This window comes from Diadema setosum, chromosome 7 (genome assembly GCF_964275005.1).
Source record: "Diadema setosum chromosome 7, eeDiaSeto1, whole genome shotgun sequence".
Lineage (NCBI taxonomy): Eukaryota > Metazoa > Echinodermata > Echinoidea > Diadematoida > Diadematidae > Diadema > Diadema setosum.
Window position 1 is genome coordinate 2,027,701 of NC_092691.1, and position 126,327 is coordinate 2,154,027.

Consider the following 126,327-nt stretch of genomic DNA (forward strand, 5'->3'; position numbering starts at 1 on the left):
GAGAAGGCTTCCTGTCATTCAGCACAAGCCATTCACTCTCAGAGCTATTTACAGAGTAAAAGATAGAGGTTTACAGAGTTAATACTTTTTACCACATACGACTTCCAGGTGCCAGTGTGGACAATGGCAGCTTGTTGAGTATACGTTTAAGACATCTTTTACTGCTGGGTCGCAATCACATTACTTTAAGACATTAATTAAAGACTCCCGTAAGTAAAGAGTTAATTATCCTTTTATATTTCATTATGAGGCCAAAAACAATAAACCCCTGTGGGAAGCTTACGTTAAGTCATACAGTGCCGATGTTTCAGTTGTACGCACAAAGTAGGTATATGCGAGAGATTCAGTTATTGGTAGAGTTAATCTCCTTAGGTTTTTTGAAGACTCTACCTAAAACAATGGAGACCTGTCTGAAACTTTGATTAAGCCTTAGCACAATTCAGTGATGCCGAAAAAAAGAGGTTAGGTAATGGAAGTGTTAATTTTGTTATATGTTTAAAGGAACCTCCCCAAACAGGGGGTCCTTGTCCAAAACCGCATTAAGTCACTCCCTATGGTAGAATGTGCAGAAGGTACGCCCAAGGCATCTAGTGATTTGTTCCGTGGTATAAGGAGTTAATTAACTTATGTTTTATATAAAACCCCGGAAAGAAGGTACTGGCGAGTGTGGTGTTACAGATAGGGTAACAGATAAGCCGGTAAGATCAGACGCCGAATCTAAACAAAGGGATGGAGCGGAGATATTTTGGTCATCGCTTGTATGGTTTGCTTTTGTCTAAAATGGGAGAAACGAGAGTAGTTTTTAATTAAGAAGTAATGACCAAACGTAATGTAATGGTTTCCTTTATCTGCCCTTCCATTTGAGTGGTCGGGAAGGGTATAAATATGTCCGGGTTTTGGTCTAGAAATCAGAGAGAGAATCCGACGACGAGGATCTCAGATAGCAGACAAGTTCGAAACAAGGTACCGGCCTGGTCAGGTAGAGGCATTGGGTGCTGCAAGTCCCAGTGTAGAGCAAAAAGCAACTTTGGTTTGTAAGCCACAAGTTTATTTGCACGTTGGCTTACGCCAGGGCGGCAGGCCGGAGTCAGTGAGGAACAGAGGACAGCACAGACGGTTACTGAGCAGCGGCTCGGTAATAGACATGGGCAGCGGCCCGTGCACGCAAGTATCCCGAGCTTCCTCACTGCCCAGCTCTCCTCCCTCCCCTGTCAATTTAGTCCCGTTATATAGTTAAATCTGTTAAGTCTCCCCCCCCCCCCCCCCTGGGCGGCTGGTCGGAGTCGGTGAGGAACAGAGGATAGCACAGTCGGTTACTGAGCATCGGCTCGGTAATGAACATGGGCAGCGGCCCGTGAATGCAAGTATCCCGAGTTTCCTCACTGCCCAACTCTCCTCCCTCCCCTGTCAATCTAGTCCGTTTATAATCCATTAAGTCTGTCCCCTTTTTATGAGTATGTTAATTCTGGTTGGTAAATATAACAGTAGGTCGTGAGAACTTGACCTCGGCTGATGCTGTTTTGGTCTGGCAGAGCCTTATAATAAGAGCACCCGATGCTCTCGTGCCGCCAGGCTCGAACGTCATTTTCCCATGTGTTTCACGTCCTGATTTGATGTAGTAATGTTTTGTACCACCCAATTCGATATTTGTTAAAACCAAGTTTCACGAGTAATAAAACCTAGTATCTGAGTTGTGCTCAGACTCCCAAATGAACTATTTGATTCGTGAGCTGCTTGCCCACTGACTGCTTAGACTGCTCGCTGCCAGGAACGTTTGTGTGTGCCGATGTAGGACGACGCTGTTGTGATGGCGATGTTGGTGCTATAGTTATTGGGAAAACGTACAGACATAGACACACATCCCAGAGAGACACGAGTATACATACTAGGCACACAGACAAGCATACAAGTGATATATTCTTCACCACGTTGGTGGTTATACATCATATCACAGAGGACACACACACACGACTTTTCGCCACAGTATTAAAAAAAGCCCTTTGGAAAACTATGATTAATTTCACAGAGATCAAGTTTTCATTTTAGGATGTTCTACATTGGAAAGAACAAAACTGATTTAATGAATATGAAGAGAAGGCACAATGAGTGCACATTGTACTGAAACACAGACTTAAGAAATTTAAGTACCAAACAGAAAACTTCACTACCTTGGTCTTTTTTTCACAAATAAAAAGCTCACATAGTAACTATCATTTCAATTAAGTTGGATGTGTTCCTTTTCTAAACTTTACAAAAGAGCACTGAAACCAAAAAAAAAAAATGGCCTTTTTAATTCAACATCTAACTCTGATTTCATTAATGATGCTTACAATTCTAACATTTATTCTGATTGAAACATTTAATCCAGCTTATTGGGCAAAAAAATAAAATGAAAAAAAAAAATCGATGATTAAGAAGACGCGTCTTGCCGACAGTGCACAAAATAAATCGGTCTTGTTTTATCCAGTTTTTTTAGGTTTTTTAGGCTTTTTTTAAAGAAAATAATAAAATTCTTTAAAAACAATATTAAAAATTTAGCGAATTGATAGTTACTATAACATAATTTAATGGACTATGATGTGACATAATATTTTTGTAAATGTAAGAGCATCTTGTATGTTGGATTTGCCTAAAACTTTCTTTGCAATTATTGTTCATGATGATTGGCAAATATTGCAATTTTAAAGTTAGTTTTGTTCAATTATTGTAAGACTTTTTTGAAGCATTTATATCAAAATAAATTGAATTCAGCCTATTTGTTTCACAATATTCATATCTTAAATTATTTCTTCCTAAAAGCACAACTAACATAGAATTTTTAGCATACACAAAATCACGTTTTTAAGCAATTTTCTGGAAAGAAACGTAGTAAGCTGCTCTCTTAGTAGCCTTGTTGCCCGTGCTCTTAATTGCAGCAAGTCAATAACAGATGTGATTTTTGTATTTTAAAATGCTCTTTCTTTTTAAAGCTGAAGGTTAGCTGATATTTCTTTTAAATTAGTTACTAAAATGTTACATAAAGTTTGGAAACTCGTGCATTACTGTATGCACAGCTTTGTGAACTACACCACCCCCTCCCCCTCCAGGTTATCAAAATCGTGAAAGGTTTACACTATGCACTTTTTAGGCAGAGGCATAAGATAAGAGACCAGACTCAATCATCTGTATTCTTTTCACTTGTGCAGGAAACCCAAGCTGGCTGAAACAGCAGAGTCCTTGATGACGGTAGAGGACACACTTCTCCAGTTAGTGGAGTGTGCCTCTACTGCTGCTTCAAAGGATAAGGTGTCTGTCATGCTTACTTGCAGCCTAACTGACATCCGCCACCTGCAGGACTCTCTGTCTTGTGTGATCTGCAAAGGTACTTGAAAGTTATATGCTATGTTGCCTTTGCAACTATTAGGATTAATCACTTTCCCTTGAAGTTATTTTTTATTTTGAAGATGTAGATATGACATGTTACCATACTGGCTTTTTTTCGGGAGGGGGGGGGGGGGGGCAATGGAGGCAGACTGACTGTAAAGCACTCTTGCCCCATAAGGAATTATCTTTATTAAATACAGCATATCATTTGATATTTTAGTTTCATTTCCAATGATATGAATGTTGAGCATAGATTCGGATTAATACCTTCTAATACATTTAATGCTACAGATTCTGATGGTGATGCACAAAGAACCTGGGGTCTTGGTTATAGTTTCTCCTCGCTGACAAAGTCGGGGGGGGGGGGGCTATAATAACATTGCTGTTTGTCCTCCCATCCGTACGAAACTGGTTTCAATTCAGAAACTTTAGTAATGTTTTGACGGATCTAAAAAGACCTAGCATGAGGGGTTACAACTCAGTTTTGTTGTTACACATTTCAATTTTTCTCTTTTTTGTTTTTGTTTCACAGAACTTAGAAGTGTTTGCCATATGTTAAACCAATATTTTTCTTATTCATTTATTTATCTTTTTTTTTTTTTTTGGGGGGGGGGGGCACAGTTGTTATTCCTGTGGAAATTTTTCTGTGTATAACAGTACAGGTAAAGGCATTGTTTCAGTGTTGGGGATCATGTTTGAAAAAAATATGAGAAATGTGCTATGAAACTTACATTACTGTTCATGAAGTTTCTCATTTTTTTTCATTCATTCTTAGGAAAATTCATCTTGCTGCATTAGAGGATGGACACTTTAGATCAAGCAAGATTCTTCTCCTCACTCTCCGCCCAGGGGAGTTCAATGTTGAAATGGTCAAAGAGAAGATACAAGAGGAACTGCAGTCCCCTGACACCTACATCCTCCTGGATTCAGGAAATAAGGAGGTAGTGGACTGTGCTGCAACTCGAGGTACAATTATGGTTCATGATTTCTTGGGGTTTATAAGATGGAATCAAGGCATTGATATTTGTTGTGTTCACAATTGCAATGCTTCTAGTACCTTGATTAACATTCCGCCAACCAATCACCTTCACTTTTGGACATGACCACTCGCGTGACCAAAGCATCTCCTGAATTAGCACTGTCACTTCTCCTCATGTTCGCATGTTTTAGGAGCTCGTCACATTGCAATTACATACCACTCTCATTCAGTTCTCGTTCTGTTCAGTGGGCATACCTTTGAAGATTTGAACTTTAATTCGTCTGTCCTCAATCTCGAGTTCATTTCACATACAACATTCTTTGGTTTACAGGAAGAGTTCCTTAACGCAGCTCTCAACTCTGCATACAAGGCTAATATCACACAAACAAGAAGAGAAGTACGAGGAGAAGCGGTTGTAGTGTGTGGGGATAGGAGATGCAATTCTCCTGGCTATAATGCCAAGTACTGCAGTTTCACCCTAATGGAGCAAAAACCCCACAAAATCTTGGCAATGAACCTGGTCCAAGTCTCAGAAACAACAAGTTCAAACGCCATGGAGAAACTAGGGTTTCAGAGGGCGATGGAGGACCTGAAGGAAGCCAGGATAAATGTCAGCACAGTCGCCACTAATCGCCATATGGGCATCAGAAAGCTCGTCAGGGAAGAGTTTCCCGAAGTGGAACACCAGTTTAACGTATGGCACGTAGCAAAATCGATCAAAAAAAGACTGCAGGCAAAGAGTAAGAAGAAAGAATGTGAAGAACTCGGGCCTTTCCCGTTTCCTAATTTCAAGCCATGTTAGTGATCAGGCTCCTATTATGATTCACAGTGCATAGGTAGTCAAGACCAAACATACAAACTGCTTTGCCATTGTATTCCTGGGTACTCCATTCTAGAGCTGTCACCTGATGAAAAGGATCTGCTTCTACTTGGGATGATCTCTACTTCGATTACAGACAAAGCGCAAGAAGCATAAGACCAAGCAGCGGAAGCTGACCAAAATCTGTTGGTTCTTTTATGAAGATAAAGGAGTCTGCAGAGATACCTACTTGCTGAGCATTTCCAAGGACAAGCTGACAGCTGTAAAATCTTGGTACTTGGAGCATGGACTTATTCCCTGCAAGAAGAAATCTGGAATGCAGACATTTCTCAGTGTGATTACTACTTCCTTCACACAAATAAGAGGAAAATATGCCACGCCGTCCATGATTTTCTGTCCTGTCTCTGTATATTACTTGCAAACATTGTCTTGCTTTGCATGGTAAATGCTCACAAATGAGACAGATGCAGAGTTTGCTAGTGTAACAAAATTGGCCTTTGGCCTGATCATGAGAGGGCAGCAGATAGTTAGAAATCCCCTGTACTGTGTAAAACCAATGGGAGGATAGACACACACATGTGTAAATGAATGCTAGTGTGTTCAGGGGGCTAGCACCCCTTGCCACTTGGCCTGGGGTATAAAAAGCCACGTGTGTGCAGTGAAAGTTCAGTTTAGAAGAGTTCTGAGTACAGTGGCTAGCTAGTAGTCGTGCAGTGGAAGCTGGGGGCTCCGCTGCATGCGGTGCGGCTTGCAGGACTGGTGAGATGCTGTGCCTGCTAGGAATGGGGCACACGGTCCACTGTTGGGTTAGGGAGGCAGACCTGACAGGCAGCCTCCAGCTTCATATACAAGTGTGACTGCTCTTCTTGTACATGTTACCGCTTCGATTGCTACCACCGAATAAAGACGTTTGAGACGGTATGTCCTAGTTGCTTCTGGTGCACATTATTATCGTGAAGCATTCTCATCTGATCACGCTGATGATTGTATGACGTGTGCCATGCCAGATTGCATAGTTCTCAGCATGTGAATGAAGAGTGTATTTGCCAACAGCGATGAACTGCCTATTGAGGTGAAGTGCGTGTGTGAAAGGGATTACGAGTGCTGAGTTGGAGCCTCCTAATTACTCCAGCAACAAATAGCACAGCACAAACATCAAACATCAAATACCCCAAATCGCTACACTACATTGTCTCCCTCTCTTTTGACTTTATTACATTATAATAGCACTAGGTCATCAAAGTTAAATATACTGTAATCTGAGTGATATCCTTATTACTTCAGCATGAGAAAAGTCTATCATTATATCATGTGTACGTGTGTAATTCTAATTCCCTTATAAAATGCTTATTGCATATTTGATATATCTATTTTTCTGAAAGTAAGAGGATGACGTGGGACAGGACCCCTGAAGTACGAGCAAATGCGCATGGTTGCAACGTTCATCATGAACTATACAGCAGACCACAGCATCCCACTCCCAGGAAGAATTCCGAGACTAAAATCATCTGATGTGAAACTGCTGCCAACATGCATCACCAAGGCACAGGTTTGGCGCTCGAATCCAGAATCATCCTTTTAACTCTTCAACTTCCATGCACATCAGATGATATCACATCTGTCTTTCACGCTATCGTCGTGTTGTGACTTAAGTCATTTACAAATATGTTCTACAGTGTCTGCATACCAAGTTATTTTCCAGCTTTTATCCTTTCTCAGATATCACAGTGCCCACTGATATTCACCTCGAGGATCATTGCTACAATTCCAGTTTGGTCCCATTCGTCTATCTCCAGAAGCATTTCCCTTATCAACTAATACAAAGAGGAAAGAGACAATTACCTGCCGCAGAAGTGGAAGTGTCTCGAGGCCAAAAAATTCCTTTCACTGCACAAAGCATCCATTGGATGCATTCGCTCACCAGGCAAATGCAATCCTACAAAGTAAAGACGACAACGAGGCTACATTTGAAGGATTCATGCCCTATTGCAAGCCTGGAGAGAGCAGCACCCTAGCACTACTAAGAGCAGCCAATAAACTATTCACCAAGGCCATGAGCAGAGACAAAATGGGTCTTGAAACCTACCTCCATGATAAAGGGATTGCTGGCATGTTTGCCATGTTGGGAAGGAAAAAGATTCAATATTCTTGCAGAACTGCTTACAAATTCATTTATATAAGGGAACAAAGGAGTCTCAACAAATCCACCTTCACTCTGAGTGAGTCAGACATCCAAGGTTTCTGCAGTGCAGTTCGCTCATATCATGTGAAAGCCTGCAATTATACATCTTCAAAACCTGGCCGCTAGATGATGAATTAGCCAAGCATGCTCAGGTGCTGGATGTTAAGCTACACCAAGAGGTGGGGTTTGACTGTGTGGAGTTTTTCATCAAGAAATTCCCCTGTCTGTTCAGTGGCGGTGATAGTGACATAGACAGTCTTAAGAGTGAATTCGCTCACTACCAGTCTACAAGTCTACTTTCTAGGATCGTTTGTTTTGACATTACACCGTTAGTCTTAATCTCCAGCTCAGTATATTCAAATGAATATTCAGGTCCCTTAAAACTATATAAACATCTATCTCCAGTTAAGTATGTTCAAACATGAAATTTGGGGTCCCTTGTATTTTTTCTAATTTTTCGCATACAAAGCTCATTTTGGCATTGACAAACTTTTTCCTTACTTTTCACCCAACCACATGCAGGTCACCCAAACAACAACCCAACTCATCCAGAATATATATACCGAGCATCTTCACTCACACCAAAACTTCTAACAGTGCTGAGAAGGTGAAACGTTTCAACAGTGCGCAGGGGAGACGCAAGATGAGATTTGAAATGCCAAAGAGGAAGTGACTGTCAACCGCATGTGATGAGTGTGGCACAGCTGGTACACCATTAAAACCATTAGACCATGCACGGTTAGATAATACGGACAGCTCTACACACAGCCCTAGTAGAGTAGCAGCCCCATCTGAAAACAAAGTGGAAATCAACGTGCCTTCAGCATCATTTGCAACACCAGTCATGGACAGTGAACGAAAAATGCTGTACGATGAGATGGATGCCCTCACAACAGAGAGAGATGTTGCACTCAAGAGGCCGTCAGAACTGGAAAATAAACTTAAAAAGGCATCATTCACAGCTGCCTCTGTGGAAGGAAATGATGTGAAATGTACAGTGAGCACTGGTTTGTCTTGGGTAGTCTTTATCGCTACGTTTAATTTTTATAACCAATTTATCGCTGACACACGACATAAGGGTGTGGAACATGTGAATCAATGTTTCTTAACTCCCAAAACTCTGGACTAGTATCACATTTGACTTCATTTCTACACATTCAAACACACCGAAGACAACATTGAATGAGATTTCTTGGAAATGGGTGGATAGTATACATGAAAATTTGATGTCTTTCCTCATCCGCAGTACTGATCCCATGGCAGTCCAAAGCACTCTCCCACCCATATTTCGTAGTAGCCATCCTCGGTTGACTTCCTTTCCTATAGTGGACTACTTCAAGATTTTCATTGCCCAGCCTAACTTCAAAGCCAGGGCACAAACTTACAGCAACTACAAAAAGCACAACACCATCAAAGTTTTTATCGGTTGCACACCACTTGGGGCTATCTCATTTCTTTCGCTAGCGTGGGGAGGGAGAGTAAGTGACATTGATCTGATTCAGAAGTCTGGTTTCATTAATCCCAATCTTCATAATCCAGGAGACCAAATTCTAGCTGATCAAGGATTTCTAGTAGAGGACTTTGCAAATGAGCTCGGTGTCCAGTTTATAATCCCTGGGCTTACAAGAGGAAAGAGACAATTATCAGCCGCAGAAGTGGAAGTGTCACGTTGACTTGCAGCAGTGCGAATTCATATTGAAAGAATTATTGGTGTATTAAACAATCGTTACACTATCTTGCAAGGACCTATTCTAATTACTATGATCAAGTCAATGAAAGATGAATCTATGAACTTGAAAGTAGCAAACATTGACAAAATTTGATATGCATGTGCCAGTCTTGTGAATCTTGGGAATGGAATTGTGTGAAGGAAAGAAACTAATGACTACAAATACACAGAAATGAAAGACGATACAGATTTGAGGTCTTCAGTTCTGTATTGTGGCAATTCCAATTTAAAAGATAGATTCAGCAAGGGTAGCACATCTAGCAACACAGCACCAGATACCAACAGGGCCAGCAATGCCCTTGTGGAGAACTGGTTTGGGAACATCAAGACTTTCTTCATGGAAATTATCGCCAATGTCTCCTTGCTGGACAATTCATCAGGAAAGCATACGTAAATGTCATGGGAAGGATCAAGGAGCTTAGAATGAGACAGCACAACAGAGGTACACCAAGGAAGAGGAAAATCAAGAAGAGCAGATACTTCTCTTTACCAAGGAAAATCCCAACTCCAAAGAAGAGGCCCTTTAAGGAAAGAGTAAAAGATGCAAGGCAGAATATGGAACATGTAACTGTGAACAACACAGAACAAACAAATGGAAGGTTAAAGCCAAAAACAACCAACTCAACAGACAAAGGTACAAGGAAGAGAAGGCACAAGGACAGTGAAAACCCAACAGAGAACTGGTACAAATGAAAGAGAAATGGAGAAAACGTGACTGACAACACATTCCAGAGGAAATTGAAAGAAACACAAAAAGGAAAGACAGCAGAGAAGTCTGAACTCGAACCATCACCTTTACAACTGAGGTCCTTTGGGGAAGAAGAAAAAAACGCCAAACAGCACACAGCCCACAAAATGGCTGAAGGCACAGAACTGTCATGCAGAATGGACAAGGGAAAAAACACCAAACCAAGCAATGACAAAAGCAAAAACCAAAGAAAGCACAAGAGGAAGTCAAAAGTCAAAAAAAAAGAAAGAAACTGAACAAATCACAAATGAAACCTACATGTGCTTCAAGAAAACCTCAGACTATTCCCAAATGGGGTGGGTGAGTGAAGTACAAGGAAAAGTACTACCAACTCCAAAATACATGCACCATTGACAACATACTGCTCATTATCTCACGCCTGGTGCATTCGCATGTAAAGGTTGCAGACCTTATCCGCCATCATGGCAATGCCACATGCCACCTATTTCTCAAAATCCTCCAACTCTGTAATGATGGGAAATGGGCGATTGCCAAATTCAAGTGGTTACGGGATATTCACCATGGGCAACTAACAACTGACAAACAGCAATCAGTTAATGCGTACGGATCGGAATACAATTTATTCGTACACCACATGGAAATGTTCCAATCCAACACCTAAATATTGGCATGCAGCAATACTGAGTGCCTCACAAGAAAGAGGAAAGTCTCCAGCGAAACAGTCGAACTGGGGTATGTATATAAATCAATAAATTGCTTAATGTTAATTGTTTTCAATTTATATAACAAATTAAGAAGAGCAGATACTTCTCTCCACCAAGGGAAATCCCAACTCCAAAGAAGATGCCCTTTAAGGAGAGAGTAAAAGATGCAAGCAGACATATGGAACATGTAATTGTGAACAACACAGAACAAAAAAATGGAAGGTTAAAGCCAAAAACAACCAACTCAACAGACAAAGGTACAAGGAAGAGAAGGCACAAGGACAGTGAAAACCCAACAGAGAACTGGTTCAAATGAAAGAGAAATGGAGAAAATGTGACTGACAACACATTCCAGAGGAAATTGAAAGAAACACAAAAAGGAAAGACAGCAGAGAAGTCTGAACTCGAACCATCACCTTTACAACTGAGGTCCTTTGGGGAAGAAGAAAATAACGCCAAACAGCACACAGCCCACAAAATGGCTGAAGGCACAGAACTGTCATGCAGAATGGACAAGGGAAAAAACACCAAACCAAGCAATGACAAAAGCAAAAACCAAAGAAAGCACAAGAGGAAGTCAAAAGTCAAAAAAAAAGAAAGAAACTGAACAAATCACAAATGAAACCTACATGTGCTTCAAGAAAACCTCAGACTATTCCCAAATGGGGTGGGCGAGTGAAGTACAAGGAAAAGAACTACCACCTCCAAAATACATGCACCATTGACAACATGCTGCTCATTATCTCACGCCTGGTGCATTCGCATGTAAAGGTTGCAGACCTTACCTGCCATGATGGCAATGCCACATGCCAGCTATTTCTCAAAATCCTCCAACTCTGTAATGATGGGAAATGGGCGATTGCCAAATTCAAGTGGTTACGGGATATTCACCATGGGCAACTAACAACTGACAAACAGCAATCAGTTAATGCGTACAGATCGGAATACAATTTATTCGTACGCCACATGGAAATGTTCCAATCCAACACCTAAATATTGACATACAGCAATACTGAGTGCCTCACAAGAAAGAGGAAAGTCTCCAGCGAAACAGTCGAATTAGGGTAAGTATGTAAATCAATAAATTGCTCAATGTTGATTGTTTTCAATTCATATAACAAATTAAGAAGAGCAGATACTTTTCTCCACCAAGGGAAATCCTAACTCCATAGAAGAGGCCCTTTAAAGAGAGTAAAACATGCAACAGTGAAAACCCAACACAGAACTGGCACAAACGAAAGAGAAATGGAGAAAAAGTGACTGCATTAAAGGGATTTGCCGTCAAGTTTGCCATGTTGGGTAAGGAAAAAGATTAAGTATTCTTGAGAAAATTCTATTCTTGATGTGTGGAACTGCATGTTCACTGAAGAAATAAAGAACAATGTTGTTCCTAAAACAAATGTGAAAATCCAGGCATTTCATTTACAACTGAATCAATAAGCACTGTAAATAAGCAAATCCTGTACCTACATGATACTAACTTGCTGGAAATTACAGCCTCGAGTGGGCTCATATATGATCCAGGTTTGTTTCTCGTTTCTGATAAAAGTTGGTCATCAAAACTTTGGGGCAACTATGAGCTAGAACAGATTAAAATTTCGTCAGTAAAAATTCTCATTTGGTGACAAGTTCACTGTTATGTATCAGATGGCTTGCCATTTAATGTAAGGGCCATGTGCTGGCATAGCCTGCCATAGTGTTGTTGCTACGCACTTGAGTAAAATGGAACTCAAATGTAAGTCTCATGATCGTGCTGTCTGTTCGTATTCGAGTCCGAACCCAACAAACTGGCGACGAGTGGGTCTTTGAACAGTGAAATTTGAATTTCAGTGGTATCAGGAAACTACTAGAGGAAGAATGGCGAGTGAAAACGTATTTTTACCACCATTTAGCACGAATTATGATGGTCACGAAGATTGGGACTGCAATGTTAAACGATTTGAATTTATCTCGTAGCAAACAGGTTCCCTGAACCATCGCCTGCTGATGCTGTATTTAGCGATAGCAGACAAGAGGGGCAGAACAGGGAAAAGCAAGTTACTGCCATGTCTCTACAAGCGATTGGGGCACACTTCTATGACCTTGTTAGGGATCTGGTTGCTCGAGATGCACCACAGCCGAAAAGTTACAACCAACTGAAGGCCATTTTGCGCAAGCCATCTGATACATAAAATCCACTCACCCGATAGGTGGTAACTTGGCCACTTTGCCACTCTCAAAGATTTCCCACAATCTTCATTAGGTACTGTGCGAAAGCTGTTTTACCAGACGACTTCCTCACACTTGATGAAACATTCCATCGAGTATGGACCAACACTGTATTCAAACGGTACAACTAGCAGAAAATGGCAAAATATGGAGCCCTCCTAAAATCTATCAATGCAAGCAGGTATCCATATACATTTAAATCTTTCTTCTTAACCTTTCTGACCCCCGCACTGATTGACATAGGACAGACATCAACACTTTCCCCAAAACATAAGGTCTCTGAAAAAATTATGTTAATGTTGCTCATTGTGAAAATGAGGCTTTGAAGAAGAGCACTAGTCATAAGATGACGACTGTGATGAAAGAGCAGTGTCCTGACTCACAAATATTGTTAAACGGATTTCATAGTAGTTGGTACAACTGTAAGTCTATTCCATTCTCATGTAGTAAACTTGTTTGAGTTGTGAGCGTTTGACTTAGACATAAGTTTGACATTTGGACGATAATGTTTGTGCAATACCACAGACCGGCAGATTTATCAGCTAGAACAGCTGCTTAAAGATGCAGACGTCTCAGGAATCAGCGAGCTAGAACTGGACTACCCCGTCCCCAATTCTCGATGGATCATCCAGCAGGATCTCATGGAAAGAATCCTGAAAATTGGAGCCAATGGGAAGGTGCAAGTATTGCATGTACGTGGGGAGATTGTGCACCAGCAGTGCAGGGAACTTATCGTCTGCTGAGAATGAGAAGGGCGTTAAGTTGTCTCGAACACTATGGGTTTAGTGACAACTTAACGCCCTTATCATTCTCAGCCGACGATATGCAGAAGCACTGTCTGCAGAACACACAGATCCACCTGCATTGTTGCACTGGTTCCACCGTTCAGGTTCGACAGTGGATGGAGGCATTCCCGGAGTGCTATTTCGGGTATGTACCATGGCCATTACCCGAATGGACTCTTCCTCTCCAGCGGTTGTTTCAAAAGACTACTATTTGTTAAGGACACACTTCAGTGCAGAAGTTTTTGGTGAAGATCTAGACGGATTAATAAAGAATAATAAGTTTTATGATAGGGACACACATGGCAAGGAGGCCTCCCAGAGGCATTTGGAGTAGTCTGGCACAGACTACCCGATCCTTCAGGAGCCCCTGCAGGCTCATGTGTGCTCAGTGCAGGGGTGTCATGATTGTGATAATCATGCCGTACTAATGTATAGGACCTACGCCATGTGAACGAGCAATGGTTATCTAAAAGACATGATAATACTACAACTGCATTTTGTTTTCAGAATCAAAGGGAACTAGTCCTGTGATCCAGGCCGACGACATTTCTGACTCATCGCCACCTGGAATAGCTCCGGGCCCAAGCTCGGAAGTGCTAGGGGCGGCTGAGACAAGAGTAACTAAGAGAAAACGGAAACGAAGAGGTCACCCAGAGCGAGATGGGTACAAGTCTCCATCAGAGAGCGATGCTGAGCACAGGACGCCGGCGGCATCTGCCCGCCGCGGACACGGATGCGGCAGATCAAGAGGACGTGGGTCATGGGGAGCTAGATCGACAAGCCGGTCTATCAGCAGGGGCTGTAAAAGGAGCAGACCCACCAGCGCGTCTTTAACAGAGGGACAGCCTATACCGGGTCGTAACCTGAGAGGAATGGTCATAGACGGGGACCGGATCGTCCGTCTCAGACAAGAGAGAGCGGAAAAGTTGAAGGTGAGTTAGGTAGAGTCTACATGAAGATGAATTTACGACGTCTGTATTTCAGTAAATACTGTAGGGCACATTCATTCATTAAAGCTGTTTTTTTTCTCGACACCCTTCTGTATACCTGTAGCAAGAAACAGGACGTCCACCTCCATCATAGGGCTTATGTTAGTCCCTACGTTATCGATTGGAAATGAAAAAACAAACAAACAAACAAACAAAAAAGGAAGGGTGGGGAGAGATTGTTTCAATAACCCCTCTCCTGGATTGCTTGTTTGAATTGAAAGTATTGGTTCCATGACATTTCTTCCTGTCACAATGGTTCTACTCGATAAGAAATAGTTATAAGTGTGCCCTATACGTAGCTGCCGTTTTGTTTCTCACCTCCTCTATACACACATTCTCTTTTGTCATTCCCTTTGTCCTATGTTATTTGATTTATTCACGCTATAATTAAAGTGCCAGTTTACCTTTGGGGATGATGATTCAATCACAATTTGAATTACGACATTTGATGTGCATGTATTGTATCATTATGTCACAAAACACACTACCATGCAAAACTTGCACCGTAAAACTAAAAATTTGAAATAATCACGATGTTTCTGGTCGATCAGGCTGTAGCTTAATGGTATACGGTTTCGCGTCCGACGCATGAATATCTCCATCAGCCGCTGCTCTGTTGCGCAGTGGGCTACGCTCGGCGAGATGCGAGGGTGATCAGCCGCCGTGAGTCCTAACCCACGGTTCCCCACGAACGTTCCCATCGATCTTGTGATGAGTGAGAGTCATCCCTCCCCGCACGGTCATTCCTGACCAGTACGTACACTTTACACTGTATGTATGTACAGTGTACGTACTACGTATAGCACGTACGGACTGCTGTGGTGTTTCACTGAGCTAGCTAGCTGTCCGTTTCGACTGACTGAGCTGCGTCAATGGCTTCACCGGATGTTTTGATCGCGCGTTTTTTCCCTTCGATGTTTATAGCTACAGCTGCACATTCAACCATGGACAGAGAAGAGACGAAGAAGAGACCTCATGTCTCCTCTTCAGAAAAAAGAAGAAAATCGAAGGAAAGACAAAGAAGATCACAAAGAAGACAAAGAAGATCACATAGCAATGTGATATCGGTCTCCTCAGAAACTGCCAAAACACTAAGGGCAATCGGAGGAGAGAATGAAATACCGAGCCTGCATGGGGTCATATCCCTTCTGATTTTGAGGTGAGTAACATAATAAGCCTGGGCCCTAATTAGTGTCTGTGAAGTGTGATCTACCCCGTCTAGTGACGTGACTAGTACCGGTGCAGTAGTAATTTTTACGTAGGCTCTAGTAGACTAGCTGGATCATGGATGGACACTGTCACGTACACTAAAAACTCTAACATTGTCACAGTACTGTCGTCAAGTCATTATTTATTACACACTAATAATGTACTGCAAGTGCAAGACATCGATGCCATGCATCGCTGATTTCTATCATGTTTCTCTAGGCACCTATGAACCATGCTTACTATAAACAACAACCAACTTGTTAGAGAAGTGTGAAAGTAACAAGGTTAGATCCAATCTATCTGTGCAAATACAGTTCCAACCCTCTGTAGATTAGATACACACGTTATAAAGGTTACAGGTAGGCAGATATTTGCAGTCATTTTGTTCTCAGTGACAGTGTGCAGTAAAATTTACTTATTATGAACAACTATTGATTCTAGAAAATCTAACAGTTTAGTATCCGAGGAAAACCCCGACCTCTCAAGAGATAGAACCTGACCCCATTCCAATTCCTAACCGCGACACTGGTTTTACAGAAGTTTCACGAAAGAGACAATGGCCAAATTCCCAACCCTACTGCGATGACGAATCTGGGGGGCGTTTCATAAAGCACTTGTCGCAGTGACAAATGGCTATTTCAGTGACAAATCTCAGTCCAGCGACAAATTTCCATTTAATAAAGAAGCTGTCTTGAGTAACCTGCGACAACTGTCTGATATCAGCGACAAATCCTGTGAAAGTTCGTCACAGCTCTAACCTCTGTGACAAAAGCCCATAGCTGCAACAAAAGCCAAGATGGCTGCTGTGATGCATTTGCTGGCAATGAGGGCCAGGAGGAGAGAAAGAGTTTTTCGTGACCGTCTGTCTCCCTCGACACGTATTGTGACCGGGAAATGGTGAAGAAATACAGATTCACCAGAGAAGGGGTAATTTCTGCAATAGATCTCCTGAAGGATGACGTGGAACCAAACACAAAGAGAAACAGAGCCCTGCCTGCATCACTGCAAGTCTTTGTAGCTTTGCGATTTTATGCTACTGGCTCAGTTCTAGATGCAACTTCTACAATACATGGAATCTCAAATGCAACAGCATCTAGAACCATTAGGAGGGTTACCCAAGCATTGGTTCACAAGAAATATGAGGTGAGTTTTCTTTTTGTTACTATTCTTTATTGATGTTAACAGTGTCATGCTATTATTGGCCCTTTAACCTTTCCTACTATGTGCAGTGGTTGTACACACTAGTCATAAATGTACACTGTATTAGTGAGCGCCAGCCGCTAGCCTGCACACTGACTGAGGAGACTGTGTATACATACGTACATTGTAGTTGTTCAGTGCATTGACTCGTGTTAATGACAAAAAACTAGGCCTATACTCAGACAATACCTTTTTTTATTACTATTCAGTGCAAGCGATCTACATTTATCATTTTCTTCAACTGACTTGTTCAACACTGCCCCAAATACATGACAAGCTGGAAATGCCTCTTTTGATCTACTATCCGAAGAGTTATAAAGGACTTAATTTAAAGAAGAAATATGTATTACAATTGTGAAAAGACATGATTCTTTGCTTAACCCTAACTTACCTGGGGGGGGGCCATAATGGCCCCCCCCCTCGACAAATTCCGCGACCATTCCGCCGCGCAAAATTTTTTGACCGCGCCGCTCACTGACTTTTTACTTTCAAGTCTCGCGCAACTTTTGAGACCAAATTTGTCGCGACCGGGCATACCGTTCCGAAGCCACGCCCCTTCAAAAAATGTTCGTCCACCCCAAAATTGCTCAAAAACGTGATTTTGTGTACAAAGTCAATACAAATTGTGTTTTTTCAATTAATTCATATAAAGATTCATATTTTTAATTTTAATGGCTGAAATAAATGTATTTTAGTATAGCTATGCTTCTAAAGATGTGTATGACAAATTCTGCTGAAAAAAACAACAAAAACAAAAGTTCGAAAAAACAAAGAAATACATTAAAAAATGATAAAACAATAGAAAACATAGGAAATTAATTTTGATACTGATTTTCTTTTTACGTACAAATGTTCGGAATGTCACTAGGAAAATTTAAAACAAAAATCAGCATTCCATAAGCTTTTATAAGCCAATTATAGACGAAAATGAGTTTTTTTGCATATATTTGCATAATTAATTAATTTAAAATAAAAACTGCAAATTTTTTGAAAATTGAACTTAACAGTCTTGTAGATTACATCCGGCTTTATGTTCATGCAAAATTTTGCGGCGATCGCGCGATCAACGGCCGAGATCTGAAGGGGGGGCCATAATGGCCCCCCCCCCCCCCCAGGAATTCAAGCTTGCTAAATAGCCCAGGTAAGTTAGGGTTTAAAAATGTCTTTTCATGGCAGATACCAACCTGGCTACCCTACTGTATAAAATTTCCTATATCTGTCATTTTCTTTATAAAAACAGCACATCCAGTTCCCCCAAAACAGCAGAAGAGGTGAGGGAAACTCAGATGCAATTTTACGAGATTGCAGGTTTCCCTCAAGTTGTCGGAGCAGTTGACTGCACACACGTCCGCATTCATGGTGTTCACCTAGGACAAGCTGAACATGTCTACATCAACAGGAAAGGGTTCCATAGTCTAAACGTGGAACTAATCTGTGACTCCAGATTCATGATCACTAATGTGTCTGCCCGTTGGCCAGGTAGTACACACGACAGCAGAGGGACAACCTTCACCGGATCGTGGTAACCTGAAAAGGATGGTGGCCGACGGGGACCGGATCGTCCGTCTGAGACAAGGCAGATCAGAAAAGTTGAAGGTGAGTTTAGCTACAGTCTACATGAAAATGAATTAAGGACGTCTGTATATCAGTAAATACTGTAGGGCACACTCATTCATTAATGCCGTTTTTTTTTTCTGCTCTCGACACCCTTCTGTATACCTGTAGCGAGAAACAGGACCGTGCGCCTCCAACGTAGGGCTTACGTTAGTCCCTATATTATCAATTGGAAGTGAAAACACAAACAAACAAACAAACAAAGGAAGGGTGGGGAGAGATTGTTTCAAAAACACCTCTCTTGGATTGCTTGTTTGAATTGAAAGTATTGATTCCATGACATTTCCTCCTGCCACAATGCTTTTACTCAATAAGAAATATCTACGGTATGGTGTAGGCCTATATACCATACCGTAGATATGGATATATGTGTCTTGTGTTATGTATCTTTTCCCTTAACGGCCACTAGCAATTGATTTTCTGTTCTGCAAATGGAAGAAGACGGAATTTCATTTGGCACATCATTGGAGGGCATTGTGGAAAGTGCTATGCACCATCTTCCGATGGATTGTGAGAGGAAGGACCGTGTGATGGTTGGTGACATAGTGAAGGCTGTTGTGACAGCCTTGTTGCCGCTTGTGTCTGACATCTACACCCAGCTACGCTAAGCCAAACATTATATTCTATCCTCTATCAACAAAAGAGCCTAACGAGCCTTAGGTGGCTATCACAGCACAAAGCGGTATGCAGGTTACTGGAGAGTTGGGATGCACTGGAAGAGTTCTTCAAAAAATGAAAGTACAACTACATCCAAGAGAAAGGTAGAAGGGTGTGGAAACTTCCACAAACAAGAAACAGAAGATGACAGTAATAGTTCCAAGACTTCATCATCTGCATCTACCTTGCTCAAGGAAACTGGGGTGGAGATTTAAATAGGAAAATAAGGGGAAAGGTGGGGGTTGATGTTTTGGGACTATAGAGTGGATCCATTAAAAGGGTGGGGATAAAAATAAAAGGACTGAGGTGGCATATCATGTAGGCCTGATAAACAATTTATGATCACCACACTGGAAGTTGGGCAGGTGAAGATTAAGATTATTGAATATGCTGAAATACATAAAATTGTAAATGATCTTACGGGTATTTTGGTGAGTTTGGAATGGAACAAACCTTGGAGCTCTTCCCCAGTAGTCCTATGTCCATATGTCCATTGGTATTGAAGGGGATGAACAGGGTCAGGGGGGGGGGGGGGGGGTAATCGAGCAAGGGGGGGGGGGAATACAGTTAAGGTAAAATAGGAACCGTCAGAACAGAAAGTCGAGCCCCGCACAGAGATAAGGGTTACTGTAAAGGGGCGAAGGGGCAAGACAGCCCCCAGTAGTAGGAACCCCCCCAGCTCAGGGTGCTCAGGGTGCTATAGGGGGGGAGAGGCACGGGCATGACTGGCCTGGTGCCCATGGGGCTCTAGTAGTTCATGCCATATTTTAAAGAGGCCCGTCATGGCAACAAAATATAACATGAATGAGTATGATGAATGAATATGCTAATCATAAGGTATTTTTGTGTGTTTGAACTACTAGAACCCCATGGGCCACCCCAAACTAACTTGCCCTGCATTTCCTACAAACAGTTTGTAAAGAAAGGACAGATTCAGCAAGGGTAGCACATCTAGCAACACAGCACCAGATATCAACAGGGCCAGCAATGCCCTTGTGGAGAACTGGTTTTTAGTAATATCAAAAAAGACTTTCTTCATGGAAATAATCGCCAACGTCTCCGTGCTGGACAGTTCATCAGGAAAGCGTACACTAATGTCGTCGGAAGAATCAAGGAGCTGAGAATGAGACAGCACAACAGAGGTAAACCAAGGAAGAGAAAAATCAAAAAGAGACGATACTTCTCTCCACCGAGAAAAATCCCAACTCCAAAGAAGAGACCCGGGGTAAAGGAGAGAGTAAAGCATGCCAAGCCAAAAACAACCAACTTGACTGACAAATTGGACACAAGGAAGAGAAAGCACAAGGACAGTGAAAACCCAACAAAGAACTGGCACAAACAAAAGAGAAATGAAGAAAAAGCGACCGCAATAAAGGGATTGCTGTCAAGTTTGCCATGCTGGGTAAGGAAAAAGATTAAATATTCTTGAGAGAATTCTATTCTTGATGTGTAGAACTACATGTACATCTTCACTGAAGAAATGAAGAACAATGTTGTTACCAAAACAAATGTGAAAATCCAGGCATTTCATTTACAACTGAATCAATAAGCACTGTAAATAAGCAAATCCTGTACCTACATGATACTAACTTGTTGGAAATAATAGCCTCGAGTGGGCTCATGTATGATCCAGGTTTGTTTCTTGTTTCTGATAAAAGTTGGTCATCAAAACTCTGGGGCAACTATGAGCTAGAACAGACTAAAATTTCGTCTGTAAAAATTCTCATTTGGTGACAAGTTCACTGTTATGTATCAGATGGCTTGCCATTTAATGTAAGGGCCATGTGCTGGCATAGCCTGCCATAGTGTTGTTGCTACGCACTTGAGTAAAATGGAACCCAAATGTAAGTCTCATGATCGTGCTGTCTGTTCGTATTCGAGTCCGAACCCAACAAACTGGCGACGAGTGGGTCTTTGAACAGTGAAATTTGAATTTCAGTAGTATCAGGAAACTACTAGAGGAAGAATGGCGAGTGAAAACGTATTTTTACCACCATTTAGCACGAATTATGATGGTCACGAAGATTGGGACTGCAATGTTAAACGATTTGAATTGTATCTCGTAGCAAACAGGTACCCTGAACCATTGCCTGCTGATGCTGTATTTAGCGATGGCAGACGAGAGGGGCAGAACAGGGAAAAGCAAGTTACTGCCATGTCTCTACAAGCGATTGGGGCACACTTCTACGGCCTTGTTAGGGATCTGGTTGCTCGAGAAGCACCACAGCCGAAAAGTTACAACCAACTGAAGGCCATTTTACGCAAGCCATCTGATACATAAAATCCACTCACTCGATAGGTGGTAACTTGGCCACTTTGCCACTCTCAAAGATTTCCCACAATCTTCATTAGGAACTGTGCGAAAGCTGTTTTACCAGACAACTTCTTCACACTTGATGAAACATTCCATCAAGTATGGACCAACACTGTATTCAAATGGTACAACTAGCAGACAATGGCAAAATATGGGGCCCTCCTAAAATCTATCAATGCAAGCAGGTATCCATACACATTTGCATCTTTCTTCTTAATCTTTCCAATCCCTGCACTGATTGACATAGGAGACATCAACACTTTTCCCAAAACATAAAGTCTCTGAAAAAAGTATTGTTAATGTGACTCATTGTGAACATGAGGCTTTGAAGAAGAGAACTGGTCATAAGATGACTATGATGAGAGAGCAGTGCCTTGACTCATAAATATTGTTAAACGGATTTCATAGAAGTTGGTACAACTGTAAGTCTATTCCATTCTCTTGTAGTAAACTTGTTTGAGTTGTGAGCGTTTGACTTAGACATAAGTTTGACATTTGGACAATAATGTTTGTGCAATACCACAGACCGGCAGATTTATCAGCTAGAACAGCTGCTTAAAGATGCATGCGTCTCAGGAATCTGCGAGCTAGGACTGGACTACTCCGTCCCCGATTCTCGATGGATCATCCAGCAGGATCTCATGGAAAGAATCCTGAGAATCGGTGCCACTGGGAAGGTGTACGTATTGCATGTACGTGGCACGTATTGCATGTACGATGGGAGGCTGTGCACCCACCAGCAGTGCAGGGAACGTATGCAGAAGCACTGTTCGCCGAACACACGGATCCACCTGCATTGTTGCACCGGTTCCACAGCTCAGGTTTGACAGTGGATGGAGGCATTCCCGGAGTGCTATTTCGGGTATACCATGGCCATTACCCGAATGAACTCTTCCCCCTCAGCGGCTGCTTCTGGAGACAGATGCCCCCCATCTGAGATCACCCTCTGCGACTCACTGCAATGCGCCTTCCCATATCGGAGAGGGAGTGGAAGCGGTTGCTGTGATCCGAGGGGAGTCGGTGGAGCTGATCTGTGAGGCTGCCACAGAGAATGCCTGCAGCCGTTACAGAATGTGAGTCTTCCCTGGAACCAGGTCTACTCCCGTCTATCCCCTATGTCTCCTTTCTATGTTTCCTTCTCCGCTTTCATTTCACTACATTCTCTTCTGCCGAACCCTATTTAGGATTCGATTTTTTTAAAATTTTGTGGTCAGTTGGCTTTAAAATTGTATATGCACCTGCAGTTTGCAATTTTGCCAGGTGCACAGTTCAGTTAGTTTACAGTGTTTTTTCTAATTTTTGTGTGACTGCAGAATGTGCTCTCAGGGAAGCACTACTTGTTAAGGACGTAGTTGGGTGCAGAATTTTTTGTGAAAATCTAGGCGGATCAATAAAGAATAAGTTTTACGATAGGGACACACATGGCAGGGAGGCCTCCCACAGGTATGTGGAATAGTCTGGCCCAAACTACCCAATCCTTCGGGAGCCCCTGCAGGCTCATGTGTGCTCGGTACAGGGGTGTTGTTTGTGATTGTGATAATTACGCCGTACTAATGTTTCGGACCTACGCCATGCGAACGAGCAATGGCTATCTAAAAGTCATGATAATACCTCAACCGTATCTTGTTTTCAGAATCAAAGGGAACTAGTCCTGAGATCCAGGACGACGACGATCCTGACCCATCACCACCTGTAATAGCTCCGGGCCCAAGCTCGGAAGGGCTAGGGGTGGCCAAGACGGCAAGAGTTACTAAGCGCAAACACAAACGAAAAGGTCGTCCAGAGCGAGATGGGTACAAGTCTCCATCAGAGAGTGATGTTGAGCATAGTATACCGGCAGCGATCAAGAGGATGTGGGTCACGCGAACGGGGAACTAGTAGTAGGGGCCGTAAAAGGAGCAGACCCACCGGGGCGTCTTTGGGGAGGGACGACCTATACCGGGTTGTGGTAACCTGAAAGGAATGGTGGCCTATGGGGACCGGATCGCCCGTCTGAGACAAGACAGATCAGAAAAGTTGTAGGTGAGTTAGCTAGAGTCTACATGAAAATGAATTCAGGACGTCTGAATTTCAGTAAATACTGTAGGGCACATTCATTCATTAATGTTTTTTTTTTTTTTTTTTCGCTCTCAACACCCTTCTGTATACCTGTGGCAAGAAACAGGACTGTCCACCTACAATGTAGGGTTTATGTTAGTCCCTATCGTTATCGACTGAAAATGAAAAAAAACAAACAAGTAAACAAAAAAAAACAAAAAAAAAGGAAGGGTGGGGAGAGATTGTTAAAAAACCCTCTCTTGGATTGCTTGTTTGAATTGAAAGTATTGGTTCCATGACATTTCCTCCTGACACAATGGTTCTACTCGATAAGAAATATCTATGGTATAGTATAGGTCTATAAACAGGCTAAGCCAAACAGATTTTATTCTCTATCAACAATAGAGCGTAACGAGTCTTAGGTGGCTATCACTGCACAAAGCGGTATGCAGGTTACTGGAGAGTTGGGATGCACTGGAAGAGTTCTTCAAAAAATGAAAGTGCAACTACATCCAAGAGAAAGGTAGAAGGATGTGTGGAAACTTCCACGAACAAGAAACAGAAGATGACAGTAACAGTTCCAAGACTTCATCATCTGCATCTACCTTGCTCAAGAAAACTGGGGTGGAGATTTAAATAGAAAGGGGAAAGGTGGGGGTTGATGTTTTGGGACTATAGAGTGGATCCCTTAAAAGGGTGGGGATAAAATTAAAAGGATTGAGGTGGCATATCATGTAGGCCTGATAAACAATTTATGATCACCACACAGGAAGTTGGGCAGGTGAAGATTAAGACTATTGAATGCTGAAATACATAAAGAGGCACGGGTATGACTGGCCTGGTGCCCATGGGGTTCTAGTAGTTCATGCCATATTTTAAAGAGGCCCGTCACGGCAACAGAATATAACATGAAAGAGTATGATGAATGAATATGCTAATCATAAGGTATTTTTGCGTGTTTGAACTACTAGAACCCCATGGGCCACCCCAAACTAACTTGCCGTGCATTTCCTACAAACAGTTTGTAAAGAAAGGAGAGGTAGTGGAAGCAGTTGCTGTGATCCGAGGGGAGCCGGTGGAGCTGATCTGTGAGGCTGCCACAGAGAATGCCCGCAGACTTTATAGAAAGTGAGCGTTCCCTGGAGCCAGGTCTACTCCGGTCTATCCTCTATGTCTCCTTTCTATGTTTCCTTCTCCGTTTTCCTTTCACGACATTATCTTCTGCCGAACCCTAGTTAGAATTTGATTTGTGTATGTGTGTGTGTGTGTTCAGTTGGCTTTAAAATTGTTCATGTCCCTGCAGATTGCAATTTTTCCAGGTGCACAGTTTGTAAAGAAAGGACAGATTCAGCAAGGGCTGCACATCTAGCAACACAGCACCAGATATCAACAGGGCCAGCAATGCCCTTGTGGAGAACTGGTTTGGGAATATCAAAAAAGACTTCTTTCATGGAAATAATCACCAACGTCTCCGTGCTGGACAATTCATCAGGAAAGCGTACATGAATGTCGTCGGAAGAATCAAGGAGCTTAGAATGAGACAGCATAACAGAGGTTAACCAAGGAAGAGGAAAATCAAGAAGAGCAGATACTTCTCTCCACCGAGAAAAATCCCAACTCCAAAGACGAGACCCGGGGTAAAGGGGAGAGTAAAGCATGCCAAGCCAAAAACAACCAACTTGACTGACAAATTGGACACAAGGAAGAGAAAGCACAAGGACAGTCAAAACCCAACAGAGAACTGGCACAAACAAAAGAGAAATGAAGAAAAAGTGACTGCAATAAAGGGATTTGCCATCAAGTTTGCCATGTTGGGTAAGGAAAAAGATTAAATATTCTTGAGAAAATTCCATTCTTGATGTGTAGAACTGCATGTTCACTGAAGAAATGAAGAACAATGTTGTTGGGCACTTTACCATTATGCATTCACATGACTTCGCATTTTTCTTTCCCTCTTAAGGTATCATCACTTCAAAAAGAGGCCTCTCCAAGGAATGAAGTTCCCATGATGTGCAGAGCGGAGGAGAGCAATCAGTATGACGCTGACGCAATGCTCATCATCCGACCACGAGCGGATGAACTAGATCCGAACGTGTTGAGCCTCGAAACCAGGCCTGCAAACGTTTGTGGTCCGAGCCAGACAACTCGTGATGTCTGCAGCCAAACAATCGGGCGAGTACCATAAAAAGTATTTGCTCCATATTAAATCAAGCGACTAAGGATGGCAGCATCAGAAGATGTGCCGTCTTCTACACTGGCCAGATGATACACACGGGCCCATTTCGTGGCAGTGGGCCTCAGTTAGAGGCAGTTTACCTCCTAGAAGCCCGCCAAGAAAGCAAAAATGAACTGAGAGAGAGGCTTTCACCATTCGTTAGTTTTATGTAGTCTGTGTATTCCAAAGATCTACCAGAGAACCCCGAACTAGGACATGTAGGATATCAAGTTAGTTTGAAGTAAGACGAAAGGCTAATTGACCATGAAGCACTAAAGTGCTGTTCAGTCACCAGGAGTATTTCTATTTGTTAAAGATGCCTCTTATGGTCTAAGACAAACACCGCTTACAGAATAATTTTATATTATTATTATTGTTATGATACTCCAGTTATTAAGTCTTAAAATTATCAACAATGATCAAACACGCATGCTTTTAAAAATCTAACGGGCTATTGCAAAGTGGTCCTGTAGTTGGTATGTTGCGAATTAAAAGAATAACAAACAAACAAACAAGCAAACAAATTGTAATATATTCTCCACACTGGCGGGAAAATCATTTTTAGTAAGGAAGCGCACCCCCCCCCCCCACCCCCGGTTTTCAGAAAGCTTCGTACTGACCTTGATATTAGGAAATTAACAGACTTGGTGGGGGGGGGGGTGATGACTAAAAACAGCCATCAGCTAACAAAAAAGGGGCCGTGGCCGAACGACTTCCGCGGATCCGCCACTGCACACACATACACACACACACACACACAAACTAACGCATGCGCACGCACACACAGAGTAGGAAAATTAACTACTGTACTTGGTTGTGTTACTAAAGTCTTAATATTGTGCTGTTCATAAACGTAGAATCTTTCCAGTACGCGCAGTCTCAACACAGACCCTCCCCCCTCCCAGCAACTATCAGCCTCCTCTTACAACTAGTGTTAACGTTGTGGTAACTGCTGCACCGGTTACTACAACCATGCTTCCTCCAACCCACACACCAACAAAGAGCATTTCCACTATGCCGAATACTAGCAGTAGTAACATCATCAATCTCCCATGTAAAATAACTACCAACAAAGCAACCCAGCAAAAATAAAAAAATCCGGAGTTAACCGATGTAGGGTTTGCGAGCATGTGTATGAGACAGCTGCCAAGAAGGCGTTTCATAAGAGACATGGATTCAGTAGAGAATGGGTAGGGTGTGATGAAGCTAAGTGCAATTACTGGATCCATGCAGCTTGAGGCGGCTTTGCTGTCACCAGCAGAGAGGAATTGGAGAGGCTGCCGTTCCGATGTCCAGCTCGTGTGCAGTCTTCATTGAAGTGAAATCAGTCCATTGCTGGAAAAATATCAGACTTAGAAGTGTCACACCCTGCACTTTTTAGTGCAAGATTGTTGTTTTGGATTAATCTGCACAAACCCTCATTATATTACAGTTGAACCTCTCTTATCCGGCCTCCCTTTATCCGGAACTCTCTATTATACGGACGCAATCTCACCGTGATTTTTTTTTTAATAATTACAGGAGGAAAGGGAGACCCAACTCCTTGAGAACTCCTACACAAACACACATGAATTACATATACTTGATACATTTCTTAATAATTATTTAGGTAAATCATCCCAAGAATTTATAAAAGAAAATGATTTCATTCTTGCAAACACGAACCTCTATTTTGGGGTCTGTTACGGAGTGTAATAATGAAAAGGTTGCAGTATACACATTACTACATGTGGTACTACAATGGGCTACATCAGTACATGTGTATGTATATGTACATGTATAAAGCATTGAGTCTCTCGTATCCGGCTAAATCCCTTATCCGGATAAGCCCCGGTCCCGACTTGTCCGGATACGAGAGGTTCAACTGTAATTACGTAAGATGCAAAGAGGCTGCTCTGTTTAATCCGTTACTATGCCAATGATCTTATAATAAATTCTTCGCATTAAATCGTCTTTTTTATCTTGGTCCTGCATGACAAACTGATATATTACTATTTGCACTAAGTGCTATTATAATACTAATCAAGTTTTACTTAATATTCCTTTTCCCTTCATTGCAGACAACAAGTTCTCAGATCGAGATGATGGCTGTCCACAAGCACATCAACGATGTGCTCGATTTATACACGTCAAATAACATCACATTGAGTATTTCTGGATGGTACAAACCGGGTCTCTGCCAGAACGACGAGCAGGTCCGTAACCTGAAATTCCACATTATATCTGTTACACCATCAAGAATACTACAACAGGCTCCACTTTTCAACATCGCACAACCACTTGAACATCAACAACATGAGCCCGCGATTGAGAGGCAGTGCCACCAGCGGGTACAACCATGCCCCCCCCCAAAGAGCAACCATCCATCCTGCACGAGCTGGTAACCACCCATCTCCAGCCCAACCAGGATAAAGCCATCCCACACAAGCCGGTGTACAGCCACCTCCAGCTCAACAAGCAACAGGCCGTCCTCCACGAGCTGACCCATCGCCGCCTGTAATAGCTCCAGGCCCAAGCTCAGAAGGGCTAGGGGCGGCCAAGACGGCAAGAGGTACTACTACTAAAGCGCAAACACAAACGAAAAGGTCGTCCAGAGCGAGATGGGCGTTGATGTGTTGAGTGTTGATGGAATAAAGTGATATGATGGAATAAACTGATATAAAAATGCATGGTATTAATCATATTGGAAGTCCTTTTAACCACTGCTATTTTTTTTTTTTTTGTCCAGTGACATTAGATATCCATGACCGAACTTAATATGAGACAGGTCCCAACTTTGCGTTTGTCAACTGCCTTGAAGACGAAGATTGCATTGAGGAAAAACGTAGCATTTTTAGGGCACTTGTCATTCAGGCTGAGCTGCAGTTTCCAGGACAAACGACAGGAAGCAAGTTCACAACAGAGCTCAGAGACGTAGTAAATGCAAAGTGCAGGACGAGTGCGTTCAAGCTTGGAAGGCAGTGACTGTGGCCTTGGACTGATGACTAACTGACCTGCTGTAAAGAACTTTATTCGTTCTTACGTGGACGTCACATGGAAAGCCCAGCTCTAACTTATCGCCTATAAACTTCGACGGATTTATTAAGCAGCCAACATTCATATGCATCACAATGTTGTAATGTAGTGTTAAAAGCTTTTTAAGTTTAACTTTTTTTCCCCGTACCCAATACGGGAGCATGGATTCCCATGAAAGTTCTGAAACATCACCAGCATTGACTAATTGTTTAGTCGTTATATAGTGGCAATGTGAAGTGCAAGAATCCTCATGAGGCCCACTCTCTGAGATTGTCTTGAGTGCTTGGGTCTGCTCAAGGATCAGGGACCTCTTGAGCAGATTTCCTGGATGATATAAATTTCTGAGGCTCTTTCTGCTACAAGACATAACTGTAATAAATTACCCTACACATGTGTATGTTGCTTTTATGGGCTGCAGATGAGCAACAGCTTGAGAGAATTCCAGTCCTTGTTTGGCCTTAGAAGTTCTGGACGAGGCCGGGGACGAGACCAAGGCTGAAGCAGTATTACTAGAGGTTGTGGTTCACACTCAGGTTAGTTGTAAACACAGTATTACAGAAGTATTTGGGGGGGGGGGGAGGGATCTGACCCTTTTTGGGGGGCATCTTCATTTTTTTTTTTTCAAGAAATTAGCATGATGGGGTAGGGGTAGTTACACCATGTACATGACTGTCCACTGAGCTGACAAGCAAGAACAACCAAAAAAAGGTGATTCCATCAAATGCCGTAATTACTGATTTGTGCCATTCCTGACCGAGGAGGCTAGAAAATACAAAGATCAGACATTTCCCTTCAGTTTTCTTTGATTTTTGCCTGATTAATTTTGAAGTATGTATTATGTATACATACTGTTTAAAGTCAAACAGATTCTATCCTCTATCTACAAAAGAGCATAACGAGTCTTAGGTGGCTATCACTGCATAAAGAGGTATGCCGGTTACTGGAGAGTTGGGATGCACTGGAAGAGTTCTTCAAAAAATGAAAGTACAACTACATCCAAGAGAAAGGTAGAAGGGTGTGGAAACTTCCATGAACAAGAAACAGAAGATGACAGTAATAGTTCCAAGACTTCATCATCTGCATCTACCTTGCTCAAGGAAACTTGGGTGGAAATTTGGAAAATAAGGGGAAAGGTGGGGGTTGATGTTTTGGGACTACAGAGTGGATCCATTAAAAGGGTGGGGATATAATTTAAAGGATGGAGGTGGCATATCACGTAGGCCTAATAAACAATTTATGATCACCACACAGGAAGTTGGGCAGGTGAAGATTAAGACTATTGAATGCTGAAATACATAAAGAGGCACGGGCATGACTGGCTTGGTGCCCATGGGGTTCTAGTAGTTCATGCCATATTTTAAAGAGGCCCGTCACGGCAACAGAATATAACATGAATGAGTATGATGAATGAATATGCTAATCATAAGGTCTTTTTGCGTGTTTGAACTACTAGAACCCCATGGGCCACCCCAAACTAACTTGCCCTGCATTTCCTACAAACAGTTTGTAAAGAAAGGAGAGGTAGTGGAAGCAGTTGCTGTGATCCGAGGGGAGCCGGTGGAGCTGATCTGTGAGGCTGCCACAGAGAATGCCCGCAGACTTTATAGAAAGTGAGCGTTCCCTGGAGCCAGGTCTACTCCGGTCTATCCTCTATGTCTCCTTTCTATGTTTCCTTCTCTGCTTTCCTCTCACTGCATTCTCTTCTGCCGAATCCTAGTTAGGATTTGATTTTTTTTTTGTGTGTGTGTGTTCAGTTGGCTTTAAAACTGTTTATGTCCCTGCAGACTGCGATTTTTCCAGGTGCACAGTTTGTAAAGAAAGGACAGATTCAGCAAGGGTTGCACATCTAGCAACACAGCACCAGATATCAACAGGGCCAGCAATGCCCTTGTGGAGAACTGGTTTGGGAATATCAAAAAAGACTTCCTTTATGGAAATAATCACCAACGTCTCCGTGCTGGACAGTTCATCAGGAAAGCGTACATGAATGTCGTCGGAAGAATCAAGGAGCTTAGAATGAGACAGCACAACAGAGGTACACCAATGAAGAGGAAAATCAAAAAGAGCAGATACTTCTCTCCAACGAGAAAAATCCCAACTCCAAAGAAGAGACCCGGGGTAAAGGAGAAAGTAAAGCATGCCAAGCCAAAAACAACCAACTTGACTGACAAATTGGACACAAGGAAGAGAAAGCACAAGGACAGTGAAAACCCAACAAAGAACTGGCACAAATGAAAGAGAAATGGAGAAAAAGTGACTGCAATAAGGGATTGCCGTCAAGTTTGCCATGTTGGGTAAGGAAAAAGATTAAGTATTCTTGAGAAAATTCTATTCTTGATGTGTTGAACTGCATGTTCACTGAAGAAATGAAGAACAATGTTGTTACCAAAACAAATGTGAAAGTCCAGGCATTTCATCTACAAAATAGAGACATGCTTTCCTTCACTTATTTGCCTTTTTGTAGAATAAAATACGTCATTGACATGTTGCTGCCAGAGGGAGAAGAAGTTCTTTCACAGCAGCTGAAGGAGAAAGAGAAGAAAGAAGGCTAGATGTAAAATTCCAGGGCAGCCATTCAGTCCAAATCTTGCATTGCTTACTCGTACAGTTTTGAAGTAATTGAGATGAAATTTGTGTTTTTGTACCCAACAAGGCGATGCCATTGTAACTGCATTTCTTCTTGAAAATCTTGTGGAGTGAACTACAGAAATCAAATTTGGTGTGCATAACATTGATGTGTACATGGGCAAGACTTATTTTTTGTCTTTGTTTACATCCACTGTATTTAAGCAGTTTATTTTGTATTTGGTATGAATAATGATCTATAGGTGTTACGTGATGATTTTTTGTAATGTTTTGGCTGCTGGACTTGGTATTGGACAGATGTAGAAACCTTGTCTCCCTCAAACCAGTCATTGGCCGCAGGAGCCAAATACTCGGTGAGTCACCCATTGACTGCGTGTTTGTATATTATAGATGAATCACAGTATAAACAGCTCCTGAGGTACTTCAATGTTGGTCTAGCCATCTTGAAACAGGAAACTACTTCAAATCTACTTTCTTTGCCTTTTCCCTGCCTATTTACAGGATCTTGTCGGACAAACACCTATGCTGAGCTTCCATAATGATCCCATTCAAAATGGAATCAGCCTGCTTCTCATGGATAGGGAAGAGATGGTGACACCTGCCACAGTCTGCCATGGACTTGCAGCAATGTTTGCAGCTTACTATGTGTATGGAATCGAGTACCCTCGAGGAGAGAAGAATACCTTCCTTTTCTGACAGCTCCATGTGTGCCCACTTATCACCACACCAACATGTCACTGAAACTTCAGTGTTTCATCAATAAAATTGATTAGACTAGTATCATGACTTTTACTTTTTCACCAATGTGCTTTCATAAATATGTTGATTTCTTTATTAAATTATATAGACTACATACTCTTAGAATGATACTTCTAGAGAATGCTCGTTTCTTACCAGTATTACAATCTTTCACTAATTTGCACCTTTTGCAGCAACCTTCCATTTAGTTATTGGAAGTAGACTGGAAAGGTTGATTTCTATATACCTTAATTACCGAATCTACAGAATTTTCAACATAGGCTTATTATCTTACTTTATTATGATGTGCAGTAAAAGTTGACATTTTTGTGCAAGTACACAGTACAATGTAAGTTTTCACACTCTGCCAAGTGTAATGAATTTTGCATATTTTTAATTCAATGTTATCAAACAATAAATAGTGTTACGTATCAGATTTTCAACTCGGGACCTACAGCCTGCATGTTGTTAGAATTAATATTATTAGCTTACAAGTCTGTGACACAATGCAAGAATGTATCAATACATATCGCGTGTATATACGTGTAGCTAGCTAGCTGCAGTAACACCCCTAGATTTCTTGTTAGACAGTTTACTATTGTATAATAATGCACAACACTTTGGTGGATCAAGTTACAAGTCTCAAGTCGTGCACCATATATCCACTAGAAGCTGTGTGCAAACTTTTGCTGAATATTACCGACAGATGTACGGCCCATGTGCAGCAGCACAGAAATTTGACAAGGGTGTACCTCATAATACAGTGAATCATTCATCCAAAGACAGCAACGTGTGGTATGCAAGAAGGATGTATCTCTGGATTCACCCTTTTGTCGCATTTGTGAGTCACAATCAACCACTGTAATATGACAAAAGGGTGTACCTTGAACCTGCATGAGGGCTGAGTTGGGAATACTGGAGTAGTTTACAATGGTCGATGTGCTATAGGAGACTAAGGAGGACATTTGTCCACTAATTGAGAATGGACACTAGTCTTCAGGACACACAAGACATCGCCCAGATAATTAAAGACAAAGACTACCTGGAGAACTTATTCATGGATCTCAACAGTTGTAGCTGACATGATCGATTGATTGATCATTATCTGCTCCTTAGTAAGCTTTAACTTTACCCACACCCAAAATCTGGTTTCAAAGAGAAAAGATGCATAAAATGAGGTACACTTTCACAAAAGGGACCTCATATCGTCGCTGGGGTGACAAAACCTCGTATCTCAAAATTGTCAAATGTTCAGGAGAGCGAAAAAACATGGCAGCCAAAGCACTATAGTGAATGGGAAAGCCTTCTCTTTGACATGTCATGGTGGCTTCATTTTTGGAGTAAGACAGTTAGGATTTGGCCAAGACATCACTTGACCCATTATTTGACCATTAAGCTAAAAAAAAAAAATTTGACATTTTTGAGATACGAGGTCTTGTCACCCCAGCGACGATATGCTTCTTGAGGAGTCGTTACGGTACAATGAATTTGATAAGACCTATCTATCACATCACTAGGCCCCTCATTTGACTCTTGTGACTGCAGCCCTAGGCAACTAAGCCTCATTGCCTGGTACATTAGAGGAAACTGAAAGCCATCACTACCTATTAGAAAGGTTGCTTGCTTTATAAGTATCTATTGCTTCCTTAGCATTCATGCCATAGTTTGATATCAATTGAAATTAAGTAACAATGACTTGGATTTTTTGTTTCAAAGCCAAGTCTAGCCATCATAATTTCATATTACTCATTTGTGGAGCTTGCAAGATGCACTGAGGGGATCTAGGAAGGCTGTCATCTGGAGGTGGGATCTAGGAAGGCTGTCATCTGGAGGTGGAATCCTTGGTTGCCTTGAGCACAAAGTTCCTTGGAGACACGCTTGAATCAAAGATGGGTACCAGCTTGCTGTCAATCCCTGGAATAATGCGGAAAATAATAAGAAAGTAGTACCATCACTTGGAAAATTGCAGAGATCATAGAGTGTGGTGTTAACCTTCTTTTTAAGACTGACAAAGACCTGGATTTCACAATGATAATATAGGAGTTAGTTTCGGGTTGCAGATGCAGTTGCAGATGACTATATACTCATGTAAAAACATTGATCAATACAAGATTAATACCTTACTCAAATACCCTTGCTACTTAATGAGTGCTAAGCATGGTCCCTTCACCTTAAAACTTTTAATATTACAGGCTATGACTAAATCAATTATTAGAAATTCAACATTATGGCAGCTTAATTTCTGTTTTTGCATTAAATAAATTTTCGTGACAAAGCAATTTTTTGCTTAGTCAAGGAAGGAATTAGCTGGAATCATTTGTTAAAAAAACATATTGAGTTAGGTTTGCTAAAATGAATGGGTAGAGGATACCACAAGATTATAAAGCATTGCACCCACTTTGTGACATGAAAGGTATACAAGTTCAGGAACATGTGCCAAGAATGTGAAATATAGAAAAATCTGTCTCTAAAAGCTTCATTCCTCATAGGAGATCTGTTTAAATAGCAAAGGCTTCATTTGCATTGTGGAACTTGCCTTGCTCATACAGGAATAAGACTCTGTCTGTGAGGACCAAGCTCTCGATGATCGGACCCATCAGACTGCGTAAGACGTGGAAGGTTAGCACGTCGTTCCACTGCGGCTGGAATCGTTCTTGCAGTTCTTCAAGCCCGCCCTCTGTGTATGGTATGCCAAGATTGCTGAGAGCAGTGGCAGCATACCTTAGTAAAAAGTGTTCAAAAGTTGAATCTGACAATGTAAATGCTGATTGAGCATCTTTTCACAGAAATTTTAAAGGACATGTTCACCTTCATAAACATAAGGATTGAGAGAATGTAGCAATATTAGTAGAACACATCATTGAAAGTTTGAGGAAAATCAGACAATCCATTCAAAAGTTATGAATTTTTGAAGTTTTTGTGCAGTAACCGCTAAATGAGAAGACTACTGCAGTGTGTGAATAACTTAGATGTCACATGCGTACAACATAAGGAAAATATAAAGAGAATTTTATAAAATTTCATCTTTTGAAAAAAGTACACATTCCCCCGACTCGTTACCGACAAATGTTATGGGTAACATTATTCCCCCTGCCTTTAAGGCAAGTCAAGTGCTCTTTTATTATGCGAAAAAAGTGAAAATACGTTGAATTTTCTTTACATTTTCTTTATACTGTTGTACGCATATGACTCACAAGCTGTAGTAGTCTCCTCATCCAGCGGTTCCAACACAAAAATTTTTAAAATTCATAACTTTTGCATCGATTGTCAAATTTTCCTCAAACTTTCACTGATGTGTTCTACTAATATTGTTGCATTCTCTCAATCCTTACGTTTATGAAGGTGAACTTGTCCTTTAATGAAATGACACAGAGTATAGGAATGGTATCTGTCAAGAGCATAAACTATCTCGAGGTCTGGTGATTTCGAAGCAAAATGGCTGTGTATTTCTTGAATGAGTATAAAATGATTTTTAAAAACCATGAGATGATTTGCTGGATGACGCATATATCTCATGAATGAAAACGTAATATTCAGGGCAATTTCAGGAGGTGGATACATGCACATTATGTTCTAAAACATTTCAGGGGGTGGATACACACATATCACATTCTAAAACAAATTCTCTACTCAGCTATTCAATAATCTCACTTGTCATCACTTTCTCATGAGCATTAACTTAAATTGCCCATCAAGAAACTTGAGTGTAATTAAAGTTTCTAATAACTAGTTCATTTAGATGTAAATATGCCATGGAAAGAAGCAAGGGCTACTGATTGATCAGGATTTCACTAATTCTCTCTTCATTCAACATTTTATATTAAACTAAGGTAGGTAGATAGGGAAAGAAATGAATTAAATGGATATAAATAATGGTAATGGATAAACAAAGCACCATATTATAATTCAATTTGTTATACAAAGATATGCAAGTCTTGAAACACTTCCAAATTTATCTGTAACTGTAACTGACAGCAAACAATATCAATAACAAAAACAGGGGGACTCACTCTTTGAATGACTTGAGGTGCGGCTTTCTAATGCTGGCTACAGCCTTCTTGATTCTGCAAATGCTCTCATGTGACTGGGTCAAGGCAGGGTCGTGACCTTGGATAAGGAGCTCTAGAGTAGCACGGTATCCATGCAGGACCAGGTTTGGATGTCCATCTGACGATTGAAGAAACAAAGAGAATATTCTATACATTGACTGCATTTACCCGCTCCTTACCAGGTTCCTGTGGTATCAACTGCTATATGGGAACTTGGCATATCAGGTTCCCAAATTTAGACAAGAATGTCTGCATTTGTGACCTAAATTCATGCTTATTTGTTTTATGCTGTCCAGAAAAAAAAAAAAAATCCTTCGAGAGAAAACAGTTTCTATCAATATATTTTTTCTTCCTGCATGAAAATTGCAGGTATTGCACTACTATTTGCATTTTTTCCAATGTAATGAATGTAAATCACAATTCTGCGAGAGCATTTTTCTTTTAGTAATATAACGACAGATTTCTCAAAGCACAGAGGAACATATCATAAGGATTACATGCTCAATCATGTGCGTCTCTTAAGGTGTTGCTATGAACAGAAAAGAATGAATTGCATTGCATCAACTGTAAAAATGTTTGATAGTTTGTTCTGGGCCTCGAATACAGCTGGGTTTGTTTGTTTGTTTGTTTGTTTGTTTGTTTGTTTTTTGGGGGGCTCACTATATCTCATTGATTCTCTCTATCACAGGCGCGGTGGAGCACCCCAATTTGCATCTCATTATCGCCCCGTTCTATTTGAATTTCCAACGGGCATCCACGGCTGCCCGAAACTGAGTGCATGAAAAAGTCAAATCTTTACCTTCTCCTTGTGCCGCTATGCGTGCCGCTAGTAAACTCAAACTTCCCACACTATCTAAGTTTTTAAAAATCTTCCTTTTGATGAAAAAATTATGAAATTTGCTGCACTAGAACTTGAGATATTAAAGCTTTTTGAAAATCACCTCTCGCAAAACATGCTCTCTGTTTTTTTACGACTGGACCATGGCCGGGCTCCAATGTGTCCGAAATTGGCAACATAAGTTCATCAGGCCTCAATCCATGTATGGTGAAAGTTTTCGCTTGATTCCACCTGTACTTTTTGAGAAATCAACTTGTTTCTACAGGGTTTGGAATAGAAAATTGTAGTCAGCGAAACATTTGAAAATGACGTCATTTCTTTTCCCGTAACATGGGGATGCGTGCGTGGATACGTGAGATTCAGGATTTCGTGCGTTGTTGTTGGTTTGCATGTGACGCTGTGCGGCCGCAGTCAATTTTGCCAGCTGGGATTCTCGTGCTGTGTGATTTGGTAAGTAGGAAGTTTGATGAAATTTCATTCGTGATAATCATATTTGAATGTTGTATTTCTTACAAACATCTTAATGTTTCGTTTAAATGAGTAAAATAATCATAACAATGTAACGGTCTGACATGATGTGGTTTTGATCGGACTCTGCGGCGCGTCTCTGTCGAGGCCGAGCTCGAGGTTCGGCCCGGCCAGGCCGGCCCGGGCGGTGGACCTTAGCAGTTGGTAGAAAGCTGAGCGGAGCCTGTGATTGTGTTTGTGAATGTGTGAGGCCCGGGTGTGAAGCTTGTGATTTTGCGCGTTGTTTTTGCGATTTTGGTAGCACATGCGATTAACTTCTTCATAAAAATCATAAGCAGGAATGTGTTTGTTATGAAATTTTCTATTCCTAGTTATGAATTCAGCAATGACCATGGCCAGCAAAGCTGAATGAATAACACCGTATTTAAGTAACACTAACATTTAAACTCTAAATTATAATAAAATTCAAGTAGAAATCAAAGCACTCAATCATGCAGATCATCCCTCTGTTGACTTGTGAACTAGAATCTAATATTACTTCTCTCGGAATTAGAGCTACGGTCACAGATATCCCTGCAAATGCCGTACAAAGATTTTTGTCCATTTGGGGCTGTACAAATCGGTCATTTTTACAGTGTTCGTAAGGACTTCTGTGACCGTAGCCCGACCAGACACTGTTACGCTATGCGAAAACAGCGTCTGACGAGCGCGGCATGCAGCCTCAAAGTGAGGAACCTCAACACAACTACAAAACTTAGGAAAATGTATACTTTTCTCCTTTAAACAGAATACTTTACTCACGTTAAATGCATGTTTCTATTACAGAAGAATAGTTCGCCACACTGGGTCCATGGAGACCACTTGCGATAAGTCCGTGGAACAAATGAAATGACACTTTCTGGCGCAATTCCATGGTACCATGTACAGCGACTGTGCTGTGTTCAAGTGTATAGTTAGGCCTGGCTTGAAAGATTGTGTACCGTGTGGACATGCTGGATATGATGATCAATTTCGGTAAGTTTCATTGCGTACATTTGAATACTGATAGCATCAGATGTAGAGTAAATATTGAAGAGTATACTCGATGAGTTTGAGGTGACAAAAATGATGTTAAGTATCAAAATTCAAAGCTATCGTGATACGATTACGTCGCTCTCCTAGTGGTTGGTGGTCGCGCGCGTACAGCCCTGTCGCGACGTACCATGTACAGCGACTGGGCTGTGTATAGTTACTGTGACCGTAGCTTCAGTGGGATGCATACTTCTGTTTATGCGTTTCTGTACGATTGATGTGCACCGAGTTGGAAGAGGCAATCATTGAGGAAAGTGATGCTGCTATTGGAATGTGTGAGAAGGCACATGATTTTGTAAATGTGGACAACATCTGAGAGGAAATATGGAAGGATTTGTTGGAAGAAGGTGCATACACATAATTGTAGCAAAAATTACTAGTACTTAATACATAAAAACACTTTAAAACAATGTACATAGGAAGAAAGACAGTACCACACACATGATAGTGATAAACACACACACACACACAAAATTAATGCCTACCTGCATGTACATCAATAAAGAACATGCCGCTGAAAATAATTCAGATTTACATAAACTGGCCCCCCATCTGCTTTCGTCCAACTATGCCATCCACCCAGTAGAAGGTAATCAAAAAAAAAATAATAATTTAAATAATAATCATATAAATTAAAAAAAAATGATAAAGATTGGATTTTCTGTGTCATCGAATATTTATGAACAAATAGTTTTTCCTCCTCCCCCCTCCCCCTTCCCTAGGCCAAATTTTCTTCTTCCTCACACACATGCCATGTAATGTGACACAGGAGTAGATTTTTTGCATTTAGATCTATATTGTCTCAGAACACAGTTCTCAGTTTTTAGATTAACATGTCAGCTCAGTTCAGTCTGCATACTTCTATTTTCTCGTGTTTTTGTTTCTGTTAAAATATCTCCTTCGTAGAAGGTAAGAAATTACATTTATTCAATCAAATAAAAGTGCAGTGGCCGAGTGTCGCACGGCGGTGACTGCTGAGCTGCTGCCGCGCACGCTGCATGCAGCAATGCGTTGTGTGTGCTGTGACATGCAACGCTACAGTGACGCGATTATATATACATGGGACCGACCTGTACGCTTAGCGTTCGTGTCATTTTTGACATCACCTTCTGGTTTTTTCCGACACAACCATGGCCGGGAATATTACGGTATGACATTTAAAATGCAAGCAGATAAATAAATGTCGGTGTACTTTGTCCGAATGGCGCTTTTGTTCCGCAATCACACTTCGTGAATCTTAGGATGATTTTCGAGGCATATTTTTGGTAATTTTGCTCGCCAGGTTTTCGCTAAAATTTCACATTTTATCATTGTCAAATCCTTTGATATGTTATATGTGAATATTCGGACATGTTTTCAAATTCAAACTAACTCAATTTTATTCACATTCATTAAATTCTTCCGTCGAGATGCTTTCATTGCAACTGATTGACAAATTGCCCTGCATCGACGTAAATAAACACTGAATTGATCAGTGTTTTAGTAGTAGCCATGATAAAAATCATGGGCGTACGTACTCGAGCGGGATTCGAACCCACGACCTCCTGATCACCGGACAGGCGTCATCTCCACTAGACCACCGAGCTTTCGCCCGACAGCAAGTGTTGGTTCTAATCCTTATAGCATGCAGCGGGTACTGCGTAATTATTCACATTCATTAAATTCTTCCGTCGAGATGCTTTCATTGCAACTGATTGACAAATTGCCCTGCATCGACGTAAATAAACACTGAATTGATCAGTGTTTTAGTAGTAGCCATGATAAAAATCATGGGCGTACGTACTCGAGCGGGATTCGAACCCACGACCTCCTGATGACGCCTGTCCGGTGATCAGGAGGTCGTGGGTTCGAATCCCGCTCGAGTACGTACGCCCATGATTTTTATCATGGCTACTACTAAAACACTGATCAATTCAGTGTTTATTTACGTCGATGCAGGGCAATTTGTCAATCAGTTGCAATGAAAGCATCTCGACGGAAGAATTTAATGAATGTGAATAATTACGCAGTACCCGCTGCATGCTATAAGGATTAGAACCAACACTTGCTGTCGGGCGAAAGCTCGGTGGTCTAGTGGAGATGACGCCTGTCCGGTGATCAGGAACTCAATTTTAATCCAAAAATAGGTTTCCTTAAATTGTTATTAGCGTGAGAAGTTGTTTACTTTTTCTCAACTACGCGAGTACATGTTGTTTACTTTATGCAAATGAGGCTCGGCTGCCGATGGATTTCTGCGAGATAATTGGGGTGCTCCACCGCGCCTGATCAAGCTCATATAAACTTGTATCAATTATCTATCAATGCAAATCACTTCTTGTCAGAAGAAAGACTGAAACAAATTGTTGGCCCATGAGCAAAACTTCAATGCCATCAACATGGGCATGAAATTGATATGTACCTTTCAATCTCTGCTTGTAGCTGGCCAGGGAATGGCATGCAAGCTCCAAGGCTTCAAACTGAATTTCGCTGTCTCCAAGGTCGCTCAGACACTTGCTCATGGGAAATCCCCTTGAAGTGACAGTTTCAGAACTATTCATCCCATTGCTAGTGGAACAAAGCTCATCTCCTCTTGTAGAACTGCCTTCAACAATCTCCTGATGGTTTCTGCCATTTTGATCAACCTGTTGGAAGGACTGGGTGTCTGTTTGAAACTTTTCCTCCGTAGAGGATACCCCAGTCTGCGTGTCTTGGTCAATCAAACCTCCACTGTGTGCTGAAGGCAGGGCAGACTCCATTTTCATGTAGCAGCACGCTACAGATGCCAGCGCCCGCGCCTGCTTGCACTTGGCGAAGACACGGAGCATGGTTGGGGCAAGGTCTCCGCATGTGTGGAGTCCAACCAGTGCAAATGATCCTGCATCCTCACTTGGAGTCACCATCAGATTTTCATTACAATTCCGTGCAACTTCGCTCATTTTCTGGTCTGTCGTTACTTCTGAAATGTTGGAAAATTTGTGATTTTTAGATCTTTGACCTGACAAAGACGTATCTGATTTGTCGTCCTTGATGTATTTCTGTTTTATGTCTGCATATTCAGCACACTGCACGTCAGAGCTCCTCTTGGCTGAATGATGATGCATAGACATTTCTTTTCCCACATTTCGTTCTTCATTTTGTCCATCACTAGAATGCACAGAGAGGCATCCCCCCTCCACAGTGAATATGGACTTGTCCTGTTCCACAATGGCACAACCTGATTGGTTGTTAATGACACTGAGGAATTCTTCCACTGTGATCCCAGGGTGGATAGTGCTCTCAACGTGTTGAGGGAGTGTGTGAAGAATATCATCCGCAGGTTGAGATTCCAGCCTGTTGATCTATGGAGAGAAAATAATAAAATGTCTCATCCGATGATGAACGGCGCAGTAAAACTTTGTTTTAACGAGGACAGATATAGTGAGATACCAGACGAGGGAATTTTGCAGGTCCCATTCCCTTTAAATTCTTCTGTTTTTTTTTTATCCCTGGTATAACGAGATACTGATGTAACTAGGTAATTCATTATTTTTTGGTCATTATCATTGCCATCATAATTACTATTACATCAACATAATTATCATTATTACATATCTGTAATGTGAATTATGCCACATTACATACACAAGCCAATACATACACTGCCATAGCAAATACAAAGGTGTACAGACAGAGAAACAATAGCCGCAAGTATTTTTTTCTGATACTCACCCTTTTCTGTATGATGGTCTTGATTTTCCTGTGAAATAAAATGAGAAAGGGACAGTACAGCAATTGTGGCAATTGTTAAGTGTGTCTTCTCAAATTCTTGCTGCATATCTACCTAGAGAAAATCACTTTTTCTCATAAAAAGAATGGTATGAACTGAAATTATCTACAAAACACTGAATGGCATGAATTCAATTTGTGTTCCATAAATCATGCAATTTTGAAACCACAAACCAGAACTACATAAATTGTAGTTGTGCCTTTATTATCCTGTATGCACACAGCATAATGGAAACACATTTTAGATACAAAGCTCAAAACCAGTGTCTATTCGAATTTGGTAGGTCCTGTTTGAAACTATGAAACTCTTTGGAAATGTATTTAATCCATCTGCTGCACACTTCTGACATAATCTGAAATTTGGCAACACACTCACGTGTCCACTTTTGCTGCCCCGGTCAAATGGCAACCAACAGCCTCGATGCTTGTGACAGGAAGGCCATAGCCAAAGGAGAGCAGCCGCGACAGATGGCCTTGACCAGAGCCAACGTCCACTACTCTCTCAGCACCACTGGCATGGCATGCGGAGTTTATCACCTATCAACGGGGCAAACATGTGTGCTGGGGTGATGTACATGTAGTGATAGAATATATTACAGTGGACTCCCGTTATAACGAAGTCCTCGGGACAGCCAATTTTCTTTCGTTATAACCGAACAAATAAACAATAAAAAAAACATATAGAAAGGATAATGTTGAGACCTGAATTTTTATTTTGTTGCAACCAGAATTTCGTTATAACTGTGTTCGTTACAAAAGGAGTCTAGAGCACTGTATTGAAGTGCCTATTTGAACAAATTGAGATCCTATCCATCTGAAGGCTTGCTACCTGCGAAAGTCGCTGAAAATCCACTATGGGGTTTTCAAGGAGCCAAAAATCTGAAAATTTGGCTCCAATTGCCCCCCCCCCCCCCCCCCGACCTTGACGATACAACCTATGACATGCCAGATGATGAATACAGTGCACTCCCGTTATAACGAACATGATTAAAAACAAAGTAAAAATTCTTTCAGGCTGCAACATTATGCACACATTATGTATTTTTATTGTTTATTTGTTCCGTTACGACGAAATTTCGATATAACGAAAGGAAACTGCCGGTCCCGAGGACTTTGTTATAACGGGAGTCCACTGTAATCACAATAGCTCTTTCGAGCATTTGATTAGGGTGCTGAATACAAGCTGCACGGTGCACCTCATATCGGATAGCCATTTCTCCAACATTATTGACCCAACATGATTCAAGCGTCTGAAGTCAGAGCCCTACAGCTGCAGCCTACGACTTGACTGTTAAGCTCGTGCAACCAACCCTGTGTCTGTTCGGTAATGTTGTCTTGCTTCACTACAACAAAAGATTCACTACTGTAAAATGAGGAATATTCGCATGCATTTTATATCGCGTGAGCCCAGTTTCCCGAAATTAAAATGCACGCTAAAGATCTTGTCTACATTAACATGCATTGAATGTTAGACTATATGCATTGAATGTTAGAGGCAACTTGGGAAAATTTCATGCTATGAATATGGCCATCGGCTCCCATTTGTGAAAATTTCATGCCATGAAAATATTGTGTTTTACAGTAAATGATCACTTTGGGTTTCTTTCTTACATTCCTTCTTTCAAAAGTGCCTGGAGATCTCTGTCATGGCAGAGATAATAGCCATATATTTTGCAGGGGTTTTCTTTTTGCAAATTTTGCGAGTCCGGTGCTATTCGTAAATCTAACAATGTACAAATGTAAACTCTGATCCTGATATGTATACAAGATGCACCTTACTTTTCTCTATTCATTCCTGTATTCCAAGATCACAAATTTACCATTTCATTTGTGATATTGTCGGATAAACCTGATTCACACACAAACAAAAAAACTAGAAATGACGCTATGGCGACTGGTATGCCTCCGCCTTAATGCATGATTCTCCTAATAGGTCTATAGTACAATGTCTTGACAATGTGTGATGAGTTTAACATAATTGGCAAAATATTAAAATGGCAGGTTTGTCACAAATGTGTTGAATGTTCACTTTCCTTGAAATAGGTTTGATTGGATGGATGGCTATACTGCCTAAGAGCACAGGTATTTGGGGATTTGAGAATTTTTACTTCACTTCTGACCCTTTTTTTATAAGTCTATGCATTGATTAAACTTTCAAGGTATGGAGAAAAAGTGTAATTTCACCATCAAATAGTAAATTTTTTGCATTTTAACTTGGCCTTTGACCCTGGAATTTTGACCCTATGACCCTAGAATTCACTGATAGTCACTGCTAGTCAGCACATGCATATGTACTAAGTTCCATGAAGATAACTTGAACCATTTCCAAGATATGGAGAAAAACATGACATTTTAACATTTTCACTTGACCTCTGACCTTTGACCTTTGACCTCATGATTTGAAACTCTCTCTCGAGAATGTTTATTTGGTATTACATGTATACATCAAGTTTCCAGAAAAAACCTCCAGGCATTGCATAAATATGGGGGAAATAGTGAAATTTTGAGCATTTGACCTTGAACTTTTGACCTTTGACCTTGAGCATGTCTCCCCAAAAGTTGATAAGCACAACTTCATCCACTCATGCATATACATACCAAGTCTCATTAGGATACCTTAAACGTTTTTTTTTAGTTACTCTGTCCACAAAATTCATTACGGACAGACGGACGGACGGAAGGACGGACAACCTGAAAACATAATGCCTACGGCGACACTTTGTGGCGGAGGCATAAAAAAAAAATTTGACTTGCTAAATATGTGGCATATACTGCAATCACAATCATAATTGGAAAGCACCCAAGCTAACAACCAAACACAGGAATACTGTAAAACACAATATTTTCGCAGCACAAAATTTTGAATGCCGCCGGCTTTTTCATGGCATGAAATTTTTGTGAGTTGCCTCTAAAAATCAGCGCATACAGTGTAGACAAGAACTTTCATGAGCATTTTAATTTTGTGAATCTTGGCACTCCCAAAATTTGTGAAATTAAAATGCATGCGAACATTCGTTTTACAGTATGGTACCTTTGCCATCCTGAGGATTTCATGGCGTTTCTTGGCCTTGACGTGCAGCCTGCACAGAAGGTCTATTGGCCTGAAGGTTGGATCCTCCTGAACTTTGTTGCACTGGTCTTCCCTTGGGGTGGGGTCTAGTGCCAGGCCGTGTGTGGCAGCACGAAAGCATAGTAAGGACAGTGGCCATACTGATGGATAACTATAAGGAACAAAAACCAATCAGACTTTTGCTAGACAGTTATGAAGTACAATAAATCAGAGCAGGCATTATTCCAGATCACGAATGAGGCTATAAGCTTATACAGGTACAAATAAAGACATTTCAATCTCTCTCTCCATACACACATATATTTTTATTCATATATATCTCAAGTCTAATGCCAGCTGCACATAATTTGACAACACAACCATCCAAAATTTGACTGCCTGCTACATGTGGAAACCTATGCTTTTGCGCACGGTCGAACCTTTGCATGGGAGGTCAAACCTCGGTGCAAGTGTCAATACACAAATTCATGAATGTCAATACATGTGTACTGTGTTTGAAGAACGGTTTCTTGAAACAGGCTTTTATTGCACGTTTGAGATCACTACAGTCACAGACTTCACACAATCTCTCCCTCTCTCGCTCTCTAAAACTCACCTTTCTGGAGTCTTTTCATCGAGTAGAAATCTCACCACTTCTTGATATGAAAGACCCCTTAGTGCCACATGCCACGACTTTGGTAACCTATCCCAGTGGTTCTTCACAAAAAATTCCTGAATCATGAGGAAAAAGGGCAACACAGTAAATTATTTTTGCTACACATCAGATCTGCTGTGCTTTTTCACTTCTGTATTTTTCGCTTTTGTTTTTGAACTACTTTCCTAGCAGCCCTGTTCACAATATATGACAACAGACAAGTACAATTTTCAACTAGAGATTGTAATTTGTCATCACTGACAAATTAAGGTGATCCGATTTCTTTTTTAATCAATGATTCGAATCGTGATAGTGCAAAGTCTCAGCTACAACATACTAAAATCTGAGAGAAATTCACCGAAGCATAAGTAAGATAGTGCTCGATAAAGAGAGTCATGTCAATTTTCACATCTAAAAAAATTCCCTCCCATAGAGATAACACGTCATAGCGAAAATAGAAAAAAGAAGTACATATGACCTTTGACCCCACTTTGCACAGACAAGATGGCATCTGAGCAAAAAGTGGTTATTTTATGAAATGATCCCTGTAACATGGTCTTTACGTGTGCAAAATATGGGAAAGATAGGACATGTATTCACCAAGATACAGGATGAAACATCTATGACCTTTGACCCTAATTTACATACCCAAGATGGCGTCTGATCAAGTCGTTGTTATTTTATGAAATAATGTTCGTGACATGAACTAAATATGTGCAAAATATGGTGGTGATAGGGTATGTTTTTCATGAGTTATTGCACATAACGTTGCAAAAAGAAAGAAATATTTCAATACATCGAAGATAAACTTTAATTTCAAGTAAGTTTTTTGACGTGATCCCGACATCGTATGAAAAAACGAAGGGCACACTTACGATAGCCCAAAGTCTCAGCTACAACATATTAAAATCTGAGAAAAATTCACCGAAGCATAAGTGAGCTTGTGCTCGAAAAAGATAGTCATGTCAATTTTCACTTCCAGAAAAACTGCTCTCCCATAGAGATAACACGTAAACTTGTCAAATTTTACAAGGATACTTTCAATCCATTTTTACGAGGTGATGACGTCATCCAATCAAAAGTTTGTATTAACAAATATGAAAGAACATTAAATAAGCTACAACATACTGAAAGTTAGGTGAAAATCAGCAAAGGATAAGTGAGATACGCTCGAGTGAACTTGAATTTTGAAGACGTCATTTTGAAAATTTACTTTTTTTACTTTTTCAAGAAATCTGATATCTTTTAATCATTTTGTCAGTATCGCCAACCCATGAAATGATATGTACAACTCATCAGCTTTCAAAATATGTAAAGAAAATGGGGGGTCACCGTCCATCCTGACGAGTAAAATCGGATTTAAAATTGGCGGTTTTTTGGCATTGTTGCACTGTATATCGCCATTGACGCGCGCGCGGAATTTGAACTTTGACGGGCCCGTATGACGTCATATTGAGTCGGATTGACTTGAAACTTGGTAGAAACATTCGTTGACATTTCAGACATCCGATACAAGTGAAAAAACAGGAAATTTCTATTGCATATGAGCTGTGCGTGCGTATATGCGCGCGCGCGTACGCGTCCGTCGATTTTTTCCGAAATACTCCAAATGACCTGAAACGTGTGCAAAACAATTTTGAGCTCGATTGGAGCATGTTAAAATTTCAACGCGCGCGTACGCGCTCGTTTACTATGAACGTGACTAAATTTTATGAAATATATCAATAGAGCTTGACTTGAACTATATGATATGTAAATTTCATTGAGAAAATCCATTCCATTAATGAGATACGAATGTGAACGTGTTTTCAGATAATGACGTCATAGTGACGTCATGGTTGACTGATCACAGTGATACATTAGATCTGTCGTCCTTATGACGTGATACATATATGGTATCAGTTTAGAAGTGATAGGTGAATGACTTTTTGAGTTAACCTCTGCACAACATTTGAGGAGAAAGAAATAAAGAAGAAGAAGAAGAAAGAATCCGTACAGATACAATAGGTGATCCGAGAGGATACTCGGATCACCTAAAAAATGCTCTCATCATGACATACTTTTCGTGGAGTAAATATCTTCTACTACATTAACATGGCTTTAAACTTTGTTTAACGACCTGATGGTACACAAAATGATGCGGCTTAAAACTTCACCAATACAATCTATAAATTTACACAATTGTCAATACTAGATTCTACTTATCATTACTGTCTAACAACGAGAGTTGCAAACAAAATGGTAAAAAGCCTGCACTTGAAATTAATGTGAAAATCTGAATGAATACAGAGCAGGACAAAAAAGCTCAGAGGTCTTGTGGTGAATGTCCTTCTTAACCCATTGAGGATGGGCTGATTTTGCTACAACACGCATTTTCCATAAACACTTGCCCGAGTAGGCCTAGGCCTATACTCGGTACTTCGCCTATACTCGGTACTTCACCTACTTGTCCTCAACTGGTAAAGTTTTTCACGCCAGAGTGTTTAGAGACCTCTCATTTCTCTGCTATTTGCAATATGATATCAATCTTGCATGCCACGTTAGTAATACAAGGCAAGTGCCATAATGTGTCTCGCCCATTTGCGTACAAGAAATTGTATGTGAATGGGACATAACAGATTTAAAAAAAAGAGATATAACAGATAAAAAGAGATAAAAGGGTTAAAATCATTGGCAAAAAAGAAACGTGTCATAAAAACTTAACATTGGGCCCTTAAAGTTCATTGACCCCTGCCTGTGACCTTTGACCTTGTGGTGACCATCCACTCCCCAAGGGACATCTACCATCCAAGTTTGGTCACAAATGGAGTTAGGGATCAAAAGTTATGACCCATAATAGAAAAGCGCCATAAAAACTTAACATTGGGCTCTAAAAGTTCGTTGACCCATGCTTGTGACCATTGACCTTGTGGTGACCATCCACTCCCCAAGGGACATCTACCATCCAAGTTTGGTCACAAATGGAGATATGGATCAAAAGTTAGGACCCATAATAGAAACGGGCCACAAAAACTTAACATTGGGCCCTAAAGTTCATTGACCCCTGCCTGTTACCTTTAACCCTGAGGTGACCTTCATATATGGTAAAATGTGAAACTTTGTATGACCCCTCTTCCCTCAAAGTTTGATTGCAATTGAAGCCCAGAGTAGAGAGTTATTGAAGTTTTTGTAGCGTTACGGACAGACGACGGACGGACGGATGGACGGACGGCGGACGGACGGACGACGGACAGACAGACGCCGCAGGCGATCCCTTAGTCTCCCCTCACCTCCAGTGGGCTCAACAAAAACCACATAGGGGTGGCACTATACGGTGTCAAATCTTAATCAATGAGATTTCTCTATGACCCCAGGGCTGCCAACATTGGAAACTAGTTGAGAGTGAGACTCCCATAGGCCAATGCTGTAATTTAGGAGTCAAAATGAGTGAGATCAATAGAAAGGCATGCAAATGAAATAAAGTTTTTAAGAGTGAGAAAGGACCAAAATGAGTGAGTCTCACTCTCAATGAGTGAGAGTTGGCAGCCCTGTGACTCCGTTAACAGTGCGGGGCTGGGCCGAGCCGCGGCCGAGCCGCGGCCGAGCCCAGCCTCAATTGCAGGGCCGAGCCCCGCAATTTTGTCCGTTTACACTGCCGGGCTCGGCCGCGCTTTTATCTAATTCAAACCTTTCAATATTTTGTCATAGTGGCACTCTGCTTGTAAACAAACGCAATTTGGTATAGTCTGGTTTTCAGACTCTTTGCCAACGGGATTCCGTGGCGACAATGTCGCCGTTCGGGCAAAGGCCTTTGGGCCTTTGCCGAAGGAAAAAATTGCTTGCAGGACAAAATCACCTTTAACTATACTAGTTTTTGAGGGGGTTAATTTCCTGAATAGTGAAATAGTACGGGCAGAGGGTTTGGAAGCCAGACTAAAAATATTGGCCGCGCATTTGGCCCAGTTTGCGTTTACACTGAGAAAAGGCCAGGCTCGGCCGCGGGGCCGAGACCACCTCCAGAGCGTGGCCAAATGCGAGGACAATTTTGGCCTCGCATTTGGCCTTTTGCGCGTTTTATACACTGAAATGAATGAAGGTGGACTCGGCTGCGGCCGAGCCTCGCCTCGCACTGTAAACGGGGTCTAACACGTTGGCTCATTTAAATGGGTGCAACTGTAGTCTAGGTGTCCATATCAAGCACAACTTCTTACCACCACATACGAGTCAGTCAGCCCCTTGTAATGTCTTGCGAGGGTGTGGAGCTGGTGTACATAGACCCGGAGTTGAGACACCGTCTCCGTTGAGCAGGTGACCTCTGTAGGCATTCTGATTTCCAAACAGATTGTCTCCACTCAGCAGATCACTGTAGTCTGTAGAGTTTAGGGATGCAGAATTGGGAGGTGCAAATGATTGAAGATGAACTGAACTCAAGCAAAGAACATGAAGAATTCTGGTGGAGTTCTGATTTTATTACGGGGCAACTCACCCTCAGTATACATTCCAATTTCCAAATGAACATTTCTCATAATTAACGTGAACAATAACTATCATGACTATACACAGCTAGCCACAGCCCTGTCGCTGTACACACACAAGTGTAAGTCGCTAGTGAGTGCACGGCGTCTGGTCGGGCTATGAGAACCCAACAATTTCTGTTTAAAACCCGGGCTCTATGTATTCAAATTATCAACAAAAATAAACGAATCAACCAATAAGGTACTAGTAGACGTCTAAAGGAGAACATGAGTCGTATGATGAGTAGACTCTACAGAAGGCGGAGATAGTCACCATGCGTTCACATATCATCAGACTAGAGCAAGAGAATCAGTTCCTACTTCCAGCATACAGGATCTTTGGTTCCAGGAAAGTGAGGTACGTATACAAGTATGTAATACACGTGGGTTATCTAAGCGGCGCCCGACACGGGCCCGGGCTGCGACCCTGTACGTGTGCCCTCGCCTCCCTGGGTAGAGGTAGGCCTAATAGTAAATACCCTGGGTAGACGGGCGGCGGGTGGGTGCAGTGGCTGCATAGCATGCAGCTCAGTGAGTGGCTGTGATGTGACGTTGTGCTACGCGGGCTCTTCGAACGAACAGATATCGATGTGACTCTAGTTTGGGTTACCACTGATGAATTTGTCACGTAAGTAACAAGCATTGAAATTCGATTTGCACTTTTGTAAGTGTGCCGTTAAAGCTTCATATTTTTTTCTACTGGGATATTTAACTTTCTTCAGAAACGGTTGTCGTCAATACTGTAAAGTAGAGCTCATAACCAGTGATAGCGGGCCTCGCCTCGTATGCAGGGGCATTGCAGGCCTAACAAGCCTTGCCACTTGCCGTAGTCCTACTCGTAGCGTGCTGCGTACTGTTTTAAACACTAGAGATTTCGGGGCGGGCCGCAGGGCGGGACGCGTTTTTTTTTAAAGACGGCACAGATTGGGGCATGGCGCGTGTTAAACCTATGGGAAAAACGTTGGGTTAGGTTTTATGGTTAGGGTTAGGGTTAGGGTTTGGTGGTTAGGGTTAGGATTAGGGTTAGGTTTAGGGATTAGTAATGTGCAGTTTAATGCTTCCAGGTTAGCGTCCCTGGTCAGTGACGGAGCATTAATCTGCACATTACTTGAATATGAGACCGTTCTGAAGCAAATCATTTTCACACAACAATAGATATACAATGAACTCTTGAATGAATCCCATAAGGATTTGAACAATAATCTCCAAGCATTTCCACTGATTCCCACTGATCAGTTACCAGTACTAGCCTTCCCCTTTAAAATTAGAATGATTTTTCCAACCCAACCCCATCTTCGAAGCTGTACTTTACGTGTATTACTATAGGCACTTCCGGGTTCGGGCTTCTGGTAGTCGACCTCTTTCGTGCGCGCGCGCCACTGTTCAATTGGCCCCGTTTTCATTTGTACGCACTGAATGGTGAGCGCTTACTCTATTACATATAGAACCTCTTTGGATAGCACTCACCGCAGCATGAGCAGTGCAGTGACTAAAATTTAGACCCCTAAAACCCAGGATAGCCTTCTAAAGTTTACAGACACCGGTAGTTATACTAGATAGAAGAACCTAAACTATCACAGCCCTGTCGCTGTACTCAATGCCTCGCAATCTTGGGGCCGAGGCTAGGCCTCTTACAGTCTTAGTCTTACTCTTAGAGCTAATTGTTAGAGTTCTCTACTAGGCCTAGGTAAACTATCATAATCATGCCTTAATAAGGAATTATTTGTTTGAGAATAGAGACTAGAGTCAGTCGTCATGGTCGTCTGGTCATGTAGGCCCATATCATAGCATCGGACAACAGTTAGATCATGTATATATACACGTTTAGATCATGTATATATACACGTTTAGATGGGGTTTGTTTTAAATGCGAAACACAGCAGCCCGAACGCCAAACGCTCCCACGTGGGCTGGGCCACACCGGCACATTATAACCATGGTCCTTGGAGCTACAAATTGTACTAGGCCTACTATAAATGTATTTGTAGCTCCATACCATGGTATGTGGTATAGGTTTGTAACTGTGCTGTGACCCCTACAACTTACAAGGAGTGCCCCAGGGTTTAGAGTTTGTTTTACGTGACTTGTTAAAGAGTCTAGTAAATTAAACGTAAAGTAATTATCAGACACAAAGCAAGTCGTACTCTCGTGTAGGTCTCGGTCTTATCCGAGGAACACTGTCACCATGCTCTATGGAGGTCAAGACCAGAGCTTATGCTGCATTAGTCCGCCCACAACTGGAATACGCAGCTGAAGCATGGAACCCACACACTGTTACAGCCATAAATGCACTTGAACTAGAATTCTAGTCCAGAAAGCAGTGGCCCTGTTCGTGCATGGGAACTATATAAGAAAAACAACATCTTCCTCAGCCCTAGTTTCTGCCCTAAGCTGGCACACCCTTCACAACCGTCGACTTCTAGCGCAGTGTGTCTTATTCCATAAAATTCATTATCAACTGGTTTGCATCCCACACCCACAAATCATCACACCTGCAACTTACATTGGAAGACATGACCACCAACTCAAGTACACAGTACCCACAGCAACCATTGACTCCTACAAGTTTTCACTATTCCCAAGAGCAACAAGACTGTGGAACAGCCTGCCATGTGCAGCTGTTCAACTCTCCAACCCAACAGAATTCAGGGAGGCTGCACTCCGACATATCAACACAATGCAGCCTTCTTCTGGTTCCAATGTTCTGTAAGGAGCCAACCTTAATATTTTTACTTGCACGGGTTCAACCACTTTTATTGTAAATATGTGGGTTATGATTATGGCACCTCTGCACCCTTGTTGACACACAGCAAGGATTGTTCATCCCGGTATGGCTTCAACAGAGCTGCAGTTTTGGGATTATTGCAACAAGTAACAAGTAATTTATAATCAACTCTAATCCTGTTGTGTTGTGTAGTGTTGACAACAACTGAGTGTTGCACTGATTGCAATACCAATATCGCAATAGATAGAATGTGTATAACTAACGTCAGAATCTAGTTTAGAGAGGTGTCAGTCTAAAATTCTATTGTTAATTTTTACCTCCACCAGGCCTAACAGTTAAATTAAATCAATTTGTTTGAGAACAGGCCCATTGAGGGTTTGTTATGAATGTGTATAATCCTGTTGTGCTGATTGCCATGGCATAGTCAAAATCCAATTTTACCTCCGCCAGCTAATGTTGTTAATACAATATGGAGGCTGGAGGAGGTTTACATCAGCATGGGTTTGTCTATTGTGTTAGCAAAATAACTCAGAGTTGTGAACAGATTTGAATGAAATTGCAGGAAAACTAGATAATGATACAAGGAACAGGTGATCACATTTTTGTAGTGATCCAGGAATTTTTATATGAATGTTTTAATGATTTTAGAATGTTTTCTTTATCTTTTTGCATATACCACTATTACCAGGTCAATGAACTGTGGAGTTCAAGCTGCACATACTGGAGGGTTTACTACATACATGCACTAGTGCATGCTCTGCTCTGCATACTTCATCGGATAAAACGGCCTTCAAACTTTGCTCACATACAAAAAGCAGCACTCACATTCAGGCTGTTGAACGTGGGAGTTTGTTACTGTCCTGTAGGCTGTAGCGAGATCGCATATCGTAATAAGGGGCCATCAAACAAGAGGCAGATTTATCGGTTTACGAATTGTTAAAAGTAATTTGACCTACAGTGTAGATCTAGTCAGGGAGGTGGGCACCTCTCTGATCTACGCCCTATTCCAAATGTTTGTCTAGACTAGCTAGAGAGTTTAAAGGCATAACTTACCATTAAAAAAACCAGGCTTAGTGAGACGCAGGATAAACACACTCATAGGCCGAAGTTACGTTTCATCTCTTTTTATTCCGCTCAGAAATAAATTGAAAAAAAAAACCTGTGTTTGGAGTATATTCAAACAGCAAAAAACAAATGAATGAATATTTACACGATATTGAAACATGTTCAACATAGAAAAAGATAAATAACATATGTTACTGCACCAAAGAGGTGACATGTACTGTGAATAACAAACTGAACATATGATGTTTACTCACTAATATATCACAGAATGTAACCATGTAAAAGAAAAAAAAAATGATTCAATGAGAAATTCTCAGCTAAGCCAGCTATCAAACCTCAATGCATCACTGCATCAGTCCACATGGAACAGTGTATGTAAAAGACTATCAAACCCATCATTCACTCAACAGAAGTGAAGATAACAAATACAAAGCAAAAAGAATATGACGTCAAGTAGACTACCATATCAGTAAACTGTAAACTAAGCGTTAACAATGTCTACCAATACATTATATTCAATATTCCATAATGATTGTATCTTCCTAGTCTGACACATCTACTTGTCTCTCCATACAAACACTATTTCCCATCCATCATAGCTAAATGCAAGTAAGCATGAGAAACCATTGAAACAATAGAAACTAGACTTGGAATTTGTCAACACTGACAAATTAGGTGATCCGATCTATTTGGAAATCAATGATTCGAGTCATGATCACAATAGATACATATTGACACAATGATCTAATAAATCAACAAACATCTTTATGAGACTCACCCTGGCTACCTAGCCTGTGCTCATAAGGAATGTACAGTAACTGGTGTGTGAATGTCCAGTTACAGAATTACCAAAATTCTGCTGGCTCCATGTTGTTTGCAGAACCTAGTAAGTTAATAACACAACATGAAATCATAAACATAAAAGCAAACTGAAAGTGGCAAAAGGACATTAAAACCTTAACTGAAATCACATGCAACTCACAATACCACTGTTTTGGAGATTATTGTTTCATGTGTTATAAACCAAATAAGTTATATTCAGTTTGACAGAAGAATTGCTACAAAAAGCTACAACCAAGTTCATGTTTATATTCATTCTTTGACCAGAAGCCACGCATCTTGAATTTGCTTTACGAATACATGAATGACTAATCTTATTCTATGAACTCCAACTAAATAAATCTAAGGTACACATGGAATCTAAAAACACTAAATGAAATTGGCAAACTAATGTCCTATTAAGTATTAAGGGACAAGTCCACCTTCATATGCATGTGATTTGAGTGAATGCAACAACATTAGTGAAACACAAAGTTTAAGGAAAATCCGACAATCCGTTAAAAAGTTATGACTTTTTAAAGTACCTCCGCAATCACTGCTGGATGAGAAGACTACTACAGTGTATGATGTCACATGCGTACAACGATACAAGGAAAATAAAAAGATAATTTCACAAAACTTTACTTTTTGAATGAAGTGCACATTTCTTCGACTTGTTACTGACGTATGGGGTAATATCATTCCCCCTGCCTTCTGAAAGAGAAAAGTTGAGTGTTCTTTTGTTACGTGAGAAAAGTGAAAATATGTTGAATTTTCTTTATACTTTCTTTATATCGTTGTACACATGTGACATTACAAGCTATAGTAGTCTTCTCATCCAGCCGTGACTGAGCAGAAACTTCAAAAATTCATAACTTTTGAACGGGGATTGTCCTATTTTCCTCTAACTCTCATTGATGTGTTCTGTTAATATTGTTGCATTCACACAACCCACATGTCTATGAAGGTGAACTTGTTCTTTAACATATCGCCTTTCCACTACTCTTCTTCAACATGGAGAATTAAAGAAACAAAGTATTCAGCCATACAGTGCGCGTGTACATAGCACACTCCTTCCTTGGCTCTACTGAGTCTTATCTCGTTGCCATAGTAACGAGAGGGACTGGTCAGTGAGAGTAGGCACACAAAGTCACTGCACTCTGTGCCATTGCACTCTGCACTATACCCTATTACCTTCACACAGATATATACAATACATACACAACGCCTTCCTACACACACACTGAGGTAACCAATCTCTTTCTCTCTCTCTCTCCATCTCTCTACCAGCTTGCACTCTCCACACACATCCAAGCTTCCACCTAATTTGCATATGTTTCTCCCTAATATACATAAGCTTCCATGTAGCAATATGTAGACTTACCTGTGGTACACATTGACCCTGTGAGGTGGAATATATACACACTCTCTTTCATACACACAGACACACACAGCTTGGCATAAAGCACAAACAATCCCCAAAGTTCCTTGCAACATAGCATGGTATACCCTATGTGAGACAACTCTTCGAACTCTTCAAAAGTTTCATGAACTACATACGCATACATGTACTCTAGCTACAAATATATACTACATTAGCATTGTTCATTTTTGTACTACTGTGTAACACATATCTAATACATAACTAACACACAAATTCAATTTTGTTCACTTATACTCTCGCGTCCAATAACACAAAACTATACACACGTTATACAGTACATCACCCAAACTTGCATGAGTTGAAAACTTTCATCATCAACACTTGAAATATCAAGTTGAACAAGTATACAACTCAAAAGTATTTACACTCTCTGTGAATGGAACTAACAGAAAATCAATAAAAGATACAGAAACATACCTTTGGGCTGCAGATTTTCTGGGCAAATTTCAGGTTTGAGGAGATCCTCTGTGGGAGATGCTCTGTGGGAGATGTTCACCTTGGTAGAGCAGCTAGAACAATGGCAAATTATTGGGGTCTTTAATTGTGCACTCACAAAGAACTCTCTTGCAGCTAGTGGTTGGCTTGGGATTAGATATGCAAATTAGGCTACCTGCAGACTGCTCCACTCTTGATGGGGGGGGGGTACATATTAGGAGGGGCATCTGCAGGGTCAAATATACTGGGGACAATTTTACTGCTGCACTTTTGCAATGTTACATTAGTGCTTTAAAAAAATTCTAAAATGTGAGCTAGGGAAAGAAGCAATCACTGTAAAGATTTGAATCCATGTAATCAATGTTAAGTTTTGTTGAATACACAAAATGTGAACAATAGTTATAATAAAAATGTTTCCAGACTAAACCATTTGTTACATTCGGTTAATGGGTTTATTGAGAAAAATGCTTCTTCTTCTTCTTCTTGGTTACTGTCCAACACCCCTTAGTAGGGCCAAGTGGACAGGGGGTGCGCTGGTGTTATATTGCGCGGAGAGAGAAGTGTGGGGTCTAAGGTTGCTTTGCCCCTGGATGTACTGAAGGATTGCTGCTTTGAAGGAGTCTTTGTTTTGTGATGTCGGTGACTGTCAATGGGAGTGTGTTCCAGTCTGTCATCCAGTCTGTGATGGTTCTTGGGATGAACAAGTGTTTATAGCAGTTTTTGTTTGTAGTGATTGGGATTAAACTTGTAGAAGATGATTTCCGGAGAACCCTTCGGACCGGACATAGGGCTTTTCGAACTGGGATGGATAGGCGACCCGCAAGCGCTTCACGGAATGTGGTGATGTGTCCTACTCTGCGTCGTCGATGTTTCAGCAGTTCCCAGCCCAGCTCACGCTTCATGTTTGTTACACTACTGTGCCTAGAGTAGTCGCCTCTAACAAATCGTGCTGATCTGTTCTGCACAGCTTCCAGCCTGTCTATCAAAGTCTGAGTGGTACTGAGATCTACTGATATCTCCTCATATGTTAGGCTTTATTTCAAAAAAAAATTTATAAGGTATGATGCTTTGTGATACAACAGACCTACACATATATGCATCAAATATGATATCTTGAACATTTTGTAAATCACTGTTCCCAAAGGTAAACGGGACCTTTGATTTTATCATTTCAGCTGGGTTACCTATCATTAGCTACAAAGAAAGCAATCGCAATGGCCAGTGGAGACTTTCAGTCAGTCAGCCAGAGGATGGAGGATATTTCTCAGTCCTTGGCATCAGATCAGGGCAAAGGAGCTTCGCAAACATTGCAGGAGAACATCCAAGCCTTTGCAAAGTATGCTAATTTTTCTTCTGTATTGTTTGTGTCTCTTATACTCTGCACTTAACATTGACTTCATATTGATAAATTCACAGAGCTGAGATGACATGTTTGTTGTTGTATTGCACAAGTTATGTACAATATTACAAACGCTCTGGAATAGTTCACTTTGCAAAGGAATACACCTTTTTGTTAAAAGGAAGAAAATTGCCTCTCAAAAACTCGTTTTGCTCTATCATCCTATGGAGGGTTGAATAGAAATGTCAGCATGAGTAGTTACTTACTGCAGGATTAATGTTTGTATCCAGCAACTTTAGTGATATGTTCAGGGATTGTGACGTAATTTTAAGGAGGATTGAATCGCCAACTACAACTGAATCAATGTGGTTCAATTGTTGTTTTGACTTTGTGTGTTTACATGATATAATTTCCAGAATGGGCCCAATCAATGCACAAGTCTTATGCCAGCTTGCTGCACATCCACAGGCAATTTCCAAATGCACCACAAGTTATGATATAGGCAATATTTTCTTGACTGTAGTGGTCTGCAATAAGGTCTAGGTATAACTCATAAAGGCATAATTTACCATTTGCAGATGAAACGAAAACCCAGCATTTGTGCTTCAAAATAGTTCTAAAATGTGAGTTAGGGATAGAAACAACCATGAATGTAAAAATTTGAACCAGTATAATCGATGTTAAGTATTGTTAAATACAGAAAATGTGAACAATAGTTATAATGAAAATGTTTCCAGACTAAACCGTCTACAGTATGGTTTAATGAGAAAAATTGTGATATCCTTTAGGCTTTATTGCAAACATTTCATATGGAAGGATGTTTTGTGATACAACTGACCTACACATATGCATCAAATGTGATATCTTGAACATTTATTAAATCACTGCTCCCAAAGGTAAACAGAACCTTTAACTCTTCGATTCACAGTGGTATAATTTGATGTCGCCCAATTATGGTTCAAATTTAGGAAGACTGGTTGAATAATGTTATCTGAAAATTATGGTTTTCTCCTAAGGTATAATGGTTGGCTTCAAACGTTGCAACAGATGCAAAGAGGAGCAATACGAGTGTCTGCAGATGATAATTTGACAAGTGAAAATGACCAGGCAGAAGATCTAAACAGCAAGTAAGTATTTACTACATAACCCTCTACTTAATTTTATATCTGTTCACATTATCATCCATGATGTGGATGTAACAAAGCATTTCATTCACATGCTCCCTCAAAGTTAAGTTCCTTGGTCAGGATGGAGCAAGCCTCTGGCAAGCGTAGCGGTTGTTATGGGCAACTTTGTGAACAAGGCGTGCATAGAATTTGAATGCATTACAAAAACAGTCTACTTACCATGCTGCCTTTTAGAAGAATGACTTTCAAACCCTTTTCAGTCTTTGTTTTCTTGTTTGTGATTTTTATTTTCCAGCAAACATGTTTATACTATATTTTGTTACAGGTACACGTTGTAGGCCCCCTGCTTAAAGCCCTTTATGTTGAATCAAGCCTGCATTTCACCCAGTCTGCCACTCGTGACTTTGTAGTATGATTGTACCAAATCTAATCACAATACAAAGTCTGTAGATGTACAACTTCCCACTAAATGTCCACTGGTTAACAAAGCTAGAGTGAAGTACCGGTGTTGTAGAAAGATTGTGTCATTTTTAGGGTGCAAGGGTTTGAATCTTGCGCTGACTTTCCAGTAGCATAGCAGGGAATCTTTCTGACCACAACATGTCTTACTGAATACTGTAGTTAATGTAGAGACAAACCTGTCTAAGAGAGGCTGCTCTTTTACATATGATGGCTGCTATAGACAGGTTGACTAGTCTCGTCATATTAACCCATGGCTTGCAGAAATCTGCTTGACCCTTGAAAAGCCAGTAGAGATTTCGGAATCTTGTTTATGATGGGCTAAAAGTAGATGTTCTGCATCTCTGAAAGACGAGCTCTTATGTTCAAAGGGAGCTGCTGAAGATTTGCCAAGGCAAGAGGTCACCACTAATCCAATAGTTTGTAGACTTTAAAGGGATTTAACTTAAATTAATTTTTCATGAGAACTGCACATTCCATCAACTTGATACTGACATCAAAGGATAGCAATTATCCCCCTGCTTTCTGAAAGCGGTTAGTCAAATGCTCTTTCATTATGCTAGAAAAGTGAATTTATCGTGGAATTTTCTCTATATTTTCTTTATATTGTTGTCCACACCTATACGTCATAACCTCTAGTAGTCTCCTCATCCAGTGGTTCCAATACCAAAACTTTAACAATTCATAACTTTTGCATCGATTGTCTGATTTTCCTCAAACTTTCACTGACGTGTTCTACTAATGTTGCTGCTTTCACTCAATCCACATTGCTCTTTGGGTCTGGTCTCCACATCTATTCTCTATTTTTCTCAGGCTGGTAGCTCTAGAAGAGGAACTCCTCACAGCATCCATGAATCATGGGGTCAAGCAGCAGATTGTCACAAGGTGAGATGAGATTACCGTGCAGAGTACAGTTGAACCTAGTTATAAAAAGGTTGGATACAACAAAACCCAAAGTGATTTCGCAGGCGACAACTCATTATGTTTCCCTGTTTTTGTACCTTCATGTTATTATCACCTCCGTAAAGGAAGGAGGAGGTTAAGTGGTCATCGGAGTTGGTTTGTCAGTTTGAAAAATAACTTTAAAAATTGTGTACGAATAATAAAAATGTAACTTGCGTAAAAAGGCGATATTGACACAAGGAACTTCTCATTCAATTTTGGTAGCGTGATCCAGGCATTTTAATGGATTTTTGAAGGATTTTTCATCTTTTGGCATATAAGGTCAATGGACTTGGGGTTCATGCTGAGCGTAAGGGAGGTTTACATGTATACGTGCACAAAAGCGTGTGCTCTGCTCGGGCAAGGTGCTGTGCAATGATGTAAACAATGCTTCTATTTTGGGAAATTGCATGATTGGAAATGAGTTGCTGGCTTAGCGGAGGTTTGTGCTCTCCGAGTGCTTTTCTAGTTAATATCATTATTTATTCTCACAAATATCAACCTTACGTAATACCTAATCAGAACATACAATGGAGAGTCATGTGTGCGCCAGGTTGGGCAGCCCAGGTCTGGAAGGAGCCAAGTAAATGACTTGAAACCTCAGGCCATCCTAATATAGTGATGTAGTGAGAGGCCTGATAGTATAAGGTAATTGTCATAGTTTTTTAAGTCCTCATTTTAGGTCCTCAATATATACGAACAAATTGGCCAAATCCACAAACGGTTTAAGTTGCCATTGACACTGCCCTTTATCATATACCGCAATTCACTTGCTGCACCCTGTATAAGAAGTTGGACTCTCAACATGATTTTGATCAAGATGAATGCAAAACCTAGTGTTAAATTGAAAGGAAGTTATGAAATTCTGTTCAGATGCAAAATATAATGCAAAACACAATTTAAAATGCGGGTTCCTTGTCCATGTCTGTCATGTTTTTTCTTTGTTTTTGTTTGTCTTTTTTTCAGCGCCCAGCTCTGCAGCAGACTTTTGGAGTTGTTATTTCCACCAGCCGATGCCAGTGCTGCTCCTGATGTGGATGACGATGCTAAAGCTGAAGAGAAGGAGAAGAGAGTATGGGCAGGAGAGCTGGTAGATCGACAGAGGACTGTGGCTTCAGACATCCTGGCCCACCACGAGTGCTGCCAAACACTTCAGGACAAGATTGACCAAAAGAAGAAAGAAATCAGAGGTGTGTGTGTATATATTTGTCTGTCTGTCTGTCTGTCTGTATGTCTGTCTGTCTGTCTACACATATGTGCATGCATGTATGTGTGTGGGTGTGGGTGGATTTCTGCTTTACAGTAGTGTTTCTATGCAGTGGCGGATTCAGAGGGGGGCCCACCGGATGCCCTCTCTTTGTTTTTGGTTAAAACAAAAGAATTACAAAGACAAAAATATGTGGGGGTGCGTGCACCCCTTCCCCCCCCCCCCCCTTTAATTTTGCAAAGGTGCCACCCCTTTGCGGAAGTCCTGGATCCGCACCTGTTATGTGTGTATACATGTGTGTGCGTGAGGGTACCAGTGTTTTGTAACACTTCAAAGATCCATCCGGAAGGTTAGAATGACTGAAGTTTGTTCTCATAGCATTGATCCACTTCTCAAAAAGAAACAAGACTTAGCAGTTTATAGGCAGATCTTAAGCCAATTCTTAAACATTTGGGAGATACTAGTAGGGGCAAAGGGAAGGGGACAATTTCTTTTTTTGCTGCATGTCATACATGTAACGTTGGAATATGTTTGTTGATGCATTTTTAATTTACATTAATTAAAATTGAGGAACCCAAAAGTTTTCCTAATGTTTCTCATCCATACACTTACTTTATTGTTGATATGGCGATATTTAGCAAGACTTGCTTCATTTTCTACCAATTTGTTTGAATGTTAGCATGTGCTACATGATAATCTCAACCTTTGCAGACTTGCAGGCTTCCAATGTGGAGTTGATGACAAGATTACAGAGTGTGGAGAAACAGCAGCAAGACAGTGGAAGTGGCACGTCTAGCCGGTCCCTGCAAGAACAGTGAGTTTTCTTCTGTGGTGTGGTGTTCATGGTTTAAATTAAATTTTTTGTTGTTGTTTGTTTGTTTGTTTTTTTTTTGTTGAAGTTTATGGAAAGTTGTCATGATTGTGTTTCCTGAGGGGGTGTAAATGTGAGCCTTGGTCTGATTGTGCAATTTACATGATTGTTCTAAGGTCATATCTTCTTGTGGTGTTTAGTACATATTAGGCCAGTGGCTTCATATCACACTGTGGATTAGGTTTAGGTAATGGTCCAGATTGAACTGAAGTTTACGATGAAATAATCTCTACATATTTAAAGACTTTTGACAGGGCGGGCTGTCGTGATTTCAAAGACATCTTTCCATTACTACTGACAAATAATCATACCATTCCATTCATTTCCTATGTCTTGTTCTAAAATAGCCTATTTCATGCACAAGTTTTCTCATATCATACCATTAGTTCATTCAATCGAGTGTGAATGTTGAAATGCCTAGTGTACTGCTGACCAATGGGATTGTCTTTGACATATCCATATTAATCCTACATCAAGATTTTGCTGCGCGTTGGCAGTGGTGAATACATGATGTACCGGTACTTCTAAATGCCACTTGACAAGTCTGGGACAAAAACGTCTCCTATTCTCCAACTCCATTTAAGTGCAACCCAACTCTTATTTCACCGCTGCCCTCCAACTGTCACTACTTGCCTTCTGTACATTCTCCCTATGTCCCTTCTCTCCCCACTCTCCTCTTTCTTGGGTCCTCTTTTGCCATGTACAGTCCTTGCAAAGACTTCATACACATGGTGTTACCACATATCTCACTTCCTCAGTTTACATCACTATGCAAACTTTAAAAAAAAACACAAGTAGAGCTCTTTCAGATCATAGAAAAATTGTTATTGTAATCATGTTCCTGACACGTGATTGTAATCTTGATATGAGTTTTGGGGTTACAAGATTCCAATCTGTCAATCAAATTCACAAAGCGTACACAAGCTACTGCAAAGCAGGCAAATCGCATTACATTTCATGTGGTCTGTTGGTGAATGTGTAGGATTGAGCTAAGCTGAACTCAATCATGTTTTGAAGTGACATTGTGTCAGGTAATGCAGTTCCACAATTTGACTGGGTACCGGCAGGGCAAGAATAGAGTGCTGTGTATTTGTGCAGACCATCTGATATAACAAATTAATCATGTCTATTTTGATATAACACTTTAATAGTCCCTTGGAGTAATATTTCCCTTTAAGATAATATTTTAACTTGGCACCAAGTGCTTCAGGGAAATTTACAGGGTATTTTCTTGGAGAGAGTTTTACTCCTACAGGGATGTCAAGTGTGATATTACACCTCTTAACAGGCAAAAACTGTACAGTGGACTCCCATTATAACGAAGTCCTCGTGACCGGCAGTTTTATTTTGTTCTATCTAAATTTTGTTATAGCTGAACAAATGAAGCATCAGAGACATTGAACAAATAATGTTGTGGCCTGAATTTTATATTTCGTTGTAACTGGAGTTTTGTTTTAACCATGTTATAGTGGTAGTTCACTGTATAATGTTACCCTCCAATGATCCCATCGTTCCCCAGGCAGGAGAAGCTTGACAACCTCATCTCCCACATCACCATGGAGAGGGGTATCCTCCAGGGATTGGTCATCGGGAGTGGTGTCAACTGGGCTAAGGACGAGCACCTCCGAAAAGTTGTCATAGGCCTCGGTAAACCCCTCCAGTTGGATTGAAGACAAGCTGCCTTAAACTAGCCTTTCAGAAGGCAGTCAGCCAAAAAACTATGTATCGCAGAAACTGGATTCCCTGTGGTGTCTGTACATGTACATGGCACACCGAGTTCAAATGTGTAATTGACTTAAAATTCATGCAGGAATGAGAAGCTTATGGAGGGACAGACAGCTGGACTGCCATTTACCAGAGATGTAGTCATATGATTTGATGAACTTTGAGAACTGGATAAGGATTCATCGCTGGAGTGTTGTAGGAGGATCTTTGGATATAAAGTGTGCTGATGCAGTACTGTAAAAAGCCGTCGTGATGTGGACAATTTGGAGAATAAAATAAGAAAACGATCAGAGGAAGTGATGTTTTGGCCTGCAAGACAGTCGTATTGTAAAATGAATACAGTGGAACCTTGTTATAAAGAGGTCCGATATAACAGACCCTCTTATTGCAGGGTGATTTTGCAGGTCCCAACCATATATTCTCTGTTTTTGTACTCTAATACAGTGAAAAGCCTAATAAAACAAAGTACTTATGTTTTTTAGGTCATGATAACAAAGTTTTCCAGACGTTAAAAAAAAAAAAAAAAAAATTGAAGAATGTAAAAGGAATGAGACCTGCAAAATTGCCATAAAACCTAACCCTGTTTCATAAAACTGTAAAGTTACACACGTGGGTTTCGTTATCATTGTTAATTTCAATAGCTAGAGTTGAAATTTGCAAATGGTAATGATTATTCTTACATGTTAATACACATTTTTAGTTGAAAGTATATTTTTGCCCCGATGTAGATGAAATATTGGCATACGGTCGTACGTTGTTAAAACGTAAGTAAAAAAAAAAAAATGGGCACACATATTGGCACTTCATATTCCAGTCGTTCGTAAAGTCATGCATACCTTTCAACAGCTTTATGCAACAAGGCCGTGCAGGTGTCTTGCTACATTACTTCCAACTTACGACAAAGTTCCAGTGTAGTTAGTAAGTGACAGCAAAGAAGTTTTTAAGTCTAAGTACAGTGGTACACTTTAGTCGTTTGTGCAGAAAGTTATTACCAATGCACACACACACACATATGTACACAGGCACACACACTCATTCATACTCAACCACACACTTTAGAGGCGCAACATTCACAATTCTGTTGACGAGAGTAATTCTTCAATACGAAACAAACATGCTTGCAATATGTTTGACTATATTCTTTATAATCAATGAAACATAAATACATTGTATCAGAACTGAGAAAAATAAACACCAGCAAAGTCATATATTGAAAGCAAAAATATGCACAAGAATATATGTCCACCCTATTTTGTATATAAAAACATTTATATAAACTTGTATAAAATATGTTATCTATGACTGAAAAATAAACCTACCATATTGTTCATGAATCCAAGCATGAGATTTTGGCCTCAGCTGATATACAGTTCGACCTCGATTATCCGGCCATGTCGGGACCGGCGCTCATCCGGATAAGCGATTTGGCCGGATATGGGAGACAATAGCTGCCGTCCAAGCTTCCGTCCCAGTGCACTGGCAGCTAGGCAGGTAGCGTACCCCGCAACGGTGGTGTAATCTATGCTAGCCTGCGCAAAATTGTAGTCCCTTCTTCACAACAATGAAGTATATCTTTATGTGAAAATCATACATGTTTTACCTCATTAGTTATTGAGAAACCATGCACATCTTATGAAATTAGTGAAATAGATCCATGAAAAGATGTTAAAGTCACTGTTTTTTCTCAATTTTTGGATGAAAAAAAAAGTCCTTCACTGCATGCACGCATCCGGATAATAGAGATTTCCGGATAAAAGGAGGCCGGATAATCGAGGTCGAACTGTACTGTGAAGAGCTATATGCATGCTTAACTGTTTTCACTCATGTATCAACAACAGTTTCTCTTGTTTCTGAAAACAGGGGTCTGTCCATTAAACCCCAGATTTAGCTGAATTACGAGACATTTCCATTGACTTTTGCAATTTACGTTTAACATTTCACATTCTCTCAGCATGTAGGAATTTAAAGGGATCGTATAGTTTTGGTTCAGACCTAATTTCAGGTTTCTAACATTTTTGGTGAGATAATGAGAAACCTCTTATGAAATATGAAAGAGCATAAATTCTATGAAGAATTCAACGTCTATTTGATGAAAATTGGTTTTGAAATGGCTGAGATATCAAAAAAAGAGTGACTCTAATAAAGTGTGGAACCCACACTTTATTACGATCGCTTTGTTTTACTTTGTTTTTGGATGTTACAGTCATTCCAAACCCGATTTTCATCAAATAAACTTTGAATTCCTCTTAAAATGGTATGCTCTGTAATATATCACAAGTGTTTTCTTGGTATCTCGCAAAAAAGTTAAAAGCCCTATTCTCATCTCCACCAATACTGTACCATCCCTTTAATGTATATTGCTGGCACTACATCGTGTTCTTTTTACCTGAAACGCCAATTAAAACAATGAGAAAGTGGGAAGTGGCATATTGCACACAAGCACATATGAGAATACAAAAGCAATGCCACTTCTAGAATCTACAGTTAAAAAGCCCAAATATAAATGTGGATTGAGTGAAGAGGGCACTATTAGTAGAACACATCAGAGAAAGTTAGAGAAAAATTGGACAATCCATTCAAAAGTTCTGGATTTCAAATTTTCAGTTCCATCATTACTGAATAAGGAGACTACACTTAATGACATCATTTTGGACAATATACAGAAAATATAAGGAGAATTTCTCAAAATTTCATTTTTCATGTAAAGTACATATTCAATTGACTTGTTACTGACATACACTGTATGTTAAAATTTACGGGTAATACAGTATTATTCCCCCTGCTTTCTCAAACAGGTAAGGCAAGTGCTCTTTCATTATGCTAGTAACTGAAAATATGTTGAATTTTCTTCAGACTTTCTTTATATTGTTGTCCATAATGATGTCATGAAGTGTAGTAGTCTCTTTATGCAGCAACAATGGCACCAACAAATTTTGAATTTCATTTCTTTTGAACAGATTGTACAATTTTCTTCAAAAGTTCATTGATGTGTTCTATTAATACTACATGTACTATTCTCACTCAATCCACATTTTATTGGGGTTTTGGTTTTCTTTAAAGTTGATCGAAACGGTGCATGTAAATGTACTTCTGGTCCCAAATGGAGATTACATGAATATTAAAGATAATATAAAGTTTTGGTATTACCTCAAAAGTTTCCCTGAATTTCCTTGTCTTAGTTTGTGTTTCAGGTTAAAGTACCTTTCATATAACTAACACTGTGAGACTTACTCGCCCCAAAGTGCTCTCATGTCTTAGTAATCATGCAATAATGGTTTCGTACCAGAGCCGCCGCCATACGGCGGCGAGGTAGTACACGTATTGTACGAAACCATTATTGCATGATAACTGCGACCAGCAGCGTGCAGCCCCATACGCATACTGAGTAGCCAACTGCGACCAGCAACCCCATACGCATAGCTAAATGGGGCTTCGCATTGTAGCTTACAGGATCATGACAGATTTAGTATCGTGGGTAAATATCAACTTAAAATCCGAAAAAAATCTTCAATTTTAAGACTTACCAATTAAGTTGAAGTCTTGAAAACAGGCTTCGGGCAATGTTTGGTTCTGCCAATAGTCCCTTTCTGTTCGAATTGATGACTGAATGTGACTCGGTCGAGAGGACCTTGGGAGAGTTACACTGAATTGACGGCCAGCGCATGCGCACACAATCATCTTATCCGTTCGTGGATTTGAAATTTGTTCGCATGTGATGTGTGCGTATGCGCTGGCCGTAGTAGTAGCTCTCCCAAGGTCCTCTCGACCAGGTCACATTCAGTCATCAATTCGAACAGAAAGGGACTATTGGTGGAACCAAACGTTGCCCGAAGCCTGTTTTCAAGACTTCAACTTAATTGGTAAGTCTTCAAATTGAAGAATTTTTGGATTTTAAGTTGATATTTACCCGCGATACTAAATCTGTCATGATCCTGAATGCTACAATGCGAAGCCCCATTACGCTATGCATATGGGGCTGCTGGTCGCTATGCGTATGGGGCTGCTGGTCGCAGTTAATTGCATGATTACTAAGAAATGAGAGCACTTTGGGGCGAGTAAGTCTCACAGTGTTAGTTATTTGAAAGGTACTTGAACCTGAAACACAGAAATTCAGGGAAACTTGAGGTACCAAAACTTTTTATTATCTTTAATCTGGGGCAGGTCCATAGCTACTGACTGTAATAAATGCTACACGAGGTAGACAGTATTCATCAAACTTCATTACATCATCCTGTGAGACATAATAATAAATTTGTGATTAACTCTTGTGTTCCACATTCACACAGTTGACTGTGTGACATGTAAAATGTAAGCATGCAAGACATGTTTCTCACAAATTTTGTATAATAGCAGTTAAACGCAACAACAATTACAAAGTCTTCATTATGCAATTTTTTTACCCATTCTCTTCCCAACCAATCAAAATCTTACACAAGGAGTTGTACGGTTTAGTGTTGCGCTACTACCTCACAGACCACCGAGTAGGACTGAACAGTACTGTCAATTTCTATTCGCACTAGTCACATTTTATCACTACACCTGTACTACAGTGGACTCTTATGAAGAACACCGATATAACAAATTCTGATTACTGTACGAGCTGAAATTTTCGCGGTGGTTTTATTTTCGCGAATTTCGCGAATCGCCTTTGAACTGCGAAAATAACAACACGCAAAAATAACAACGCGCAAATAGTTACGTTCAGTTAGACCGTCGCAACCGCGAAATTAACAATACGCGCAAATGTCCTCCAAGTAGCAATTCGCGAAAATATCTGTACGCGAAAATTTCAGCTCATACAGTATAACAAAACAATTTTCTCCTGCCCCATGTACAGTTGTCTTTGCATTGTATTGCCTCTTAAAAGCCACTGGAAAAAAGGTTTGATACAAGCGATTTATTGCATCCCAATTAGGGTATTTTTAATGAGAATTCACCTCCCATAAAGGCAAGTAACAAATCACTGAATTCCACTACGTGTGATGAAATTCAGAGAATGCCAGACACTAAAGAGCCAACATAATCATATCTCTCAGATCCATCAGATTACTTTTACAGGGTTTCCAGTAACAAATTCTAAAATTTAAATTCAGATAGGATGAAAAGGTTCTTTCTCACTAAGGCTTTAGATGATTTTTTTTTTTATTATTATTTGTACGGATCAAGACCACATCTAGTAACACTGCTGAAAGACGGGATTGTTCCCCATAGGTAGAAGGTGTTCCACATATGAATGCCTGTGACAGGTGATAAATGAAGATGTCTAAATAGACACTCTGTTTGTTCCATGGCAGAAGCCAACACACACATTGAGCAAACTCAAAAGAGAAGCACCATGTCACCTCCGGGAGTTGTACTCGATAAATAAGCATTATCAGGAGTCAGGATTCGGGTTAACAATTGTCGGCCAACATAGAGAAAATATTTCCAGCACCTCCTACAGATGGAAGTACAGCATTTTCTCTTCATTCATGGGATTTTGGTTGTCTTGTGTGCTAGAGAAAGCTTGCTTTGAAGTATATACCATTGCACTTTGTGCCATATGCAAGTTACAATCAGATTTCTTCCTAAAAAAGAAAGGAAGAAAACGGAGGACTCAATTTGTTTTCATACTAAAAAAGCCTCTATACACCAGCTGCCCAAATGAAATCACTTCACATCCGAAACTGTATGCTATACTCTCTTTAATTCCCGCCACAAATGCTTACAGGTACATGATTTTACACCAGAGATAATGATTTGTCTTCAATACACCTTAACCCATTGAGGACGGACAGATTTTGCTACAAGTACAACATGCATTTCCCAAAGACACCTGCCCGAGTATACTCGGGACACGTCCTCAACGGGTTAAACACCAACCATCGACGCCAGAACCTACTAGGGAGGTATGAGAGTTCATCGCTTCTCTAGTAGCTGCATATCCAGTGCCTACTGTCATCAGTATTCCCAGCCTAGCTTTCCAGTGGGTGGCAAGGGCTGACTGCAGCATGATTTCATGTCTTCTAGTGGCACTGGTCCTGTAGAAGACACTGTGAAAATAATGATGGAAAAACAATTAAGAGAGACACATTCAGATACATGTATCAGCTTGCTCAATGGCACACAAAAGCCCTAGTCCCACAAACATGATGATGATGATGATGATGATGATCCATAGCATTTGTATAGCACCATACATCTGTTTCAGAAACATTCAAAGGCGTAGATATCATAGATAGTTTAAATTGTGATGTCCAATCTGACTTTATTGCTGCTACTTTACAGTTAATTGCAAAACAATTGAAAATAAAAGGTCCTAATAAGTTGACAGATGTTGCAGACAAGAGTCAAATATAATTAATTTACCAACAAGCTACTAAAGGATGTGTTGCTAAGCTTTTCAATCCTAAATCTATAGTTCTACCAAAGAGGAAAATATGCCAACTGGATATTTCTTACAGAAGAATGCTTAAAAAATTGTTCTAGTCCATACTATAGGCTGGAAGGAGAGTGGGACCACTCTATTTCCTGATCACTTCAAAAGACAGGGGCGGATCCAGGAATTCTGTAAAGGGGAGGTGCCTTTACAAAATTAAAGGGGGCGCACGTGCCCCCAGTTTTTTCATTTAATTTCTTTTGTCTAAAAAAATAATAAAAGGGGGTCAGGGCCTGGTGTGCCCCTCTCTGGATCCGCCACTGCAAGAAGCGTGGCAAGTCCTGCATGTACAGCATCACGTAAGTGCAATAAAGTCAGTTTACAGAACTTTGCAAAATGCTGAGAAATGTCTATTTCCAATGACAAAATCTGATGACATGTCAACAGTATGCATCATTACACAATGGGATTATACAACCAAGACGGTACGGAAAGGACATAGAAAATGTATTTAACATTAACCAAACAAACACACTCCCATTGGCTTAAAGCCAGAGACATTGTAGTGACTGCCACTGGATGAATGTAAGTATTACACAAGCATAAAAATGCTGTAAGTGTGACAGAAACAGCATACCTTTTTCTTTCTTGGACAGTAACAGCAGGCCCTGAAGGAGGAAGGGAAAAAATATGGTTCCAAAATAATATCACTCACAGGCACTGACATTAAATATTCCAAACAATTGTAAATCAAAGTTGAAATTTGTGTGTTTGGTATTTTGCAGACAGCCACAGCCCTTAACTCGTTGAGGACGAGTCCGGAGTATACTCAGGCAGGTGTCTTTAGAAAATGCATGTTGTAGCAAAATCAGTCCATCCTCAACAGGTTAACAGCTTGGAGGCACATATCAGTACTATGGAAAACATTCACTGGTATGCACTATGACAGATTACACCAAATTCACTCTTGCTACAAGACTAGCAAACATGCAGAAAACTACTTTTAACATATATACCATTTTTTAGATTAAACATTAAATTTTACATATTTGGTATAAAACGTAAAGATTTCACACACTTTTATTTTTGCACTAGTTTCATGTCACTCGATATGTGTGAAAATTTCCACACAACAGAAAATTACCACTTTCACAGTAATTAATGGATCACCCAAAGAAATGTCTTCACATCACACAACCCAGTGTTTCTACTATGTCCTGTCCCGTCCCACTGCAAACGATTGTCTCACCATGTCGGCTGGTGTCCCATCACGTATGGTACAGTCTCATGGTCCTTGTGACAGTGCTCCTTGCAGGAGCGGCATATCCCTACAGAGAGAAGAGGATCGGCATGGATGTGTTAACCCTATCTCTACCAAACTCTCAAATCGTCATAAATACTTGCATAAAGACTTTCAGCGGGAATCATCGAGTTCCCATAGACAGTGGATTACACAAGATATTTATCTTCTGGAGAGTCCCATTAGAGTACAAAATGGAGGAAATCATAAAATGGAACAAAATCTCCTATATATTGATACAGAGGGGTGTGAACAGCACTGCAGAATTCTGAAGACTGAAAAGGCACATTTTTAGTGGAAAAACGGAATTTTCACCTTTCATACAATTAACATATGTGGTATACAATCTTGGGAAAACAGTAAATTTCCTCGGAAACCTGCAAGTATTTATGGCTTTAAAAAAAAACACATAATAGAGCAAAAAAGTTAACCCATTCTGTACGGGAACCTGGTGGCCTGCGTGTAAAGTCTATGGGCATTTCAGAATTCAGTATTGAATGGGTTAACAGTTGTCATCTCTGCATATACACCATATGCTATTTACTCTTAGAACTAAGAAATTAACTTTGATGCTACCAATGTTCCTGCAACCAAGACATTTGAAGTTGTCTCACTTAACCCTAACTTACCTGGGGGGGGGCCATAATGGCCCCCCCTCGACAAATTCCGCGACCATTCCGCTGCGCAAAATTTTTTGACCGCGCCGCTCACTGACTTTTTACTTTCAAGTCTCGCGCAACTTTTGAGACCAAATTTGTCGCGACCGGGCATACCGTTCCGAAGCCACGCCCCTTCAAAAAATGTTCGTCCACCCCAAAATTGCTCAAAAACGTGATTTTGTGTACAAAGTCAATACAAATTGTGTTTTTTCAATTAATTCATATAAAGATTCATATTTTTAATTTTAATGGCTGAAATAAATGTATTTTAGTATAGCTATGCTTCTAAAGATGTGTATGACAAATTCTGCTGAAAAAAACAACAAAAACAAAAGTTCGAAAAAACAAAGAAATACATTAAAAAATGATAAAACAATAGAAAACATAGGAAATTAATTTTGATACTGATTTTCTTTTTACGTACAAATGTTCGGAATGTCACTAGGAAAATTTAAAACAAAAATCAGCATTCCATAAGCTTTTATAAGCCAATTATAGACGAAAATGAGTTTTTTTGCATATATTTGCATAATTAATTAATTTAAAATAAAAACTGCAAATTTTTTGAAAATTGAACTTAACAGTCTTGTAGATTACATCCGGCTTTATGTTCATGCAAAATTTTGCGGCGATCGCGCGATCAACGGCCGAGATCTGAAGGGGGGGCCATAATGGCCCCCCCCCCCCAGGAATTCAAGCTTGCTAAATAGCCCAGGTAAGTTAGGGTTAATGGTGTTGACAGTAGACCTTCCTGAATTCACAAATGATCTAAAACTAGATATATCGCTACGGCGACTGATATGCCTCCGCCATAATGCATGGTTCTCCTAATAGGTCTATAGTACAATGTCTTGACAATGTGTGATGACAGTTTCACACAATTGGCAAAATATTAAAATGACAGGTTTGCCACAAATGTGCTGAATGTTCACTTTCCTAGAACTAGGTTCAATTGGATGAATGATTAAAATGTCAGAGTGCAGGTATTTGGGGAACTGATGATTTTTACTTGACTTTTGACCCTTTTGTAAGTTTATGCATTGAGTAATTTTCAAGGTATTGAGAAAAAGTATAATTTCAGTATCAAATGGGAAAATAGCATTATCTAAACCTGGCCTTTGACCTTGACCTCACAGTTCCAAAGAGAATCACTGTTAGGTTGAACATGCATAAATATGTAAGTTTCATGATGATACCTTGAGTTACTTTTGAGATATGGAGGAAAAAGTGCAATTCAGCACTTTCACTTGATGTTTGACCTTTTGACCTTTGACCTTTTGGCAAGAAACTTCCCACAGAATATATATTGGGTAATACGTGCACACATCAAGTTAAAACAAAAACAAAAACCTTCAGACATATTGCATTTTAAGGAAAGTAGTGATATTTTGAGGAGTTGACCTTGACCTTTGAACCCCCTGACCTTTGACCCATGACCCCAACTTCCCTAGATAATCACTGCCCATCGGTACAAGCATATATACTAAGTTCCATGAAGATACCTTGAACCATTTGCGAGATACGGAGAAAAACCTGTGACTTTTGACCCTAAAATCCACACATAGTATTATCCCCCAAGGATATACCCTCATACCAAGTTTGACGTAAAACCACCATACGGTTCTTGAGATATTGACAAAAACAAAACGGGACGGACAGACGTACAGCTGTACGGACGGACGGACGGACGGACGACCCGAAAACATAATGCCTCTGGCCACTTCGTTGCGGAGGCATAAAAATGCTTGCCTAACAGTACTCCATATCAAAATTGAAGCAAAGACAGAATTGTATCACCAATCCAGGGTAAAATAACCCAGGCCATAATAAAGATATCTGGGACCTGCTGCATGACAAACTCTTGTGGTCAGAAAAGCAGTATTGACCAGTGTGATAACCAACTTACCTGTAAAAGTTATGAACTATGTTAGTTGTGAGTTACAGCTGTACTTGATAATCAGCACATATAATTGCACACATTCTCCATCAATTAGCAAAGATAACCCAAAACAAACTATCAGCAAAATAGCCTTTGTATTCACCTAGTTCCTTTCATATCACAATGGTCTTTTCATGGGAATGGCACAATTCTTATATCTGATAGGGTTTTGCAATTTTTTCTTTGCAAAAGGTCTATAAAGCATAGGAAACCAAGGATTGGAACAACTGACTCAATAAATGACTTAACAATATGTAAGTCATGGTTGTACTACATCTAGAATTGTTGTATATCTTTGTACTTGTTGTAAATGTCATTGTTTTGTCATCTGTTAAGCTTGTATGTGCAGGGCCCCTAGGAGGAACAGTACCTGCCTACTGATGGGGCTACCCTGTTGAAATAAGACTGACTGACTAGACTGACTGACTGACTGACTGACTGACTGACTGACTGACTGACTGACTGACTGACTGACTGACTGAATGACTGACTGACTGACTGACTGACTGACTGACTGACTGACTGACTGAATGACTGACTGACTGACTGACTGACTGACTGACTGACTGAATGAATGAATGAATGACTGACTGACTGACTGACTGACTGACTGACTGACTGACTGACTGAATGACTGACTGACTGACTGACTGACTGACTGACTGACGACTGACTGACTTACTGACTGACTGACTGACTGACTGACGACTGACTGACTGACTGACTGACTGACTGACTGACTGACTGACTGACTGACTGACTGACTGAATGAATGAATGAATGAATGAATGAATGAATGACTGACTGACTGAGAGAGTGAGTGAATGAATGAATGAATGTCATTGTTTTGTCATCTGTTAAGCTTGTATGTGCAGGGCCCCCCAGGAGGAACAGTACCTGCCTTCTGATGGGGCTACCCTGTTGAAATAAGACTAAATAAACAAATAAACATCTTTTACTTACAGTTGAATTTGCACTCTTTGCAGGAGAAGTAGTCCGTCTTCTCTTCACCCTCCTCAAAGAGAAATGCAAAACATGGCTTCGGAAGCTCACTGGAAAACGGAAATCATATCAGACAGTTTAACTGCTGGTGTGGGAGTTATGGTAAAAGCTGAGAAAGACGCCTAGAAGATACTAATAACTCCGACATCAGGTGGCCATTTCAAACAATACACTGTGGTCAAGCAGGATAATGTTTATATACTCACACTCCCTCAAACAAGTATACTACAGTATAGATAGTAGATTGTTATGCTTTTATGTCAATTTAACACTCATTCATCTAAATTATTTAGGTCAGTGCAGTTAAGCTCTTGCAACATAGTAAAATACAAAAATATAGTTTGTGAAGTCAACAATGATTTATTATCATCACCATTACAACCCATACCGCAGAGAATTGGACCCTCATTTCAGCGTCTCCACTGTACAACAATTTTGATTCGTACAATGTAGACGCATCTTTTTAAGGTTGAATTACATGAGATGAAATGATTAATGAATCCATGAAATCTCATTACAGTTTATCATATCAGGCATTCCTCCCCCCTGAGAATTCAACGTTTCTGCAGTACCTGCGCAGCTTGACTTCCCCAAAGATGACGATGTGGCTGCCAGGCTGGATGCTGTACTCTAAGACAGGGATACTATCTTTGGACAAGAGGCAGACAAGGTCGGAGGGGTCACTGGAGTATGGGTTCGGTCTGCTCAGCAGCGTGGCCACCAGTGCTTCGTCCACCATGATGTGACCCCTTGCATATGGTCTGGGGAACAATGGGGGGGGGGGAAGAAAAACCAAGCAACTGTTTCTTAAAAATTCACACAGACAGCTGCAAGACACTCATACGCGTATACATCATTCCAGCACTGTACTTGCATTTGTGACCTTTAATGATATGAACCAAACAAGACTCGTTTGTGGTTTTATTTATTTTAGAACATGAACAGGGAAACCATCTCACATTCAATTTCCTCTGGTTACAATATAATTAAAACTGTATATGACTGCTAAGTACCATTCAGAGTTCTGAATTTCATTCAGAAATAAAAACTCAACATTCCAGCCATACACAGTACTGCACAGCTTGGCTCCTTGTATCTTACCTGATGAGGAGGTAGTGGACGTTTTCATCCTTGTACACGGCCACTCGGTCTTGCTTCTCTCTGACCTTCATGAACAAGTCCTGTTTGATGGATGACAGACTGACACACACACAGAAACACACACAAGGAGAGAGGGTAAAAAAAATCATCAGAAATGATTAAAGGAACTATGCAATGCAAATGCATATCAATTTGTATCTATTTATAATACCCTGATCATCACTTATGTGGCCAAAAGAATGATCTAAATACGTGCCATACATTATATAATTTGGCTCCTATTTTTCTGCAGATTACTTGGATATGCCAACAAAAGACCTTTCCAGCCAAGATTCTGTCAATGACTATCATCTGTCAATCACTGCTAAAGTAATATGATAAATAACAAAAGTCATAAGCATGCACCTTTCTCTTTTGTTATTATGTGACATAGAAATATGTAAGTTATGCTCAATCTGGGGAAAGGTTCATTCTGATATTAATTTAAGAACTTTACCAAACACTGAAGTTGAGAACTGCTGGACTAGACTTAAATCAGACACTTAAATGAAAAAAAAAAGTATGTATTCAGTCATTATGAACTATGTTGTAATACAGACTGCCGTAATAAGATGTATCTGGAGGCTATGATCATCTCACCTAGCATGTGGCTGGATGACCATGTCGCCAACGGTCAGGCTTTTGCCGTACAGGCGGAAGAAGATGGTGACGGGCAGTGTGCCAAGGGTTGGTAGATGGTCAGTGAGGTACCTACATTGTAAGGGGGCAGAGAGGGAGAAAGAAAGGGAAGTGACAAGGCACAATGACACAGACATACATGTACTAACACATCCAAACATTCTGCTAAGTTTAGACTCCTTCCCTGCCTCACATACATCAGTCTTTATACTGTGTGTTTTACTTTTTTCTGTACACTGTATAGGTAAACACACTCACAATGCAAAAACCTATAAGATACATTGTAGTCTTGTTGAAGTATGCCTAAGTATGAAGAGAACAGTCTCTACATACACTCACACACATACACTCACATATTTTTTATTCAATTCCATTGAAATAATACAAAGACAGTAATTTAGATTGGTATCAATAAAATACATGGCCAATTCATAGCTGATGCACAATTTAGGAAGACACACTCAATTTCAAATCCATGTTCTGACCATGGTTAGCCTATGTGTCTGTCAATAATAGCCACACAACAGGCAAACAGCCTCATCAGTGGTCAATATGTGGAGGCACTTTACCATATATACACAAAATGATACAGAGAGAGGGATATGTTGCACTATTTTCCAGACACACAACTCTGATTGCTTGGTCAACTAGAGAAGCACTCTGAGAGCGCAGACCTCTGCCAAGTATGCAGTTCATTTCCACCACTGATCTTGTTCTTCCAAAATTAATATATCAGTGATTTCCACCCATACGTACTTATGGCATTGTGTGCTGAAAGTTGCCTGATTTCCCGATATAGAAGCCTTTGTTACGTCATAAACCCTCAGCTGTACGGTGTGCCTCGCCCTAGCAGAAACTAGAGCATGCACTTTAGTGCGCACATGCAAACCTCAAATACGCGCAGCCTGAACTCCCAAGTTCATTGACCCTACCTGCCAAAATGTCAAAAATCCTTCATAAATTCCCCCTAACTTCTCAGATCACTACCAAAAGTTAATCGTTTGTTACTTGTGTCATTCTCAACCTTTCCTGTAAGTTTCATCCAAATCCGTTAACTACTTATTTGAGTTATTTTGCACACGGACAAACTAACTAACAAAGAACAAACCAACGGTAACGAAAACAACCTCCTCCCTTGGCGGAGGGAAAAACTATCAAACTTAAGGTTAACAACTGACTCAGACAAAAATAAGGAACAATGAGAGGGGTCCTGTTTCATAAAACTTGTTATCAGTGGCAAGTTGTCTTAGTTGCTATAAACTACTGAAATCCTTGAATATGACTGGTTGAGAGCAAATTTTATGAAACGGGACCCACAAGCCTGTTTCATAAAGAGTTGCAATTGATCATAGGCTCGATTTATTGAGCATAACTCGGGAAATTGAGCGTAAGATCAATATTGAGCATAAGTCCTGTTTCATAAAGACACCTGCGCTTGATTTAAAGAAAAATCAAGCGTAACTTACAGAAGATTGAGCGTCACTTGCAATCGATCACAAAGTTGTTTATGAAACGCAATTTGCGATTGATTGCAACTTATGCTCAATCTTATGAAGCAGGCCCCAGTCATGCTCATCATCATAGAATCAAAAGAAAAATGAATGACTTGTTGTGAATAAGCTGTTCTTACTTGTCGTATGTCTTCGCCAAAAGTTTGATGCACCTCTCGAACTCTTCTTTCAACTCTTGCCTCTTCACTAGCCATGAGTTTTCTGTTCGAGCCACAGAAAATACAGCAAAACAAAAACATGTCAAAAGATGTTTAGGGCTCCTATGAGGGCAGACAGAAAAATTCCATGACAAGATCTCATTTACCACAGGGCGCTTTCATTCTTATGGAATTAAAAAAAAAAAAAAAAAAAATAAGCATAAGGTATGATATGATATGACAATGGCTAATGAAATCTCATCTGTACAGCCGTTGCCTTTGACTGAATGATGTGGATTAAGTTTACAATAAAAATTTTCATGCAGTTTGATAGGTGAACTTTGTTCATATTGCCCTTCCACGTATTTTTTTTTGTGTGTGTGCTCAACACACTGTTCCCTTCGCCTCCCATCAAATCCAATTTCAATGTGTGTAGAGCACAGTACAACAATGAAGTCTGTACACATTAATGTACTTCCCATTTAATTTTCAACATTTCAAAAACAAGCAATCACCAAACAATATCCATAGGACTTACCTTATCTATGACCTAAGCCCCACGACCAAAAATATGTCTCAATGTTTTAACAATCTTCTTCTTTTTTTTTTGTCTTCAAGGCAAACAACTATTTAGAAAGACACTGCCACAAGAATTGACACTATGGGTGACATCTGCTATGGTGATTAACCTGTTAAAGATGAGCAGATTTTGCTGGAGCACACATTTCCTTTATGTCCTTGGGACTAGTCTTCAATGAATTACGATGGGCGTATCTTACTTTCAGCGATGGCCGCCTCGTCCGTCGCACTTTCTAGTTGTCTGATCTCCATCTGTGCGTTCTCGAGTTGCCGCTCAAACTGGCGCTTAAGCTTACGGTAGTACCTCTCATGCTCGACAATGCCTATGCGTATGTGTTCTGGAAGAAGGAACAGAGTAGACGGGGTATTTAGTGAATTCTAAACAGCTGAGCATTTCTCAAAATTTGTGATTGCAGTACAAGCAGGTATGCATCTTTCAACAAAAGTAAGTACTGGAAAATTGATGAAAATTTCTGTACTTACAGGAAACAAAACTAAGTCACTTGTAAAATAAAAGGGCATTATTTAATGCATGCATTAATGTTAAAAAATCACATCACAAGTAAGCATTTATGTTCAACACTGTAGAAACTCACTATGTCATACCAAAGATGTGTGTTTCATTTAAAATTGTTCTGGATTTTTCTCAGGTACAGCATGCATGCACGCTATAATGTTGAAACAAATCACTATGTGTGTTCAGTTCAAAATCTTCAAAAGAGACCACTAGTGTCACCTGTAGATACTCTATTGGTGAGCAAATCTGATTAATAACAATAACTTGCACACAGCAAAGATCAAAGCAAAATAGGGGAAAAATATATAGTCAAGATTGCTCTCTTTCCTACAAAATTTGACAACATTTATAATTTGACTGCCATCAAAAAAAAAATTCAACATACATTCAGCAAATGTGTTGATTGCCCCCCCCCCCCCCCCCTTGCTACTTTGGAATATCACTCTTTCCAATAAAAAAATTCTCCAGAACTGAATTGCTCTGTGCAAAGATGGGAGAAGTGCCCATAATTCAGATTCTCTGTGAATGGGTAATTTGAACTAACATTGTCAAACATGTAAACAAAGACAGTGTGAACATTGTCAAACATATTAACAGAGAAAGCCATCAATAAGAAGGAATAAATACTCACTTTGTAAGATCTCTTCAACCGGAGACAGCTGTGTTTCACTCTTCTTAGGAATGTCATCATCCATGTCTTCTGTGTGTGATACAAAAAGAAAGAAAAACAAACAAACAGAAAGCTGTTTCATAAAAACAAATAAATCAAAAGAAGTCCCAAACAGTACTTTAGAAGCCATAATAAACAGTACCAATAGTGGATATATGGTGGCATAAACTGTGCATTTTCCATTTGTACTACTATTCATTCAAGCATATGGAACAATGTGTCTGGTTGATAGCATTTGCTGATTATTGCTAGTCACCTGGGGTGAGCCACTAAGAGTAGGAGTCAGCAACTTTCGTCCGTTTTCTTGTGTGGGTAGGTACATTGTAGACCACTCTTTGTAATGAATGAATGAAGTGGGATCCTGTACATGCATGAGTCCTGGCTAACTCGCACACAGGATCTCCATGTAATGTCCTACCCTATGGACAGTGTTCTGCCTGTTACTATAGGGTACGGAATACCTACACATAACATTGCTCAGTGAGACTCGGGAATTCAACCCGGGTCTTTTGAATGTGGAGGCAGATGCATTACTGACTGAGCTAAATCACTACCCTATTTGTACCACTAATAGCATGGTAGACTCTGGTATGTTCATAGTGCAGCGATTTTTGTCTTTCTTGAACTTGCTCAAACCTGGCATCTACTGGGGCATAGGCAAGACATAGAATACACATTTAGAAAAGACATGACTGCTAATAACAGATATATGAAAAAAATGATTCCAAAGTTGGTGCAGAATTTTCAATTCTGTATTTTTTCCTCATATTGTCTGCCCTGATATCTAAACAGTTGTTAGAAAGTCATCCTGATTGTCCTAGTCCATGATTTTAGCATTCCTGGTGTGATCCCAGATGTGTCCACTCTTTCCAGCTACAATCAGCATTTTGCCCAACAATTGTGGCCTGAATGACTGATTCCTTGAAAACTTCCAGGTATGTCTGTAGTCGATATGCAGCGATTCGTAGCAATGTCCCATGAAAGAATGATTTTAAACACTTTTTCTGTGCCTCACACACAAGAATGCCAAAATGACATTATTTGCTTCCGCAATCTTTCCCAATCTTGTCAGTGCAATAGTGGATGCCAGGCCCTAGGAAGAATCTGATATCATCAGCATAGCAGCAATAGCAAATTTGCATGATTTGCATGATTATAAATGAGTGTTACACCACGATACGCCAGTTCTGAACGATTACACATATCAGTACACAGGAAAGAACTATACGTATGGACGAGATGGCAAAGACTTTCCTTTGTCTCTTCAAGTCACTGGCGGCCGGGCGTTGTGGCGTGCCCCTGCAATCCAGCTACTTTGGAGGCAAGGGCGGGGATATGGCTCAGTCGGTATTTCGTCTACCTTCACATCCAAGAGCACCGGGTTCGAGTCCTGACTCTAGCTGAGAAATGTTGTGTGTAAGCATTCCATCCCCTCTAGTGAGAGGCAAAACACTCTGTCCCTCGGATAGGACATAAAATGGAGGTCCCGTGTGTGTGTTATTAAATAGCCACGACACATGCACGTAGAAGATCTCACTTCATTCATTCGTCGCAAAGAGCAGGGTGCCAACCCGGTGAAGTGGTCCCCCTATCCACCCACACCAGAAAACGGACGAATGATGCCAACCCCTCGTGGTTCGCCCCAAGTGACTAGCAATGATCAGCAAACGGTATCAACCTGGCACACCGTGCCATACGCTTGAATGAATGAACGTCACTTAGCTTGGCAAGCAGCATCAAAAATATAATAGCATGGGAAGAAATGGACACTTTGCAGTGACAGTTGGTGCATGCTTTTTGTTCTACCACTTCTCCTATCTTGATGCGGCAATTTTCACCCCTTACCACTCTGAACAAATGACGCCGGAGCACCTGCTGACGTCCCCTCCCCATCAGAGCTAGGGTTGCACTTCTCAATGAGACTGGTGAAATACGCCTCCTCCGCCCGATCTCGCTCCTTCGTGATCACGCTGACTAACCCATCGAATCCTGTGTCTCGGACCAGACTGCTGATCTTGACCACTGCATTACAGCATGGGCATCGGTGCCTAAATTTGAAGAGTAAACATTGAAATGGAATTGTTTTTTTTATTCATTTTTCAAATTGTACTCTTCCATATTCACGACAAAAACAACACAAAATAAATATATCCAATAAACACTAAGACATACTGTAGCATAATATTAATGTAATATCAACAACAATATCATTTATAAGCAAAAAATAACATTTCCTTAGTTTGTAAATAATAAGAGACAATGAGACAAAGTGGAACAAAAAACATAACAAAAAGCAATGCTTGTTGAGAATAAGATCCTCAGAGAATATTTGTACTGCAGTAATAGAGGACAGAGAAAGCACAAGTATTACTCAGATGATTACTCTTATGTTTCAGATTTTGAATGTTTATGTATGTAGTAATTTTCCACAGTGCACCACCACCATATCAAATAAACTGCAACCTCCTAGTGCCCTTTCTTTTAAATGATAAATGAACCTCTTCCATCACACACTGGTCTGTGTACACTACCTTGTCGCATATGAACTATTTTTTTATTCTCTTCCGTGGGGGGGGGGGGGGATGTTTATTTGTGGAATATCTTATGATGTACATCTTTCTTTTGGGCAAATAAAAGTTGGTAATGTAAAGTCATGATTTCATTCAACATACATGGCAAAATACATGGTATTGCAATCAAATCAACTACTGTATAATGCCAAATATTTCGCGAGGTTTTTATTTTTCGCGAATTTCGTGAGTCAGGTGCTATTCGCGAAATTAAAGACACATGAAAATATTGACTCTGCCCAAAATGTGTACGTGACGTGCGCGTGTACACTTCTCCGTTCAGTACAGAACTCCAAGATCGTGAATTTAACCACTCGCGAAATCGTTGGGAATTCCCGATTCGTGAAAATTTAGACTCGCAAAATATATGGCATTTACAGTAACTGATTTGTACTTCAAGCTTGACAAAACAGAATGTAGAGTGCAACCTGCTAAGTTTGTGCTTGCTGACTGAGTGTTAACCCTTCATGACGGATCTCTCTTCCATGAGTGTGTTATTTAAAAGAAAGGTCTGCAACTAGAGCTGTGTCTCACCTTCTGTCAATCCACTCTAGGATGCAGCCCTCACAGTAACGGTGACCACATGGCGTCATCACTGTCATGTGGTAGAGACACATGCACACCGGGCAGGTGAAGAAATCCTTCAAAGGGTCCAGCTGTGGGGGGTGGGGCAAGAGAGATATAATAATAATAATAATAATAATAATAATAATAATAATAATGATAATGATAATGATAATGATAATGATAATGATAATGATAATGATAATGATAATGATAATGATAATGATAAATGTCTTATTTACCCAGGGAAGCCTCTTCAGTGTTGCCACTGTTCTACCAGCGGGCCCTGCCATTATCATACCCCAGCATTGCCAGGAACCCATTTATACACCTGTGTCGAGAGGGACACAATGGGTACCAGTAAAACATCTTTTCCAAGAGCACTAGGAGGGAATCGAACTCGGGTCCTCGCTGATCAGGAGTCGGGAGTCTTATCCACTATAATGCTACAGCACCCCCACATTTTATAACAGATAGAGAGATAGATAGGCAATATTATACAGAGAGAAAGAGAAAAGAGAAAGAGCAAGGGGTCATTGGTATGGAGCGGAAGAAAATGAAGGAGAAACGTGCCAGTCAGAGACAACATTTTCATTTGGCAAATCATGCAGCAATGTGTGTGAGAACAAGATTGGCCAGCTGTTGGCATGGCACTAGAGTCTAAAACTCTACACTGCAATGTACTTTTTCTGACCTCAATTATATGGCCGTTGATTACTGGATCTCTCTGTTACCTAGCATTATCCATACGTCCATCAGCTGAATTTTTTTTTTTTTTTTATGTTTTCTTTCATGTATATTTTCAGTGCCAAATCTCACTAAAAACAAACACACGTTCAACCCTACCATGAAGTGAAATGGACCCACCGAACGTTACTTAGACGGTTCGCAGTTCTGCATGTAGGCCTACATGCACATCGACATGCAGATGCACTCCCCCAACATACCTAACTAGAATCTAGTAGTAAATTAAATGGTTTGTTAGCTTGGGGTAATAGAGTTTACTCAATAGGAGGTAGGCCAATCAAACTGGAGTGGAGAGGTTGAATAAGTTTGAACATCCTAACTAGTAATCGCGTACACTACTACACTAGTTAGGTAGTACAACATTGTACCACCAAGCGTTGTGGGACCGGACTTAAAATTTTCTTCCACAAACACAATAAAATCCCATGAAATAAGCATAAAATACAATGGCTTTTGAATAAATATTTTATACCAATTTTTGAGGTAACTTCTCTAGACCAGAATTCGGCGATTTGTTTCATGATTTGTCAAACCAGAAGAAGCGCGCAATATTCTATCACACGCGCGATGTGAAACTTGTGCGCGTGTTTAAGTCAGAAACAACAAACTTCAGTGTTAATCCATTCCCACAGACAATGCACGGAGGCTGGCTGCAACGTTCAAAATATATTTGCAAGGGTTTCAGTTAAGTTCTATAATTACGACAAAAATTGATTTTGTTCGCTTGTACCTTGTACCTTGTAGAAATAGACCTCCGCAACACTTCCTCTAGGGAATATAACTGGAGGTTGATGAGAGCTGGACGGTGGTTATTAATTTGATCTATTTATTGAGTTAAAACAGTCGGCGGTTTTAATGTGATTTTTGAAGTTTTGGTTTGATGTGGAGTCAACGGCAGTCTGGGGTAGCCTGTTCCAGGCGGAGATTACTTCCGGGAAGAACGACTGTTGGTGTGGCTTGGATGTGTAATGGTTTATCTGGAACTGCTTTGTATGCGAGCGTCTTGATCTGCCAATTTTAGGTCTTGTGTAGTTCTCCAGATAGTAGATGTCTATTTCCCCCTAAACATCTTGTGGAATGTGATGAGTTGGTGGTCCTGGTGTCTTTGTTCCAAAGTTTCCCACTTAAGATCTTTTAACATGTCGCTGACACTAGCATGCTTTCTACAATCACCTTGAACAAATCTAGCAGCCCGTCGTTGAACTCGCTGGAGAATGTCCCCATTTATTTGGGTTCCCGGGTTCCAGGCCGATGTAGCAATTCGAGGTGAGGTCGGATGACGGTTTTATACAGATTTTCTTTAACTGTCTTGACTCTTGGAACAATGCGAGAAATTTCTCTGAATGAAATTCAGCATTTTTGTAGCCTTTGCGGCTGCATGTTGGGTTTGTTTATCCCATTTTAGGTTGTTTTGCAGGATAATTCCCAAATAGTTATCTTCCTTGATTTCTTCAAGTTTTTCGCCAAGCATTGAGTGATCACCACTCCCTTTGACCCTGGTTGCCTCTTTCTAGATATTCTAAGGACTTTTAACACTTTGATACATTGAACTTCATGCCCCATGTTTTGGACCAATTTGCAAGACTATCCAAATCATTCTGGAAAGAAGTTTCATCCTCTGAGGATATGATGGGTTTATAAATGATGCAATCGTCAGCAAACAGTCTGATGGTAGCCTAGCTACACGCAGCCGCTGTCGCTTCTGCACCTCTATTCCTTCGCAGACGTTGTCATTTTTCAGTGTGGTTGTGCGACTCCTTCATGAATATCTTTATTAATCGTGGAAAACTAAAATACAAGGAATAATCGTAATCTATGATAATCATTCAATAATCGGTATGCGATTTTTTGTTTAATTACGCCAAAAACTCACCGAAATCTGTGGCTGAAATCAGGTTTGTAAACGTCCTTATTGCTTCACTCCTCATCTGTGTGTTATTTGAATGGCATTCACTCTCGTATACTACAACGTACAACGTAGGTAGTCGGAGAGCTAGAGGGCGCCTCTCCGACTACCTACATGTACGTTGTACGTTGTAATATACGAGAGTGAATGCCATTCAAATAACACGCAGATGAGGAGTGAAGCAATAAGGACGTTTACAGACCTGATTGCAGCCACAGATTTCGGTGAGTTTTTGACGTAATTAAACAAAAAATCACATGTGACATAACGATTATTGAATGATTATCATAGATTACGATAATTCCTTGTATTGTAGTTTTCCACGATTAATAAAGATATTCATGAAGGAGTCGCAAAACCACACTGAAAAATGACAACGTCTGCGAAGGAATAGAGGTGCAGCCGCTGTTCACGACAGCGGCTGCGTGTAGCTAATGGTAGCCTTGACGCATTCAGTGATGTTGTTGATGAAAACAATAAATAGGTGTGGACCCAATACACTTCCCTGGGGTACTCCGCTGAGTACTGGCATCCAGACCATGGTGATGTTTTTCCATTTACGACCACTCTTTGGAACCGGTGGGTAAGAAAAGCTTTGCTTTGGAAGAACTGTTAAGTATCATTTTCAGAACCTCTAACGATACAACTTACACAATCCCCCATCATACTATTACTAACGTGGTCTAGGTCCTATGGCCTATTATCGTGATTATATAATAGTAAGGGTACTAGGTCTCGCGCAGGGACTTAAAGATCGCGCATAGCGTAACTGCGTATAGCAAGCAATATTACGCGTAGGACTAAGCGCAAAATTTGCCGATACGCCCATGGAATAAAAATACCTGACAACCGCTAAACATGAGAAGAAAGCAGGTAAGAAATTTTGATTTCAAACAAATTTTGCACCAAATTTCCAATTTTTTGGAACAAATTTTTCACTAAATTTCCAATTTTTTACCTTATAATTTACCTAAATAAAAGTTACCTTAGCTTAAAATCTTTTTTTAAGGATGTTGTAGCCTAGACGTGTCGTCTCGCTTGTCTCGTTCGTATGATCGTAGCCGATAGAATTCGTAATTTGTTCGATCGATCGTTGATAATATTCTACGAAAGCCGAAGCACGCTACAGCCGCAGAGAGGGGCAGACACTTTCACGCATGAAACTACATAGGGCAGCTGCGCGATCTTTACATACCCCGAGAAGGTGAACGCATAAAAAAAAGTCCGACATACAAACGGCGACAGCGCACTACTCCGTCATCGTATCATCAGGAGATTCTGGGAGGTGATTTTTCTGCATTTTCGTGATATTCATTGAGAAATTCAGGTACGATTATGGAATAACTTCTATTATAAGAGCATTTCAAATTTTCGTGCGCGATATCTAGACCCCTCAACCATAACTGTTGTTAATGTTAGTGATACTGTGTGCACACATTTGTACAAGTCATATTATAACTGCGACCAGCAGCCCCAACGTACAACGTACAGTGTTGACCCGCCGCAGGCGGGTCTCCGGGGCTAGTCATATTATAGATACTTACAGGAACCGTAAGATTCAGATCATCGTGGCAATCCATCGTCTTTGCCTTTTTATTGCCGGATTTCAAGATGTTCGGACAACTTTGGGCAACTTTGTTTGGGTACGACACTAGATTCCGATCCGTCAGCACCGGCTCAGCTCAGTCCCACGGCCAACTCACAGATACACGCACACACAGTAAACGTTTCCCTCTACGCACGGTTGATGGGCGAGGAACCAAGCAATGTTTTGGGTCACTGCATTACGTAATGTCTCGAAAGTTAGCAGTTTCTCTTTCAACCTATACTGGTACAGTAGTTGCTGTTCGGTCGGAAGAATAAAAAATCAAGATAATCATAATGAAAACGCAATGGAACATAAACTGTAATTATCATGCAAACTGCAACAAAACATCTATATAGAACGTAAGCCAGACAATGTGCCAGTTTTCCTTGCAAAGTAGGTGTACCAAGTGAAGTGAATTTTATTGACTCTTTCGACCCCCTCTCGGGGTATGAGAGTAGGAGACTTACAAACAAAGAATATTGGAAAACCAGTGAATACAATACTTGTAGATTACACATAACAACACAAACATGGTCGGCGGAGCCGTGGGGGCTGCGGGGGCTCGGGCCCCACACTTTTTGTGCACATTACAAAGGAATACATAAGGTGTCATCACTTTGGGCCCCGGAAGTACGGTAAGTAACAGGGGCGGCGCAGCCGTGGGGGCCGTGGGGGCTCGGGCCCCCACACTTTTTGTGCATCATACAAAGGAATACATAAGGTGTCATCACTTTGGGCCCCCACACTTTTTTAAACCTGGGAGTACGTAAGCGGCACTAAAATGGGAGGGGAGAAAATGAGCTGAGAACCTTTTTTTTTTGGCTTGTTAGCTCATGAATGTTAGCTCATGCTGTTACACGAATTGATCTGGAAATAAATGTTCTATTGAATTGAATTGAATTGAAACCCGGAAGTGGGCCCCACACTTTTGAAAACACTGCGCCGGCCCTGAGTAAGAGATCTTGAAGTGTGAGCGCAGTAAGTTATGTTTTTGCACTGAAGACCTTTTTTTGTGTGTGTGTTTTCGTTTGTTTTTGTTTTGTTTTTTGCTTGTCAGCTGGAGAAACCCGGAAATGGAAGAGGAGAGATGAGCTGAGGACTTTTTTTTTTTTTTTTTTTTTTTTTTTTGCTTGTTAGCTCATGAAACCGGAAGTGGGCCCCCACACTTTTGAAAACGCTCCGCCGGCCCTGACAAAAAATATACAAGATAATATAGTGTATATGAGAATACAGATATGAGTAAAATGAAAAGATACACAGACAATCTACATGTAAATAATAGAATATTGCAAATTTAACAAAGAAGGTTGCTTCACTAACCTACCGCTACGTGTCCGTGTAGGACCAACTCTTTTTGTACTATCTATGGTGCTTATTATCTTTTTCAGTGTTTTTAGAAAACTGGGACATGATAAGACGAATAAATCTTGCTAAGTTTTTCAACTGAGAGGTACTTTTGGTATCAAAAAGCTCTGTCATGTGCAAAGCACTTGGAAACCTAATTTTGGTTAACTTTTGGGGCAGATACAACTTGAGACGTCTCTCCCTTTGGAAATAAGGGCAATCAAAAATATAATGAAACTTAATTATCTCCTATGTGAGACGACAAGTGTGCACTGCATACAATGTCACGTGTTCGCATTAAATCGACCATTGTTTACAGGCAATCTCATATGCGATACACCGACACTTACATAAACTATAAAAGCATCAGATTTATTTAGGTTGATGAAATGATTTTCAAAAACATGGTTGCTTTTTAATATTCTAAAATTTGTGCAAATACGGTTTGACCTTACTGCGCTCCCCATTTCTAACCAAAAAAAAAAAAAAAATATATATATATATATATATATATATATATCACTGAGTCTTAGTTTTAGCAAGTTCACGTTTAAACACAATCTAAAATTTTCATTTTGGCCTAACCAAACATTTTACAGACCAGCTTGTTTAAGTGCGTCTTCAATTAATCTTAACCATGAGGAGTTAAAGTCCAATTTTTCAGCTTTATGAATGGCGGATATGAATTTCAATAGAATATATGAATCTTTACCTCTCAATATTCTTAGCAGGAAATTGATAATTCTATTGACACTTCACATGGTTTAAAATCAATCCTCCACCAGTTTCTCCATAAGGTGTCAACAGCCCTCCTCTTCCTCCTCCTCATCCTCCTGCTCCTTCTTCTTCTTCTTGTGATCATAGATTTTCTTCTTCTTTCTTCGTCTTCGTCTTCTTTCTGTCTTTCTCTCTTCTTTTTCTTTTTCTTCCTCTTCTTCTTCTTCTTCTTCTTCTTCTACTTCTTCTTCTTCTTCTTCTTCTTCTTCTTCTTCTTCTTCTTCTTCTTCTTTTTCTCTTCAGTTTATTTTGCCGCCTCCTTCAGTCCCAAAGATTAATCATCTGACAGGTAAAACAAGAACAACAACAACAAATAAAAAACAAACAAAATGACTTGACATTTTCTGATGCAACTTCCGGGGTAAAAACAAAAAGTAGGGGGGGGGGGGGAGCGGTGGCAAGTGGTAAGGCCCTATAATGTAGGCCTAGTTCCTATGTGATGGACACACAAAAAAAGTGACAGCTATATACAGTCAGCAAATCCCAATATAATATCATAAGGGTTTACAACTCAGAGTAAAACCATATTCCAAACATTACAAATTAGCTGGAGCTGTGGTTAGAGTGAGAGAGAAACCAAAGGGTGCACACTTCTTTAACAAAAAGCAATAAATATTCACCATTATATAGATCAGTCTGATTATACATGTATCTCCAAGGCATGCACACATCACATTGCAAATAGAGATTTCTCAAACTAAATTGCAAAATCCTGAAAACTATGGTCCAATCTATAAACCTTTTCCACAAAACCGGCAAATAGATAATTAATTCGTTTCAATTTTGTTTGTCTTGTTGACTTGCATTTTTTTTAATACTTTTTCTTTTAATTAGGCGCACTAGGCCTATATTGTTATGTTTTGGGATGCACCCATGGGTTGTTTGTTTGTTTGTTTGTTTTGTTTTGTTTTTTGTGGTGGTGCGTGTGTGCGCGCAATGTGGGTGGGGGCGTGGTGTCAATATAGTACATTGTACTCGTGGCTGGGACAATTATAAATGTCCAATGGTGCCCCCTCCTTCCGAAGGGGGAGGGGCAACGTATCATTTACCATTGGAGAGAATTTAAACGGATCCCTCAGAGTCATTAAGGGTTTGGGTACCTGGGTAGTGTCTTCCACATCCGATTTTTTTTTTTTTTTTTTGAAAGAGCCAAAGAGTAATAGAGAAATACAGAAGTAATTTTATAACGTTCATGAAGATTAGGAAAAGAATGTATGTATACCTAGATGAAAAGAAGAGAGAAAGAAGAGGAGGAAAAAGGAAAATTAAAAAGAAAATGAAAGATGAGGAGGAGGAGAATGCCGTACTCTTGACGGAGGATATAAAAATCAGTGATATTAATGCCACAAGGCTATGTTGAAAAGAAATTGACAGCTCTCGTGGAGTTAAAGGTCGTTTTGCATGCCTCTATCATCATGACTGTGTGTGTGTGTGTGTGTGTGTGTGTGTGTGTGTGGCGCTGTGTGTAGTGCATACAATGTGTATGTGTACGAATTATGTGTTTGTACATGTACGCATATATATGGGGCCGTATGCATGTTGTCTGATATGACTGATCTGACCGTGTGAACGGTGCATGCATTTACGAAGAGGAAGATCTCAAACCTGAGCCCGTGTATGATCAGATAAATTTCTTGATTTCCAGGAGACTCCGATGAAACGACACTGCTCACTATATTTTTGGTAAGTGATTTTGTCTCACCAAGAGCAAGGCTCTGATAAAGCAACTGCCAGCGGCAGTGATAAATGAATAGATCGCTGAGATGCCATCGCTCAGGAAGCCCATCAATTTACACACACACACACCACTGCACCGCAATGCCAGCCTTTTCCGCCCGTGGTAGTGGACATGAGTGCTGAACTTTGCTCCTCAGAGCAAAGGCACGCTCTGTATTAGCTTAGCACCGCTGCATGCAGTAAATTGACTGACGAACGTTACTGGAATAGTGTCGTACCAAGGAGGTACTAGGCGCCTATCTCCTTGGTCGTACTAGGTTCGGGGAATCCCACATCCTTAGAAACTAGTAACCACAATCAATCACTGCATAGGTGTGGTTTGTTCCAAGCAGACCAGTAAGCTAGCAGAAACAGCAATAGGCAATGGTGATGGCGCAACTTCCATTCGCTGGAAATGTATTGCGCAATTTGGGGAAGGTGGAACATCACCCCTCAGTCATCCATGCAAACCAAAGGTGGAAACAGCTTGAGCCTTTTGACATAATTTGGTTCATGGTCTCCCTATTTCATATATTTTATCCCATGATGAACAGATTTTTAGACCATCTAACTTAAGAACACAATGTTACACTCCATCCAGACTCCTAGCTATCTCATAAAACTTGTTGTTTAATAAGACTGAGTCAGTGAGTGAGTGAGTCGGTCTTTTGAGTTTCATACACCAACCACTAACACAACAGTTATTACTAGAGTGAGAGTGACACCGATGTAGACCTACTGTCTACTGCACTGGCACAACATTGTCATTGATGTCTACTTCACCGTAGTTGTGATAGTCGTACACCCTTGTGCTACAGCTAGTGCTGCTGTGACCACCGAGATGAGTTGCACAGAGTGAGGCTATCACTTAATACAAGTTGGGGTCAGGCAATTTGGAGCATAAAGAGTTTGTTTATGGCATCTGCATCTGAAACCACATGACTTTCTGTTTCACTGATGCATGGCTGGCAGTGGTACGTAGCAGTACGTGTACAGTGGTAGACTTCGCCGACACTAGCTATTCAGCAAGGTCTTGGTCACTACAAAGTTGGTATCACTGATTAGCCATGTAAGTTTATTGTACTGCCTGCTGTTCAACCATGTCTGGATATTTGCTCGCACCTGTCATACTGTATTATAGTATTACAATTGCATGCACTGTTTGTTTGTTTTTATCCCTTTTGATAATTATTCATACTGTAGTACTAAGTATGCACAGATTTGATCAATTTTGATGATAGTTACAGGTCAGTTTGTTTTTCTTTGTCATGTTTCAATGTGAAGGTTTTCCATAGTCCTATAGCTTTATTAATAATACCATCTGGAGTTCAGTTATAAGTTTCCCTGTCTAATTCTAAATGCTTCTAGCAAAGGGCAGATTTGCATTTAAAATAGCTGAAGTGTTCTTTAAAATCTTCTAGATAGGGCAGGTTGACATTGTAATTGGAGTTTTAATAGTTGCCAATTCATGTATTAATGAGTGTCAGACTGTTTTCAAAAGAGTTGAAGCAGCTTATGAAGTAGACTTCCACTCAGCATAGTATCCCACATATTAAACTGCATGAAGTGTTCCAATGCAACACACAACAGATACATGTAAAGGTTCTGTCTTGTATTCAAGGTCGTTTATGGTCATGGTGTTTCATTTGGTCTTGTTCCTGTTAATTCTGCTATCTCTCTCATGCCTTGGTCTTGGTAGCACAGTAGCACACACTAACAAGGCAAAATATATTATGTTACATATTATTCTCATTTTTTTTTTTTTTCTTTACAAATGCCTCTTTCACTAACAGGGCTCGCCAAGCATCAAGATGTCTATACCCTCCAGAGATGCCCGTCGCTCTGGCTTAAAGCGAACGTTTGCAAACAGGGATGTTGCTTCCAGAAACCCGTAAGTACTAGATAAACAACAACAATCCCACCCCCACCCCCCCCCCCCAAGAAAAAAGATAAAATAAAATGAATTTAGTCAGATGCAACTGAATTTGAATGATATCAATAAGAATACGGTGAGGAAAATAAAATATGGGCTAAATCTCCATACAATTGTGTAAATGCGAGATAGTAACACCCTGATTCAGTACAAAATGTTAATGTGTGGTTAATGCAACAACTTGCAATAGTGCATACATTGATGGTCATGTGATCAGAAGTAAGATTATTACAGTACAAATTTTTTGCAGAAGTTTGTCATGAATATTTATTACTTTCTCTGAGAATGTCTATCATTCTAACTTTCTATCATAGCTACCATGATGGATGGATGCCCCCCGGTAGGTCATTGAAGAGAATGGGAATACCGCTAGAAAACCACCAAATTGCCCCAGGGCCACGAAAGATGCAACGCCTGGATCATCATCGGTCTTACTCTACGTCTTCAGTGCCACCGTCGTCGTCATCATCTTCACCATCCGCGTCATCGTCATCCACTTCATCGTCGTCGTCTTCACCGTCATCTTCGCACTCACCGTCAGTGCGTGACACGCCCCGAGAATTTACCAAAAGTGCTGCACTTAATAGCAAGAGGACAATGTCTGCATCCGAGGTCCGGGACCGAACTCGTGATTCTAAGCAGATTGTTTCAAATAATTACAAAGGTTTGCCCAGGAGCACTGGCATTCATAAGAGATTTGACATATACGACAGTATCAAGTCCCAAACTTCAGATGCAGTTGCAGCCAATAAACTGAAGAAGAGCGTCAATGAGTTGAGGACGGAAGGAGCAAACCCCAAAACAGAACAGTCAAATAAGGTAGCTGGTACAAGTAGTGCTTCAAAGGCAAAATCGGATCGTTTGCACTCAGATTTGGTGAGTTTTCTATCAAAATAGGGTAAAAGTGGAATTTTTACGCATTTCTGGTGACCAAAAACTAGTGCGAAAATAAATGAATGCAAATATTTTTACTTGTCATATGTTCCACTGATTAATGTCTTCTGCGGAAGTAGAAACATAAAATGTATCATACCCGGCAGAGCGCAAAAATATATCCACTTTTACAGTAGATAGCAAAGAATTATACTGTTGCCTTTTTAGAAAACTTTTTAGTAATAACCAGAATACATGATAGATCTTTAAGTACGGCCATTAGCTCAAATAAAAAAAAAAGATATATATATATATATCCACTTTTACAGTAGATAGCAAAGAATTGTACTGTTGCCTTTTTAGAAAACTTTTTAGTAATAACCAGAATACATGATAGATCTTTAAGTACGGCCATTAGCTCAAATAAAAAAAAAAGATATATATATATATATCCACTTTTACAGTAGATAGCAAAGAATTGTACTGTTGCCTTTTTAGAAAACTTTTTAGTAATAACCAGAATACATGATAGATCTTTAAATACGGCCATTAGCTCAGCTTTTGTGATGTTGTTTAGCCTGAAACAACTTCAGTTTTCCAGGTTCTTAATCCATCAGTGTATGGGGTGATTAAATTGACTAAAAAAAAAAAAAGAGCTGTCACAGTTTTGCCACTTTGTTAGAATATGATCTTTTGCACATAACAAAGCAGACCTAGTCCAAACTTGTGGAAATTTAAGGGAATTTGGATTCATGAATATTAGTGAAATAGAATGAATACAGAAATTTTGTCATTCTATAAAATGTAAAAAAACAAAAATGATTGCACAAGGACTATACTTCTACATTGACTTTTTCCCCACAATTTCCCCGCAATGTACTGCAGGAATGAATTGAGTACAATAAAGTGGTTTGTAGATAAGATACAGTCACAGCAAATGAGTGACCTTGTCACAATCAAACAATTGCACATCACATTAACCGAACAGTCAATCCCATACCAATATCAGCCAATTAATATTTAATATCACTCGATATGAAATCAATATGGAGACTATGATGTACATCAGAAAATTGCTGTGATAAATTGAAAATTTTCAGGCTGTGTGACAGATACTGCAATTTCTTATTTGAGAGAGAATACCCTGGTATTGATACATACTTTTTTGGGGGAAAAAAATCTGTGGAAATGGATGTCCTTCTTGCACAGAAAAAAAAAAAAAAAATACAGAGTGCATTGACCTTCTCTTCATTGCATAGATTGTTTTATAAAGTTGCTTTATGGTCTCTTCAGAATCGAGATAATACCCTTTTTAATACAAGTACACACATTTTGATGTGCAGTTCCACCCTGTATTCGAGTTGTTTGTCAACACATTGGTAGAAAAGATTCATTAGAATTGGCATAAGATAAGAGAGAAACCCCTGGATTTGTCAAGCTTCATGCTTTTTTCTCTCTTTTTTTTTTTATATATAGAAAACAATGATATCTCTCACAGTCACAGGTATGCATATCATATATATATCACACAGGATGCATGTGTCACATTGACTACCAGTAGTACACAAATCTTCATTGAATTTACTGTTTTGACATGAAGTCCTGAAGAATTACTCGTATCCTATAGATCAGAGCATTATGACTCTGTTGAAAATCTAGCAACAATGATTCTCATGGGAGGAGATGGTGTAAGATTTACTAAATCATTAACCAGCGGAGTGACATGATTTGTGTCATACTTTTGTGTACAAACCAGGGGAGTTGTGATGATATGACATTACCACCTACTAGGCAATTTGATTTATGTGTGTGATTGTTTTCAATATTGCTGATTAATGTCCACATTGGCTGAAACTTATGTTGTTCTTGTTTTATTCTATTCTATTTATAATGAATCAACTACATGGAGTTACATTGCTTTCAATAGGGGACCTGTAGGCACAGGAAGACTTTGTTTAAATATCTGTTTTGCTTCTGGAACACATACCAATGATATATCTATAGTATGATTGTATTTCTGTGAAGAAAAAAAAAATAGTTGGTGGCATTTATAGAATTTATCAAGTATAAACAAGTATGTGCATGAATTGCGTCTACTATTATGTTTTGTTTTCATGGTATGCGTACATTCAATTTATGAGATAAAAATTGTTGCGATACAGTACATGTTCAGTGAATGGTGTATCATCTGTCATTTATACACTGGCAAATATAAAGTCCTTGCCTGGGGATACCCTTTAACATTTGTTGAGCAATGATAAAGCATTTATACAGCGTATGATATTGTTTCTTCTGTCTCCAGATGTCAGACAAGATCTGGACATACTACCAGGAGAACAAGCAATCTGAACAGCAAGCAATAGCAAAAGAGCGCATGAGGCGTGAACTGGAAGCCTGCATCAGACGTCGCTTTCCGAGTGAGTCACTTTACATGAAATTTTCTTGTAAAATCTTGAAATTTTGACAGACATCCAGACCATTCAATAGTGTCCTGCTCTAGATAGAGTCATCATATGGCCAATCATGTATTTAGGCTGTCAATGAGTTACGATGGACAAGTTATTCAAGTGACAGTAAAACAGATGTTGGAGGGTGGTCCACGAGGGGTTTTAGCATGTCACTGCAACATGCTCAAATTCTTGTGCAACATCCTCAAAAGCCAGCAACATCCTCAAAAGCCAGCAACATGTTGCAACATCCTCAAAAATTTGCAACAAACTCAAAATAAAATGTATTCAACATGTGAAAACCATGTGCAAAACGTAAGAAATATCAAACTACCTGGTACTTAGATATTTATGTGCAAAACATGAGAGAGAACATTGAATGTAAGTAGCACAAAAAGAGATAAGCTGCGAAATGTTGCGTACTATGTGCTTGTGACGTGCGCTCTGTGCACATACAATTTCTGCAGTATTCTCAGTTTCAGAGCTTGCAACATGCTCAATTTTAAAGTTGTGGACCACCCTGACCACCCATGAAATGAAAGCCATTAATACGATCTGTGTGGTGAATATTCCATAAAGTACTGCCTATTGACAAGAATTCCTCGATTTACTTCTATAAAACAAGTCCTGCTGATTTCACTACAAGTTATGAGAGGGTATTATACTGTCAAGCAAACTTTTATCTGGAATGGTCAGAAAGCAGCCTGTGAAAAGTAATGATTTCTTCTCTGACTGTATGGTACGTGGATCATCAGATGTGAGCAGGGAGAGGTAAGGGCTTAGAAGGATACATCTACAGCGTGTATAGATGAAAACTTTAATATCAAAAGGTATGTTTTGATATATCACATCATATTGTGTCATGTTGTCAGTATTATTACAGGGCACTCATCTGTACAGTGGTGTACGATTTGACAATTTGATGCATTTTGTCAGACAAGGCCCTCAAATAAAAGCAGTGCTCAACTGGTAGCATTGATATAAAGTCATCCAAGGTGACATTTGATTGGCATTGTTAATTATGTTTCTTATTTGCATGGCTGTGAGGTATTTCATCCAGTCTTCCTGACTATAAACATGACCACCTTTGCTTTAAACAGGGTTCCTGTGGTCATGGAAAACCTGGAAAAATCGTGGAATTCTGAAAATGTTTCTTCAGGCATTGAAAAGTCATGAAAACTACAGATTTAAAAATACCTATCATGGAAGAGTCATGGGAATTTATAAACTTGAATATTCTTTTTTTTTTTTTCTTATGATCTTCTTTTTTTGCAATGTTATTTTGTTTTTAAGGAAAACATTCATCAAATAAAATTGGACCAATTCGTCCACTACATACAGTGTGGATGTGGTACACACACCTTAACATTTTACATGGACATTAGTTATCCAATAGCATTTCCATTTATTTAACACCAACCACTTAGTTTTGAGAAAGGTACTCTCTTTAAAAAAAGAGTCCTGGATTTCTAAACTTTTACGTTGAAAAGGCATGGAAAAATCGTGGAATTTAGATTTGTAAAAAAGTGCAGGAACCCTGTTAAAATGCCCCCTCCGTGAGGGATACCAGAGATGTTATGTTTTCGGGGTTGTCAATCCTTGCATTCATCTTTGTTCATTTTCATAGTAAAGGACAAGTTCACCTTCATAAACATAAGGATTGAGAGAATGCAGCAATATTAGTAGAACACATCAGTGAAAGTTTGAGGAAAATTGGACAATCGATGCAAAAGTTATGAATTTTTAAAGTTTCTGTGTTGGAACCGCTGGATGAGGAGACTACTAAGGCTCTTGACGTCATATGAGTACAACAGTATTAAAATGATGTCTGGTCTATTTAAAGAGCAAAGTCTGCTGTTGATGGATTTCCAAGAAAGGGTTTAAGAAAATGTAAAGAAAATTCAACATATTTTTCCCTTTTTGGCATAATAAAAGAGCACTTGACTTGCCTCTTTCTAAAGGCAATGGGAATAATATTACCCATAACAGATGTCAGTAATGAGTCAAGGGAATGTGTACTTGTTTCAAAAGATGAAATTTTGTGAAATTCTCTTTATATTATCCTTATATTGTTGTACGCATGTGACATCATACACTGCAGTAGTCTTCTCATCCAGTAGTGACTGCACAAAAACTTCAAAAATTCATAACTTATGAACGGATTGTCCGATTTTCCTCAAACTTTCACTGATGTGTTCTACTGATATTGCTACATTCTCTCAATCCTTATGTTTATGAAGGTGAACTTGTCCTTTAACCCTTTGTGTGCTGCAAGTGCTGATTGGCACAGAAAACCTCATAGCATTGTACACACTGTCCATAGTCCCTGACATAGAAAGGATTAATCTCAATCTGTCCACTTCTCTGTATGCAGAGTCTGACCTGATCCTGGGTGGTTCCTCCATGAATGGATTTGGAAGCAAGTCTTGTGATGCAGACCTGTGCCTGTACCTCTGGGATGTAAGTAGGAATGAAGACAGGCACTTATCATTGTACCTGCTGTGCTAAAGCCAATACCTTGTGATAAACATATATACAGTTCAGCCAGCGATCAAGTTCCCCCTAGATCGCGATCACGGGCGATCAGTGATCGCATACGAGATATGTCGCAATCATAAAATCAATTGATTGCTACATATCGCGTATGCGATCACTGATCGCCCGTGATCGCGATCTAGGGGGAACTTGATCGCTGGTTGAACTGTACCATGCACTGAGAGGCTTTAGTTCAAATTATGGATCACGAGGTATATAGGAGGAATAATGCAATTTCCGTCACTGAAAAATCCGTAATTTCACTTGTTGCTTGAAAAAATGCAGGATGTATTTGTTTTATATCCCTCGAATGAATATACGTGTATGAAAAGGATAGTAAACTTGTTAAAATAGAATTGTTAACATATTGCCAGGCAAATGAAGAGTGTAATGTAGTTGACATGATTATGGAGGTCTGCCTCTGAGGCCAGTACAGATAGCAATTTCATCACAATATGTCACATTTTTCTCTATCAACATTTCATCTTCAGCATTGTAGCAATGTTATGTTTGGTCACAGGGCACTATGAAGACCGATCACTGAGCCGGATTTCATTAATGAAGGATATGGAAATAGTGTTGATAATGTTGAATAGCAATAACCATGATGGAAAGATACAGCATGAATCCAAGGAAAAGTGGCTTCTGTGATTTGATCGGTTCCATGGAAGAGAAGTATGGCCTGTTATTCAGACTGTTTGCTCTGAGTGGAGTGATACTGAAAGCAAAAGGCCAAGGTACTGCACTATCCAGTTACATTTCTTTTTCTTAGATTCTTCTTCTTCTTCTTCTTCTTCTTCTTCTTCTTCTTCTTCTTCTTCTTCTTTTCTGGAGAGGATGTGTAACAAGTGTAATTTGTAATTATTTTTGTTGTTATTGATAAGAATCTGATGTATTTTGTAATTTCTGTCACCCATTTAAACAAAAAACAGATTTTACCAAACGAATCAAGGAATGTCCTGTTAACGCTGAGGTCCTACTTACAGAGTGCAGTGTGTAAGTATCAAAAGCTTATTGAATTTATACCTTACTTAACTTTAACAATTTTTTGTTAAAAGTAAAGGGACTAAAATGAAACATCAGCATTGTATTAAAAAGCCAAATGCTTTGAATGCTTTTATTTCCATGTACAATGTGAATAATTTCTGATGTAATCTATCAAAATTATTTATTCTGCATTATTCTTTGCTAGGCTAGGCATGTCCTATTCTGAGTGAATGACTGTGATTTATCGTGACTATGCAACTGTATAGTTTTGATTTTGCAGTGGAAGTATAATTTTTAACCCAATCTTTTTATGTTTATTGGAATGATTATGTAATCATGAGTTCAGTTGCAGCATTCATTCTCTTTTTCCCTCTTTCAGTAAAAATTGCTGAAGTACAAGTCATTTCTCCATTGTTTTTATTAAAGTGTCGGCTGAGAATGATAAGGGCGTTACGTTGCCACTAAAGCCGTAGTGTTCGAGGCACCTTAATGCCCTTCTCGTGCTCTGCAGACGATAGGATATCAAAATTAGTGTTTTATGGCAGTGTTATTTGTGAAGAAATAAACAATAGTCCTGTCTTTGGGATCAATTTTAATTTGATCTTGTATTTTATATCTGACACCCGTCTTCCTCATGCAGCTAACGTCCTCCTCACCAACATGAAGATCATCTTTGCCAAGGTTCCTATCCTCAAGTTCAAGTATCACCACGGGTTTGTATTGAAATCTCAGATTTTCTTTTACATTACATTGCTGTAAAATGAGGAATGTTCGCATGCATTTTAATTTTGTGAATTTCGCAAGAGCCAAGATTCACGAAATTAAAGTGCATGTGAAAGTTCTTGTCTACACTATATGCATTGAATGTTACAGGCAACTCGTGAAAATTTCATGCCGTGAAAAAGGCCATCGGCTCCAAATCACGAAAATTTCATGCCGCGAAGATATCATGTTTTACAGTACTTCCCACAGAGATGTCCCCCTTGATAGCATTTTTGTTTCATCAATTTCATCAGAGAAACTAATTTGCAGTTTAATATTATGCTCATCTCCTAAAAGGAGAATATGTAAGTCTCTCCAGTTGTAGAAATGATATGTAACACAGAAGTATCTTCCTGGTTACTGTATACGCCATTATATTTAGTGAGTCTAATTTTTCGTGAGTGGTTAGATTTCCCATAGCGAAGCAGAGTAATGAATTGAGAAATGTATTTGCGTTCATCGCATTCATGTCCAGATCAGCATTGATATTTTTGTGAATTGTAAGATGTGTGCATAGCACCTGGCTTGCAAAATTTGCAAAAATAAAAGATGTAGAACTTACACAGTACTCTTTAGAATCTCCCTCCTTTTTCATTTTGTGGTGACGTGTGACATATGGTTCGAAGAGAAATGATATCTATCTATCTATCATTCACTAATTTATCTATTTGCTTATATCTTTTTTAATATTTCTGCCTAGCTGCAGTTGTGCATATATTATTTTTAAAGAGTTGTGAGGATTATTGTTTGGAAATTAAAGGACATTAAAAGGTTGTGAGAGTAGTACACATCATTTAAAACCATTGATTTTTACTACTTGTAGTATGTCTGACCATTGATTGCTTCCTTAAAGTGATTCCTGTATTCTGATTTGTTATTCTACAGTCTTGTTGTTCTGTTCTGTACGTTTCATTGTACAAGTTGTTCTTATTGTTTCAATGCTTTTGTTTGATTGATTAACAGGGATGTGGAGTGTGACCTCAATATTAATCACCTCACAGTGAGTATAAACAACAAAGATGACAACTGTCAGAACAATTGGCGTGTTTCTACAGAACTCCAAATTGTGGGTCTATAGGTGCGATCACACATCGCCGGTTTAGATGGCGGTTCATGGCGGTTCTCAAACCGCCGTGAACCGTGTCCCAATGATGGCGGAAAGCACTTTGACTACGTTCTCAACACGTTCTGAACACGGAGCAAACGCGGATTGACGCGGTAGTAACACGGATCTCCCCGGAAGGTGGAGGAGTCCATACCAAGCCCGTGTATTTGGATGCAATCAGAGCCCTTTCACTTTTCCTCAATGGGTTTCAACAAGGAGCGTTTTGCTTTGTTTGGTAAACGCAATTTGAAAGAAATTATGAATCGTTGTAGCCCCCTATGTTTTACAGATTGATATTAGTGATGCTAAAAGCAATTATCTTCAAGTTTCAACGTGCTTTCTCTCTTTCTCTTTTGATTTTTAAAATATCTGTATTAACTGTCATTAAAAAGACATACATATCAAAGCAGAATCCAACATAGTTTCCGAAGTTTCCTGTTCATTTGCAGGTTTATTCATCAAGTGACGTACAAGTACTTGCTTGTTTCAACATCTCTCTTTTTCATTTAGTGTTCACATAGTTATTTCGCGTATTGAATTTAAGATCTTGTTGCTTGTTTATCCATGTTTTCACAAAATTGCTCCTTCTTACCTTTCAGTGCTCCTTGTGAAATATGAGCCTATGAGAGTTCCTAAATCGTAAGGGGAATCTGTATGTGATACCCTCGATCCATTACAACAAACTACTATGGCAAACGGAGTTTACGCCGCTCCAGGACTGTGGAACAGCAGTCCAAGAGATAAAACATGCAAGTTCCATCAATAAGTCCAAAATGTTTTTAAAAACCTATCTGTTAAAATAGTAACATAGTGTTTGTAGATGATGATTAAAGGAGCATGTTGCTGTTTCTGAAATTACCTTTTTCCTGTTTATCTTTTGTTCCCCCTCTAAAGCGCATAGAGACCTTGCCAAAGGTATATGCGCTTTATTAGAGCGGCAATGATGATAATTATAATAATAATAATTATACCTTTAACAACAGTCAATAAAAAGACATTTATGTATATTATACATTATCAAACAAGCATATACAGTATGTGTGCATAGTTTCCTCTTTACTTACAGGTTCACGTAACATATAATGGTGCCTTTTTTAATTTTCAACATTGCATTTCCCTCTACTCTCTTAAGTTTCAACATAATATTTTTATCTGTATCAACATAACATATTTACATAAGTCTTCTGTGTATAACTTATCAGGTTCACGTGGCTGGCCATCTTAAAAGCTCTTAAGCTTAAGTAAAATTATGAAGTTACCTTTTAATGAAAATGATGGTTTTAATGTAAATAAGGTAATTCAACATACCTAACAACTTTTTGAACATTAAACTTATTTGTTACTGTATATGTGTTAAAGAAGTAAGGAAACTATAACATTCAATATATTTATCCGATCTTGAATTATGGGTTCATCTTTGCTTTTTTCTCCATTTTTATTGCTCCGCCGCAAAGTGTCTCCGGAGCCATTATTCTCTTTTAAGTTCATTGTTTCTTTTCGCTTGAAAATTATGGTGGTGTTAACACGGTATTATCACGGATCTTGAGGTGCAAACACGGAGGATGCCGTTCTTTACACGATGAACGGCGATGTGAACACGGTCCATTTCAAACCGCCAAGACCGCCACGAAAAATTAAACATGTTTAATTTTTCTGGCGGTTCCCCGCGGTTCCCCGCGGTTCTCGCGGTTCATGGCGGATGAGTGACGGATGACCACGGTTTGTGTACGGTGTAAACACGGTCTTTGGCGGAGCACGGCGATTTGCTGAACCGCCATGAACCGCCGTCTAAACCGGCGATGTGTGATTGCACCTTATCGGATTCTATCCGATAGGAGAGCCTATGGATTTGCACCAGTGTTGGATTTTTCAGCTTCCGATAGCCACAAAAATTCTGATTATGGTAACTGTCTCATGAGGTTGTTCTTTCCGGGTGAGTTTCCCGTTTCAGCGCTGTGGAAACATGCCGGGTTCAATAATCCGATATAGCTGATGTGAGGTCGCTGTATGACCCGGAAGTTTTATCTAAAGTCAATGACCAGTGACATGATCATGCTTCATCAGACAGTGCCAAACTAGACTGCAAAAACACCATCCAAAACGCAATGGAATCCATCAATCGGCAAATCATAACAGCCACCATGATGAAGGTCTATTTTCCTACAATGCACTATACCAACTTTCCAGACATCCGGTCACATCTACATATAGGTGTAGAATTGGATTTTAACCGATTATACGCTTTCTGTGGAAACAAGCCAGGTCTGCATTAGTGTGGTATTTAATTCAACGTTTACAAAATTTCGGGTCTATCGTATTCTCTGTGGAAACACACCAATTGTTACCCTTTGCATACAAGATTTCAATGATTGCCTTAATTTGAACTGAATGTGCCATGTGTCAACCCGTTCAATACACGATCTTGATATCCCCATAGAATTTGTAAATGTCGCATCAGGCACCCAATAGGAGTGGGTAAAATCTTTTGAAAATTGCCCTACCTCATAGGAAGTAAGTTGACTCTAATACCAACTTCCAATTTGACCAGTTATCGTAGCAGCAACAACAATGACAGCAAAAATCCTGAAAGGAACTCGGTCAAAGCCATGTTAGTTTGCTGTAATGATATGGTTCTGTCTTCATACAGTGGTGCCCTAGTAAAGGGTAGCTGTTTAAACAAGTCTTCAGTCAAAGTCTTTGCCATGTACCATAGTGATATAATTTGCTCTGTTAGAACTTGTTGAATACAGAATTCAGACCTAGAAATGGTATTATGTTAGAATGTGTTCTCACTTGTTCCTTGTCTAGGGTGTTCGCAATACTGCCCTTCTACAGTGCTACTCTAGAAGTGAGTATAAAACTAATTGTAATGACACTTATTGATTACCACTTCATCCATGACAGATCTGTATCATAAGACCTTCTGCATTAAATGTAACTGAAAATAGGCCCTAAATGTGATCACCATGGTTACAAGCCAGTCAGTAATCAATCAGCTATGATTATGAGAGTTGTTGCTATGGTAATTTGATTTTCTGTTACTAGCGATTATGGCCAAGCATCTCATGAAATGGATCCCATATTTGTTGCTGAAATGTCAATTTGTTGATATTTTTCAAACAGTTCTCACAGTGATGCACAGACATCAGTAGGGTAAAATAATGCAATTGTTTGAGCTGGGTGCTTCAAACCTACTTGTCCTTGGCAACTAGTACTCACCGTTCATCAAGGCAAGTAATATGAGTCGGCACCAAATGTCGGTTTGGGCAAGTTTGAGAAAAATTTTTGTAAGACCTTGTTTGATTGTTTATAGAAAAGGGAGAAAGATATTTATCATTTCACATTTGCTTTTTTTTTTTGGTTTTTTATTTGTTTCTTTAACATTAAGTTTTGTTGTTGCTCTCTTATACACTTAGATTTTTATTTCTGCATGATACTGGCGTCATTCATTTAGTTTTGTTGTTGATATATTCAACAATGAGATTTTTATTTCTACATATACTGGTGTCATTCATTCAGTTTTGTTGTTGATGTATTGAACAATAAGATTTTTTATATCTACATGTTATACTGGTGTCCTTTCATCATTCATTCATTCATTGAGTCATTCTATCCAATGTTGCCCTCCAGTGGACTGGCGTGTGGCTCCCCTCATCCTCATCATCAAGCAATGGGCCAAGAGTCGGGGGATCAACGATGCCAGCCAGGGCACACTGTCCTCCTACTCCTACGCCCTCATGATCATCAACTACCTCCAAGGTCAGTTAATGGTCACTCCACTGTTGGCTTGGCTGAATTTCTGACCATCAGAATAATGAATGGAGGTCACAGAGCTGCCAAATATTATACTTTCAGTGATTTTTTTTTTTTTTGTTCAAAACCAAAGTAAGAAATTATGGTTTTGAAATGGAAATGAAAAATGTATGAAATTCTGTTAGTTTGCTTGGCATTTTTTTTTTTTTTTGAAATGGGACAGTGTACAGTTTTCACATTTTAAACCAAGCTGCATATTTTTTCCTGAATTTTGGCTGAATTTCTGACATCAGAATAATGAATGGAGGTCACAGAGCTGCCTATTATTATACTTTCAGTGATTTTTTTTTTGTTCATATCCAAAGTAAGAAAATATGGTTTTGAAATGGAAATGAAAAATGTATGAAATACTGTTAGTTCGCTTAGCATTCTTTGAACATTTGACAGTATACAGTTTTCACATTTGTTAAACCAAACTGCATATTTGTGCCTGATTTTGATGCATGTGAATATTCCCTGCAGCATGTCAATCAAATCTCTGTATAGTAGACTCTTACAAACATAACTTCATCTATGAATGTTGCAGTAGGCAGTGGATGATAATGTTGTTTGTCTGTGTAGTGGCGTATTCAGTCAAGTGCTGACTATACCTACTGCTCTCTACACTGTACTGGCTGTGAAGTAATTTCTGTGGCCTTGAGGTTAGAGTGTTTGATGTGTGTAACAGTGTATTCTAAAGCTGCCTGTCTGTGTTTCCTGGTTTGATTTCCAGTGGGATGCAAACCTCCTGTCCTCTCTTCACTACAGTCTTTGCAATCGGTAAGTCTACCTCTTCTTTTAGTTACGTTCAGATGGTGATCTTTAACCTCGAGGATAGCTATCTTCCAGGGTTAAGCTCTTTCCCCCAAACTTCGACGCATGTCCACACAATGAAGCTTATCCTCGAAGGTAGCTATCCTCAAGAATACGTCCCCTTTTACTGGAAATGCTTTCTGTAACATGATTATGCCAAATCACACTACTGAAAGATAGAGTCAACTTATGCTAATGTGGGTATGGCCTTCAGTACTGTATCGTGTCCTAGTCATCCAGATGAATCATGAAGACAGTATGACCTCATGCCAGCAAACATCCTCTTGAAAATCGGGTTCTTTTCTCTTTTGTTCATCTTGTCATTGTCTAACCAGGGTGATGATCTATTCATGGTGCCAAGAAATATACGCCACTACGTGCAGAGGCTGTACGAGGGAAGGAAACCTCGCAATGCTAACCAGTCTAGGAATACTCAGGGTCTCTTCTCACTACTCAAGGTACGTCCTCATCCCCAAATCTGCAATTTCTTCGTTTTTAGGTTGGAGTTTTTGAGGATATTTAGGCTGTATTGTCACCCTTTGCTGGAATCCGTACTAACTAACCATCCTGATAGTTTTGACAAGTTATATTTTTATCATTAGTGTCTGTGAGCCAGAAATTTAATATAGACAAGTTTGATGAAATCTTATTGTCTGTGAATGCATATGAAAAACTTACTGTGCTGTGATTGGACAAGAAAGAACCTAACCTTCTATCTGCCATTGACAAGCAATCACACACCTGCTGTCTGTTGTCTAATGGATATTGGATGCAATAATCTTTTGAGTTGTATTTACCCCAAGAGTTTATGTGCGACACTATGTTCAATTTCCTTTGCAGGATTTTTCTATCAATGAAAGACTAACAAGTCAGTGAACATGTCCATTTGTGATTTTGGCTTGTGGGCATTGAATATGAGATACATGTATAAACTAGAAAAGCACTCTGAGAGCAAAGATCTCCGCCACGCAGCTACTTTCCAATGATGATCTTGCTCTTCCATAGAGATCAGTGATTTCCACCCATACATGTGCATGCTGAAAAATCGTCCGATTTCCCAATATAGAAGCCTTTGTTACATCATAAACCCTCAGCTGCACGGCCCGCCTCGCCCCAGCAGAAACTAGAGCACACACTTTAGTGCACGTATGAAAACCTTCAAAATGCGCAGCTTGAACTCCCAAGTTCATTGACCCTTTCTGCCAGAATATCGAAAATCCTTCATAAAATCCATAAAAATTTCCGGATCACTACCAAAATTTAATCATCTGTTCCTTGTGTCATTCTCAACCTTTCCTGCAAGTTTCATCCAAATCCGTGCACAACTTTTTGAGTTATTTTGCACACGGACAAACAAACAAACAAACTAACAAACAAACCATCGGTAATGAAAACATAACCTCCTCCCTCGGCGGAGGTAATAAATTATATTTCAGGGTCAGAATTGTGAGGGAAAATGACAAAGTCCTGAAGTGCATAAATATATTGATTACATACTAATTTTTAGACCTGAATTTTGAGTTTGTTGTTACAAAATTTGTTATAACCATGTTCATTTCAGCACGAGTGCACTGTATAGCTACAGCAAGCCTCGACATAAGCGTCGGCCTGGGGCAACCAGAAGTAGTGAAGATATGTTTTGGTGGCCTGATCAGGCCACCAAATTTTATTGTTGGGCCACCAGAAGAAAAAGTTAGTGTCAAGCCTTGCCTACAGTGATCCCTTTAATCCTGGCATGAAAATGGAAATCTGCCAATATTGGGGTAGTAACAATAGCAGGGCCCTTTCCAGAAGATTTGTGTTAACACTGAAGAGACTCAACTTATTACAGTGTAGTTGACCTATATATAAATAAGACCATATTGATAAGTGATGTCTGAGTATCATCAGTCCGTTTGTTTGTTTGTTTGTTTGTTTGGTTTTTGACAAACCCCCTTGTGACAAAGTTTTCATTCACCCCCTCCCCTTCTTGACAGGGTTTCTTTGAATATTATGCCAAATTCCGCTTTGAGAGCACAGTGATCAGCGTTCAGCAGGGCGACTGCTACTCCCGTTTTCTCATCCCGCCAGACCACCCGGGTTGGAAGCAGAGGTTTATTTTCATCGAAGGTGAGCTCTCCAGTGGACCTGACTGTCTGATTCGTGACCTCACAATAGTCTTTGATGCATTCCTGTGATCACTCTCTGACTGATTGGCCACACTCTGATTTGAGCCAATCAAAACAGCTGATAATCACAAGATTTATTAAAAAAAAAAACAAAAAAAAACCACCAAAACAAGTCTTGTGAAGAAATGACAGTGAAGTAGTATTCTGTATGTAGTGCAGTATAGATTGCCCCTGCTGTTACAACAATAACAACCACCCTGAGTGTCTTGTATCTTCTATTAAAATTTCTAGCTCTATTGAATTGAAAGCTTGTCAAAATTGGTGTTGTGTGTCTAGGATGAGCACTTGATGATGTTATTCAAGAGAGAGCTTTCCACATGTGGCAAAACTGTCAATGAATATCATCAGTGAAAATATCATATCACATGACTGTAGTGTGGGATTGTGTGATATAAAAAGTTCTTCAAGTTCGTAGGATGATTATGTGTGTTCTTCACGGTATGACAATATCACATCTTGACAGGGTTGGACTTTAATTCATCAAGTACTATGTAGAGATAGCAAGCACATTTATAACTCTTAGCATGTCAGCAGGCTGGATGTCAGATTATGAATCGACACGATACTTGTATACAAAAAACTTATTTGAGTAATTAATAGCATTAGAGAGAGGGGTTTCTTCTGAATTTTATCTCATTTTAAACCCAGAGAAGTCAAACTATCCATCTGGAAGCTGTGAAAGTCAAATCTTGTGTGGTTTTGTATGATGTGAACAACATGACCTCAATTGTTCAGTGGCTGTTGTCAGCAGTATGTTGCTTTTTCCTAACCACTGTAAGTTATTCAAAGCTTACTAGCAAGATGTTTGCGTGCTTGTGAATTGTAACAAGAGTTCGCGCACTTAGTGCAGTCGCAAGCATTTGCACATTCAGCAAGCGCTCGTACAACAGACGAGACAGAAGACAGTGTATTGCTCAGCCACTAACAACAGTAGCCTATGGGGAATCAATACATTGGCTTATGCGTTTTGTTCAGTGCACTCTTGCATTGCGCAATGAAAATTGAGTGGGCAAGAATATGCATTTTTTATATGCTGCTGAAACATCCTATAGAGAGAATAATTGTATTTATGGTTCCCCTGTTTTCTCCTCATCTCCATCAACACTACACAGAGCCATTTGATGAGGTTAACACGGCCCGCTCGGTCTTTGACTGGTGCCGTTTCCATCAAATCGTGGTGGCCTTCGAGGAGACCCACAAGTTGATACTATGCAAGTCGGACAAACTCGACATCAGCCACATCATCCATCCCAGCTGATTGCCGCTTCCACCCCGCCCCGCCCCTTGGCTGGTACCCCTGCAATATGCACTGAAGAGACACATGATTCTTCCTCACCCTTTTCTCTTGCCCTCCCAGCTGATCGTTGTACGTCTCACAGTACGTCTGTCGGTGTGTTCGTCTCTCTGTGCGCCTGCCTAGTTCCCTTCCATCTTTCTGTCTTGCTGGCTGGCTTTGTGTATGTACGTACTCAAACACATGTCGTGTGTATTCATACGTGTATGTATGTGTGTATGTATGGATGTGTATGTATGTATGTATGTACATGTGTATGTATGTAGGTATATATACATGTATGTATGTATGTATGTATGTCAGTCTGTGTCTCCACTGTCCTTACTAGAAGGACATCGTACCTTGAGGGTGAGTGCAACTCAGCTTGACAATTCTTGACTCCAGAATATTTCGTGTTTCCATTGACATGTTTTCGTGCATGTCAATCTTTTTAAAACCAGCTTTGACAATGTGACTGCTGCTGTGAGAGGCAATGCAAATTCTATCGTGGTGTGACCATGTATCAAAAGTCGAGATGTAGTTATATTATCACTTTCATAGATATAATATGCAAATGTTTGGAATATAGAGTATTCTGTAAAATGCCAAATTTTCTTTCTGTCAATGGCAGTAAGGAAAAACAAACCACTGTTTGATTGTAGACTTGTCAGGGGGAAAATATTGGGGGAAGAAAAAAATAGAGTGAATGTTTGTTTATGTCAATGTATGTGCTGTAGTAATGTTCAGCTGAAATAATCTCAGAGGATGTTTTGACGTTCATGTCGATGTACCTTGTAGAGTACTTCACAGTGTGGGGCGTATACGTCCGTAGAAATGTAGATATGTATATTGCAAGTATGCTATGATGCCAGCGTGCATACAGATCTTTAAGAGGATTATAGAAGTGATTTTATGGGACCACTAATGAGTTGAGTTGTATGCATAAGGACATTCCTTGCCCTTTTGGCGAGATTCACAATTCTTCTGGTAATACACTGTAGTTCAATGCAGAATAATTGCTATTTCTGCCAAAGTAGAAATGATTCATACCCAAAGAAGCAATCTGGTAATGACATATTGGACTGTGCTGCAATGTGTGCAGAAAATAATCAGTCTTTGATATAAAAACGAAAAAAAGTCATGCAGTTAAGATAGTCAAGAGGTATTATATGAAGAGATAAACAGCTGAAGATTTTATCATCAATGCTTTTTGATATGATAAGAATTCCTGTATTGCTTTTTTATGGCCTAGTAGCATAAACTTTACTTGTTGTGAGATATTTACCATTTGAAATGGTCAGTGGTGAGTACTTCCCTTTTGTATTATTTTAGTGGAAATTTATTAATTTACATTCTGTTATTAGATAGATTATAGACTTTGAACTGAATTTAAGTTTTATGCCAGAGCCTTATTGCGTAATATGCTAATATCCCAATTATGACACAAGATGATTTCCTTTTTTTTTTTTTTTTTACTGATATGTCTGAGTCTTATTATGTGATATCATCCAAACATCCCAATCATGATGCAAGATGAGTTCCTCTCTTTTCATTGTTGGAGAAAAATCACTTCATTGATTCATTACATTTAGCCTTTCTGATAAACTCAGTCATTACCATTACCACTGGCAAGCTGCTGGTATGTTGGTGTTGATAGCATTTCAGAGGGCCTGTTGTTGTTTTCTTTTTTCACCACAGAGAGCTTGTGATTTGATTTAAACAAATTGGCACTAATTCATTGTTTTGTTTGTTGTATTTTTTAACATGCTGTGTATCTCAGTGTTGTGGCCCTTCCATGCAAACCTTTGCCATTTTCCATAAATTTTGAGTGAAGAATTTTGAAGAAAATGTCAGCTTGATGTGAGAAATCCATGTACCAAACGTCAAATCAAAGTAACGATGCTGTAGCAAGGAGAAGTGTGTGCATTCCCTTAATTTCTTTTCTTCAGATATTTCAGAAGTGTAATTCTTTTCTATATTCAAGTTAGTTTGAAGAAGTAGAGTTAAATGAAGAAGACAGAATTGGGGAAGTTAAATCTAAATTGGACAATATTATAGAAATTCGTAAATTTGAAAGTTTCACCAAAATTGGACATTAAGTGAAAATTAGTAAAATTCTAAAGTTTCTATTTTCATAGAACAGTGAAATTAGTTGCAATCAATTATGCAAATTAGCTGAGGTGATGATGTCATGGTCTGACAATTTCCCATTGACCTCTGTACAGTCTTCACTGATTTTTTTTTATTATTATTATTGAACTGAAGAAGAAAAACATAATTTTTCCTGTTCGTCAGATAATCGTTATGTTGAAATAGATATTTTGCATACAAAACAGTGGATATGTTGTTGGATAATGATGTCATCACCATGTCTGCAACTGTATATTATGCCATATATTGTGCGGGGTTTTATTTTCGCAAATTTGGCCAGTCAGGTGCTATGAGCAAATTTATGAACACCCTAAAATAGCTCTGACCCTGACATGAATGCAATTTGCACATTTACTTTTCTCCATTCATAACTGTACTCCCGTCTTCACAAATATAGCCACTCGCAAAATTGTCTGGAAGTCTCGATTCGCAAAAATTAAACTCACTGGATGTATGGTGTAGTCAGTTTACACTTAGAGATATGGTAGTGACCAATGTCACTGATGAAAACATGAAATGTCATTTCAAATGCTTTTTTTTTTTTTTTTTTTTTACTGTATTCATTAATTTCCACACATTGTTGGCATTGCACTTTTAGGCATTCAAAGTTGTCTCAAGGAGAATTGATTTCAAATTCCCCAGGCATATTCAAGAGTCTATCCATCATTCCAAGATTTTCAAAATTTATACAAAGTCCACCTCGAGAGAGATATCATTCCACACTGCACATATCCTCTTCCGTTAAAAACGACTCTCGTTTGCACTGTAAGTAGCTCAGTTACGTAGTGTGTTTGCTGTTAGTTGGCATTTTGGACAAAACTTCACTACTGTTCCCTCCATTTTACTAGTGGAATGAGGGTTAAAGAACACAGACCCTTCAATTGTAGACTAGTTTTTGTTTGAAGGCTGTGTGTTTATGAGTCTTTGATTGATATGCCATGTACCTGTAGTGTGTTTTTCAGTTGCTTATTTATGTGTCTTTGTGTGAGTTTGCTTTAAGCAGGAGGAGGTGATATATGTGAATAATATGTGGTAAAGTATGCATTGTTTATGACAAATTAAGTGTGTCTGAGTATCACCTCTTCAAAATAGGGTGTGGTCAGGAGATGTTGCACATTTGCCGATTTATAAAGAGTTAAATCTCAAAGAGATAGATTATGATTATTTTCTATGGCATATCACCTCAGCTAACTTGCCGAAAGAGAAGTATACCTGAAATACATGCCGTATTCATCTATATCTGTAATACAAGATACTGTATTTCACTTATTTCTCTCCCCTGCCCACCCCCCCCCCCCCCCCCAGGGGACGAGGACATTGAAAACAACTAACAGGAAACAAAACTGAGATCAGCAAAAAGTTTGTCAAGTAATGCTACTTGGAAAGATAAGTCCTAGGAAATATTTTGTATACATTTGGTCAGTCAGTGGCAATGCAATATCATAGACTGACATCTCTGAGACATATGGGTGGGTTTTGTTTATCCTTTTAAGTCGCAAGTGGAGACAAAATAGAAGAAATTTAAAATAACAACAGAGCTCAGGAAGGGCATCAGTAATGATTTGGTACATGCAGGGAGGTGAGCATTACCTCTTAACTCTTTTATTTATTTAGTTTTTTAATCTGTCTTCTTCTTTCCTTTTCTGTTCATTTTCTCTGTCTTTTCTATTGCTGTCGGTGACAAACCGTGCATACCCTCGGCTTGAGAGCCAGAAGGCCGTTATCGCAACTTGGGGGTGGGGGTGGGGGGGGGGGATCGAGTTATTGGTATCCCATTTTAGATCTTGATCTCCTCTACATTATGGTGTCAATTTTAAATATTCCATTTCCAGTAAAATGTTAACAAATCACTACCACAAGGGCACTATTTCGTTTCATTTTTATTCATGCTCAAATCTTAGAATGCGATAGCACCCCTCTGCTTCTCAGCTGATCATATGTCTGGTTGATAGTTACATACTTGATCATCTCATAAATTTCAGAGGCATCATCTTCTTTGTGTTTTGTCATTTTTCTTCATGAATTTTGTCAGGGCTAGCTCTGAGACATTCCAGACTTTGAGGCATAGATTTGAGCTGTGGGTCATCAGGATTTTAAGAGGCAAATATGTGTTGTCATTCTTTTTTTCTTTTTCTTTTTTTGATATAAAGAGTAAAAGGAACCAGCTGTTTGCAGATGAAATGTGGTGAAATTGATCAGCAATGTTTTGTTGTTTAGTTGTTATGTTTTTTCAGTTAACGTTATTAAAGCTATGCAAATACATGTGCCATCGCTTTTGGCAATCTCACTGTTGAACCAGCACTTGAACTCTTGCTGACGTGAAAGTAAGAACGGAGCTGATGTTTTGCAGTAATTGCAATAAAGGGAGATGCAGTTAACTAGACATCTGAAGTCACACTGCACAAGTAGTGCACTAGCGTGAGAGCAAGCAAATAGAAATTTTAGATTTAATCTTGTTTAGAGTAAAAGTTATTCACTGTGTGTCCACGGTCCCCAACGAAAGAAAAATGAGCTTCATCTCTTTTGCTGCAGGGTGAGAGAGCAGCTGATTGGTTGAAAAACTCTCTTTCAATTATTTTCTTGTGTATTTTTATGTTTATTTGTGTGTTTTTGTGGGCGTGTATCTGTGTGTGAGTGGGTGGGTAGTTGTGTAAACCAAAGAAATCCATTTATCAGGTTGATTGTAAACCTCAAAAAAGTCGATGTGTGGGTCTTTCTAGACATCTGTTGATTCCTTCTTTATACTTCAGAATAGATTTTGTCAAAATTAGCTCTGCTTAAGCTGTAAGTTACTACTGTGCCAAATTGTCAAAGTGGGTGTGTGTGTATTAATGTCTCTAGATCTAGGACCAACCCCCCCCCCCCCCCCATCTGTGTTACCAGACACAGCATAAACTACAAAAGGACTCGTAGAGCTCATACATTGTACCTCTACTACACTGTAAGCACTTAACTGGTGTGCTGAAAATTGTCATATTTACCAACCGATAAAGAATACCAACAAAAGATTTTTAATAAATTTGTGTGCCAAACAGGGACACTTTCAGTTTTCTACAAACTGAAGCAGAAGCTTTCTATGGAGCACCTGTGGCAAGTCTTGGACGGTTGGGTTTTGGTTGGAAGGGAAATGGATCAGAAATCCCATAAATGTTGGAAATTTCCTTGGATTATCTATAAAGAGACTTTGTGGCACATTGCAGCTATGGGCCAGCATGGTATCATCTCCAGAGGAGCAGTTATAGTCATACATTTGACTGCCATGTCCTTATTATATTTACATATGTACCTCCCTCAAGGGAGTCATAATTTTGCCAGCGTTGGTTTGTTTGTCTGTTTATGTGCAAAATAACTATAAAAAAAGATAAACAGATTCAGATGAAATTTTCAGGAAAAATTAATAATGACACTGAAACTGAACTGAAACACATGGAACAGATCATTTAAACCTGGTAGTAATCTGGACCACCATCTGAATCCAAGATCTTTTCAAGTAATCCACTAGTTGTAAACCCATGACATGGAATTTTACGTAGTACAGTGTGGAAATATTTGCATAGCTTGTGCAAGGTGATGCTGGTGTAAAACGAAAACTAGAGAAATATTGTATGTACCAGACTGTCTCGATGTAGCCTTACACTGTCAGTAGTATTGTCATTTTAACAGTATTGTATATTCCAGGGAAATTTTATGAAAAGACTTATCAAGGTACATATTCATAATTTTGTTTTTTGTTGTTTTTTTCTAAAATGAACAAGTCTGCTAGTATTTGTAGACCACAAATCTTGAGCCGAGCATTGGCGACAAGACCTCGGGGCGACAAGATACAGATGTAGGCCCTTCCCCATGAGTCAATATCCTATCATTTTTTCATTCATTCATTCGTTCTTTGTTGTCAAGTACAAGTATATTGCTCTTTTTTTTTTATCTTGGTGCTGTTTGCATTGAGTTTTTGCATTATGTTTTGTCTTGTTCTATCCATGCTATCCATATGAACTGGACAGAGTAATTGGCTTTAAGCAGATGAAATAACATTTTGTACATCTCTGTTTTTTCTCTATCTATATATCAATCTATCAATCAATCACTCACCACAGTGAATGAATGATATTTCTTGTATCATCCTTATCCTGTCCCCCAGGAATATTTTACGATAATGTCTTACTATTGTCATCCCTGCATTAAGTCTAGTCAACAGACTGAAGAATTAGCTTTGACTCCAGCACTATTCAACTTCTGTGTTAGTATTATGATTAAAGCCAAAACATAGTTCTCAGAAGGGCTCAAAAAATCATTTTCCACCATTTGGAATTTGCTGGCAATACATTGAAAGGGTCTACCAAGAAACTTGTCTGGCTGATGCCAGGACAATACGTTGAATGGGATGTCAGAAGTATAGAATAATTTTGATCATATGCATATGGTTTTTATTCCTGAAGTTCCCTCTCCATACAGTCAGTATTGGGTGGGTAGAACGTTATGTAATGATCAATAATTGTTCCTGAGCAATCATGTCTTCTAACAAGCTGTAGGCGATTCATTTAAGGGCATAAAATCAGTGTATTCTGCTGTGGCTGGAGTTGTCGATTATCGTTCATCGATTATGAAAAAATATGTTGTAACCATGATCAGGTATGCTCTGAGACCATAGTATTGCTGGAGAACCTCTTTGGCTAATATCTTGCATTTTCATTGTTATCCTACTTAAATCGTGTTACTGTAAAAGTGGTAATTTTTGCGCGACTTATTTTTCGTGCTTGGCCGGGCAAGAAGAGTTTCACATGTTTTTAATTGCACAGAATCAAGATACCAACTACTGGAACATATGAAATGCATGAAAATTTCAACTCCGCGAAAATTTCCACTTTAACAGTATATCAGCTTTATTCCACACGCCTCTTATGCATACATTATATGTGTACATTTTACAGCAAAATGGACAGTTCTGCAGGCATATGAGAATTCCTGTTTTCACTTGAACACACACCAATCATACTTTGATCTCATGTGCTTTTGTCTCGGGGCTGTTTCCGCCGTCACTCAAAACGATGGCTCTTATCTACGAGGTGTCAACTTGAAAACTAAGAGTACATTGTAAAAGTGACTGACAGATTGAATAGTTTATATTGTTGATAGTTTGTGCTTATTGAAGCAGTAATTTTTGTGGAGGTATTTGTCTGCGTATGCATCGAGGTAGTAAATTATCAAATCTCTTGTATTATTTCCAATGGATCATTTTAGACAGAGACCATGATACATTATTAAAAAAAAAGTCTCCTTGGTCTCTTTGTTGTATTATTTTGTTAATAAAAAGTTATATTTACATCATGCGACATTGTCACCTATTGTGTATAATTGATTTAGTCCTGGTATCTGCATGTATTAAGCTTATTGACAATCACAGAACAATCAGTGCCACACGTATTGTTCATCACATGCATTGCTCACAATATAAAATGAGGGGATACGTCATCGCTGATATAATTGTTAGGACAATTTTCTCATCACCTTTTTTTAAAATTTTCTTTTCATCTACTGTAAAACCAGAAATTTGCATGTGCATGAAACTTGTGTGAATTTCCAAGAGCTATGATTCTCAAAATTATAATGCACGCAATAGTTATTGCCCACACATTACATCAAACACCCAATAACAATTCGTGAAAGTTTCATGCCATAAATGCTTCTGGATTCACAGCATTTTTCAGCATTTTGCTGCTTTTATAATGTAGTTTATTTTTCTTCGTGGGGATTTGGCTCCAAGTTCTGGCTATTATGCAAGTAGGAAGATCTCCCCCCCCCCCCCCAAAAAAAAAAAAAAGAAAGAAAAAAAGAAAGAGGAAATATAAGTTCAAGAAAAAACAAGAGAGCAAAACAAAGAAATGCACTGTTTAAGATTCACACACATACTCTTGGAAAGATGGCAAAAATGAAGTGCAGAGAAGAGATCTATAATATGTGGCATGATCTGGGACTTTTTATTCCAAACAATATTCATCCATATTTATTATATACAGTCTTCGTCACAAACTAGCTTTCCACTGACATAGCAACCAGAAGAGCTTCTGTAGTCTTGGGTACAGGATTCTACAATGTATAAAAACTCTCATAAATTAGTTTAAAGACACAAATCAGTCGTATTCACCATGACAATCATGAGTACTATTAATCTTAACCCAAAACGGTCAACATTATGTTGCACCACATGTACTACGATAATATTACACACAACACCTATTGACGCTTCAACAACCCCCACAACAACAGCATACTGCTTCTCAACAGTTCTGTGCGGTAGATTATTCCTGTAACTTGAGGACCACCCTTTTTATTAAACAGATGATGAAGAAAAAATCAATACAGTAATCACCAATACCAGCAACTTCTTGTAAATTTATCCTGGAAATAGCTCTCAATGTCCCTAGCTGCTATGGACCATTCAGTTGAGGTGTCATTTAACTTTGATATGAGGCTACACAAACTCAACACCCAACTGAGGACATCTCGCCTAATAGTTGGGGATGGAGGCTTTTTCCCCAAGACCCCAATTGAATTGGTGGGTTCTACACCACCACACAAACTGAATCAACCTGCATCAATGTAACAACTGCTGCAAATCCACATTTACAGAAAATAAAGCAGTTTGTACATGCTATTATATGCATACACTTCTTTACACTGCCTTCACCAAGAGCACTTCCATGCTTTTGGGTAATGTTTTAGAAAAAAAAAAATCTCTTTTCCTGAGAAATGCCATATCAAAGACAAAATGATAGATTTGAGCATTTCAGTTCCAAAGAAAAACACTTGATATATTATATATTTATATTGATGTATATATCAAATAGCAAGAGAAGTGTGTGTATGAGAGTGACAGTGGAAGAATAATTTTGGAAGAGTAATTAAGATTCTTCTTTGAAATGGAATGCTACACCATGTTTAGGCTGAGTTTTAAACAGAATGGTCAAATTCATGCCTGACTTCAATGTAACCTCCGCCCTTCTGTTCATGCAGATTTTGATTACTTCATTCATCCAAGCCAACCTCCACATTGGGCTGCATGGTGCTGCACTTAACAACAGTTTGTGAGACTAAAAAACAAGTTTCCAGCAGCACCACACGATACCTTTGTCACTTCAACTGCATTTAGTCGTCATCCAAAGTGATATAACTGAAATAACAATGATTTTCTTAGGACATGACACATTCTTGGTTATACCTCCTACTGCATTTCAAGGCTTTTGTTTGATTAGAAAAATGTTTTTAAATGTGTACTAACAAAACAAACAAATAAGCAATAACTCACATCAGGAAAAGATTATCACAGCATTCTGTGTGAATGCTACATACAGTAACAGCGCACAGTGATTGAGTGACTGATCGTAGAATACATTCCTTCCGTCAGCTCAACTTCATAGTGAAGACAACGAGAATACAGGCTCTACTGGTCTATTCAATAAACACATATTACACACAGTCTGCTGGTAGTGAAAACCAGAACCCAACAAATTGTGGTCCACAATGACAACTGACTGGTTTGATGACATATTCAAATTCTATGCCTATCTTTTTCAGACGAAGGAACACGTAAAGACTGCAAAACTGATTCCAAAGTATTGTAATACATTGGGTATGAAATGTGGTACAGGTACCGGGTAGGTGAGTAAGCTTGTTACAAGGTCTTCAAAGGAAAGACATCCATTTACTTTGAATGCATAAATGTAAGGAAGGCAGCCGAACAGAATACAATGTACTACACAATCATTTTTATCATTCCCAAGGTGACTTCAGTGAATACACTATACAACAGTTGCACTTAACTCAATCTCCCTGCTTTGCAAGAGTTGGTCCAGAAACAAGTCTCAGAACAAGACAATATCCACCAGCCATGGCAGAGAGTCCATCTCTCACTCCAAGGGCAGTTTTTGAAGAGACTCCCGCTCTCGCGCGAGTTTGAATTTCTCCCATTCTATATGTACCTGTGTGTCTCCTGCTTAAGACATATTTTCTTATACCTAAAATTTATCAGTCTCCCACCCAACTTTAAGTTTGTCAAACAAGTTCAAAAATATTAATCCGTCGAGGACGGTTTGATTTTGCTACAACACGCATTTCCCATAGACACTTGCCCGAGTATACTTGGGACTCGTCCTCAACGGGTTAAAAGGCCAACACAGCACCAGAAATCATCTACACAACCCTAGAGCAGTGCTTCTCAACTAGTGGGCAGCAAAGCTCTTGCCAGTGGGCAACAATTTGTCTCCCCAAAATGTTGTTTGAGAATCTTGCATTTAATGGATGCTTAAAGGCGCATGGTCCCAGTGTTTTAGTCAAATGCGTACGCGGGCGCACAGCGCAAGTTTCCTATAGAGACCTATTACGTTATTGACTCCTCTTTAGCGCTTACGCTTTGGCCCACTTCCCTGAGTCCGAAGAAGTCCGAATCACTGTAGTCAGTGGTCCGATCACAGTTCGGCTCATGATTCGGCTGAGGGGGATGGCAGCTTTAGCAAACTTCTTTTGTCATGTCATAATAACAAGCACAATATGCACGCACCCTGGCATTACTACAGACTAACGAAGGCAACGTTACTTAGCAACACCCACGCACTTTACTCTTGATGACAGCTCAACTTCGGTAATCTTCGCATCAACGCAAACGGTGATCGGCAGTATTCATCAACAGCGCCCTCTACACTACCGGGACTATGCACCTTTAACTCGTTGAAGACTAATCCTAAGTGTACTCCAGCAGGTGTCTATGGGAAGTGTGTGCTATAGCAAAATCAGTCCGTCTTCAATGGGTTAAAGATGGAGTATCTGCCACTGGCAGCACAAACTAAATTTGAAAGCCACAGTGAACACTTCTAGATCATTTCGCACGAGCTTAAAATGTATGTACATATGACATCATACTTATCATGATATCATCACATTTGTAGGAAGAAATAATGCACATCATTGCTATTTCTTGCAATAAATAAATCAGATGACTCGATGTTTACACTTGAACAGTTAGAACAAACATTACATGATTATATATGGCACCACACACATCAAACAAGGATATACAAAAAAAAAAAAAACATTTCCAAGAGGAAACAAATTCTATTAATGGGCAACATGTCATGCTATCTTCAAATTATAGAAGGTCTTTCAAGCAGTAACTAGCCTTTTTTCCTACTATTTTACTTATTGGTGGGGAAACTTTTATGACAAACACTCCAGCAAACATGTTTGTTTGCGTAGGAGGTCCGTGTCATTAAAAAGCAAGCAAACGGCCGACATGGAAGGACAGGTAGCGTAAGCCCCTGTCAACACAACACATCCACTTCTCTTTCTCGTAATCATCTACCTTGCAACCAAATTCCAGACACAGCTTGGAACAACAAATTATTACATATTCTTGGCACAACCTCTTTAGGGCAAACATTCATTGCTGCAAGGGCACATTAAATAATAATGTTTGGGGTTTTCTTTCTTTCTTTCTTTCTTTCTTTTTTTTTTGTCTTTTCCTTGCACTGATAGACATGAAAAGGGTTATAAAAATGCTCTGGAACTCCACCCCAATGCCACCTCCACCACTGCCAAACTGCAGAGCTGGTGGCTTATACACCTTTTGCTTGCACCATCTAAAATAAAATGAGAGACATGAAATGCATGACAATCTTTGTGAAGGGGCAATGATTACCCCTTTCTGTGCCAGGGACAGTGTGTACAATGCTATAAGGCTATAAGTGCCAATCGGCACAAAACATGCGCAAAGAGAAACACGTTTCTGAATCACACCTTTTCATGAATTTTTTTTAAAAAAAAAGCATGTTTAAAAGCCATGTTTTTGATAAAGACTATCATTTATATGCAAATGTAAAGCTAGAAACATGGTTTCAAAAGCATTTATCTTGCCAGAAAATGTTCCTATTAAACGCACCCTACAACAACCATGCTTGCACATTTGACTGGTGTTGGAATTAACGAGGAACATGTGCTTGCCGAATCACGTGTAGGGGTATGAACACTCATTGTGCTAACCGCCTCCACACTCATTTACAGTTGAACCTCTCGTATCCGGACAAGTCGGGACCGGGGCTCATCCGGATAAGGGATTTGGCCGGATACGGGAGACTCAATGCTTCATACATGTACATATACATACACATGTACTGATGTAGCCCATTGTAGTACCACATGTAGTAATGTGTATACTGCAACCTTTTCATTGTTACACTCAGTAAGAGACCCCAAAATAGAGGTTCGTGTTTGAAATCATTTTCTTTTATAAATTCTTGGAATGATTTACCTAAATAATTATTAAGAAATGTATCAAGTAGATCTTGAAAATAAACCGTACTCGGCAAAGTCGACTGTAGGTCGCCATTGTTAGATTGAGTTGGGAATCCCCCTTTCCTCCCGTAATTATTTTAAAAAAATCACGGCGAGATTGCGTTCGTATAATAGAGAGATCCGGATAAAGGGAGGCCGGATAAGAGAGGTTCAACTCTATAATGATCTGTTCGAGATCAACAAGCGTGTATATGGATGGTGGCAGCGCTGCCAAAACCAAAGGAAGTGGCTCGGTCCAGTGGACGACATGATCAAGAGAGAATGGAAGAGTGAAGGAGAAAGAGAGGGAGGGAGAGAGAGGGGGAGAGAGCACTGGCATGCACGAATGCACACTCATGAGACATGAAACATCCTTGGTACATGTATACAAATGAGCTTTTTTTGTTTGCATGTTTTATGTGTGTCCGTGTTTGTGTGGGAGGGGGTATTGTTTGTTTGTTTGTTTGTTTCTTCTTCTGTTTATAGGGGAGGGTCTTTTTTTATGACAGACCCAGTACTGATTAACCTTCCTTTTAAAAATGTCTAGTCATGTCTGAGGTAATACAAAATGACAGCCTGTTCCTTGCACTCTGCCTACAAGACCGTGTCCCTATAGAACATCAGCTGTCTGTTAATAACCGGGGCCAATATCTTATTTCCTTGTTTATGTGTTGTTTTTGAACGATAAATTCATTGTTCTTTTCCCTCTCTTTGCATGACTAGATATCCAAATACAAGTACATCAGCCTCAGTTTAATGTTTGTGTCGGAAGCAGAATATTCATGTTCTCCTATCTGCCTTACATGCCAAATGAAAGAACGGTTATGAGAATAAGCCAGTTCGGAGTTAGCTCGTGGGCACATTGGTACAAATGACCTTTCTTTTTCTCAGTCGGTTAGGGGCGCTGCACTCGTTTTCAGCGCATAAGCTTTACGTAACAATTTATGGGATTCATCAATCCTGTTCAAACAAAGAATTAACCTGTGTAGACCAGATGGCCAGTATGATTCGTCAAATACAATGTAACACTTGGAAAAGCATCCATTTCATTACTTTTTCACTAAATGTATTAACAATCTCTTTCTATTGATATTGCCAAATACCAATTTTTCTGTCAGGTGGATGTGCTAGCAAGCACCATCTATAAGGATTGCATAAATAATCATTCCATCAGAAATGCTTATCTCAGTGCATTTAAAAACCAACACGCCCATTAGTACCAATGACCTTTTTCTGCTCATGCACAAAGTGGAACTGTGAACTGGCTTATTAGGAAGGGACAAACATGATGTGGCAAGAAGAAAGAGAAGGGAAGGAGAAGAAACAGAAGAAAAGAGGTCAGAGAGGAGGATCGCAAGGAGGAGGAGGAAGGGAGGAACGAAGAACTACAATGTACCTTCAATGATGAAACTGCATTAAACTTTGCACAAGGGGTCAACAAGAAGACATACATTTTGTTAGCACCACCACAAGTAGTGTAAAAATGGACACAGACAGACAAAAGACAGACAGGCAAACAGACAGACAGACAGACAGAAAAAAGAGACAGACAGAAAGATAGACGAAGAGACAGACACAGACACAGAAACAGAGACAGACAGACAGACAGACAGAGTCAGAAAGAGGCGAGGAGAAACTCGGGCGTGAATGAATACACATTCATGGAATGCACTTCATGCGCAAAAAATCCCTTATCAGGGTCTGTCCATACACAGGATTCATACATTATTGTTTCTTTTTTGGGGGAGGAGTTTCTTATTTTCATAGTCATGGAATGACCAAACTTATCAGTGTGCTAAATCTCTTGGGGTACTTTTGCCATCTCATTCTTGCTGCTTTTCTACAAGTCATTACTTTAAATTGTTCAACTGATTTTGTCATACACATTGTATTTCCCATGATCGAACCATCAAAATGGCTACTGAGGCTGATGTGTGATGTGAACACAAGATCATGTGACTATTATTTTGACCATTCAACGTTTTGGTCATAGAAAGATAATTCGCTCAAGTGGTCTGTGGTAAATACTAAAGACAGCACCATTCCTGGTAAATAAACACAACTAAATCTGAGTGAAATTATGACATAGTGGAATCTGCATCAGTCAAAAGTCAAACTAAGACTGCACCTGATTTCATTTCTGTTTTTTCAAAAGACACTACAATACATTTGTAAATTACAGCACCACACAGCAGTATCTAAAATACATGGGACTACAGTAGTCATGATCTTCCGGTTAATTCACTGATACAAAAATTACAGCAATGCTCTGATGAAGAAGCAAATATATACACATTAACAATCAAGCTAGAAAAGCATCATTCCCAAACGAGGAACATATAAAAAATTCTGCAAATATACAATACACATAATATTTCTGTATGTATATAATTATATAAAACATATCTCTGATATATTACATCAACTCATTAGAATGGAATGCTAAGAAAGAATACATAAGGATAGTGAAAGCCATTATCTTGTATATTTAACCCGAGGAACTACAACCCCCCAAACCAACAACCAACAACCAACACCCAACCCCCAACCCTCCCACCTGCCTCCCCCTCCCCCAAAAAAAGATGATCATAAAAATGAATGTGAATACCAACTCTATAAAAAAAAAGAAACAAAAAAAGACACTGCAAATATTAACATCCACAGTAATTTACCATTAACAATTTCTGACAGAGATTACAGCAAGGTGTGTTATTTCTTTCGACAATGGATAGTTTTCTTAAACCAGTCAAATATGAGTGCAGTCTAGGTATACAGTGCTGCATGGGTTGTGGTGGCATTGTCACTGGGCGTTCCCAGATACACACAGGCACAATGTAACTGCATTTTATCATTCAATTCTATCATAAAGCAAAGCAAAAACTTGGACAGACAGAACGGTTTTCTTCCACAGACACATCCTGCCATTT

General features: G+C 39.7%; 4 protein-coding genes across 6 annotated transcripts; 2 read left to right on the forward strand and 2 right to left on the reverse strand.

Annotated features, from left to right (window-relative positions):
* Window positions 1–33,875: 33,875 nt before the first annotated feature.
* On the reverse strand, window positions 33,876–50,231 carry LOC140230562 (methyltransferase-like protein 25B). Its single transcript, XM_072310705.1, has 9 exons — window positions 50,118–50,231; window positions 45,889–46,004; window positions 45,255–45,444; window positions 42,600–42,760; window positions 42,167–42,194; window positions 40,878–41,796; window positions 36,064–36,220; window positions 34,590–34,774; window positions 33,876–33,967 (listed from the first exon to the last, which is right to left on the reverse strand). The coding sequence occupies exons 1-9, from the start codon at window positions 50,229–50,231 to the stop codon at window positions 33,876–33,878; spliced, it is 1,962 nt and encodes a 653-aa protein (XP_072166806.1).
* A 438-nt stretch (window positions 50,232–50,669) lies between these two features.
* On the forward strand, window positions 50,670–64,878 carry LOC140230724 (uncharacterized). 2 transcript variants are annotated; one of them, XM_072310864.1, is made up of 7 exons: window positions 50,670–50,778; window positions 58,084–58,244; window positions 59,264–59,374; window positions 60,647–60,718; window positions 61,742–61,965; window positions 62,694–62,796; window positions 64,373–64,878. In XM_072310864.1, the coding sequence occupies exons 2-7, from the start codon at window positions 58,123–58,125 to the stop codon at window positions 64,521–64,523; spliced, it is 783 nt and encodes a 260-aa protein (XP_072166965.1). In that variant the 5' UTR covers window positions 50,670–50,778; window positions 58,084–58,122; the 3' UTR covers window positions 64,524–64,878. The 2 variants fall into 2 exon arrangements, with proteins under 2 accessions (XP_072166965.1, XP_072166963.1); XM_072310862.1 differs by lacking the exon at window positions 50,670–50,778 and adding an exon at window positions 50,953–51,048.
* Window positions 64,879–68,731: 3,853 nt separating this feature from the next.
* On the reverse strand, window positions 68,732–88,493 carry LOC140230419 (uncharacterized). 2 transcript variants are annotated; one of them, XM_072310571.1, is made up of 13 exons: window positions 88,361–88,493; window positions 84,134–84,255; window positions 82,875–83,077; window positions 80,991–81,059; window positions 80,043–80,180; window positions 79,246–79,327; window positions 77,577–77,687; window positions 76,938–77,036; window positions 76,409–76,597; window positions 75,798–75,886; window positions 72,186–72,264; window positions 71,574–71,604; window positions 68,732–70,610 (listed from the first exon to the last, which is right to left on the reverse strand). In XM_072310571.1, exons 1-13 carry the CDS (start codon window positions 88,394–88,396, stop codon window positions 70,584–70,586), a joined length of 1,275 nt encoding a protein of 424 aa, XP_072166672.1. In that variant the 5' UTR covers window positions 88,397–88,493; the 3' UTR covers window positions 68,732–70,583. The 2 variants fall into 2 exon arrangements, with proteins under 2 accessions (XP_072166672.1, XP_072166671.1); XM_072310570.1 differs by lacking the exon at window positions 88,361–88,493 and adding an exon at window positions 84,406–84,754.
* A 3,612-nt stretch (window positions 88,494–92,105) lies between these two features.
* Window positions 92,106–111,108, forward strand: LOC140230981 (poly(A) RNA polymerase GLD2-like). Its single transcript, XM_072311126.1, has 14 exons — window positions 92,106–92,208; window positions 94,035–94,132; window positions 94,489–95,050; window positions 97,350–97,464; window positions 99,869–99,954; window positions 100,962–101,025; window positions 101,657–101,729; window positions 102,742–102,778; window positions 105,692–105,731; window positions 106,514–106,642; window positions 107,409–107,455; window positions 107,824–107,946; window positions 109,465–109,597; window positions 110,769–111,108. Exons 2-14 carry the CDS (start codon window positions 94,053–94,055, stop codon window positions 110,912–110,914), a joined length of 1,635 nt encoding a protein of 544 aa, XP_072167227.1. The 5' UTR covers window positions 92,106–92,208; window positions 94,035–94,052; the 3' UTR covers window positions 110,915–111,108.
* The last annotated feature ends 15,219 nt before the right edge of the window (window positions 111,109–126,327 follow it).

Coding starts and splice junctions, on each gene's coding strand:
- LOC140230562 (XM_072310705.1), bottom strand. CDS start 50,231: ATGCCTACAGAGGTCACCTGCTCAACGGAGACGGTGTCTCAACTCCGG. Junction 34,775..36,063: donor CACCTCAAGTCATTCAAAGA/GTGAGTCCCCCT, acceptor CTTTTTACTAAG/GTATGCTGCCACTGCTCTCA. Junction 33,968..34,589: donor CTTATTCCTGTATGAGCAAG/GCAAGTTCCACA, acceptor GCATTATTCCAG/GGATTGACAGCAAGCTGGTA.
- LOC140230981 (XM_072311126.1), top strand. CDS start 94,053: ATGTCTATACCCTCCAGAGATGCCCGTCGCTCTGGCTTAAAGCGAACG. Junction 107,947..109,464: donor GTCTCTTCTCACTACTCAAG/GTACGTCCTCAT, acceptor CCTTCTTGACAG/GGTTTCTTTGAATATTATGC. Junction 109,598..110,768: donor GAGGTTTATTTTCATCGAAG/GTGAGCTCTCCA, acceptor AACACTACACAG/AGCCATTTGATGAGGTTAAC.
- LOC140230419 (XM_072310570.1), bottom strand. CDS start 84,486: ATGGGTTCCTGGCAATGCTGGGGTATGATAATGGCAGGGCCCGCTGGT. Junction 81,060..82,874: donor GGCGTCATTTGTTCAGAGTG/GTAAGGGGTGAA, acceptor TATCACACACAG/AAGACATGGATGATGACATT. Junction 77,037..77,576: donor GTCATCCAGCCACATGCTAG/GTGAGATGATCA, acceptor TGTGTGTGTCAG/TCTGTCATCCATCAAACAGG.
- LOC140230724 (XM_072310864.1), top strand. CDS start 58,123: ATGGCCAGTGGAGACTTTCAGTCAGTCAGCCAGAGGATGGAGGATATT. Junction 59,375..60,646: donor GCAGAAGATCTAAACAGCAA/GTAAGTATTTAC, acceptor TATTTTTCTCAG/GCTGGTAGCTCTAGAAGAGG. Junction 62,797..64,372: donor AGCCGGTCCCTGCAAGAACA/GTGAGTTTTCTT, acceptor ATCGTTCCCCAG/GCAGGAGAAGCTTGACAACC.